Genomic DNA, 144,179 nt, shown 5'->3' with positions numbered 1-144,179 from the left:
TTCTATTGGTACAGTATGGCCAAACGCATAGGAAATTGTGATTTGTTGTGTCAATAATTTGTCCTGTGACCTTGGGCCTGTCTAATGAACTCTATAAATCTCAGTTTCCCATCTGAAAATGAGGAGATTATGCTAACTGGTCTCTTTCCCATTCCATGATGCAGTTTGCATCTCTTGTCTATAAAGTTATCACATGAATAAGGACATGTGAACATATAAAGGAAAAATTCCTATACCATATTTTTTAAAATTTCTGAAAATCTTAAGCCAAAACTCTATATTCATGACATTCTTTGTACTAGTTTATTATTCATAACTGTTTCCTTCAAAGACTAACAGACTGTCCTTTGCAAAGTTATCAGGTACTTTAATTTTCCAAGACACACATCAGAACAACCAATCACTCTGAGTCTTATCAGAACAAAATGTTAAGACATTCTATAAAAGGCTGATTAGTTCGATTGAAGCTGACGATAAATTTCTTCGCTTAATTTCCAAAATGGACTTAAAATAATTCATTGTTTACACCTACTTATATGCATGCCTTATCTATCCTATTGAGAGATCTTTTGCTGAAGAAAGATGACTCTTACCAATTAACATTAGTAAGCTTAAGGTTTTGTATGTTGATAATATCCTTAGTTTAGGTAAATTTCAGGTTCACCTAGATCTATCCATTATTGGAATTTGCCAATAGAATAGAAAGACTTTCTGTAGCACCTTCAAGTCTTCTTGCTAGAAGAGAGTGACATACATGTCAATAACATTTGATCTCTGTTTCGAGTAGTTTACAGTTTACTTAACAAGTCAAACACTGATGCAAATAAGTATGTTATAAATCTGAGAGTACTATGTCATGAAAGAAATGAAATAGACTTGAAACAATCCCAATGTTCTTGAGTGGGTGAACCGGTGCTTTAATACAATGGACTACTACTCAGCAACAAACAAGAGTAAGTTACTGATGCTCACATCAACTGGGGTGAATCTCAAGTGCGTTATGCTACGTAAATGGGGCCAGACAAATAATTCCAGACGGGATACTTTTACATATATGTCACTCTGGAAAAAGGAAACCTTTTGGGTGGAGAGATCAGGGATTAGGGATGGGAGCAAGGTTTGACTACGAAGGTGTTCAAGTACAGTAAGAAATTTGGGGAGGAGGAGAGGGAACCATTCTGTGTCCTGATTGAGGTGGTGGTTACCTGACTCGGTACATTTGTCAAACCTCACCAAAGTGTATATGCTCAAAAGAAAGTGAATTTTACTGTAAGTAAATTTAAGAACATACACGAAACAAACAAACAAAACAGCAAAATATAATCAGAATCCCTTTATTTCTCACCACCACACTACCAGCTCCATAGACTGGAAAACCACTTTCTCCCTTGCTCCTGTAGACTCTTCTCACACATCACAACCAGAGGAATCTTTTGAACATACCACTCAGATTTCACTCCTCTGCTCAAGACCCTGCAAAGGCTCCCCGTTTCATCCAGAGTGAACCCAAAGTCTTCAAACAGCCTACAGGGGCCATCATGCTCTCCCTTCCCCACCTCCTGTTCTGGGCTCTGTTCCACTCCCATTGCACTGACCTTTGTTTTGCCCTGCCGCGCGCACACACACACACACACACACTCACACTGTCTGTGGGGCCTTGGTTCTCTCTGTCCCCCACCCCACCCTCGGGAGCAGTCTTCCCAAGATGCTCACTCCCAGCAGGCTTCCTCCAGGGTCAGCATCTCAGTAATGCTGAGCCTGAACAGGGGCCCCGACCCACCGCTTTCAATTCCCCTGCTCACCTTTGTTTAAATAGCACTTATCTCCCATTAAACTAATTCACTTATAGGTTATCCCCATTATTCAAAAGTGGAGTGTTTCTATGAAGCTTTCATAAGCCCAAATGGCAGAAAGCGAAGAAACAATTACCTTTAATTTATATGGAAAAAATATTTAAGGCTCCCGGACCCAAAAATAAGCTACCAAATCACACCAGATAACACACACACACAAAAAACAGAAAATAACACTAACGTACAGTAAAAGCAAGGATGACATGATAAGTACACACCAGGCTTTGTACAACAACAGACATTGCCATTGAAGCAACAGACTTGCCATTGTATCCACTACTGGATACCGACTGAAAGAGGCAACCCATCTGCCAGCAGAACCGATCACAACCTCAGCGGGTTCCAGATTCTCCAGCTCTGCGTGTAACTAGTTTGAGTGGTGGGTGCAGGCACATGTAGTGCATGTACAATGTTTTATTTTGTTCACCAACATCAAAACACTAATCACGCCCAGTTTTACACTAAACTCAACACCCTTAGGAGCTCTCTCAGGCTTTTCTGATACCTTAGGACACATCTTGCTAACAGATGCACAAAATCAATCGAGATGAAGAACAGATGCTCACAGACGCAGCTCAATGCTGTGGCAGCTTGATGTTGAGATGATGAGTGTACGTCCCCTGGGGAACGCTTATAAAAATAAACTGGCTTAACTCAAACTTTTGGAAAGCAGAGATACCCATATTTCTATAGGTGTTATTATCTGTGTATCTTCTTACTAGAATGTAAGGAACAGGAGGATAAGAGTTTATTTACTGATACAATCCAAGTACCTACAAAAAGAGTCTGCTATTTAATAGGAGCTTCGTAAATATTTTTGGAGCAAATAAATAATTAGAAGCTATAAAAGTCAATTAAGTTTGCTGGAAACCCCTAGGATGTATAAAAGAAACCTTTAAACATCTGTTAAAAGCATAAGTATGTTTGCTCTCTGACCTGGTGCAGTCTAGCACAGCTGTGGTCTTCTTACATAGAAGATTTGGAACACTTCTATTCTAGGCTCAGCTCTGCATCTAACTTGTTAAGAAATCTTAAGCAAGTCAATCTTTCGCTACATCTGTTTTCTGCCCCATAAAATAAGGTGTTTGGAAAAAAGCTTTTCAAGAACCGCTGTAGACTTAGTAGGATTTCATATAGATTTTGCACGCTAGAACCAACTCAGGAACTTGTACACGATGCTCATGCCTGGGCACCATCTCCAAAGATTCTAATTAATTGGTCTTGGTGGGACTTAAGCATTGGTATATAGCCAGGGATGAGACCCACTGACCCAAAGCTCATGGTGCAACCATGTTCAAGAGCAGTCATCCATGGATGTAAGTTAATGTGTCTAGATATGTTAAAGTGATAGTATCAGGCTAAGCTGATAGTATTGAAGTGTGTCTGGTTGAGTTGGTCACAGTGCCAATGTTGCAGACACCAGCAAGGATGCACCAGCAAGGATAGCTGGGCTCAGGGGGCTTCTTCCCATTTTTCTGCTGCTTTTGAATACACGGAATAGTGATTTCCAAACTGCTAAAGCTGTTGAATAAATCTCCCACCTCACTTGCTCTCCTTCTATACCCATCCTTAAAGTTAAACAGGTCACTTGTTCATGCCAACCCAGGGGAATCTGGGTCATTTTCATGGACTCTTAGGAACTATCGGGCTCTGTGCAGTGTCCTTTCGAGTTGTATGACTTATCGTTGAACGCTGAATCTGAAACTTACCCTCCCGTTCTAGCTCCTCAGACTAGTTCTGGAAATCAGAACAAAGGAAATGATTTCTGACTGTGTTTTGAGGCCATGTTAAAAGAACAGCACCTGAATCCTCCCACACTCCCAGGGGCTCAAATGCTGATGGCCGTCATCTAGGACCATCTGCTTAATGACACCTCCCTCTTCCTGCTCTCATGGTGGCAGCAAACTACAGTTTGGAGAGCAGGGCCATGGACACCATAACTGAGAACCCTGGTAAAGCCAACAAACTGGGGGGAAAAATTTAGTCAAACTCACGTTTTGGAGGATTCCATGATGCCAAAATCCCCACGGTTTTTAAATATAAATTTTCCAACTGCTAATTTTAACATGATGCACAAAACGTTACAAATATCCCCCATTAGTTTTGTTTTGTTTTGTTTGGTACATGCCCCTAGCAGTAACCGAACTCAGGACTCTCTGGTCCACAGGCCAACACTCCAAGCGCTGAGCCAAACCATCCAGGGCCTTAGTTTTTGTGAAACCTCACTGCTTAGTTGTTTTGACAAGGTGCAGTGATCACCGCCATTGCAAAACAAAAATGTTCTACTTTGTTGTGTAACTTCAAACTCTGAGTCTCGGTAATCAGGAAATGTTTAGGACTTAGAGTGCACAGAGACATTTTCCTTATCTCTTACAATCACCCATCAGAACCTTCAGAGACAGGGCCAAAGATGGTCTGTCTCATTCCCAACTCCCTAAGAATGTGTTGCACCTTCTCAATGGACTTGGAGGGTCTCGCATGCCCAGGGAGTCTTCCCCCGTTCACCCAAGCCCCCCTGCAGGATAAAGTAATCCAATCTGTAAGGAAGCGAGTACTTTGAACCTCCCAAGCGCAGGTGCTGCTAGAGCTCGGAGTGGGTGATAGTGCTGCTCATTTTGTCTGCCTTTTGCCTGTTCGGAGAAATGCCATTGTTCCCCACCACCACTCCCTCACCCCACCACGGCCCTCCGCCATAGGCACACTAATCGTGCCTCGATACTCTCCCTGGCCTTTGGCTGCAGCTTGGCAGCCATACGCATAAGCTCAGCAGGAATATATTCTCTCATCGTGAACATTTCCTGAATTGGAAGCTGCCCCACTGGCTGGAGTTGCTGCTATGCTTTTGCTTTTCTTTGTTTCAGGGTTTGAACAACATGGGGATTTTTATCTCTTTCGCTGTCAGCCACACAGCATCGTCCTCTGCACTGTCATCACTTTTCGGGGGTGATACCTCTTAGCAACCCGATCAGGCTTTGTCACAAGCACTCAGATCTTGGCACCTCACACCCTCCTAGCTTTGCAAAATGGCACACTTAGGTCTCCAATTTATAACCCTGCCCTCCCACCTTGTCTACTAAGTACAAATTTAGCAGAGTCCTTCTAACCTCAGTTCTTCCAACTTTCTAGTGCCACCTTAAGCCTCGAGGTGGGCATTGGTGACCCACTGAACTGCCCACAGGAGAGGCCAGCTCACTGAGCCAGCCATTCGTTTTCCTTATTTGCCACAGCATGCTCTGTACAGGTCTTCAAACGAGCTAAAATTAGGTCAGCTGATGTTTTCAGGGAGTGCCCTACACACGTGGCTGTCCACAGCATCTAACGTAAGGACCACGCCGCCCTGCATAGAGATCACGGCCAACTGTGGATATCCTCTCAGATGCCTCTCTCCCAAGGCCCATTTCTTTGGTCTCCTGGGTGGCTCTCCAGTTGTTGGCTGGAACCCTTGGGAGCTGCCTGGTGAAATCTGAAACTAACCCCATGCACAGAGGCCAACGAGAGACTGAAGAGAGGCAGACCACTCCACATTGGTAGGTGGTTGGCTTAATAAGCAAGGGAATGGACTTACGACGCTTTTAGTGGGTGAGCACAAGATGAGTAGACCTCCCCACTCTTAAGCATTTACATAAAAATATTAATGGGGTTCAGCCAGGGATTCAATCCAGATGGTCGCAACAATAGCTTACTCTCAAGGCTGTGTCCTTGGGCAGCTTGTAGTGTGGCGAAGGCAAACAGAATGCATATTCGAAGGACAGGGAGGGGGTGAGAAGCCTTGATTGCCCCAGAGTGGTTTTTACATTTTACATTCCCACCAGCAATAGATGAATGATGAGAAATTCATTCTCTCTGCATCCTCAACAGCACTTAGTCTCGTCACTATTGTTTTTATTTTAGTCATTCTAATAGATAAATATTGAAATATCATTGTGGCTTTAATGCGCATTTTTCTAGTAGGTTGAACATCTTTTCGAGTGCTTATTTGTCATCTATAAGTCCTCTCGGGTGAAATTTCAGTTTCTGTTCTTTGCCCGTGTTTTAGGCAGATGTTTTCCTTACACTTAAGTTATGAAAGGTTTTAAAAATGTATTCTAGATACTAATCTTTTGTCAGATATCTGACTGCAAATACTTTCTTCCAGTGTGTAGCTTGTCTTTGAATTCCCTTAACAGGGTCTTTCGCATAGCAAACATTTTGAAATTCAATGAAGTTCGATTTATCAAATTTTTATTTTATGGATTATTGTTATCAAATCCAAGAAATGTTGCCTACTCCTAGATTCCAAAGACTTGTTCTTAAGCTTTTTTTTTAATCCTCACCAGAGGACATTTTTCCATTTTTTGTTCAGATAGAGTGGGAGGGACAGAGAGAGAGAAACATGGACATGAAAGGGACACATCGAGTGGTTGCCACCCGCATGACCAACCAGGGCCGGGGACAAACTGCAGCCAAGGTACATGCCCTTAGCGGGAACCGAACCCAAGTCTCTCTGGACTGCAGGCCGACGCTCTAACCACTGAGCCAAACCGGCCAGGGCTTGTTCCTAAATTTTTAGTACACGTGGTATAGTTTTATATTTTACATTTCAGCATGAGACTTGGTCAAGGTCCATTTTAAAAAATGTTTTTTAAGGAAATAATTGTTTTGAAGGATCAGAGTCAACAGCACAATCATCTTCACCGTCATTGCTATGATCAACGCCTTTCTTCCTAAAACAACTGTCATTTTCTTTTGCTCCAGGCGACACTGAAGCAGGCATTGCAGGGACTTCTGTGAAAACTCTTCCTTCCAGGGCCCAGGTGCCGACCTCTAAAGGGTGACCCTTGTCATTGTGCAGAGGTGTCCATGTGCACACAGGCTTCTATCAGGCCAAGAATGGGGGGGGGGGGGCGGAGGTCACAGTTCAGCATAATGAGTTAGGTGAAGAATTGTGAGATTCAAAACCGGTAACGTCTAAGTGAAGAGAAAACAGTTGGGGGATCAAAGAGCAGTGTTACATGTTACAAGACAAACAACACTCAAATCCAGAGATGTGGCCGAAGGAAGGGCGGTGGACTAGTGGGACCCGGGCATTGCCAGGACAGGAGCCTGAAATCTGGGAAAGTGGGTGAACAACTTTAGGGCCCAGACTGCTGCACCCCAGAGGAAAAGAGAGGGGAGGGGACAGGACCGCAGGGCGGAGGAGAGAAATGCTGTTGAAGTCACTTCTGCTGGGCACCCGGAGCGGCAGGGAAGGCTCAGGAGGAGCTGGTGACAACTGGGACGGGGGCTGCCTCGGAGGAAAGCGGGAGCTGGGCAGAGGGTTGGAGCTTTGGCCAAGCCTTCCTGCCAGATTAGAAGGGGCGACAGGGAGGGACCTCCCCGCCCGGGAAGATCGTGTCTCCCGCAGCCCAGCGGCGTCCCAGCCTGCGCGCCTTGGTCCCCGCGAGTCCGCCTCTAGCCTGGAAGCCAGGTCTTTCTTCTCCGCGATCCCATCGACAATGGATGGCAACTCCCTGCTCTCCGTACCAAGGTAAGACCCTCTTTGCCCTTTGCTCAACCCAGTGCCCCGCAAACTCCCTTTTCCGCCCGCGTCGCTCGCGAACTTGCCCCGGGGGCGCCGGGGTCTGCGCGGGGCGGCGGAGCAGGCGGAGGACTCTGCGCGCGCAGTGAAGGCAGCCGGGCTGACCGAGGGGCGCCGGGCACAGGGTGGTCCCTGTCTACGCCCGGCCAGGCGCGGGGCTGGGTGCGGCCTGCGGCCGACCGGCGCGGATAGGGGACCGCTGGCCCGCCTCTAGCGCCGGGAGCTGGGTCTGCCCTGCCCTGGGAAGACAGAGCCCGACTGTGCGGGAAGGCAGCCTGGAGCGGGTTCGCACCTTGGAAGGAGGCGGTCTCCGAGCTACGGCTGAAGGTAGGAGGGAGCGGGACCGGGGCAAACTGCCCTCCTCTCCGTCCACCTTGCCCTGGGGGTGTTAGTGGTTGCGGGGTAGGGATGGAGTGAGCGTGTCAGGAGTGGGGTGGGGAGATCGCCTCTAACCCCAGACAGAGACCCGGGACAGAAAAGACTTCGATCCTCCTCAGTCCCACCCGCTTCGGCTGCCCGTCCCCTGCCTGACGGACCCCTCCCGAGCATCTCCCACCGCGTTCCCTGCTCCCCCCGGCCCTGGGGTCCCCATGCTGCCGAGTCAAGGGCGCCACCTTAGACGCGGCCAGGTGGGAGCAACGTGTGTACCCTGGTTTGCGTCTGCTCCTGTGTCTTTCTTTCCCGGTGCCCTGCTCCGCGCTCCTTCGGATTCAGTCCATTGCGAATTTAAGCAACTGAGATTTTTCTATGTTCACTGGCATAAAACTCGGGGATAAACTGAGGCTGTAGCCCTGGTGGTGCTCCGCCAGCTGGGCAGGTAGCGTTTGAACTGTCGGTGCTCCGAGCGGAGCGTCCCCGCGGAGAACAGGGTACCGCGGCCGGCAGGGTGACGGTGGCTCTGGCCGCCCGCAGCGCAGCCGTTCAGGGGCGAGGGGCGCAGTGTTGATCGTCGTCCTCTGCTACCCCCTCTTCCCAATCAGACATCCAGCGGCTTCCAGCGCGAGTGTGAGCACTGGAATGAAGGTGTGAGGCTCGGTTCTTGGAGAGCAGCAAACGCCGCGCGCACAGGCCAGGGCACACAGGTAGCTGGTAGCACACCGCCAGGAGCCGCGGGGGCGCGGGCGGAGCAGAGGCGGCCGGGAGGACGGACACTGCTTTCCAAACTCGTGGAAGGCTGCCACCTAGAGAGTGCAGTGCTGATATTCGTGATGAAAGCGCTTTCCCAACTCCAGGGCATTTCCTTGGTCAGCCCTTACCTTCTGGGTAGCCCAGGGCTCAGAAGGCGCGGCCGCCGGGCGTCTGCGCATCCCCTGGAGCGGTTCGCTAAGGCAAAATCTCTAACCCTGGGACCCAACAAGGTCACGGCACCACCGAGTCCTTCCATTCTGCCCTAGTGCATGAAAAAGGCAGTAAATCGCGCAGGAAGGTTCTCTTAAACTTAAAAGATATATTGCCACCGATTTTTAAGTAAGGGTGTGAGGCATTTTGAAAGTCACGCGAATCGGGGGCTCACTTTCTACACCATGTATTCTACTGCCTAGGTCGTTAGAATTGAGATGGTGAACAACGTGCTCCCAACATTACAATGGAGACAGTTTGGAAAAGATTGCTTGTTTGAATCCAGTTTTGCAGATCAATATTACTGTGCCTGAAGCAGGATAGGTTCTATTCAAAAACTTGGACAGCTTCTCAAGGATTAGAAACGCATTATGCTAATGATTCCTCAAGATTATTTCTGTCATGGTCCTATAAAACGACCACTTAAAAAGCAAGCCAAATAATGTTGTTCTGTATTTTGTAGTAGCCTATAAAAATGGAAATATAGATTTTACATCAGCTGAAGCCAATTAAACCTTTTGAGTGTTACTGTTTATTCACAAAGACATATCGAATTTCCACAAATCAGTGTGCAATTCAGCTAGTTTATTAGCATCCTTATTCATATAGAAAATTCACTTAACTCCACTGGACGAATTCATTTGATCCTTTATTTTATTGAATGCAAGAAACAATTACCTTTCTATAATATTTAATTGGAAGTGATGGGTATTGATATGCAAAAAGTGAACTAGAATTTTAAAATATTTTGTAGAAATATTACATGAGTTTTATAATATTGTCCACACTTGTCCACACAACTTTGAAATGTAAAGAATTAATGACAGAATGCACAAGTTTTCAAAAAGATGGCAATGATCAGGAAAAATCAAATTGTTATCAATCGAGATTTGTGTTGTCTAAATCTGACATATTTAAAGCAACTTCAGATGTTAACACTTGAATTGAGAAAACAAAATGATTTAGTAATATATTGAGCTAATTATAGAATATATATTTTTGTGCTGGCTTTTAGATCTTAAAATTTTCAATAAATCAAAGTTATAAATGACTGAAATTTTTTAAAAAACATTTTTTTTCCTTGATCACAGTGCATGTTTTTTCAGTCCTCATCTGAGGATATGTTCTTATTGATTCTAGAGAGACAAGAGGAGTAGGAGGAGAGAGAGACAGAGAGAGAAAACATTGATCAGTTGCTTCCCATACACACCTCAACCAGTGTTTGAACCCACAACCTAGGTATGTGCCCTGATCAGGAATCAAATCCGAAACCTTTGTGTGTATAGAACGATGCTCTACCCAACTGAGACACCCTGGCAGGGCTGCATTTTATATTTTAAGTGACTAGGATTTTACTTGGGCAATATTCTGTAAAGATTAATCTCAATTAATCTTTGACTTATTTCTAAGTATATAAATATGTGATTTATGGATTTTTAAAAAGAAATGGTTCTTTGAGTTACTATACTATATTACATTCCCTTTGTGAGAGCTCCAATTAGTTGTTACTTTGAATATTTTCATTTTTACATGTACAACAAGTTATGTGAAGTACACTACAGATTTCTTAAAGTTGCTGCTTATCAAATTTGGATGATGTCTCCAATAAGAAGGCAGTTTCCATAGAAACAACATTATAAAAAGTTTTGAAACCCACCATTGATGCTATACTTCACATACTGATACTCTTAGGGACCCTTGATCTCCACCCAAATGGTTCCTTCAGTAAAATATATATCTGCTATCAAACAATCAATTTGTAAATGAACTATCAAAACTCATCTCATACATAAGGGGCTGCCTTTGTCTAGTGCTATTCATTTTCATGGAAATTTACTCTGAGCATGGGAATTACCGTTATAAAGATTTATAAGGAGGGGAGGAGGGAAAAGTGATGTATTTGATGCAGGGAGACCTGGTGTTCAGTCGGGTTCTGACATGAATGGCTGTGACTGCCTGGCCCGTTCTCCTCTGTCTCCTCCTGGGTTTAATGACATACATCTTGCATGTACTGATCTTCTAGGTCCCTTTTACTTCCAACCTCCTCTCACGCCACGGCCTTTATCGCAGCAGTGACTCATCTCCTTCTCTTGAAAGAGACAAGTGAAATCAAGATACCAAAAAGAACTGAGACAATTCCCACCCCTCCAAAAGAAAGCGCAGCTTAGAGAATGAGTTAGTTTGCTTTTAATGCCCCTCCTCCACAGAGCACACCGTGCTCACAGCAGGTGCAATAAAAGCTCATTCTTTCATAAAGAAGAGAGCATAGTGATCAGGGTCCTGGTTCCGCCACTTTGTAGTCATTGGTTGTCCATGCTGGGGCAACCTGCCTACCACTCTGTGACTTGTTTCTGTCATCTAGAAAATGTGAACAGCAAGACTGCTTCAAACACGTGGGAAGGTTGTTGGGAGTAAGGACCGAAGTCCCAGGAGCAGCGTACCTTCAACTATTAGTGGCTGTCATACTTAGTAAACTCCTCTCCAGATGACTTGCATGACAGACCTTTAAAGTCAATGCTGGTGAAAAGACCCCTGACTCAGACATGAAGTCCACTTGATGTGACATTGGCATAGCTACGCCAGCTTATTATTATTACTATTATTATTTACATTTTTATTGTTGACACTACTGCAGAGGTCCCCCACGTTTCCCCCTTTGCCCTGCTCTGTCAGCCCTGACCACTGTTGTCTGTGTCCATGGGATTGCACTTGCTAGCCTCTGTGGTAGAAGGCACGGTCATGTGACTTGCTTGGGCCAATGCAAAGTGCGCAGAAGGGGCATGAGTCTGTTCTGAGTGGAAATGTAAAAGAGGCTATACGTGATTTGCTTCATTTCTCCTGCTTTCTGCCATGGCCAAGAGCAGATTTCGTATGCTGGCTGCTTCATCGGCCTGAGTTTCAGCAGGAACAGAACTTGAAGCAGGGCCTTCAGCCACTCCGTGGTGCACATGTGGTGTGAGCAGGACACAGACCTCTGTGTTTTAATCCTCTGGGGTTGCAGCGGCATCTGATGCCTGCAGCATAACCCAGCTCACCGTGCCCACCCTGCTGCCTTTGGGGTTGACATGGTCCGTGTCTGATGGGCTACTGACTCACTTTATGAAGGTTCCCAAGGTACCTCACAGAATGCTCTTATTGCTCTGGACTTCCAAAGCTCCCCATCACTAACTGTGTATTCCCGGATGTTGTTACATGAGGGTGGGATGGGAGAAGGGGAGGGATGGCGCCTTCCCTTCGAGTTCTTGAAGCAGTCGGGAAGCAGGTCCCATGGGCCAGCTCCAGGCAATAACAATACATACTGCAGCCTACAGGGCTCTCCGCCTAAGCACATGGAGTGTGCACTGGGGATCACATTCATGTGACATCACTTCACACATTTCCCATTTCCCAGCCTGATGTAACCACTGCAGTTAGGGATATAATGGTGAACCTCACACACACTTAACTCACACAGATGCAACACTACATGTTCAGTTCCCTTTTTGTCTTTTATTTCCCTCTCTCATTATTAAAAATATAGTGAGCCTAGCCCTGGCCAGTTTGGCTCAGAGGTTAGAGCGTCCACCTGCGGTCCGGAGAGACCCGGGTTCGGTTCCCGCTAAGGGCATGTACCTTGGTTGCAGTTTGTCCCCGGCCCGGGTTGGTCGTGCGGGTGGCAGCCACTCGATGTGTCCCTTTTACATCGATGTTTCCCTCTCTCTCTCTTCCTCTCTCTCCCTCCCACACTGTCTGTACAAAAAATGGAAAAATGTCCTCGGATGAGGATTATATATATATATATATATATATATATATATATATATATATAGTGAGCCTATATTTAACTTGTATATTTTATCACCTATTGTGCATTTCTATGTAGAATATACACACACACAAAAATGTCTTTCGAAGACCTTTCTTACAATCTCCAACATGCCATGATTTTTAAGCCTCCTGAAGGATTTTCAAAGGTCATTTTGACTTCACACTATTTTCAAGATAGGCAATGACATTAGACCCCAAACCTCACATTAGATGTGTCTAATGCTGCACAGTGATTGGCGAAACCCTGAAGTGGCAGCATATTGACATGAGAAGGGGAGACTGGAGAATCAGCCATCAGGGGACAACGCTGAGCAGATGCTCCTGACACCTTCAAGGTACTGGGATGGGCTGACAGAGTCCCCGACTTCCTTGCCTATAACCTTGGGCTCAGATGGGATTTGGGCTGGAAGAAGATGGACTAGAAAGTAGATATTAAACACACACTAACTTTAGTTCCTCTTTTTATTTCCTGAGTGACCACTTGAGAGAGGTCTCTTGAGAGAGAGCCTGTGTCCTCACCAAATCTCTTATTTGATTCACAGCAACATTTGACATAATTGACAGATGGTACCCAAACTCCTTACAATTTCTCCCTAATGAAAAATGTACCTATAAAATATGCCTTTTGAAATATCAAGTGCTTTTCTCTCTGTGCTGCAGAAATGGGAACCCACTAAACACGGTGAGAACTACAAAGGACTTTAGTAAAGGTCACCTTGACCAACCCCCTTCTTTATAGAGAAAGAAACGGAAGTCAAGAAAAGTTCAGTGAATTTCTCAGATCTTACAAATATCAAGAGATTGAGCCAAGAATAAAACCCCGAGTTCCTGATTCCTATACTTACCACTGCCTTGAATTTGCTTAAAGTAATAATAATAATGAACTCTAAAACGTAGTTAGAAGCTGTCGGAAATTTCTGGTACAGAAGGACTTGTCTGTCACTCATGCCTTCTTTATTTTCTCCTTCCTTATTTTCCTTAAGGAATATACTATCTGGAGAACTGTTCATATTTTCATTTCACTTCAGCTTCTAGAAATACTTGTAACAAATTTAAAGTTCAATTACAACAACCGTGTAGGAGCTTATTACTTGGATAACTGTGCTGTTTTTAACCGTGATGCTGATGCTGACCTCTTGCTATAATGTCTGTTTTCCTTAGCACTGAGTTTTAACTTGCATTTTACCATTTTATTTTATATATCTTTTCTGTTAGCTGTCACAAGTCCTTAGTGGAATAAGATGAAATAGCCATCATTAAATCAGTCATGCAATCAATCACTTTCTTTATAAGCAAAACAAAAGAAAATTTCTCTGCACTTGAGGAATTAAATTGATCTGTGTCAAATTGGAACTCATATAAAATAATGGTCTATTCATATTTAATTAGACTTTCTTTAATGATAGACTACATCTGAAAAGTTATGTGGTTAATGATTATTATATTATTATGATTAAAATAAAACTAACCGCTTTAGAATAATCATATAATAAAATAGAATGTTAAAGTTTTGTAAGATGTATTTCTCATTTATTAAACATGATGTCACACATACATTTTAAATATATGTGCAAATATATGATATCAATTTGTATCAAGAATATTAATGCCTAAAACTATCTTTTTTAGTTTGTACATTTTATATTTTAGAGTACTTTGCTCAGGTACTTAAATGCATTAAATAAAATGAGAAAAAATTTTAAATATTAATTTTGCTTCCACAGATACAAGGAGAATTTTTAATTTTCTTTTCTTATTCTTTAGTATTAACATAAGTTAAACAACACATTTAATTGTCTTTTGTCCTAAAAGTCTATAATTTTGAACATAATAATAAGAAATTAATAAGAAAGCAATAAGTGGCTTTTAAGAGATTGTGCCTAGTAATAGACTTATCCATTCACTCACAGTTTGAACAGTCAGTTTAAATTAAAGAATTTATCTGGGTAATTCAAACAAAAATAAAATTCAGATAAAAAATAAATAGAGGACCAAGTCAAGTCATTTTTTCTATATAAAATCTTGGCCCTATAAAATGTGCTCATTGCTGACTCATGCACTCAATATAACCTGGAGATTTCTGATTTTTACTTTTTTCGAATGATCAACAGTGCTTCAAAATAGCAATGAGAAGGGTGCACGCACTTCACCTGTGTAGTTGTCAGCAGGTCCGGGACCTGAGCTGGCGTTCTGTCACACTGTTGGTCTCCCTTGCTTGCCCTGGTGGAGAAAATGTGCTGACTGCATTGAAACCATGTCATTTAGAAAATGAGCCGCACCTTCATCACGTGAATACTATACAAGGGATGTCTAAAGAAAAGATTCAATATCCAGAGAACATGTTATCCAGACAAGCTGTCATCACCAGCTTAATCATACTCAGTCAATGTAGATCGTAGACATTCTTTATAAAGGAGGAAGGATATGGGCAACATATCAATTATGACTTTTCCCTCAGTATTTCTGCTGGGTCTGAGATCTTGTCCACAGGCTGGAGAAGGGCATATCTAAAGAAGGAAGCCAAAAAAGATGAAAAGCTAGTCCAGGGTTTAGCTTTTAAGTTTGTATGGGACTGGCAGGGATGTTAAGGGGTGGGGAGAAAAATTATGGAGGAGGGCTTACTTTCTTACTTGGAAGAAAGTATGAACTCTAGTGACTTGAATGCCATCTTCATTATGTGAAGATAATTAGAACCTGGAAAAGGGCACATAAATTCACTACAAAGAAGACTACATGTCAAATTCTCTACAAAGAAGACTACATATCATTAAATAGTAGAAAAAGAAAAAAAAGTTAATATGTTTGGAAATTTATGCTTAAAAGTCATAAAATATATAAAGTTCATTTTATTTATATTTTAAAACTGAAAGGTAAATGTGAATTATATAGTAAACAAGTAATGAATTAAGGGTTGATTGGATTAGAAGATCGTAATTATCCCTTCAAACTTGTATGTTAACATAACACTTTTCCCCAGAAGGTCATAAACATTGTCAGTTCTGTAAATATATTCAATAACCTCATCAATTTTGTCAACTCTACCTTTAGTTCTTTGATTTTCAAATACTCGCGTGAAGAATCTGTCATGTCATCATCCTCACTGATTTTCTCTTCTTCCGACGTGAACTGACCTCAGCCTGCCGGACTCTCATTTGGAGATGATTTGACATGTGATAAAACATTCTCCAGCATGTTTCTGAATTTCTGCATCTTCTGCTAGATTCGTCATTTTAATTGATTAGCATGTTATTTAAATGAAAGTCACAAGTCAGCAACCACCAAAGGTGTTGAGTAGTGGGCAGAGATAAACACTTCGTTTAAGTGGGAAGGGATCTTCACTGGAGATTAATTGTGAGCAATCAGTCTGTTTACTTTCTTCTATAGTCTTGAAACTTTCGTGACTGGCTAATAAATAATAAAGATGCTTTATCTTTGGGGTTCAATTTCCAATGATTTTCAGTTTACCTGATTTTCTCCAGGGATTGGCACTGCTGAAAATCTTTTCCATTTTCACAAACATTATCTGTAGATGAGCAAGTTATCTAATGAAGCAATGCAGGTGCAATTGAATATTTCACAAACTCAAACAAGCTCCTGGGAAATTCTCCTCTAGAGCTAAGATTACAGAAATCTTTCTGTTTTCAAAATATCTCACAATAATCAATTTTTAGTGCATAGGTATTAATTTGAACTTAATTTATGAAAAATACCAAATGGTGTACCCGGAAGATAGGAGACCCTCCATGAATGGCGATCTTATTCTCTTCCCTTTTTATAAGCCCACACTTTTGCTCAAAGTCTAAAAGGCAGCAAGTAGCCCTGGCTGTTTTGTCTCAGTGATTACAGTATTGGCCCCCAGACTGAAGGGTCACAGGTTCAATTCCTGGTCAAGGGCATATACTTGGGTTACAGGTTCAATCCCTGGCCCTGGTCAGGGTCATGCAGGAGGCAACCAATCGATATGTCTCTCACATTGATGTTTCTCACTTTCTCTCTCTCCCTCCCACCTGCCCTTCCTCTCCACCTAAAAATCAATAGAAAAGTATTCTCAGGTAAGGATTAACAAAAGATAAAATAATAATAAAATAAAATAAAAGCAAGTAGATCAATTGGATTAAAACTGCATCATGGGTCTTATGACACTATCTGTAGTGACCAGGGCCTTGATGAGATATGTGCAGTCTAATCCCTATAGTCACCGACCCACTGATCCCTGTACTGGGTCCCCCGTGCCTCTGAGATGGGCGGAAAAACACCACCACGGAAAGTAGCCCCTGCTTGAAGAGCTGGGGTCAAATGTAAGATAAATATAAGCCTCTGAAAAATAAAATTTATTTATTTAGTACAGATATTGACCTCTTACAGTAATGCCAGGTAATAGCAACGGAGTATGCAATAATGCACATGAAAGAAGCCAGTTCCGTTGTCATGAAATCCAATAGCAGTGCGGCAGGAAGACATTAGTCAGGCACCACCAGCGAATGTACAGCAAATTGGCACGTGTGCTCCAGAGGGAAAGAGCACGGTCCTTGGAACCCACGATGACCAATGAGACTTAAATGCGAGAGGTCAGAAAGGCCTCATGAAGAAGGCTGCTCTGGCAGTCGGGCAGTTGGAAAGGCCCTCGGTCAAGAGAGCGGTGGGGTATTTAGACCACTCAGGCGTGTGCCTGGAGTCCAGGAAATGAGGAAGGGTAGAGTGACATCCGAGATCTGAAAATTAGGTGGGCGCCAGTATATGCCACTGGGTCTTCATTTTCAAAACAGGGGGATGCCACTGTTTTCCAAGCTAGAGGTGGCTAGAAGCTCTGGGTGAGACGATGCATACAAAGGAAATGGCCCAGTGCCTGGGATATTTTATTTTATTTTTTATTTTATTTATTTATTTATTTATTTATTTATTTATTTATTTATTTATTTATTATTTTGGTATGTGCTTCTAGCGGGAACCGAACATGGGACTCTCTGGTCCGCAGGCTGACGCTCCAACCGCTGAGCCAAACCAGCCAGGACTGGCGGGGATATTTTAAATGTTCCATAAACAGGAGCGGTTGCGGTTGCTCATTAATTATCATTCCAATATCACAATGCTTGGAGACAGAGGCCTGAAGAAGAGTAGAGAGGTAAGATCACGGGATCACCAAAAGAGGGTGAGTTATTCAACAGTGGTAACTGTTAAGCAGAGAACCCTTTAAAAATGTTTCTTGAGTTTCAAGCTGCCTAGGGGCACCCTGAAACCGACATCCAGCAGGTTGGCTGTATGTCACGCAGACGGGGACGGCAAGCCAGAGAATTCCCAAGGGCTCTTTTACGGTGTTTGTGGAGATGTTACCGTGTCCTCAGCCACACGTACCAGGAGTGGTGCACATTGCCATATCTCATACAGTACCTTTTTCTCACTCCCAAGTCTAATCCCCTCATTGGGATTCTTTGGATATTTTTCTTGTTTTCCTGGTGGGCCCCATGCTTACTCCGTAAAATTGGCAATAGCATTCCGTCTCTTGGACTTTGACCTTTTATACCCCTACGACATATCTTAAACTTGCGTTTGGTTCTTCCCACTCCTGGCTCTTTTACCTGCCCCCAGAATGGAGCTGGGGGTGTTTGATCACTTGGTTCTATTATAAGGAGTAAAATAATGCAAACTATGCTGAAAAAGAAAGAAGTAAAATACAATCACAATTATCTTGAATATTTTATTTTTACAGAGCCCTCTCAGGTCTGAACAAAAGGAAAATAAGTAAAGAATGCACTTAGGGACAATTTGGACAATAAATAGAAAATTCTCTGGTTGGCTGATCGACACTAAACATGGGCACTGATTAAATTCACCAGATAATTGCTGGATTCTCCTGTGGCCTTCCTTTAGTTCACAGACATGGAAGAAGCAAGTCTGTGAGTGTGGTGTCCATTCTGCTGCATCATTCCTGACCTTTTTTGCAAGAGCATCAATCAAATTAGCTTCACTAACTGTGCAGTTGTGCCCTGGCATCTCCATAGCGGTCTCGTGCATTTTGCAACAGGCTAATAACTGTGGCTTAATAAGAAGCAACGCTATTTAAAACTTGGTCCCTGGTTTCTCCTGGTAACTTTTCTTTTCTTTTAAGGATCATAGTTATTCAACCTAGACAAAACAATTACTGCTTTGGTGTGGCCATCTAAGTAGTCTGTGAAACCCATGGACAGGGACAACAGTGTGGTGATTACCAGGGGAGGTGGTAGTGGGGGGAGGGGAGGAGGACATAGTGGGGATAAATGGTGATAGACTGAGACTTGACTTGGGGTGGTGAGCACATTCACAGTACAGATGATGTGTTGTGGAAGTGGGCACCTGAAACCTATATAATTTTCTTAACCAGTGTCACCCCAATCAATTCAATAAAAAGGAAAAAATAAAATAAAAGAATTAATAAATAATCTGTGAAAATATTTCATCCTAAGTGTTCATTTCCAAGACTCTCCAAGGAAGGCTTCCCTAGCAACTGGGAGACAGTCTGAATCACCCAAATTCTAGTGGTTCTGTAGGCTAATCAACCCTGCCCTCAGGTACACATACTGCTCACTATCTTTCTTCCACTTCCTTCTCCCCCAAATCATACCTCCTTTACCCCCATATTAATCTGCCAACGTAATAGAATCACCTGCAATGAGGAAAATAGTCTCAGAATTCCTCTGAAAGCAATTTCTGTAAAAACAAACAGAAAAAGAGAATGGCAGGTGCTCCATTGTTGGTTATCTGACTATTTCACTCTGTTCTCAAGGAGTTCTGCTCTCTTTGAGACTGTGGGTGGAGATCCCTGAACTATTCACATATCTATTCAATCTTTCAGATCATTTGAGAATTTTCTTCCCAGGATATCCAATATGCAACTCTTTGGGAACATTTAATTTACTTTGGGTGCTGTGCAGACAATCTTTTGTAATGCAAAAAAAAACAAACCCACCCAGATGTGGAATTGGAAGACTTGGGTTTAAGATCATATTCTTTGATATACTGTGTGATTTGGGCAACGTTATTTAACTACTTGTATATTAATGTTTCCTGACTTGGTTCTCATTCTTTGTGTGTAGAAAAAAATGAGGCAACCTATCTGAACATTTTTACTTTTGTAAGAGGAACATTCTAGTGCTATTTTCCTTTAGCTCTTACATGTTTAACTCGCATATGTTGCTTTTTTTTTTTTCTTGTCTCCTCCTAAACACCATGAACTCCATGAAGGTGAAGATTGTATCTGCTTCATTCACTGCAGAATTCTTGAGCACTTCCCACAACGCTTGGGGCTCAGGCGGCTCTTTATTGAAAGGATTGGAAAAGGAGTGTACATGTTGATTCCTACCTGGGTTACAATTGCTTAGAAAGGCTTATGCCCTTTCTGCCTTTCCTGCTTACGACGTGGCTGATAAAACTGCTAACACATTGTTAGAAAGAAATCCCATTTTGATTGAGCATTTCAGGAGAAATTAAATGTCTGTGTGTTTGTAGATGATCTTGCCTTAGGAACTAAGAAGCTCAGAGGTAAACTTGAATCAGTGACCAGAAGCTCTGGTCTATGTAAGTAGGACAATATATTGATGTTAGCCTTTGCACACCTAATTTTGGTTGGAGGGATAAGTTTTATTCTGCCTACGCTGGAGAAGAATTGGGCCATCCAAGCAGGCGTACCGTACACATCAGGAAAACTGACATAAATAAAGCTTCTTTGGCCTTTCCATCTGTAACCCTCTCACAGTCAGGATGTAGCTATATCTGAAATGCACATGTCAGCTTCTTTGGAAAATCATAATGTAGACGCTATGAAAGTTTGTACAAAAGATGGTAATCATCTCAAAGTAGGTCTTGAGCGGGGGAAAGAAGTCTTGTTCTCTTAGTTGGCATATTTTAACTTTCATCTGTCACGAGGGAAGACGTTTCTAGCTGTGGTGATCTTCTGCAGAGGACACGTTCCTCACCACCCTGCCCAGAAACAGGCGAGTCAACTGATTCTCACCGAGTTCCCTCCTTGAGCTCTAGTTATGGCGCCTCCACCTGGAGGCTTCGCTTTCCATTCTGGCGGTTCCACGTAGAAGTTCTATTGCCTGCTTGCAACTCTACTTTGTAATAAATATTAAATTTACAGGACTTCTCTCAGAAATGTTTACAGCACTCTTGAACACTTTAGAAATAAAGGAGTAAGTGTTTAAGGCACTAAGTTGCCTGGAAGTCTCTTTACATAATCTCTCTAGATGGATTTGCTCACTCTCTGTTCTCAGTTCACTTTTCATAGTGGCATCTAATGAGGCAACAGCATAAACCTTCTGTGCCAAAGGCTACATTGTCCTAATAATGATGAAACACGTTCGTCTGCTCTGCCTCAGTAAAATTCCATGTTCTGCTTCTCCTAGAAAGACTGCAATGTGATTTCCAAGAACAAGTCAAGGTTTCCTGAATCATGGCTATTTGAGAATCTGTGAAATTATAAAATCATATATATATATATATTTCATGGTATTTTAGTGAGCAAACTTTTTTGGTTGCTATGATTCATATGTGTACAACGCTTGAACTCTCGTTAATAATAATTGCATATAGATGATAGCTATGTAATAACTTGTGTTCCAATTGCTTTTTTTTCTCATCATCTACCTTCAGAATGCAAAGGATTCTTACTCTATCAAATTTTAACTCAGAAATAGCTCCTGCTGAGTGAGTGGAAAAAGTATTCATTGTTAACCTTTCAACAGAGATTCTGGGCCCAGCTGAGGGCCTTGGTTTCATTTTCTGAAATTAAATAGATTGAGCAAAGGTAACTTTAAGGACAAAATAAGAAAATGATGTCAGTGAAACCTCAATAATTGAAATTAATTTGGATAAAAAATACAGTTGAATACTTTGATAATGCCTTATAGTACCTTGGAAAGGAACTAGTGGTTAAGAATATAACAACAAAAAAATAAGAAATGTTGCTATATCATTTAGAAAAATGTTTTTGTTTCTTTTTCAGATGGGCTAAATAATGACACTTGTAAAGGGATAATTGGTTTAATTATAATTTATCTGTAAATTGTGTAAAGATATAATTTAGCCAGTATTTTCAATTTCTGAAGTGCTGCCCAAATTAAAACTTTATTACTGTTAACTAAAATTTTCCCCTCAAATATAAAAAGTTGGAGGGATAGTACAAAATCTCCCTAATATTCTTTGCACGTAGACAATGTTTTACAAATTGATTAGGCTCATATACTTTTTTCAATGAAGTGAAAAAATGCAGATATATTTTTCTTTTGCAAAACCACTGTCTTTAAGCATTACAATTAGGGGTTGATATGATGATCTGCATTTATCTTCTTATTAATTCATTTATTTACTTACTTTATTTTTTAATTGAGTAAACTCATGAGAAGAAAAAGTAGATCTTTGATTCTTTACTCCATTTTTTGCATCTCATTCCAAAACCTGATATAAGTGGCTTTATTTTAACTGAACTCAAGTGAAGAGTCATAAAAATTGATCATTTTACCTGCCTAAGATATTGGATTGTGCTGCTCAACTTCCATTAGGGTAAAAATGCTTTATGGGGAAAGCAATTTAGACCTGGCAAGGAGACAGCATGCAATCTATTTAATTCTGCATTGGAGTCACTTACCTAAGCTTTTTCTGCAAAATGAAATCTACAAATATAGTGACAAAATTTCGTTATAATGAATTCCTAACACAAAATAACGTAAGGCTTAGTTAGATTATCAGTAAATTCACATATTATGTTTTCTCTTCATGGATATTTTGATATATTGTGTAGGGATATATTTCCTCTGAAGTATGCCCGTTTCCATGAAAGAGATGGTGTGCTATATATCAAGACCCAATTTTTTAAACTAAAAATCAAGACACCTACTCTACCAAGTTGCTTTTTTGAAGAACAAGTCAGCAAATGATTTAAAATCAGGTCCATCTTGAAAATATAAGCTATATAGTCATTTTAGCAATATATTAACCTTCATAAAATATGAAGACAGTTTTATTTAACTTGAAGGGGCGACATAGAATAATTATTATCATTGTTGTTTTTGCTACACCTTGCTGCTGTAGAAGGAAAGGTGTGAATAACTAGATATTTTTAGGCCCTAATTATCCATTCCTTCTCCATGTTACTGCTTCCAGTTCTTTCTGAAAAACTCTTTAAGAGATAGGTCAGTTCTTCCTAATTCGATCTTCTCCTTTGCTCACAAATATCAGATCTCCCTTGCTCTACCCACATTTTTCTCAACCTTGAAACACGCTAGTACTATGTCCTTCCTCTGTGTGTCCTTCCAGGTAACTGGAGGTAACTTTTAAAGGCCTACGAGCTTTAATTCCAGTCAATCCTCTTGCTGGAAAATGACCTGAATTGCAAGAAAACATATTTAAATTTACTAAAAGAATTGAAGAGTTGATAAGAAAATAAGGACTTATTACCTAAATATCAACAGGCCATCCAAGATAAATAGAAAATCTTAAAAGCGTCCAGAAAAAAAGACACATTGCCATTAAAAACTAACAATTTGATTGACAGCGGACTTCGCAAAAGCAAAAATGGGACTCCAAAGATAATAGAGTGATATAGTCAGTGCCTGAAAGGAAATAATTGCCAGTTTAGCATTCTATGCCCCATGAAAATATCTTCTAAGAATTATGATATTTTCTCACCGACAAAAACTGGGGGCATCACTTCTTGTAAAGGAAATGATAAAATATTGACTTCAGGCAGAAGAAAGGCAAGCCGAGATAAGATAAAGAAAGAAGTAAAGCAAAAAGGAAGTTTTATATATTTAGAAATTCTAAGCTAATATTTACTTTATAAAACAATACTAATAATTCTCTATGGTTGTTGAAAATTATTAATACAAGGCAATAATACAAGTTGAGAGAAGTTAGCTGGGTGTAAATGCTCTAGGATTTTTGTATTGACCAGGGGGAGGATAAAGATGTTGATTAAGTTTAGAATGTATTAAGGTCAAAATAGATATTCTATTTTCGAGGATAACTACTAAAGGAATCACACACAAAAGGTTACAACTTCTCAACTCTTAAAAAATCAATCTAAATGGGACAAGAAACTAGAGAAGAGTTGGGACAAAATGGAAGCACATATTAAAAGGCAGATATGGACCTATATATATCAGCAGTTACATTAAAGGTGAATGGACTAAATACTCCAAACAAAATGCAAAGATTATCATTTGGATTTTTTTTTTAATCTAAGAATGTAAGACATATTTAAAACACAAAATACTAAAAAGGATGGAAAAAGGCACAAGGCATTGGCTAACCAAAGGAAACTGATGTAGCTTTATTGTATCAAATGAAATGAACTTTAAAGCAGAAGAGAATTGCCAGAAGTTGTGTGTCACTGCACAGTGACAAAGTTGAGTTGCTGGTCATAGATACCATTTGCCCATATAATGAAATAGCCTCAAAATTAAAACAAAACAAAAAAATGGGCAGACATATAAAAAGAAATCATCCAAATATACTAATATGGACTTAATAAATCTGAATATGACAACCAACTTAACCTTATACACATATTTAGAATACTAAAACCCAAACTTGCAGAATGTATATAACATTTACAGAAATTAGCTATACACTGGATTATAAAGAAATTCTTAACAAATGCCAAGAATCAATGCCATGCAGACCATGTTATGTGAGTCAACTGGAACTCAACTGAAAGTCAATAATAAAAAAAATAAAATAAAGTGTTCCATGTAAGTAGAAATTTGACAATGTTCTTCCAAATGCATGGATCAACAAAATTGTAATGAATATTAGAAAGGCTTTTGAATTGAAGGATAATAAACATGTCACATTGAAAAAGTTGTGGAATGGAAGTAAAGCAGTTATAAGAGAAAACTTTATAGCCTTGAGGGCTTAATTGTTTTTGGAAGTTAAGGCTAAAGATTATAGTAAGCATCTATCGCCTGAGATTTTTATAAAGAATAATAAAATAACCCCAAAGAAAGTAAATAATAATTCCAGGCTAATGTCATAGAAAGTAAACACAGACTCTAAAGGACAGACATACTAACCAATGGCTCTTTAAAAAGAAAGCAAATCAAATTGATAGATCTTTGGCATACTTAATTTAAAAAGGGGGATTAAGCACACAAATAATGATAAGAATAAAAAATGTGAACATATATAGATACATTTTACAGACAGAATTATGATAATATTATCAAGCATTCTGTCAATATAAAAATTAGATTAAGTGAACAATTTTAAATTTTTAAAAATAACAAAGTAGCCCAAAAAGAAATAGAAACCATAATAAACATTAACTATACTGACTCTGTCATCACAATCATTCTAATAGAAAAGCTCCAATCCCACATAGCTTTGCTGGAGAGTTCTGCAAACATTTGCTATTAGATAATTCCAAAAGTATACAAATTCTTGCAGCAAATAGAAAAAGAGGAATACCCTCAATGTATTTTATGACTAGCATAACCTGTATACCAACCAGACAGAGAAGAAAAGAAGTAGAACCAATCTCATTTATGATCATAGAGGATAAATTTCCCAGCCAAAATATTAGCAAACTAGGTTCTACAACATATAAAAAAGATAATGCAATGTTATCAAATCAAGTGGATCTCAGGAATTCAAGACTATTCAACATTAAACATCAAGTATTATAATTTATCAACATTAACAGTCTGAAAGGAGAATAACAATATAGTTATAGCAATAAATGCAAAAAATATTTGATAAAATACAACATCTTACAATTAATAGAATAAAAACACTAGAACAAATACAAATGGACATGAACTTCCTTAACCTAATAAAAAACCTATGGTAAACATAATATATAGTGGTGTAACTTTAAGGATTTTTGCATTACTCTATTCAACATTTCACTGAAGGTCTTAGCTAATGCAATAAGACAATAACAGGAAATAAGAGGTAAAAAGTAAGGAAAAGAAAAAACCCAAACTCTCAGTATTTTTACTTTAGTTGATTGTGTACAAAGAAAATCCAAAAGAATCTGCAAGTAAATTATTAGAATTAATAACTGAGGTTAGCATGTCAGCCAAGTATCAATCAAAACCCACATGTCAATTATATTTCTTCATATGAGCCAGAAATAAGAAGTCAAGTTTAAAAAATAATTTATGTGTTATCAATAAATATGAATTTTCAGGACTAAATTTAAAGAAAGCATGCAAGCCTGACCGGTGTGGCTCAGTGGTATAGCATTGACCCCTGCACCAACAGGTGGCCAGTTCGATTCCTGGTCAGGACACATGCCCAGGTTGTGGGCCTGATCCCCAGTGAGGAGCATGCAGGAGGCGGCCAATCGATGTTCTCTCTCATCGATGTTTCTATCTCTCTCTCCCTCTCCCTTCCTCTAAAATCAATAAAGAATAAAAATAATAATAATAAAAGAAAGAAAGAAAGCATGCAAGACCTCCCCTGAAAAACGTATAACCCTTAGTGAATGACATGGATTGGAGATTTTATGTGGGTGGTTCTCTTTCTCACCTAGCTCTTTACCCCACACACTCACACCAGGTATCTCCTTTGATATCTCTGACGTTTAAACTGACTAGTTCCTCTCTGGCATCTTCATCCACATAGCAAAATTTTCTGGAATTCTAATGATGTACCAGTGACTACCAGCAATGGACGTGGGGGAAAAAAATCCTGACTCCTTGCTTACTTTCTCTTATAAGTATTGATATTTTTGTCTATTTTTCATAGTTATAGTGACTTGATAGCCTTTGAAATTGATTTAAAGTAAATTACTATTGACTTGTGTTGAGAAAGGACTAGAGCATGCCTAAGGTAAGTATTGTATAAAATCTGAAATTACGAGGCATTCAGAGAAACTGGAATAAATGTCCATAAAGAATCTGTCATCCTGCTCTATGCCTAACATTAATTTTAATATTAAAAATATTAAGCTTGAGAAGCACCAAGTGTGCTCTTACCTATGGATACCCATAAACCAGGTTGGAAGTTTCTAAAACTCTTACCTACAACATGTAAATTACCTTTGGATGCATCAAAGACGTGAAGCTCAGTCTAAGACAAAAATCTAGCGTATTACCTGTGGGAGATTCTATCTGAAAATATGCATGTCATCTTAGAACCCATATCAGTTTTTTTTTTTAGTTGTTACAACCTCATCATCTAGCTACTATTATTCTTTTTTAAGACAGCAGGTTGTGAATGTGTCTTTCTTTTTGAATGATACTAAAACTTTTGTTTCTTTTTCTTCCCCCACCCCTCTCCTCCCTTCTCCTGCTTCCTCTCCACATCCGCTGGTGTTTGTCATCCTTTATTGTGGGTGTGGCCCCTCTCCATCAGCCATGTGGGTAGTTGAAGCAAACTCACCCACCTGCCTCTCTGCTGCCTTGCCCGCCAGGAACCACTCTCAGGAATCCAGGTGGGTTGTGGGGTGTGGGGTCTAGGGAATTAACACAGCCAAATCATGGCCAGGGCCTCCTCTCCTGTTCCAGCATCCCGTAAGCCCCCTGGGTGCTTAGCCCTCTGGTTTTTGACCCGGACTTTACAGGCTTCCTGGTTTACAGTATCATTTCCGCCAAAAGGCAAACTCTACTGTGTACCTTACCTATTTTTACCATCAAATTTTACCCTTCCTCTGGCCCATCTCTCCAGCTCCTGCTCCCCTCGTCTAGTCGCAATGACTCTAAGCCATTAGTAGGGAATTCGGGGTCAAGATTAGACAGAAAGTCTTAGTTAGGCAGAGCTATCCTCAGCCCTGAAATCACGGATGGAGGGTGGTTTCCTGTGCCTTTCATGGAGCCCAGGCCTGCAGAGCTTCTGGTGATGCTTCTCAGCGACTCCAGTCCCCCCTCCTTGCACCAAGAGTAGCCATCCGACCTGGTACAGCAGGCAGAGGTATCTCCTCCTGCTAACCCTCACCCCTTGTCCGCATTGTTCTTCTCTGAGCTCCTGTCTCCCCATAAAATGGGGGCACCCTAAAGAAGAACGGTCCTTAAGAAGCTAGCACATGACAAAAGCAGTGGTGCTGTGTTAAGATAGCATGTCACCTGGGAAAGAGTTCAGGCTTCGATCAGGTTCAGTCAGGGTTGGATCCCATATTAAGCCACTTAATTGACAGTGTAACTTAGCACATTCCTAACCTCTGAGTCTCAGTGTCCTTACGAATATAATAAGCTAATGGCACCTTATATACCGTGGTGCTAGGAGGATTTGAAGTGACAAATGGGTAAGTCTTGTCACAATGATAAGGGAGAGTGGGTGCTCAGTGAAGTGTATCTGTTACTGTTGACTGAGATTTCCTTCGACAACAACAAATCTTGTAAAGTAAATAGTATTGGTCCCATTTAACAGATGAAGAAACTGAGGCTCGGGGAGGTTAAGCAACTTTCCCAAGATCATACAAGTAAAAGTGACTGTTGGGGCCCTAATTCAAGTCTTCTGACTCCCAGCACATGGTAATATTTTCACATCATTTGGCGGAAGAAGTTTTTCAAATTTTTACATATTTGTATCAACAGTTACGCTTTTCGTATTCCTTATTTCTTTAATGTTGGATGTTGTTCATTCCACTGGTTTTGAATATTGCAGTTATAATTTACATGAGTTTTGGCTTAACAAAAACCACAACAGTTCCATTAATGGTGTATATGGACTATTTGTAGGATCGGATAGTTTCACTAACATTTGTGTCTCAGGACTGTGACACTCACAGACCAAAGCACAGAGTTAGAATGAAAAGACCATCTTTATTTTTCTCTGACAATTGAAGATGAACACTGATTTTTTAAGAGATGCCGTTCATTGACACTATCATATATATTGGGCACTGACTAGTAGGCAGGCGTTATGCTAACTATCAAGTTCAGTATTGAATCAGACTTTTTTTCACCTCTAGAACTGAGTAACAAATTTGGAAATAAAATCGAGCAGTTTTCATTTAACCCAGATAGATTGTAAAACTCCTGTTCTTCCAATGTAAAATGCAAGTGTGACTTAAAATGGAGATAGATACATATTAAGGTTGATAGGTAAAAATGTATTTACTGAACTGTGATGTCTATAGATATCGTCTCCAAGAGCAAAGTCAGTCCAATTCTTTGCTCATTGTATAAGTAGCTGGAGCTCGCTAGATAGCTTATGGAAAAGTCTATGACAGGAGGCTAGATCTCTCCCAACCTTAATAAAATGATGTACCAATGTGCCTTATTTCAAAATGAAAAGCAAATTTTAAAATGTCAAGGACGCTTGTTATTCAGAGGTCGCATAATCAAATATTTTCCAGGCTAGTACTTGTACTAAAAATGAGTGTAACAGACTCACAAAGATCTGAATTTAAAGGGGTCCAAAGCCTACCAATTACTACCCAGTGTTGCCTGATTTACAAATGTTTAAAAAACAAAACAAAACTCAGATGGCGTGGTCATAGAAGCAAAGGATTAGAAGCAACTTTAGAGGTCACAGTGGAAAGTAACATGGGATAGCATTAAAAGAAGTAGGTCAAATCTCAGATCTGTTATTTACCAGCGATATAACCTTGGATTCTGTATTAACCTCTAATCCTTGACTTCTCATCTATAAAGAGGGAATAGTTAAGTGACTATGTAAAATACCTTATAGAGTTCCAGACACCTGCTATGCATCAAATGATGCTCATTTTGTTACAGTTAAAGAAAGAAGATTGTATAGCAGAGGGAAGCACCTGCCTAGGTGTTTGGGTTAAAGAACAGAAATAGTTGGAAGCTGAGATAGCTACTGTAACATATTCTGCTCTACAGCCCAGCTGCAGCAGAATGAGTTTTGACCACCCAAATAAATATACACCTAAAATATTTTTAAAAAATAAGTAAAGCACTGTAGGGATAAATAATTTAATAGTAAGTATCTAATGGTCTTCATGCAAAAATACATATTTATGCAACACTAACCTAAAAATAGTCAAGTGTATGCTTTGCCCTTACAGTAAAATATATATTTGCACCTACACCATTTGTCTGACATAAGTCTTAAAAATGTTCCCTGAGGATCAGTGACGTTGAGCACTTTTCCATATGTCTATTGGCCATCTGTATGTCCTCTTCGGAGAAGTGTCTATTCCAGTGGTTCTCAACCTTCCTAATGCCGTGACACTTTAATACGGTTCCTCATGTTGTGGTGACCCCCAACCATAAAATTATTTTTGTTGCTACTTCATAACTGTAATTTTGCTACTGTTATGTCTTAGGCGACCCTTGTGAAAGGGTCGTGACCCCCAAAGAGGTCGGAGCCCACAGGTTGAGAACCGCTGTCAGATCTTTTGCCCATTTTTTTTTGTGTGTGTGTTGAGTTTTATAAATTCTTTATAAATTTTGGATATCAGATGTATCATTGGTGAATATATTCTCACATTCAGTGGGTTGTCTTTTCATTTTATTGATGGTGTCCTTTGCTGTGTAAAAACTCTTTAGTTTGATGTCTTCCTATTTGCTTATTTTTTTTCTTTCAACTTCACTAATCAACAGAGAAGTGCAAATGAAAACCACAATGAGATATCACCTCACACCTGTCAGAATGGCTATCTTTAATAAATCAACAAACAACAAGTGTTGGTGAGAATGTGGGAAAAGGGAAGCCTTGTGCACTGTTGGTAGGAACGCAGACTGGTGCAAGCACTGTGAAATAATATGGAGTTACCTCAAAAAATTAAAATGGATCTGCCTTATGATCCAGCAATTCTACTCGGGGAGTGTGTCTGAAGAAACCCCCCAAAATATTCGAAAAAATATATGTACTCCTACATTTATTGCAGCATTATTTACAAGAGCTAAGATTTGAAAGTAGCCCAAGTGTCCATCAGTAAATGAGTGGGTAAAAAAGCTGTGGTACATTTACACAATGGAATACTACTCTGCTGTTAAAAGGAAGAAAATTTTACCATTTGCGACAGCATGGATGGACCTGGAGAACATTGTGTTAAGTAAATAAGCCAGTCAGAGAAAGACAAGTACCACATGATTTCACTCATATGTGGAATTTAATGAACAAAATGAACTCCCAAGCAAAAGAGAGACAGACTCAGATAGAGAGCAGGTTGTGGGGGGTGTGGTTGGGAGGGGTGAAGGGCTTGAGCGAAAAAGAAAAAAGAGAGAAAGAACTCATGAACATGGACAACAGTGTGGTGACTGCAGGGGAAGGAGAGTGGGTGGAGGTGGAAAAGGACACAGAGGGTTAAATAGCAATGGAAAAAATAAAATAAATGTAAAAAATTTCCCCACAACCCTCATTAAGAAAAGGGAAAAAAAATTAAAAAGCGAAACTAGCATGTTCTCTTACTTGATTCTCTTTTCTGAACAAAGAGTATTAGTTTCAAAATTATTTCTTGGTGAAGACTGAGATTGTGAAACTGTTTAAAGTTCCAAAGCTCATAAACCCTATGGTAGTGATTTAATTCAAATGAGCATCACTTGCTATCACCCCTTTTCTCAGAAATGTATAGATTTGCACAGCACAGCATTTGCCACACAGAAGATTGTTCAATACAGTTTATTTTATAAATATTATATATTTACTTTATATGTATTATATGTTTATTTTATATACATTATACATATATAATTACCCATCACACTGTTCTATAGTACAACCCTTTTCTTCTATTTAGAAGTTCACTTCTTGTTGTTTTCTATCATTATCTAGTTATTTTGCTTAGTATCTATTGATGAAGAGGTTCGTGTTTCACTGGACATATCTGATAGAATTAGTAGTTGCCTGAATGAAAAAGTTTTCACTGAACAATATTCAATATAATGTGTCAGGATAAAAGATTTCAGTACATCTAATACTGAAAATAGGGAAATTACCTGCCATTGCTGTTTACAATTATGTCCCAAATGAAGTAACAATGTTATAATCATGTCATTATTTTAACAATCAAAATTGAATTAGAGTATAGTTTGAGGAAATTTTTTTCCGCTAAGAACAAGCTAGTTATGGTTAATGATGAATGACCTTTGTACATCCTCTTTGTTGTCATTTAATAATGCCTCACAAAACGCACAACGTAGGTCTTCAACATTTTCACTGATCTGAGGACAAGAATGATAGTGAAGTTTGTCAACAACCTTTTCTTTAAAAGAAATATCCTTCATTTTTCAGATGATATATCATAGCCTTTGTCATGTTGTTACAATATCCTTTCTTTGAGGAATTATGGTGAGAACAGAGGTAGCAAGGGGTTATTTTTAAATGTCCTTATTTTGGAAAATGAAAGATTGGCCACTTTATAATGTTATTGTTGTTGCTATGTTACTGGTCCAGGAGATGAAAAAGTCTGAAAATTGCATTCTACAATTAGTCGGCTACCTTTAAAGTGTTTGAACAATGCATATAACGATGGCTTCTAAATATTTTCAAAGTTTGGATAGTTGTTTCCTATAAAAGTTGACTAACATCCTATAGAATTAATGAAGACTTTACAGGTCTTTCAGCCACGGGTGAGCTGGTGACATATTTAATTTGCACAGACGACATGATGAACAAAATCATGATCTGATGTCTCAAAACTAGAATAGAAAAATATGGGTATAGAAGTAAAAAAAAAAAAAAAAAAAAAGGAAGAGTAAACTTCATACTTCTTACCAAGAAGATAAAACCAGAGAAGGAGCAGAAGAGTGTACAAGAAAACTTTTCCACTGTGCACTTGTTAAAAACCAAGACAGATTTTATTTGAGCTACTGCAGTAGGGGAGAGAGATGTCAGTGTAGACTGAGCTGTACCCAAAATACAACAGGGAGAAATGAGGGTTTATAGCCAATGATCAAAGTGAAGGGGGTAGTGAATGGAACATTTCTAAAAGCAGACATGGGGGATAGTGTGATTTGCTACCACGGCCTAACAGGATTCTTGCAAAGGCTGACCCAGGACTTACATATCAAGGGTCAAGGGTTAGAGATCAGATATCAAGGGTGGGTGGATTCTTGCTAAACTGACTTAGCAGGTCAAGATCTAACTAAAGTTTGGTCAAGGCGGGAGTCACTGTCAATAGATTGGATAGAATACGAACATAAAAGAAACCAACATATCACGTGATTGTAAAAAAAATCAGTTTTTGAAAAATTGACCCAAACCCGTGAGGTTTTTTTGGTTACGTTTTGTTTCATCATGTAACACAAGTTAATCTTTTTGGCTGAGGGTAAAATAAGGATATTCATTTCAGCAAACTTTTATTTTGAACCATGGAAGATGTACTTAAAAATCCTCTAAATTCTTAGTTAGAGTATATCATTACATTAATTTTAATCAGAACAACTCAATTCCTTGCTCAAGGTTTCTCCTGATAGAGGTGAGTGGTTTTGTTTTGTTTTTCATTGTTAAGATTAAAGGATTCAGAAGAATGCTCAAGAATAGATATCCTTAATAAGACTAAGAGAATCAAACCAGTGGTAATGGTTATATTTTACTAAAAACATTCTTTACCTGGGGAAGAAGATAAGAACAACAAAATAAACTGGTGAATAAAATAGAAACAGAGGCATGGAAACATGGGACAGACTTGAGACCCCCAGAGGGAAGGGGGTGGGAAGAGATTAACCAAGGAATTAACATGCATATACGGACACAGACAGTATGGAGGTCAAGGCCTGGGGCTGGAGTGAAATGGGAGTTGGGGGACAATGGAGCGAGGAGGGGAAGTAAGGGGATAATGGAGGGAAGAGGGATACATCCATAATACTCTCAACAATAATGAGTTAATAAATAAGTATACATATATATTTTTTTAAAAGAATCTGTTAAAACTGTTAAATTTTACACTACGTTTACCTGACATATGAGTAACAAAGAATAGCAGCAGGATCCCTTTCATTAAAACTATCCAGGGAAATTCTTAAATTATCTCCTCAGATGTGGCTCATCCCACCATCTGTCACCACTACAGAAGATTTAACATTGAATTTAAACGCCCTTTTGTGCATAATCTTTTGAGGCCAACCAGGATGCTCAGAGAAATAAGAACAAACAACACTGATAAATGCTAACTGAGCACCCATCACCACCTAGCACTCTGCCAGGTCCTGGAGGGGCCCCTCTCTTTCAGTACGTAGAGCCTAAAGCGACAGACAGATATTACAAAAGTATATGCCATTTTGACAAATGCTACAGCGTGATGTGGGTCAGGGTGCTTTGGAACATACAAGAAAAGTCTCTCACTTCTTGGGTTGGAGTGAGGTGGAGACATGGGGGTGGAGGAGGGGGTGTGAGTGTGTCTGTGTGTGCCTGGGGCATTGGCGGAAGGTTGGACAGGAGGAGCGGCTTCCTTGACCGGGAGGGGAGGGACGTGCAAGAGGTGATGTAAGTGGACCGAGCAGGAATTATCCAGGAGGAAGGAGCGGGCTTGGGAAGGGTGTTCCTAAAGAAGGAACATCATGTGCAAAGGCCCAACGGCAAATGAGAGTGTTTTTAAGTTAGTATGTCAGATAAGTGCTTCTTCAGCTGTCATGGGTATAGGAGTTACCCGAGTTTAATGCCAAGATACAGGTTCTGATTCAGTTGTACCGGGGAGGGACCCCAGTTCCTGGGTGGCTAACAAACTCTCAGGAGATACTAATGCTCCTGGTTCACAGACCAAACTTTGAGTAACAGTGTAGAGAGAACTCAATTTCCAGGCACTGGGAAAATAGCTGAATATCCCTAAGCCATTGTCATTACTGGTGGTGACCTACTTATTCACACAGCAAGGACCATTAATGATTGCCGCACAGTGGCACCTCGGCACCTTACACAGAAATGACATTTTCTGTAGGGGAGCCTGCTTCTCTTCCCATCCTATTTCTAAAGTCCATACTTCCCATTCCGCTTTTGTATCTTTCTTTTCCACCTTGATCTCTTTCCTCATTGAAACCTGTTTAGCAGTTTCATCATGAAACTGATCTGGAAGGATGTGCTAAATAAACATTGTCAACACTTGTCCAAAACAAAGGAAACTATCCCAGGGAAGAACTTGCAAGTTAGGAGGCTGAATGGTGGCCGGACAGCAGTTCTTTTCATGTCAACTTGAACTTACTGTAATGAATGCATGGGTTTCACGTTGCTGACATCTCTGCCTCATCCCATAGCCGCCAATGCTCTGCTTCTCTAGAGACCAAGGACAGCATTTTCCGCAAATACTCTAAAAATTCCATGTCTGCCCCAAAGGCATGAGAACAGACTGGGCTGTGTTGTAAAGTCACCCATGTCACGTGGTCTAAAAGATAAGCCTCTCTACATATAGTTTTGGATATCAGGCATCACCGAATTGATTTATAATGTGTTTCTGGAGACTGGGAGATGCTTTTGCTTTGAATATTTGTGCTGTGGAATTGAATCCCATTTGTTATCAAGTAATGCACCGATTTTAGTCCCACTCTGTGACTTTACTGCCTCATGTAATTCTCACAATATCCAAACATATATATATATTTAAATTATTTTATGAATGCTGTACAGACTTGGCCTTAGAACAAATGGAGTGAGCCTTGAAGACAAGCAAGACTTTCAGATTCCCTTTCTAACCTTCATTTCCATCCAGTATCGGGCTTTCATACCAAGATATAGGTGGACTGACTTCCTCTTCCTTCCTAGTACCTGAGTAGCTCAGCAGCTCTTAAACGTTTTTCTGTGTAACAGTTACTATAGCACCCTATCTACATAAAGTAATACACAACGTGCTCCGTGGGAAAACAATGTGCTTCCCATGGGTGAGCTTCCTCTTTTCTCTATGTTCACATGATACCCTGATTTCGGAACTACCCAGCTCTGCCCTAGTTAAACGTGATTCCCCTCTAAAGTGACCAAAAAGTGTTGAAGCTCTGTTTTCACTGCTTTATATTAGGTCTGTCTCAAACTCGCTTCTCATTCTGCTTACTTCCCACTCCCAGGATTGCTTACCCTGTAAGGAGACACAGGAATTAGTCTGACAGGAGTTGTTCTAACGTCCTGGGGTGGCCTGGGCAGAAGTGCTTCCTCAGATCGCTGGAGCTGCCTAGGAGACATAACAGCAACAGAACCCGTGTTGCATAGACTTCAGCTTGTCTCCCTGAACCCCGCAGGGACTTGACTGACTCCTGGAAGGAATAACATAGGGTTGCTTTAAGTCATGAGCTATTATTATGGACCAAAGTTAGCTTGCTCTACAGTCTTAACTTTTGTGGGTGAATGATTTGGAACCTCACAAGGATAGCCTTGCTTGGTGTTTGGGTAAAAGCCAAACTACCCCATGGCCAAAAGCATTCAGAAGGTCATCTGCGGTGACATTTGAGTTACCATCACAATTAAATGGCAGTTTAAAAAGTTATAGGTCCCACATTCTAGGAAACCTGTAAAAAAAGGTGGGGGGGGGGGGCTGAAAACTCAAGCCCACCATGATATTTAGCAAGTGACTTCTAGAGCTAGAAAGTACCGCAGACTTTACTCCAAACATTTCACTCACAAATGAAGAGACAGACCCAGAAAACTAGGCAGACCTTTCTTCCTCCCTCCCTCCCTTCTCTTCCTCCCTTCCTTCCTCCCTTCCTTCCTTCCTTCCTTCCTTCCTTCCTTCCTTCCTTCCTTCCACGACTTTTCCTCAGTTAAGCAAAGGTAACATCTTTTAATATAAATTAGGCTCATTTTAGTTCTTAATGTGGCAGTTACTCAGAAAATAATGTATAAAAAATCAAAACACAACAGATTTTTCTTGAATCATTCTGTGCAATTTTACCTGAGTTGATGATGTTACCTAGCACCATCAGAGGTCATTTTTAAAAGTCATTCATAGTAATTGATAATGGAAATGCTAACAGACATGCACTGCTTGACTTAAGCTCATCACAAAATAATGAAAATTGACTAATTTAGATCTTGAAACATGAGGGTTATGTACAAGAAATGCATTGCTTATTTAACTTATCTATTTGATGCTTCTTTTAAGAGAAAAATTCTATATGTTGGTTTGATAATTATAAAGGGAATCATTAGATCATATTTCAAAATATATACTTTAATAAATTGTACATGTTCTATGTGATGAGCAAAAATAAAATATGTACACTTTAGATATCAGTACTTCTTAAAAAGTCCACATTTTATTTTCAGAAGAAAAATATTTAGAAATCTTTAAGATTCAGAGGGCTTTTTGTATTGAAACTGAGCTCAATTTAAAGTCACCAGTCAAATCATGAAAAGTGGGTTTGGTAATAATTTCCATTTTTATCACTTCTTGAGAATGTAGAAATAATTTTAAAATACTGATACAGCCCTGTGTGTGACCAAGCCCATCAAGACTGGACAGAGCTAGGGAAAGGGGATTTAGGGCCCAGAGTTTAGGAGGCAGAGAAACTAAGATACTGCCCTGCCTCCAGCCACAGAGATGATAAAGAGATGAGCTGATTACATAATGGTCATTATTTTTTAGTGGTTGGAGTAATTAACATGGTGTACACCTTAAATTTACACAAAGTTACACGTCGAATATATTTCATTAAAAAAGGAAGGGATGAGCTACGTTTTTGAAAGTTCATGTTCCTTTCACAGTACCATCCTTCTCCCTGATTAAAATTATATTTTCCCTCATTTAAAAAAATAAAGTGAGTAAAGACAGAAAGACGTTATTTGGGTTTTAAAACATCTTGCTTGGAAAAGATGTTAACAAAACCGAAACAGACTCATAGATACAGAGAGCAGAGTGCTGGTTGCCAGAGGGGAGGAGTTGGGGGGATGGGTGAAAGGGTGAGGGGTTAAGAAGTACAAATTGGTAGTTAACAGAATAGTCAAGTGGACATAAAGTACCACACAGAGAATGTAGTCGGTATATTGTAATAACTATTTATGGTGCCAGGTGGGTACTGGTGGTATTGGGGGGCGCACTTTGGGAAGTGTGTGATCCTCTGACCACTGTGCGGTATGCCTGAAACTAACACAGAGTCATATTGGATGGCAGCTGTACCTGAAAAATACAGTTTGCTCAGTAGATCATTTTGTCCACTACATTCCACATATGAGTGAAATCATATGGTGCTTGTCTTTCTCTGACTGGCTTATTGACTTAATATCATGTTCTCCAGGTCCATCTATGCTGTCACAAAGGGTAAAATTGTCTTTCTTTTTACAGCAGAATAGTATTCCTCTCTGTAAATGTACCACAGTATTTATGTGGGGGGAGAGGGGGGGATGGGGGAAAAAAAGAGAGAGAACTCATGGACAACAGTGTGGTGATTGTGGGGGGGAAGCGGATGGGTGGGGTTGGTAGAAAGCATAGAGGGGGGAAAGGGTGATGGAAAAAATTAAATTCAACTAAAGTAAAAATATATGTATTTCAAGCCAGGCACCTGTGACTCAGCCGACTGAGCGTTGCCCAGGGGACTGAGAGGCCCCGGTTTCATTCCCAGTCGGGGCTCTTGCCCCGCTTGCGGGCAGATCCCCAGTAGGGGGCGGTGGAGGCAGCCATCAGTGTCTCTCTTTCACATGGATGTTTCTATCTCTCTCTCTAAATTAAATAAATAAAAACAATTTAAAAATAATAATGTAAAAAGAAAGATACATTTAAAAATAAAGTTAAATAAAAAATGTAAAAGAAGAGCTAGGGGCAGAACCCGAGGTCAGGCAGGTGCAAGGCGCGCACCTGAGCCGGCTGCAGTCTGGGGCCGGACGGCGCAGCTCAGAGCATCCCCACTGACACAGGCGAGGGCGGCCCAGGAACGCCCGCAGGAGGCCTTGCCGGCCGCCAGTGGAAAAGATGCTGTTTCCGAACGGCCGGTATGCGTCTTCCTTTCTGAATACGGAGGGACTCACCGGCTTGTGCTTTGTGTTTTGGCCCCAACAGCAACTCGGAGCCGTCGCGGATGAGCGAGGCCCCGGTGGCCCAGCAGGGCAGGGCCAGCGCCGCGGAGAGCAGCGTGGGAAGCTCCTTCACCGCCTGCAAGAAGGTAACCGTGCCCAGCACCGCCCTCTCCCCCCACTGACCCTCCACCCCTGTTTCCTTTGACTTTGCAAGCACCTGTTCTAAAGCAGAAACAAAAGCAAACAACAGAATGGCCCGCGATCTGTTGGCGGTAACCCCTCATGACCTTAAAAGAATGTAATTCGTGAAAGGACAGAAAACTCCAGCAGTTCAGAAAGATGTGACTGGGAAAGTCCAGGCGTCCAGGGCCACTGCACGTCCATTCCAGCCTCCCTCAGCCCCTCCTCCCCACTCAGCCGTGGGGAACAGCTGCTTGGGTCCCCACTCAGAAAAGTCTTCACAGGCTTTGGATGGCTCACCTTACAATATCGGACTCCTAAGTCTGTATCTTAGAAAAACCCATGACTGTTCTCCTTTTGATATTTTCTTAGAAGGGTGTGCTTGGTTTATTTATCAGGAGGAACCAAATTGCACGCCCTGGGCTGTAGACCTTTGTGACAGTGGAGGGACCCCGAGAACATTATGCTAAGTGAGAAAACCCAGAGAAAGACAAGTACCATATGATCTCACTTATATATGGAATCTGATGAACAAAATAAACTAACAAAATAGAAATAGACTCATAGATACAGAGAACAGACCAACAGCTGTCAGAGGGGAGAGAGGAGAGGAGCTGAGTGAAAAGTTGAAGGGATTAAGAAAAACACAAATAAAGTCATAGACGTAGACAACAGTGTGGTGATTACCAGAGGGAAGGGGGGAGGGGGAGGGGAAGTAGAAGAGGTTATGGGGGGATAAATGGTGATGGGAGGAGACTTGACTTTGAGTGGTGAACACACAATACCAAATACAGATAAGGTATATAGAAGTGTACACTTGAAACCTATATAATTTTGTGAACAAATGTCACCCCAATAAATTTGATAAAAATTATTTTAGTAACTGATAAACAAATCTTGCTGTGAGACATTTGCAGAAAGTTGTCATTTGAACAACATAGCATGGTCTAATTTAACAACTTCATTGTTACAACCAAGTCAACTTAAGACCCAGAAACCTAAAGCAAAATGCCCAACCCTCCACCTAATGCTCTGGTCACTATCTGATGCTGAATTCCAGGGGAGAATGTGTTTCTTCTTATCCAAAGTTGGAGGAACCTACACTGGATTATTTAAGTTATTATAACAAAAATTAGATTATAAAAAATACTAAATTAAGACAAATTTTGTTACTAAACATACTGTATATGTATATATGTATGTATATATGATGTATATTACATGTGTGTGTGTATATATATATATATATCTGTTTATTGATTACTGTATGCAGTTAAGTAGCCTTGTTTATTTTCTGTGTGATTTTTGTATAATTTTCAAGCACCAAAGAAATTAAGTATCTGCATTGGAGAACATGTATTGATTAAAGTAAAGTAAGATTAAACAAGATTTTACAAATGTATTTGCATGTATGCATTCATAGCCAAATATAAAAATGAACCTGTCTAATTAAGGGCTCTTATTTTCAAATATTATATGACCTATTATTCTTTCCCCTCTTATAAAATTCTTATAGAGGAGTCAGTGTTGTTACAGATTTCAGTTTTTAACGCAAGAAACTGAGACACTATAATTCAAAATGATTTTGAGTTGCTTATAAAATAGCGAAAACTGCAGGTCTCCAAGCCCAAGGTATGTTTGTCCTATTCACATCTGTAACTACAAAATATGAAGTCTTCACCAGATGCTGAACATTTCATAAGGCTAAACAGTTTGTAATATAGTCTAATTTTTAGATAACTCTATTCCTGTTGGTTAGAATCAGTGAGGTATTTAAAAGAAGGGTTGAAACCAGACTGCCTGAATTTGACGTCCGGTCCTATTACTACTAGATATGTGAGCAGACACAAATTACGTTACCCCATCATGCCTCAATTTGTCATCCGAAAAAGAAGCTAGGGAGGGAGTCAGTGAGCTCATAGAGGTGGAATGTTCAGAGCAATGCCTGCCATATTGTAAGCTCTCAAAATAGAGATTAATAATGTTATTTCACAGAATAATTTTATCAACAAATATGCAATATCAGAAAATAATTCAATATTAGCATTACCATGCCGAGAGAGTGAGTACATTATGATCTGTTATTTCAGATACAGTTCTTTCCCTGGAGAAGGGGAGATCATACTCAATTCTTTAAAAACCAGGTCTGGAAGCTACTAGAACTGTTTGGGGCTGGATGTCATTTAGACAGACAGATAGATAGATAGATAGATAGATAGATAGACAGATAGACAGACAGACACATGATAGATAGATGATAGATAGATAGATAGATGATAGATAGATAGATAGATAGATGATAGATAGATAGATAGATAGATAGATAATAGATAGGAGGGAGAGAGAGAGAGAGAGAGAGAGAGAGAGAGAGAGAGAGAGAGAGAAGATTCACTTGTTTCACTCATTTATGCATTCATTGGTTAACTCTTGCATGTGCCCTGACCTGGGATCTAACCTGCAACCTTGGCATATGGGACTACTCTCTAACCAACTGAGCTACCTGGTCAGGGCCAGTATATATATATTTTATAATTACAATACATTTCAAATAAGAATTTAAAGTTTTAAACACACTCTCACACTTTCCACAATTGCTTCTAGAACAACTATTAGTAGATTGAACCATATGAAATTACTTTTTTTTTTACAGGTCAGACTGATAAAACTTTTGACAATTTCATATGGTTGAAGCTAAATACAGTCAAAATTCTGTAAGATCTTAGACAAAGATACATGGATAGATCATAAATGACACCCACTATGGAAGAATTCATAGTGTAGTTTTGTAGATAAAACTGGTTTCTCATGTGAAAACTCAAATAAAAATTCACAACTCAAAAGAGATAATTATGTAAAGTAACTATAGAGCAATCAGTCAAGATAGTATAAATTAGGTGGAAAGCTGGCATTATGGGCATTAAAAGCTAAGAATATAGGCAAACCCAGGACCTGCAATAGACAGCAACCTTCAGCAGGAAAGTGGTCCTTAATATGGATTTTGGAGTGTGATTAAAATTTAAAGGAGTGAAAAGAATATCCAACCAAATTTCGGAAGGGCTGCAGGAGAAGTCAACACCTCTGTGTACCTGCAATATTTTTTTTTCATAGTACATTTCTTTCATTTCAAATAATTCTCTTAGGCTTACATAATAATTGCATTCGAAGTCAGTTTAGTAGACCTATATTTCATTCATCATGTGGGTTCTAAGAGTTTTCTTTCCTTCGATAGCTCAACAATGTTTTCTTCTTTGTATTTGGAACATAGATCCTCAAGAAAAAGACATTGACCACTGAAGGACTTATTGCCCTTATTTTATTACTGCAAGCTGATTTAAATGATCATGGGTCAATTCTTTTTAAACATCTTGTAAATCACAGATAATGGGACCAGGGAAGTGAGGATCTGTGTGTTCATAAATGCATATATAATGTATGTTCTGTATGAAAGAGGCCAAAAAAAATACCCCCCAAAACAAGGACAGCTACATCTTAGAAAAAGCAAGGCTGTCCAGCTGAATTACCACTCTTCAGTCAGCCGAGTTCAATATGGTACCACGGATGATTGAAATCCATTGGTAATTCCCTGAGCTCATTTCATATAATAGCTTCATCTTCTTTGCCATCAAATCTTCTTATCTGAACTGACATTTTACTAAGTTAACTGGTGAAAGAAATAAAACAAGGGTCCAGAAGATAATGCATTAGTCAAATTAGTATTCTCTGAAAAATTGCAAATTCACTTCATTTCCTTCATGTGCTTCATAGTGGACCTTGAAGGCCTTCCGGACTCCTACCCAGATGCGGTTGCTTCCGTTTCTCTTTGCTGTCCGAGAAATACCGTCACTGGAATTCATAGCTATGAAAAAGCCTTAGCATCAGGGAAGAAACATTGGTGAACTTAGTGGAAGGTGGAATATATATATTTTTGTCAGTAAGGAACTGCCTTTCCCCAAAGCCAAGGTGACCACACCACACCACCTCATCACAATGTTATATTGTCTTGGAGTTCTGTTATTAGAACTCCTTTCGATCCCAAAAGTGCTCTGGATACACAATACATTATATGTTTATCCAAACTCTAGCTTCAGAATTGGCCTTTCTCTCCCATCTCTCCTTTTGCTAATATTATAAAATTATCAGATAAATTCACACACTGAGATATTAGTGACTACATAGCTTAGTATAGTTATGACAAGTAAAATCTGTTTTTACTTAACTAGTACTACCGATGAACTAGTACTATTGCCCCCTCTTTCTTTTCTTTTTTTTTAATTCTCACCCTAGGATACTTCTGTCCCATTTATCTTCAGATAGAATAGAAGGGAGAGAGAGAGAATCATCAATGTGAAAGAGACACATGGATTGTTTGCCTCCCACATGACCCAACCAGGGCCAGGGACAAACCACAACCAAGGTACCTTGACCAGTATTGAACCTGCAACTCCTTGGTCCAGGGCCGACGCTCTAACCGCTGAGCCAAGCCGGCCAGGGAAGTGTTGTGCCTCTCTCTTAACTGACATTGATCATTGAGCTTATTGAACCTGGACCTACCTTCAGAATTCTACCCATCACAAAGCTGTAAGCAGACACGGTCAACCTATTCAAGTTGGAATATAAGCTAACCTCTATATCACTCTAATTTAATAAGCATGAAGTGCAAGGGGAAGTTTTAATGTATGCGATGTGATTTTCCAAAGCAATGAATGCATTTAAAATGATGGAATTTCAAAGTATTACAGGAACAAATGGGAGAGAAAGAGTTGCTGGTGGAGAGTAGACACCAGAGCCTTCCTTCCGTGGTATCTCTTGAATTGTATCGCACACAGACATTACCTGATGTTCCCCTTCTCATAGGACTGTCCTTCTTGTAAGACAATACAGCCACCATTGTTAAACTGAATCATAGGGACTTTCCATTAAGAGAGCTATGTGATTATAAATGCTGTCCTTTTACATATGTTAAACACTAAGTGAAAGGTCTTTGTATCTCTTTAAAATAAACTAAATCTGTTATCTCGAGTATGGCAGTTGGGTGTTGTGTAACATACTTGACCTTGGAAATTAAAGAACTGACTTAGATTCCAGCTTTTCTCTTCTTACTGTGTGATCTCAGGCCAGTGACTTAACTTGTCTGATTCAGATGTCTTAGGGTTGGTGTGATGTTGAAGGTTTGCGTGCAAGCCCTTGGCACACAGAGATGATGCTCAAAAACTTAGTTGAGTCAAAGTAAATGATCTTTACCCAGGGCAAGCTTTATTTCAGTAGAATTTGAAAACAAATTTTAAAACCAATCTGAACACAACACACAACCCTCCCTCATTGTTGAATATACGTTAGATTTTCCTTTACTTTGAAAGCATTTTGGTCAATGTTTTATCTTCACAATAGCTGGACATTTTCAATCCATGTTTGACTTCATGGCATAGAGTAGAACCAAGTCTCCGAGTAGGATTTGTGTGAGGGAAGAATTGTTGGAGAAAAATCAACACCCCAAGTTTCTTCTTTTTATGCATGCTAATGGAATTCACCTTAAACTTGGATTTATCAAAGGCAGAGGACTGAAACACGTCAGGTTCCCAGAGGCAGAGTTGGATCTTAATATGACTTGTGATCAGCTCCTTGAAGTCTCGAGAGCATCCCTTGCCATGACCAGCCTCCTTTAAACAGACTTAAATTTGCTCTTGGCAGTGGCACAGACACATCTAAAAAATGACAGAATGGATGTCCCCGGATGTTTCATCTTATTCTTTAAAATACACTTTCATCTAAGCCCATATCTTTCTGATGACATGTAATTAACCAAAGCAATTTAATTAATGTGTGCAGGCTCAGCATACAAATTAGGAAGCTCTTATGCAGTCTGAGCCGTATCTCTAAAGACATTTTTATTAGTTGGAATTATATTGCTCTTGGACAAGAGCCCCAAATTTCAGGATGCACAGAATGAAAAACAGCTATAATATTTTGTATTTGTAGAAGCTGTTTCCTTAAAGGAAGGAAGGACTTAAAAAAACATAGAAAACAAAATCAGCATAACTGAGTACATTTACCTTCTTATGGAAAGAAGACTCTGAGCTTTTTCTCTTGGAGTGAAAAACACTCCCAGCTTTGTAAACACTCTCTTCTGATCGAGCCACCAGGCAATGGTCTTCAAGCCCAGCTTCCAACACTAGAGAATGCCCTCTCCAGATTTTGTCCAGTGGCTGTGTATCCTGTCTTATTGCCATTTGCAGGAATAATAAGAGCCATTGAAGAAACAGGGAGGTTTTTAAGAATAGAAAGAGAATTGTCTCAGTAAAAGTGATACCTGAAGAAAGCAGATCGGTCCAGCCGGTGTGGCTCAGTGGTTGAACATTGACCCCTGCACCAAGAGGTCTCCAGTTTGATTCCCGGTCAGGGCACCTGCCAGGTTGTGGGCCCGATCGCCAGTGGGGGCATGCAGGAGGCAGCCAGTCGATGTTTTCTCTCATCGATGTTTCTATCTCTCTCTCCCTCTCACTTCCTCTCTCTCTAAAATCAACAAAGGAAAACAAATGTCTTTAAAAAGAAAGCAGATAGAATAGATCTGAACGTGGTTCTCTGAGCAAAGGAAGGCTGGGCTCTGGGTACCAGGGGAGGCCTACCTGGTGCCCACGGGCAGTGGTGAAATGAGAGGCGAGACCTGGGTACAGACAAGTCCAAGCTCTGCTGGGACACGTGTGGGAGTCAAGGTCAGCAGGACTCTACGGCAGTGAGAGCTGAACACAAGAATGAATTCTGACCATGTAGGCCAGGAGATCCATGGGTGGTGGTGCCATTGAGGTCACCGGGAAGAGCGCCCGGAGAGGAGCCACAGAAAGAAGTCCATCGGCTCAGATTCGGCCCGGCTGCATCTAAAGGGCCAGCCACAAATGTCCTCTGCAGGCAATTTCCCTGAGTGCTGAAGGACACTCTTCTGGGCCCTGAACATCCAGGAGCCCTGGTTGCATGGAGGCCACCATGCAGATAGCAAGGGCTCTGGAGGGGACTGATTTCCTCGGGCTTCAGCGAAAGCAGGCGGAGGTGCTGAGCGCCCTCGGCTGCCTTCGGAGCCAGGTCCACGCGGACACGCAGAGGTGGAGCTGCACGGGGCAGGCTGCCCTGTGGAAAATGTCCATTCGGAAGTCCCATGTGGGAACCTTTGTGCAAAGCCACCAACTAGGGCTTAGTCTTCAGTTTGACTATGATTCAGTTTCTTGTTCCAAAAGGCAGTATTTTCAAGGACTGCTATTCAAGACGCCGCCCCTCCCCCCTTTGCTGCCAACAAGTGCTGTGGAGCGTTCAAGGTTCCGATCTGCTGGGCTCGGTCTGCTCTCTGCCGCTCAGCTCCTGGAGCGTCCTTTTCGCTGGCTGTGAAGACTCCTGGAAGCAGCTTTCCTTTTTAATCGAAAAGGGGGACTCTGAACCCAAAATAGCTTAGAACATTCTGTGGAATTGAGAGTTATGTTGTGCTGTTGGAACTGGGCAAGGGATCTTTTTCCCCCCTGAATTCTTGTCATTACCCCAGGCTGTTATGTTATGTACTAAATATTTCTAGCCAGAAATAGAAGAGGTCTAACATTTTTTAAATATCTAATTTGACATTCAAAAGTTTCCTTTCTATCTTTGTGTATTTATTTATTTTTATTTTTTTATCCTCACCCGAGGACATTTTTTCATTTATCTTCAGATAGCGCAGGAGGGAGAGAGGGAGGAAGAGAAAGAGAGAAACATCAATGTGAGAGAGACACATCGACTGGCTGCCACCCACATGACCCCAGCCGGGGGGGGTTGCAAACTGCACCCACGGTCCGTGCCCTTAGCGGGAAGGGACCCCGGCTGCCCTGGTCCGCAGCCCGTCGCTCTAACCGCCGAGCCTAACCGGCCAGGGCTGTCTTCGGGGATTTAAAGAAAGACTTGCCATCCTGGCTCCCTAACATCAGCCTAAAGACATTCTCTCATTCCTTTCGGCCCCTCACCCAAGAACCCCGCTCAGCTTTGTGGTCGAGAGTAGACACTATGTCCCCCCGTCCTAACAGCACCCTCCTTTTCGGCGTCTCGCTGAGCTTGCCCTTCTGATTAAAGTGCCTGGTTTTCAGCTCTGCCATTGTCAGAGCGGGAAGGAAGGATATGGGGGGCCTCGGGCTCCTGAATCCCAGAGAATGAGCCCTCATCTCTGGGCTCACGTTTACTAGGCTTGTCTCTGTGTTTTGAGATTGACACCCCTGAACGACCACTTCAAGGACTCATACCTCCAGGGCGGAGAGCACCCAAGAAGCAGGTGTGTCCCTTAGCAAACTGTGTGTCCATTTGCATGCAACGCAAAAGGTAGTTATTTCTTGTAACTTCTTCCAAGGAAGAGAAAACAGTCCAAGAAATGAGAATCGTCACTTGCTTGTCCCTGCCAAAGGCCAAAGGCATGTACTCACCCTCGAGTGACCCATCGCCATTCAATCTGCTGTCTCTTTTTCCAGTGGCAAATTCTGTACAACCTACACGTTGCCCGCCTGCAGGATCATCCCAAATCAATGCAAGGCCTTGATGCACATCCTATATGTTCCTACATGCATGGATTATTTTTTACATTTTGCTTCTTGTGACATTAAAAATCACATCCTCGCCCTGGCCAGTTTGGCTCAGCGGTTAGAGCGTCGGCCTGCGGTCCGGAGAGACCCGAGTTCGGTTCCCGCTAAGGGCACGTACTTCAGTTGCAGTTTGTCCCCGGCCCTGGTTGGTCGTGCGGGTGGCAGCCACTCGATGTGTCCCTTTCACATCGATGTTTCTCTCCCTTCCTCTCTCTCCCTTCCACTCTATCTGTACAAAAAATGGAAAAATATCCTCGGGTGAGGATAGATAAAAAAAAAAAAAAAAAAAAAAATCACACCCTCCTCGCATATCCAGGTGTCAGCATTATACTGATTCTAAATAGCAATTAATCAACTCTTCTCTCATTAGATGTTTAATGTGATGTTGTTTAAATGATTGCTGACCATCCATCAGTTATACTATCTCTGCAATTCCTGGGTCTATCTGTTTTTGTAACTCGTGCATTTTGTGCTTGAGACTCAAACTCTGTGATCACTCCTACGTGGGAAAAGCTCTGGTCGACTTGCAAAGCGTTCTTCAGCCAGCTGGCATCTGGGTGACACGGCAGAAATACACAAGTGTCGTTTGAAACGTCCAAATTGTCTTCGGCGCTCTTATTCCAGCCTTGTGACTGCTTCGAGACACAGTGTTGTTTCCAGGATACAAATCGTCATGTGCCACAGAATGGCAGCCGTCTCCACCTGCCCCCGAAACCGCCTCGTTCCCGTCCTGCCGCGTCAGGACACCCTGCAGCCCAGGGTACCATCTGAAGTCTCTAAGGTACATACGTGGGACATTTATTTCAAAGAAGAGAGGTGAGCCCTTTTGTAAACTGGTAGATTGTAGCAGAGGGCGTGTGCGGGAAATAACGAGAGGGCAAGCCGGGAAAACACCTAAGCTGGGCATAGCTCAGTACCTTAAACATTGGGGCTGAATACACATTCATGACATGATCAACAGGGGGGACCTGACTGAGGATCTGTCTTTAGCTATGAGTTTTGTTTTTGTTTTTAAATTATTTTTCATTATTGATTTTAGAGAGAAGGAAGAGAGAGAGAGAAACATCGATGAGAGAGAACATCCATTGGCCGCTTCCTGCATGCCCCCTACTGGGGATTGGGACACAACCTGGGCTTGTGCTCTGACTGGGAATCGAACGGGTGACCTCTTGGTGCATGGGTTGATGCTCAACCACTGAGCCACACTGGCCGGGGGTGTGGGGGCGGTCTTGAATGCTAGGCCATAGTTTGGTAATCGTCCCACAACATTGTGGGTTTGCAGAGAGCAAATGCTGTCTTTCTTCCTTGTTTCTCAGGGCCAAGCCTAGTGTCTAACAGGACTAGAAGGTAAAACACTCATTTTGTTAGAGTCATTAATCAGTTGAGGTTAAGGTCCTGGGGGAGAATTACACAGCCTCAGTAACCATATTCATGCAAATAATAACTACTGTTTGTTAACACCTCAAATAATCAGATCCTTTGTACATTGGTTATTTCTAACATCTACTAAAAATCCCTCATCATGGAGGGAAACACCACCCTCATTTTGTCCATGGGGAAACTGAGTCCCAAAGAGGTTAAACGACTTGCACGGTTCATTAATGAAAACAATTGGAATTTGAACCAGATTTGTCTTCAAAACTTAAGTACTTTGTCTTTACCCTTGTTTCAGTGAGCTGGGTAGATCAGGGGATATGGGGGGAGAGAGAGAGAGAGAGAGAGAGAGAGAGAGAGAGAGAGAAGAGAGATGGGTACAAGGTGAATAGTTTGGTCCCTGTGGGTGTCCAGCCTTCCCAGTACCACCCCCTCCCTTTTACTCTCCGTCATGGCACTATATTACCTACCACGATTTATAAGGGAATGTTCCTTTATCTACCGTTTGGCTCCCTAGCAGATTTTACATTCTGTAAACCTAGGGATCAGTTCTGAATTAGTCTGCTGTGTTACCCAGAGACTAGTCCATAGTATGCACTCAAACAAAAAGTGAATTAAAGAAAAGATTAAACTTTGGAGAACAGACCAGAAACAGACAAAGCGGTGTTCCGGCTGGCGGGTGCGTAAGGAGAATTGTTCTGCTGTATTTGCAAATAGGGAAGCCAGGGAGTCAGGTGTTTTTTAGGGACCAGAACTGGGGAAGGAAGGGGTTAGACACAAAGAGCCCAAGGTAACAAGAGCAAGAGTCCAAGAGTCACAACTAACAGCGAGAAATGTGAGAAGTCACGCTCTGGGGAGAGGTCAAAGCTGAGGCTGTAGACCTGTGCCTCACCCTGCCAGGTGGAAACTAAGAGGCAGTGAGCCCTCCAGGGAAATGATGGAGGGGAGTAGAAAAAGTAACACTTTTGGTATCAGTGGAGGAAGAGCTGATTAGAAAGATGGACGTGTCCTCCCCACCTTCCACAACATCCCAGACAACTGAGGTGCATCTTTCGACACTCTGGTCAAATGTGCAATCCCGTTACCCCTCCTGCAGGTGGAGTTATCACTCTATCCTGGGTGCTCTCTGAGCTGGGTTGCCGTTGATCAAACAACCTTTCTTCAGCCCAGTCCTGAGAGTGCTTGCTCTCCCCACCAGACTAATTTCCAAAAGGACAGCAGTCATTTTTGTTCATCTTAACATCCTCAGTGCCAGACATCAAAGATCTCGTTCAACCTTTGTTGACCGAAGACTGACGAAAAGAAGAGAGTAGAAGCAGGAGAAGGAACACAAGCATGGAGCATCACAAATAATAAAGAAGGAGAAATTGATGCGTTTTGTGCCAAGATCAGGAAAACGTTAAGAAGGAAAACATATTGTCTAACTTCTGCATTTGCATAGTAAGAGCTACCACGCATCAGTTGCCTACTCTGTTAGGGAGTTAGCCCTTTACAAACATTTTATCTGAACCTTGGAACAACTTTATGGAATAGCTTTGAGTGTCCTTCTCTAATAGATACAGAAACGTAGTCCCATGGAGGTTAAATGACTTCCCAAGGTCACTCAGGAAGTGATGAGCTGGGATAAAATTTCACTTCTGCCTCCAAGCCTTTGTGACTAACCGTAAGTTACTGTCTTCTCCAATCTAAATTATGTTCTTTAAAATTATATATGAGGCATTGCTCCGCACTGTTTAGGGTGGTGTCCAGGCTACTAGGAATCTATTTCACCAACCCTTTTCCATATCAATACTAAATTCCTGTAACTTGGTTCTCTCTGTAAGAAAGACAAGTGTAAAATAGAGCAGAAAGATTTTTTTCTTTATTGTTTAGGACATTCATGAAATTTTCAGAGAAAGTGTTCCATTATTATTTAATAATTCCATTATTATAAACTTGCAGATGCACAGCACGTTCTTTATTAGCTCTTTGTCTGAAATAACTGAACCTGCAACTAAAAATAGCAGATAAATAAATGAGCCATCGAGAGCCTGCTGAGTTTTATTCTTTTCCCACTCAGAAAGTGACACTCTCAGTGGGGAGATTATATTCATAAAGCTTCAACATCATTAAATTCTCAAGCACATATTCTTCCTTCAAGCATTTTTCTTTTTCTAATGGTTTGCCTAAACCATTAAACCAAAAGTTTTTCACAGGTTATAATTGCTTTACATATGATGCTAAGTGGTTTATTGAAGCCTGTATTTTTATTTTATTTGCTTTTTTGGCTCTTAATGTACTTGGGAAAAGGGAGGAAGAGGGAGTAAGTGGTGGAGGGCGGGGTGAATTACAGGATGTTTGGGTAGAAGGGACCTTCAGATGACTTGATTTGATTGTTCACAAAGGGCAAACTGAGGCTGGGAGCTAGAAGCTGACTTGACCACACAGACAGCAGGATCAGGACTGGAGCCCAACCCTCCCAACCACCCAGACCCTGAGGGTGAGGAGGATAAATGCGTAGACCAGGATCTGGAAAAACCCAAGAATGAGAAATTATGTAATTTTACCAACTTGCAATGAAGACTGCCTAACGGGAGCCAGAGAGCCTGGCTCAAATCCTAGTTATCCACGAACCGGACAAATGTCAACCCCTCCAAGCCTGGGCTCAGGGAGCAATCATTTCCATGTTAGCCAGTGTTTACTGAGTCCTTGCTGTGTGCCAGGCACTGTTTTGTTTTTGTTTCTTATTCCTCACCTGAGGACATTTTTGCATTTATCTTCAGATAGAGCAGGAGGGAGAGAGGGAGGAAGAGAGAGAGAGAAACATCGATGTGAGAGACACATCAAGTGGTCGCCACCCACCCGACCCCAACCAGGGCCAGGGACAAACTGCCACCAAGGTCTATGCCCTTAGCGGGAACTGAACCCGGGACTCTCTGGTCCACGGGCCGACGCTCTAACCACTGAGCCAAACCAGCCAGGGCTCAGGCACTGTTTTTAAGCACATAAAATATATTCACCCTTAAATTCTACCTCATAAGTCCTCAGATTTAATTCAGATAATACATATTATCTGAATTATTCCAGAGAGTTCTCAGTAAATGTTGTACATTTTGGGGGGGGTCAATAATTAAAGAATGTAAGTTTTAAATAATGAATAATCTCTAAACATTTATAAAATAAATGGGAAGAACTTATTCTATTTTAATTATTAATATGATCATGTGCACTGTTTTTTAAATTATGATGAATCAACTTTAAAGTTTAAGGGTTACATAGTGAATGGATCCTCCTACAGAACAAAGACACTCTCTTCCAAACGTCTCTTAAGCGTCGAGAGATCAGGTTTTGTTTCCGGTCCCACCTCCTTGCTCTGCCAGGCTTGCTTCCCTAAAGCACAGGTGTAGCTTGGAGAACACACCCGGGACATGGAACAGCCCAGTGCGAAGTCTTTCTAGTACTTTCCGCAGAGTAAGCAGGCCCATAGGCTGCTGACTTTTTCCTCACTCCTAGGGCTGGGTGAGACAGGTCTTTGTCTAGCTTCAGTTATTATTTATTTTTAAAATAGGCACGAAAAAGGTACCCTTAAAGTAGAAGACTCGACAGATTACTCACCCTAACTGTGCTCATTTCCCAGAAGAAACTCAACAGGAAGCCCGCGATTCTCTCAGTCCTATCATCAGACCGCTCTTGCACACTTTGGGAATCTCGCAGCACAAAGGGCCACGCTGATGCTTTAAGGTGCCTTGTCTCTGCCTCTCTGTATTTCACAAGAGAAGTATGCCGACCCAGCCCACCACCCCTCTGAAAGATCCCAGTGCGTGTGTCTGGACTCCGTTCTCCTGAGGCTGACCTAGGAGCAGAATAATTCACATGCTCTAAGTGGCAGCTGCTTTCTTCTGTTGACATATTTTGTTGCAAACATGGTCTATGGTGCCCTGAATACATTGGAATATAGATGAAGTGTGGGCCCTGACTGGGTAGCTCAGAGCTAGGGTGCTGTCCCGATACGCCAAGGTTGCAGGTTTGACCCCTGGTCAGGCTCATATAAGAATCAACCAATGAATGCATGAATAAGTGGAACAACAAGTCGATGTTTCTCTCTCTGTCTTTCTCTCTCTCTCTTCATCTTGCCCTAAAATCAATAACAATTTTTTTTAAAAGTCCTGATCTTAATTTTTGAGGCCAAAGGAAAGAAGTGATACCAGTCAGAGGACTCATTCAACTGCATTGTAAAGTATTAACTATTAACTGGTCTATTCATGTGATGCCTATTTCAATCCCCCATGTTCGTACGATGGCACATGCAGAAGTTTTGTTTTATTGATGGGTGTTCCGAATTCTAAAGCTCAAAGCAGGGCGAGGAGCAGAAGCATAATGCCCTGGGTCTGGTTTAATGTTCCTCAAGCAGAGGGAAAGGTACGCTTTCCTCTGGGAAATTAGGATGAAATTGTCAAGTGGATGAATTCGATTATAATTTACATCACGGAAAGTTTCTTCTTCTGACGGAAAAATGTCACCTCAGCGTTTCTTAATGAAAACTAACTTTACATTGGAAGTCCATAGAAAACATAGTTACATTTACAAAGATTAGCTACTCGTAACTTGTCAGAAACACGCCCCAAAGTAGGCCCGTTTGCGTGGCGTGTGGAAGCAGCACGGTTCCATGACTTCACCGGCCTTGGTGTCTCCAAAGCCAAACCCGAAGGTGGGTGGAGCAAACTGGGCAGAGATGCCAAGACCTCTGAGCCTCAAGGTCATATTCAAAATGGCAGTTTCCGGGAAGAGTCTACCCTTCGCAAGAATTCCTACCTTTAGCATTGCAATGAAGATTAAATTTTAAACTAAAATAAATAAATAAATATACGAACCTTTTAGCCCATTTCCCAGCATATTCTAAGCATGGGAGAAATAGCTGCTGTGACTTCTAATACTACAAAATGCAGAACTAAAATCGCACCTTAGATGAGAATATTTGCTAAAAAAAATTTTATCTTCTCAGATCTGAAAAGCTCTTTATCCACTAATTTCAGGTGAAAGCATCCAAGTTTCTATTTTCCTTTGTGGTCTGTCTCAAAGGGTAACAATGAAAACCGTGTATTGAGAGAATAACCTATCACCTGCATGATTTACCAACTCACTGAATACCCCAACGACCCCCCGGGGGGGATTGTTATCTCTATTCCCAGACATGGAAACTGAAACTCAGAATTTACGTCAACTGCCCAAGTTCACCTGGCTCCTAATGACCAAGTTACGTTTTCAACCCAGTTAGACCACTAATGCCCATGCTCTTAAACTTTACTAAATGCTGGAAATCAAAATGAATGGTGATGGGGAGGTGGACTAGGAGCCTATTTCTTACTTTAAATAAAATTAATCTAGGTCAATGGTTCTCAAATTTTTTTAAATCTAAATTTATTTACACTCTAAAAATAACGTATTGGGCACCTCACAAAACTTTTGTTTATAGGGGTTATACTAATTGATATTTCCATATTCGACATTATAAATTAAAGGTAAAAAATGGTTTATGTTTAATTATTTATTTAATTTTAAATAATAATACCATTTAAAATAATCTATTTTTTTAAATAAATTTAAAAGAGTAATAAATAACCATATCACAGGTGAACACAGATATTTTTATGCAATGTATCTGTTTTCCAAAACAAAACATTTTAGTCAGAATTGCTAGGGAGCTTTGCTTCTGCATTCATTCTGTTGATCTATCACAGGCCATGTTGAGTTTGGAGAACTCCACTGAGTACTCATGAGACCTCAAGATTGAAAAGGGAAAATAGCATCTTGCTGTTATTATAAAAATCATTTGATCACTGGACTCCCTGAAAGATCTCGGGGACCCCTCAGAGTCCCTGCTCACACTCTGAGAGCCACTGAAATCTGTAAGAGAGCTGAGAGGTTCTATTGCCAAGTTCAGTCAGCAGTGATAACCCAAATTCATCCCTCAACTACCTGCTCATTCACAAAGCATCTCTTTATACTGTTCTAGAAAAGAATGATGAACACATGTCATCTCTAGGTAATACTAAACATTGGGTGGGAAAAGATTTAAAGGTAATTATATCACTTGGCTAAAACAAAAACGTTATAGAAAAATGTGTCAGAAATATATTTGGTTAGCTCACTCTTCAGAGACAAAAATTACTGTATTTTTATCTTTAGAGAATGACTGTCCCTTTTTGCACAAATAAAATGTATTTGAAGTGTCATTCTATTTTTCTGGCATTAACCACCCTACTAAACATGTTGTATTGCTTAGGTAAAGGTACTTGCCAAATGTTAGCAGACATGTACTCGACTAAAGTAAAGGGTACCAGGAGAGCATTGGAAATCTTACACAGGATGAGAAAATCTTATGAAATATTTAGGCAGTGTTTGGACATGGAAGAAATGGAATAATTTAGTTACTTATGAAACTGCATCTTCAAAATGTGTTGGCTAAGAAATATGATTTCTCTTTCTTGCTTTAATCCAAACCCAGAAATAAGGTATTTGTAAATTATATTTGGTTTTGTTAAATCACATACTCAAGTGTGCATTGCATTACTGTAATATTTCTCAGTGGAAAAATGGTGGTTGTCATGCACTGTACTCATTTCTAGTAATTTTTAAACTCAACGTAGTACCATAGGTGTTCTAGAAGAACTGTGTCGTTTCCCAGGTAAGTTAGCAAAGAGGAAGAACTGAAGAATGACATTGGAAAGGAAAAACACACCACTTCGCAAAACTGAACATATTTAGTGAGAGCCCTTTCACTGAAATGAAGTTTGATCTCCATTGCCAGTTGAACCACTCCCCTGAACTAGCATTTGACTGCAATTTTACAAAAGTCGCACATACATTGAGTTTCCAGATACTGGATTGGAGGAGAGAGGGAACCCCAGTATTAACATCAGTGTGCTCCTCTAACGTCAATTCCTGATTGAGTATCCTACACAGTCTAGAGGTGCTATTTCCTGCCAGTTCTTTCTCACATCCAGAGGCTCCGGGGAAAAGAAAACACCTCGTTTCTTTAGAGGAGAGCTGCTTGCTTAAACAGAAAACCTTGCCAAATAGCACTGAGAAGGTATCTCGGTTCCCTCAGGTGCTTCGAAGCAACAGCCTGCTCGAGTCTACAGACTACTGGTTGCAGAACCAGAGGACCCCCTGCCGGATCGGTTTCGTGGAAGACAAGTCCGAGAACTCAGCTTGTGCTTCTGTAAGTAAACACAGCCCCGGGATGGGGACTGAGAGAGCCCGGCATCATCGGCACCTGTCCTCATGCTCAGGACCAAGGTTCCTAATTCATCTCCTCTAGAAGGTGCACAACCCGCTAACCTGCACTGTTAACAAAGTAACACGGGGAGCTAATGTTTCTACTCCAATTCTGCTCCTTCAACACGTTCATTAATCTGATCAGTGATCTGAAAAGGGAAAACTGTGTTTATATTTTTCTTGACTTGACCAAGAAAGAGATTCAGAAACAGAACTGTATGATGAGACATGAACGATCATGCAGGGGCTCTCTAGGATTCTTTTCAATATATTGTATAACTCCTGCCAGGAGATATTTTCCATCCTGAAAGCTGTATCACATTTCTCTACCATTTTTATAAGTTATCGTCGTTGTTTGAAAACCCTCTTGACCTACGAAATACACAGGCATGCATTTTCATATACAGGAGTTAAGCTTTGCTTACAAAACTTTCCTTGTCAAGGGAAGAGACGTTCTTACAGATAAATAGAATTCTTATGGCTTAGAATGTGAGTACCTATGGTTGATGTAATACCCTCCTTTCTACATGTCCTGCAAGGCTCATTTGAGTTGAAACCACCTGGCTCCTATAGGTTCATGATCCCAGAGACTGGGGGAGTACATGTTCAGAAAGGACAGAACTATAATTCTCGTGACTAAATTGAGAGCATTCACTTTGAGCTATTCCTGGAGGTAAGTTGTATGCCAGCACTTCTGTTAAAAGCAAAAAAAAAAAAAAAAAAAAAAAAAGAGGTAGCTGAAATAGAATGGAGAAGATTTTTACATGTAACAAACAGAACCAGGAGAACTGGCAGACATACGGCGGATGTAAAACATTTCACACTGCAGTCTCACGCACAAGGAAAGCAGAGTCCATTCAACAGACGCATTCTGTCTCTGGGTTTGGTTTGGGCAAATGACTGGAGTCTGTCACTTTGGGAATTTTGACCCCTTATCCAGAATGCTAGTTGATGGCTAAAACTTGAGGGGTGGGGAGACAACAAAAAGGATTAGGTGGCAAGGAGTTAATAGTGATACTTTCTGTGTAAGTTCAGTTCTGAGAGGAGTTGGAAAATTCAGACTTTAGCTGAGGCTGATCTCTGATTACACAGCTGGAAATGATAAAGGGAGAGTGGATGCTGTCAGCAACTACGCTTTGGTCAAAGTGATCATTCAAGCAGCTCTGACTGGAGAGTATTGCGCTAAGTGAAATAAGCCAGTCAGAGAAAGACAAATACCACGTGATATCACGAATGTGGAATCTAACGAACAAAATAAATTGACAAAGTGGAACTGGAAGTGTGGAACCTGGAACAGACTGTTCAGTGCCTGGGGTGGGGGTGCGGGTGGGAGGAGGGACAGGATAAAGAAGGTGAAGGGATTAGCTGAAGAACATATATGCATACTCCACGGACACCAGCAATAGTTTGGTGAAGGCCAAGAGAGTGGGATGTGGGGGTGGGGGGAGGTGGGCAAAGGAGGGGAGAAAGAGGGACACCTGTAATAATGACATTACAATTTTTAAATTAAAAAAAAGAAGTTCCCCATTTATAGAAGGTACAAAAGTTGGGGCACTGAAAACTGTCCAGTGAAGGGCAACGAGGTCTTCTCTGAACTTTATTTTTGGAATCTAGATTGCTGATCTACAGTTAGAAATACTAAATCCATAGCCAAATGTACAGTTATCATGGACTCTTCCTGTGTGTAAGAAAACTCTCCTCCCATCCCCCACCAATCCCAATGGAGTCAAATTTGGACTTAAAACTATCTGACTTCCCTTCTTAATTCTTTGTCCCTTTCTAGTGCCAGATAACATCTGTAGGTTGAGCTGATTCCTCCTGTCGTTGTGGTTCTTCCTATTCTTTCCAAAAGGGGAACGAATCTAAGCACGAACTAAAGGCATACAGAATATTTGTTTTCCCTTAATGGTTCACAGTCATTGAAACTGACACAAATGTTAAACATTGTCCATGATTCTTAACCTAATTTTCAAGATCCTTTTGAAAAACTAGCTCTAACCTCTCAAAAAAAAAAAAAAAAAGTGCCCTACAGTACTTTTTAAATTTATGAGTCCTTTCTCTTTTTCTGATTTGGCACTGATTTCGAGGATGGAGAGAAGAAAGAGACCAGAGCTGGACATTGCTGAGGGGCAGCTGTTATCTAGAGGAGAAATAGAGGTGAATTATGGAGAATGTTGACCAGGACAGGAAACTTGATCAGAATAGCCACCCAGGAGTAGCCAAAAGAATCAAGGAAAGAGTACTTAATTCCTTTTCCAAAAAAATCCACCCCTCCCCCTCAAAAAAGAACTATATTTTACAATAATATCATCATTATTCAAGTTTAGCTTTTAAAAATTTAGTTTCATCAAATTATCCCAAACCTAAATGTATTTACAAGTGATCACAACAGAATCCGAGAGACCTGCAGCAATGTTATCCCATGTTTTCCTGCTCTGTACTTCATTCACAACTCTATTCCACGCAAACTGTTGCTTCTTCAACTCATGTCTTCCTGATCAGCATCAGTAGCCAACTTTTTTTATATTTAATTTTGATCGACTTGGTACCCATTCAACTGAACTACAAGTACAGTTTATGAACTTGCTGTGTCTTCGAACCGACTACCTCAGTGTACCAAGGTTGCCGAATTCGAGATGTCCACATAAGAATTTTACTGAAGGAGCATCTCAGGCTTGGACAGCCGTCAGGGTGTTATATGTGGGTGTCAGTATGGCCGTTTGTTCTCAAGCATCAAACAATGGGTTTTAGTCATTATTTCCATAGGGAGCTGCATTCATTTCACAGCTGAAATGAGAAGTCTCAGTCCAGAGCAGTTTGAAGCAGTCAGAAATATGACAGGCATACCAAACAGGAACTACTGGTCAGAAAGGCAGGAGCCCCCTGAAAGTCTACTTCAAAGTCTTTCAAAAGGTATCAAATATGAAAAGTCCTTATACTTTTCTAAATAGCATTCTTCTGTCAATATATATTATTTTTTTCTCTATTTATTTTAGAGAGAGAAGAAGGGAGAGGGAGAGAGAGATAGAAACATTGATGAGAGAGAGCATCAACTGACCGCCTCCTGCATGCCCCCCACTGGGAATTTGGCCCACAACCTGGACATGTGCCCTGACCGGGAATCAAACCAGCGACCTCTTGAGCATGGGTTGATGCTCAACCACTGAGCCATACCGGCCAGGCTCAAGCTATATAATTTTATTTTCTTTATGATTTGCCATTCTGGAAAAAAAAAATGTATACCAGCCTTCAGGGTGCTTTTTAATCTGATTATTTCCTGAAAAAAAGAAATGTGGAGGAAAATCATGAAATTGGAAGCCAATGTCCAAACCCAAGAGTTGAGACATAATGTTAATTGAGGTCCTCAACATAAGTGTTAGGATTTGGATCTTTCCGGACTCTTTACTCTTTTTTTTATTATTATTGAAACGAATTTGGTTCTTAATCTGCTATTGCTCTTTGCTATTTACTATAAATTAATTTTTGATTTTCCAGAAACCATCTTTTGGTTTAATGCTTTATTAAAATTACATCAACAATTCATATTATTTTTATTCAGAGTTACTCTCAGACTTTTTTCTTACCTACTGATCAAGTTCAAGACTCTTGGCTATCACTCTGCAAGTAGATTATACCTTTAACAAGCATTTTAATTAATAAATCATAGTATTTGAAATGGGTTACATTGACCTTATTTTTGTAAATAAATGAATCAAGTTCTCAAGCAGCCTTCAACATTCCACACATAACATTGCAAAACTAAAGAGACATTTGATGGCCCTTTAATGTGGGTCTTTCATGCAAATGTAACCCAGTGGTAACAGTGACAAAAAGATATCTTGATGACTTTTTATTTTATATTAGTTCTCCAAAAATATCTATACTTCTTATGAATTTCTAAAAAAAAGTTAAGAAAGAGAAAAATACCCAACTTAATAAGTTGGTCTAAAGAACAATCTAGACTCACATGATCGAGGAAATATATTTGTCAGTTATAGGTACATATATTATAGAACTGTGCAGGGACATTTTACATTATCTAGTCCAGATATTTACCAAGTTTTCAAGCAACTTTTAATGTACTTTTTCTTCAGACATTAAGTTTGAAAACAGTTATTTTAGTTCTTCAATTTTAGACTTACCGAAAAATTGCAAAAAGAATGCAAAGAATTCTCAGATTCCCTGAATGCTAACATTTTTGCTACATCTGCTTTATACTTTCCTTTGCATGTGTACACATCTGTGTGTAAATATATAGTTATGATTTTTCCCAAAACTTTTAAGAATGAGTTACAGACAAGGTGTTTCTTTATTCCTATATACTTCAGTGTGGAATATAAATATTTAAAACCAGGATTGAACCCAGAGCTGCAAATATGCTTGTTCGGGCTACTAATTCAGTACCCACTGCACAATGATATTTAAATATGTATTCAGCAATTTTTAGGGAGAAGCTAAATACTGCCTGCATAAAAGTAAAAACTCATGAAGAAGTCAACCAGACTGAGAAACACAAAAACCCAATAGTTTAGTGGCCACACCCACTCCTCCGAGGGCAGTCTGTGTACCATCAAGTGCTCCTTGAGTGCATAGCCTCCCGGGGAGGAAGGGTGAGAGGGAGCTCCCAGCTTCACCCCTGGGGGTTTATTCCTGCCAATTTTATCCACATTTTCTCTTCGAGAGTCAAGAGTAAAGGGGGCCACATATATGGTCACGAAAGATGACTGGACTTTGGGTGGTGGGCACACAACGCAATAAACAGATGACGTACCGTAGAAATGTACACTCGAAACCTATTTGACCCTATTGACCAATGTCGACCCCAATACATTTAAATGAATGAATGAATGAATGAATGAATGAATGAATAAATAAATAAATAAATAAATAAATAAATAAATAAATAAAATTAAGAGATAAGTACTGGTAAGTTCCATTTCTTCCATGTTGATATATTTCTAGTAGTTTCAGTACTGCCCACCAGTTTCAGAGAAAACAGATAAAGGAAGGACGCTCTGAGCGCATGAGGGCAGGATGCCCTGGTCCATGTGGATGCACCTCGCCTGGGCAGTGGCTCCTGAGGCTCTGTGGGAATCCAAGAGTCCCGGAGGAAACTCTCTGCCGCACCATCAAGTGCAAGTTTCACTCAACCTCATCAACCTCTAGAGGCCAGTGCACTGACACCTTACTGGGAAGCACGACACAGAGGGAGGGTGGAGAGAAGAGCTGCTCAGCAAAGCAGGGAGGTGGCTCTACATCCACGAAGTCGGATGTAAGACATTAAAAACAAGAAAAGTGATTAATAGAACTGCGAAGGAGCTTTTTGATAAATAGCTTGCTAAACCTAAAGTGTGTGGCCAGACAACACAGTGGTAATTTGAATATAGTGTAGACATAGTCCATACATTTGTCAATGTTTTGGATCCTGAAACTATTAAAGAGGAAGTTTTTACAAATTTATTTGGATTGAAAATTGAGTCCAAATCCTATCTTTACGTATGTTTTAGGTAAAATGTTACATAATAAGAATTAAGATCATTGACCTTTTTTTTTTTTTTTACTGACCTAAGGAATTACAGTGTATATCTAAGCATTAGATAAACGAAATGAGACTTCTATGACAAGGAATTAAAAAGCAAGTATAGGCGATTGTTTATATGACTATTTCAGCTTGTTGCAACTGCACATACCAATTTAAAAATGTTTACACTTTAGTAAACAACAGAAACAAAATGAAAAGCCAAATGACAAACTCAGGATATTAATCTCCATATATAAAGAGTTGCCATGACTCAATATGAAAAAAAAAAATTCCAGTAGCAAAGTTGGCAAAAGCCAAACATAAGAAATTCACAAAACAATAAATGCAGTGGTTAATATACACATGAAAAATACCAACCTCTCTGATAATAAAAAATAAACATTATAATTATTACATAATTTGTTCCTAATAAACTGCTCAATGTTTTTAAAAGTGACTACACCCAGTGCTGATGTAAGCACAGTTAAGAGGACAGTCTTGACAACTTGCATTGGGAGTATAAACTGATAAAACTAGTATAATATGTCTGGAGAAAACTTTTGTAATAGGTACTCTGTAAAATGTTTCTGTGTTCACGTTCGTTGATCCTCTTTTGGAAATATACTCTAAAGAAATGGAAGTTCCATGCAGACTGGTGTAAAACATGACTGATGTGCAGAGTGAGATACCCAAGAAAACACAGTCAAATGATTCAGAAATACAGATACTGGATCAGGCTGCTTTGGTCTGAATCCCAGCTCCTCTTTCCAGCTATGAAACACTGGTCCGGCTATTTCCTCTCTCTGTGCCTCAGGTTCCTCATCTGCAAAATAGAGATGACAATAGTATTGATCTAATTGGATTGTAAAGATAAATGCATCAGCATTTCTAAAGCAGTAGAACAGTGCTTGCACACAGTAAACCCTATATAAGTACTCAGTAAAAGTAAGAGTGTGTGGTGGCAAAGTAGGAAGCCCATGCATGTCCCACAGCGCAGGAATGGTTAGCTAAATGTTGGAGATCTGAGCCCTGAAGGCGTCTGTGTTCTTCACAAACCAAAAAAATCTTAAGCACATAAAAAAAAGAGCTCACAATAGAATTATCCCTAAAAGTAGGCTACAAAATTGTACATAATCTATATTAGACCGTATATATTAATGGATTGGATGAAGGAAGAAGAGACATCGAGAATAACTCCTATGGTTTTGGCAGAGGCTCCTCGGCGGATAGAAGTTTCATTTACTGTGTTGGGGAAGATGGAGGGAGGGCAGGACTGGTTGGAGGTGGAGGAGGGGGTAAGGCTGGATGTCTTGCAGTCACCCAAATGGAAATGTCAAGTTGGCAGTTGGGTTTACAAACTGGAGTTGTCGGTAAGATCAAGATGAGGGGTAAGAGATTTGAGGGTCTTCAGGGTGACCCGTAGAGAGTGGAGAAACTCAGTGAAACCAGGGGGAGTTGTACTAGAGAAGGGAGCTTGACCCTGAGTACTGGGTGTTCTGGTAAATGCTCACTCAATGATCTCCATGTCCCAGCCCCACAACCCCCCAGGCAAGAGATTACTATTTAACCGTGCCAGCTGAGTTTCAAATACATCATGAAGTATTCATAGATCTTGAGATTTTTGCCATTAAAAATAAAGTCAGACGAATAGATCTGAGTGTACTTTTGAACCTGGGTGTTCATACAATTTCTCAACTGTTTTAAAATTTATTTTGACCAAAGACTACATTATTAAGTAGCTCAGAATAGCTCTGAGTTTCAAATTTCATTCATTGCCTACTCTTTCCATTTTCCTCTGAGTGGAAAGTCTGTCAAGAAACACCAGCAACAAGCACTGTTTCTCATTAAAACACCTTTAAGCTTTAAGGATTTTGACAACATAATTTTGATTTCTTTTTAGTAGAACTATTTGTTTGCATTAACATGTCTTTCTTAATCAGTTCTTCCAAAATCCCAGGAAAACTAGTTAGACGTAATAGCATTATTATTATTTTACAACTTAGAGTCTCAGGTTAAGAGAGAGAGAGAGAGAGAGAGAGAGAGAGAGAGAGAAATTGAAAACTGGACCTGGCTAATAATCACCATGGAATGTCTGGTTTTTAGTTAGGGTATTATTTCTTTCTTTTGCAACAATGAGACATGCTTACCCTAGAAGTTTATTAGGAAATGAGAGAGCACAGAAAGCAGGATTTCTGCCCTTCCGTGCTTGGGTATCACACTCTTTTTAAGCGCAGGGACAACCCTCACATTCCAGAAAGTACTCAGCACAGCGGCTGGTCCATAACGTCTGTGATGGTGGAATAAAGGTAACTGCAGGACCTGGACACATTCAATGCACTGGCCAGAAGTGCCTGAATGGCTGAAAGGGGTGCAGGAAATGTGGCCCCTGCTAAGTTATGTCTTAGGTTTGTTTTAACACAATCATTAACCAGACAGCCTAAGTCAGCATTGGCTCAGGCAGTTTGACTAGACACTGGGGATGAATTCTTCTAAAGCAAAGTTTCTCAACCTTGGACACCATGTTGTATTAGCCAGATGATTGTTTATTGAAGGGATCATCCTGTGCATTGTAGGACATTTAGCAGCATCCTTAGCCTCTGCCCACTAGATGCCAGCAGCCCCCACACTCCAGTTGTAACAACCAAAAATGTCTCGGGATGTTGTCCCCTGGCCAGGGGTGATGGCAAGGGGTAAAATCACAATCAGTTGGAACTGCTGCTCTAAGGATTCTCAAACGTTAACTTCCAATCACTGCTGATGTATTTCCTATCCGTGTGCATCAACCTGAGCTGCACCTCACACCTGTATTGACTTGGAATGAAAACACCGTCTCCACTTCTCCCTGCTGGTCCCAGTCTACCTGTGGCTCCCATCAAAGCCCATCTGCACTAGGAGGAAGGACCGGAAATGAAAGGTTCATGAGACAGTCAGAGCAGCTCAGGATACCTGCCCGTAGGTCCAGATCATTCATTTATAGCTGCTTCTTCTCCCACCAAATAGAGCCCAGTGCCATGAGAGCATCTCAACCAACCAATTTCTAGATTGAGATATATTACATATACTTATAACTTACTTTCTTTCCCTTATCAAATATCGTGTAACTACATAACAGATCCCTGGAAAGCAATAAGAAAGAGACTCGCCCTGATCCCACTGCCTGGTGGATCTATTTTTGGCACCCAGATAATTTCCTTGACACTTTCCCCGCAAGCTAAAAGATCCCGGCATGTCAACTCACCTCAGTTTTAATGGGAACGAGGGCCTGGGTTGAAGATCTAATTCTTCAAACAAAGTCGGAAATCTAGCTTTTTTTTTTTTTTACATGAAATCTGACTTCTACATGTTGGGCAGTAACAAAAGTTTCTTTCAACACTGCATAATCAAAACGGAGCACACCTATGGGATGGAACCAGCTGGTGGGATTTCAGTCTCTGCTATCTGTCCCTTTAGCCTGTGCTCACCTGGTCTCATTCTTGTTACCAGCCCACTTGGATTTGCATCTGAATGTAAGACCTATCACTAAACAATCTCTCACATGCTTTCCAGCTCAGAAATTCTGGGAGTTTAGGATTAAAGCACATCACCTGAACCCCCTTTCTCACTACCTGGATTAGCTAGTCCACATTTCCACCAGGTCACTATCCGACAATACCAGCCTCTCTGGCCCTACTCTAAGAGGATGATTTTAGAAAATAAAGTCTTACCCATTCTGGAAAATAAAGGACAGTGGATGGGAATTACACCAATTTATTTCCTTTATTCATATGTGTGTGCGTATATATCTATATATACATACAGATATAATACATAATATATATTTAATATGCATTCTATATGTATAGTGTGTGTATTTGTGTGTGTGTGTGTGTGTGTGTGTGTGTGTGTATTGTTGAAACTGTTGTGGTAAGTAAGCAATTCACTTCATAAAATCAAACAGTAAAGTATGGTCCAAAAGATAAAAATTAACCCAATAGGGATATTTGCACCCAAGCATCCAATTCAATCAAGACCCTCCACCTCTGCCCCATGCAAATTTGCCTTCCGCTCAGCCCTCATTCCCCTCCCTACGCCTTCCCCAGGCTCAGTAGGATACTCGCCATTCCTCAGACGTCTCTGCTCCCTGGTCCATGCAGCTTTTTCACTCCTGGCCACTCTGCAGCCAGCTTGCTGCCTCAAAAATCCCTGCAGACTTTTCCAGTTCACTTATGTTCATACGAAAGAGTCATTGGAATTCTTAAGCTTTATTTCTTCAGGACAATTTGGGGAAGTCTGACAGATTAATTCCTGGAAAACTTACTGTAATTTCCCTTACTCCTTTCTTTATTTGGAAATGACAGGTAGCTTGTCAATTACTTCAATATCATATTCCTTCAAAACTGCTTTATCTTAAAAGAGAACAAATGGTCATTGTTCTTAATAAACGTGCTATTCACTGCTGCATCCTTAACTATTTGCATATACTTCTTCTCTATTCTTGTAAATACTTATGTTTCTCCAAATGCTCTCTAGAAAACAAATAACAAAACAAACAAGCATCGCATGTGCCTCATTCTCTTGACTCCCATACTTAAACCCAATAAAAAGTATGTTGGCTCTGCTATCTGGCCACTACCCGGCCAGCTCACCATTCTGCTGAAATTGCTCTTGGTGTCGCCAAATCCACTGACATTTTCCACTGCTTGTGTTGCTTAGTTTTTTTTTTTTGTTTGTTTTTTATTAATTTGTTTTTGTTACAGATGTTTCTCCTTTTTTCCCCATTGACACCCTCCTCCCCATACCCCCCACCCCATCCCCAGCTTTGTTGTCCATGTCCATTGGTCATGTATACATGCATATAAGTTCTGTGGTTTATCTCTTCTCCCACAAACCCCTCTCCTCTGACCCTTGTCAGTCTGTACCCCACCTCTATGTCTCTGGATCAATTTGGTTCATCAGTTTGTTTAGTTTATTATATTCCACAAATAAGTGGGATCATGTAATATTTGTTTTTCTCTACTTGGCTTGTTTCACTTAGCATAATACTCTCCAGGTCCCTCCATGCCATCTCAAGGGATAAAAGATCTTTCTTTCTTACAGCTGCGTAGTATTCCATTGTGTACATGTACCACAGCTTTTTTATCCACTCATCTACTGATGGACACTTGGGTTGTTTCCAGATCTTAGCAATTGTAAGTAGTGCTGCTGTGAACATAGGGGTGCATATATTCTGATTGGTGTTTCAGGCTTCTTGTGTTGCTTAGTTTTTGACAGAACTAACTGAACTCACACACCCACCCATCTTCTGAAAACTAGCTATTTTCTTCCTGGCCTCAAGAAAGTTATCTTCTCTTCTAATTACTGTCGTGCCTCTGGGATCATTACTTCTTTGTTCCAGTTCTGCTCCCCTACCTGGCACTCAAATGAGGCATGTCGCAAAGGTCTGTGCAAAAGGCTTGCCTCTGCTGTCCCTGGGTCATTCATCGACCCCTCATGGCTTCAGCCTCATCTGTATACCGGTAGCCACTATTTCTGGACTACAGATTTCTTTCTTTTTTTAAAAAATATGTTTTTATTGATTTTTTAGAGAGAGGGAGAGAGAGAAATATTGGTGTATGAGAGAACCATCAGTTGGCTGCCTCCTGCACGCCCCCTGCTGGGGAATCAAGCCTACAACCCGGGCATGTGCCCTGACGGGATGGAACCAGGATGTCTCGGTCCATGGCAGGACGCTGAATCCACTGAGCCACACGGGCTGGGCCAAATTTATTTCTGACTGCCTGTTAGATACACCTACCTGGCTATCTAAAAAAATAATCCAAGTTCAACATCACTGAGAGTCAATATCCAAAAATATTTCTGCTTCTCAAATTTTAATTTATATTAATAGTTTTGTCATCTCCCCATACTTCCCAAACTATCAGCTTTAGAACCCACTCATTTTTCTCTCCCACTCTTCATCTCTAATGCTTATCAGAAACTCTTTTGATTTTGCAGTCTGGCTATACCTTTTCAGTCCTGTCACTATCTTATTACTTGAGCACCATGAATTTCTTCTGAATATTTAATACACAAAAATAAAAAGCAATCGCAGAAAGAAAAAGAAGACCCTAACAATTTGGAAAGGACTATACCCTTTGTACCACCAAATTCCTAATTTATTTTAAGATTCCCACAGTATAAATAATTATGTGTCCAGTCCCCCCACCCACAACCCTCAGCATCACATAATTCCTCCAGGGACTGCGAGTGAGGTGTAGGTGCCCTTGTCCAGGAATCAAACCTGCAACCCTTCGGTGTTCGGGCCAGCACTCTAACTGCTGAGCCAAACCAGTCAGGGCGACATATCAGACCTTAGCAACATGTATGCTTAGTGATGACATAACAAGATATTTGTAAAATATAATCTGACAGTAATTTAAATATGAACATGTGCCAATCTCAGGTTTACTACAACAACCAAAAAGCTAAATATCTTGTAATTTCTCATTAATACTAATTTAGGATCTTCAGCATGAATTAGCAATACAAATCTTTTATGCCTCAAATAGAAATAATCCTACAATGTAGAAATTTCATCTTTAATAAAATTATTACATTAAGGGAGCCATCTCCCGGGATATTGAAAAAGCGAGATGCTCATTGAGCTAGAAGCTGCTACATTTGGGTTTTAGACCTGGCCTTGCTCCTAATTTACTCTGTAGCCTCCAGCAAGCCTTCCCTTTATTGCTATTTTGTTTTCTCACCTGCCCAGTGAGTGGAATGGGCAATATATCTTCGTGAGTTTATTTCAGCTCTTGGCTTCTGCAATTTCACGAATAGAAGTTTAGTGAGCTTGGCAGAAAAGTGAACTCTAGCTCATTCTGTCTGTTTACTATATGGTGTAAACACACTCACCAAGTGATATGTTATCTTGGTGCTACCCCGAGGTTCTGGTAAATGCTTCCTGTGAGTGTCTCACATGGATGTTTCTCTCTCTCCCTCTCTCTTCCTCCCTTCCATTCTAAGTATTAACAACAACAACAGAAAGACCCAATATGTCTGTACCATCAAGTCACAGTGACATGGCTCTTGGTCATCTCCAACTGGCATTGCTGGGTCTTACAACGTGTAGACTGCGGGTCTTACAACGTGTAGACTGCTCTTCCAGAATCTCTGAGGGGTATAAAAGTGAACAAATATTCTCGGCATTTAGAAGCTCAGAAAACTGGACATTTTAAATAATATAGCAACTCTGGAAACCGATTTCCCCTTCCCCTTCTCCTGAGCTTATTCTGTTGTTTGTTGTTTTTTTGTTTGGCTAGCTTGTCTCAGTGGAGTGTTTCCCCTTCTCAGGGTTAACCTTCTGCTGTCACCCCTCAGCGATGCACAGCCTTGGGCCTGTGCCCCGTGGCCTGGGTATTCACTGGTCTTAGCAAGCTCTCTGTGACTGTCATTCCTGCTCCTTCTCTAGAGCTGCCTGCTGCATTGGGATCACTCCCCTGCCTGTTTGCTCCACTGTCTGGCAGCTGGCTGCTCAACTGCTTTCGATGAAGCTCTGAAGTCCACAGTCTCAGCAGTCTGCTCCAGTTACATGCAAACCGGTGTCGTTTTTGAGACCAGCTTTGAATTTGGTTCTGACCCACCTCGGGTCTCCTTAGCTATGCCTTCTTGTTCTCTCTAGTCAATGGGCTGGTCTGTGTTTTCGTTTATTGCTCTTGATTAGGAGGAGCTCTCGTTTCTGACAATGTCTTCCGGCTTGAACTTTCCCAAACTCTGCTTCGAATCATCTCAGTCCACGGGGAGAGCTCTGGGCTGTCTTCTCGTGCAGGGTACCTGTCGTCCTGGACAAACCTGAGTCCTCGCAGTGTGGAACACCTGCCCTACCAGCAAGCTGGAATGAGACAGCTCATGGCCCCGATCCTCAGCTTGTCACACCTGGGGTAGCCTCTGTGGGGCCTCCAGGGAGGAAGGAGCCCTACACATGCACGTCTTCGCTTCATTCTGCAGGAATTCAGCCCCTTCGGTTTGGAGCTGGAGGGCATGGGAAAGCGGTCCGTCTGACTCTCAGTGAGATGCAGTGGCCCTTTGGGGGCTGAGGGGAGAGGGGTTCAAAGGCAGTTGCTCTCAAGTCGACCTTGGGGGAGGGGAGGCAGGAGGAAGGAGGACGTGAGGTGCGGTGTAAATGCCACCGACTCTGTCCTGAGTTTTAGTAGATTTGCTGGAAAAACGTTACTTCATCTTCTATATGTTTTCAGGAGATTTTCTAGAGAATTCAGATGTTTGCATTCGTAGTTTCTGCCAGAGTTGCTAGTCTCACGGGAGAGTTGGTCCCAGAGCCCCTCACTGTCATCACAGTCTTGGAACCCCCATAGTTTCCTACTTCCAGGCCATTTCGCTGTGTTTCCTCCTTGAGCCTTGGGGGTGCTTGAGTGTGGGACCCAGGCTGGGTTTGTAACTGAAGAGTCAGGAGGTTTATGTCTCCCACTCAAGGTGGCTTAATACCCTGTAGCGCTCAGCCTTGTTGAGGGCAGAGTTCACATTCTGTCGTAATAGTTAAAACACCTAAGGGCCCTGAGGAACAGCAATTCATTTTTATATAAAGTTGAAAAGTGGATGCTTGTGGAGAGAGCCACTATTTTCCTCAGGGAACAAAAATAGAGTTCCTTATAATACGTGGAGTCCACCTGCAGAAGATGCTTTTGTTCATTTTATCCTCAAACATTTCACAGGTGTCACTCAATGTCCAGAGCAGTATTAAAAACTTGTTAAACAGTACTGACTTTTTTTTTTTGTTTGTTTGTTTTTACTTTTCGGAATATCATTTGAAAATAAGCCCACAAAATAAATGATTTGTAAAATAATTCCTTTGGTTACGGGAATTGAATTGCAATACAGCTGTCAACAGGAAGGATTTAGACATTAAAGGAATTCTGACAAAGGATGCTACATGAGAGAGCTACTGAGTCATTCTCTGTGGTGCTAACTGCTATCACTCATTTATTCCCCCATAATCATGTAATCAACCTCCAAGGGAATTTAGTCACATAGCCTTGAGACCACCATCATTTCTACATATTTTCAACTATAAATTCATGAGTAGATATATCTGTACCAAAGAAAATTCTCTGGTCACTGCAATTTTTGTCTAACAGCATTGATAAGTGGAGTGAGGTAGGTGTCATCTAAATTAACTGATATTAAAATTAAGGGGCATCATTTATTATGACATATTTCCAAGTGACTTGGTCTTTGTTAGCTCAAAAGTTCCTTCTAACCTTAAGACTCTTTGCAAATGCTTATCTAGTCTTCTTGGCAGGGCAGTATTAGAATAAAGTGATATTTTGCCTAATTAGTGAGAGAAGCACTATATATATATATATATATATATATATATATATATATATATATTTTACACTGACCTTCTACAAAGTGTTCTTAACTCAGCAGTGTTATTGTTCTGATGTTTGGTCTGTGAAAACACATTCTGTCTAAATTATCTAAGAAGTAAAGGAACTAAGGGTGTGTTTTTGGTTTACCTTAGTAACTGTCAAGGGAATTCATCAATCAATGCCAGAAGCTTCCAGCTACTCTTATGACAACTCATTTTATTGACTACATTTCTTCCTTCAGTAAATTTGTCTCAAGGATGCCATTTTTCCTCTGACCTTTTCTCACTCTTTATATAGACGGAAATCCTTTTATCGAAAGAGAAGTTCTCTGAGAGAGAAAAAGCAAAATATGGACTCAAGTCCTGTTCATGGGCCTGGACACTAAAGGGAAGATTAGTGTGCTTAGGAAAAGTCCTCTTAGGTTTTTAGTTTATAGAAGCACTTTGCAAAGTCAACCAACAGGAACGTTTTAGAGATAGCCTAAAACAAAGTTCCACGGGGCATTTCAGATGCTACAGAAATAATGGATTTCTGCGGTGCATGAAAATTTTCATCATGTCATTTGTTTGAAAACAAAACCCAAGAAATCTTGACTAATTTATAATGAACAACATTCAGGTATGAATATGTGAAAGTGTGAAATAAATGGACCTGATGTTTTCTTCATGCGTTGACAGTCAAGGGAAAAACTCATGTAGGCTTTCAACTCCCTCGAAATCAGTTCTGCAGCTACGTGTTTTCCATTTGTAGGCTGACTCAGTTGGTAACATCATCTCTGGTTTACAGTTTTGAAAGCTGTGATACTAATGATCAGTGCCAGCAAGCAATGAATAAACACGCTGCCCTTGCAAGATGAAATGGGCATGGATTTGCCAGGCAGTCTTTCGAGAGGCAGGGAAAGTAAGGTTTCTTAGCCCATGTTGCATTCTCAAATCTACATCCGGTGGGCACCATTTATGAAGGTGACAAGACACTGCCCACTGCTTTATTTGAGCTTAGAAATGTGTAGGAGAAATGAAAGGCAACAACACAGCCCAAATACAACTTTAGTTTTTCTATGAAGAAATACCTTTTCTGTATTAATGATAGAAATTTTGAATTTGTCACCTATACTGAGTTCTGTGCAAAGTAATGAGCTTTTTAATAAAAGAAGGGCTCAAATGCAGATGGGTAAGCACAGAGCCATGAGTCTGTACAGGTGATTCACACTTCAGGCGAATGACCTCTGCAAGCTCTTTCCTTCCAAACTTATAGGACTTTGTGAAATGTTCAATCAAACGAATGAATATTTATTGAATACTTCTGGTCTGCTAGGAATCTCTGCTGAGAACACCAGGTGAATTCATTAACTTAGACACCATGTCTACACAGTTGGGAGGATTGTTTTCTCCAGGTGAGACTGACTTGGAGGCTGCCCCTGAGTCACACAGCCAGTAACTGGTGGAGCCAAGAATCAGACCCACGCAGTCTCACCATGAGTCAGTCTCCCAGCCCTGCCCACACAGCCTCCATGCTGTTTGTAGCCATTTAAGACCTCAGAATTCATGGCAACAATAAGATCTGCCTGTTCCTATTTATACAGAGACAAAGGACCGCTTAACTGCAAAAGTGATTGTTTAGCAACTCCATAGATTTTTATTGCTACCATTTTAGATGCCTATCCAATTCTTTTTCCTCTTACTTATGACCTGTTGATAATGAGAGCTTTATAATTCATAAACTGTTTCCAGACTAGTAGCCAGAATAAGTATGATAAGTAAAGAAATGTGCATGGGCGTTGAAAGGTTTGATGCCTGTCCAAGATTGTAAAGTGATGGGGTTGATGCCTGAAACCAGGTCTTCTGATTGCATTTGCCAAGCAACCTCTTCATGACCATGTCACTTGCCAATTAAAGAATTTGTTAGTAAATGTAGGTCTTATGATTTTACTTCCTTGATTTTCTAGAGCAGTAGTTGGCAAAATATAGTCCTTGGGACAAATCTGGCCCACTGCCTGCTTTTGTAAATAAAGTTTTATTGAGACACAGTCACCTCCATTCATGTGCATGTTATCTATGTCCACTTCCCAACCACCACAGTAGAGTTGAGTGAATACAACAAAGACCTGAGAGCCTGCACACCTGAAATATTACTATGTGGCCCTTTACAGAAAATATTTGCCAACCTCTGTTCTAGAGCAAGTAGCTAACACTTTGAAAAATAAATACTGCTTCTCTACATTATTGGTTTAGCATGGATAAAAACAAGACTATTTCTGTTCTATTAGAGGAGTCTCTCAGGTCTTTTTTCCATCAAGTGGTTGAAAAACTTTACTTTCCACTATCAAGACTTTAATCTCTGCTTCCCATTACATAAAGCCATGCTATGTTTTGAAATTTTTATCAAAATGACCTTCCCACGATAATTCCTCACAAACTCTCACATTCTTATTTCAGTCTTTTTCTTCTTTACCGCTTAGCTCCTTCTAATTTAACTATTCCACATGTTCTAATAAATTACATGCTTCATAGCATTTTCCCTGGCTTACATCTGAGAATTAGACAGATATATTGCCTTTTCTTTTTCGTCTAAAGATCTGGCATCTTTTAGAACATTATTGCTTCCTGCAATAATCTAGCTTTTGTTTCTCTCAAAGCTGTAATTACTAACAGTATTTTTAGTCCTGTAAACCCTAATTTGCCATCCTATGTTACTGTAGCCTGTTAATCACAACCTACCAGAAATCACAAAAGCCACGGTCATGGTGGTTGAGAAATATTTGATGTGTGGTTTGCAATTCAGCAAGAGAATCAAACACTTGCCAACTCCTTAGGAAAGAAAAGCAAGTCCTAGGTAATTCCAAGAGGGTGTGATTAAAGGGCAAGTTCCCCTCTCTCTGGGCCTCTGGTTTCAGGAACTAAACTGACAGGGTCATGTACATACATACCTGAGCCGTAAGTCATGATGAACTTTGAAAAAAGACGATATGCTCAAAGGTCACTACATTCATAGCACAGAAGAAAAAAAAATGTAGATATTACAAAAAGTCCTCTCATCATTGAGATGCCATTTTGTGATGATATTCTGTTAGTTGGATTTACTTCCATAACTACGTTCTTTTACCTTAATAATCATCGTGCTACAGTGGTGACTGAGATAAACATAGTCTCTGCCCTCTTAAAACCATGTTTTCCCTGGCTTTGGGATAGAATGACTCCATTTTTTTATAGCATTGGTTATTTCATGCTGAACAGAAGTTTGATTGGCAGGAATACATGTTGAGAAAGAAGGGGAGAAGGAGAAAGAGAGAAAAGGAAAGAGAAATAAAGAGGAAGAAGGAAGAAAAAGAGGAATAAAGGCTAGGGGGAAAGAAACCAGGCAGACTCAAATAAAATAAAGGCAAAGTCATATGCTACCTTGGAGGTACTTCTAAAAGACGTCCAATAATTCAAGATTTATTTTCTCAGGGACAGTAATATAGATTATATCTATATTAATGTAACCCCCATTATAAAATATTTTGCACTTAAATACATTTTTGAATCACAGTTTATATTACAATAACTCTGCATTATTAATACCTCTTTTTAAATTATAAAAAAATACAACCTGCCTTAGCGTAGACAATTGCTTGGCTTAAGGTCATAGGGGTCCATTATGGAATTGAGGTCCATTTGACCTTGAGGTTAATCTCCAGAAGTGTACATGGCCATCTGCATGGTGAATTTTGCAAGCTAAACTTTAAAACTGTTTTGATTTTTTTTTAATTTCTTAACATTGTCATTAAGAATTCATAGAGTGTTTCTCTCCTAAATTAACCACAGACCATTTAGAATGGTTCCTTGGTCTACCTCATGAAACTGTATTACTTCATAACCAAAGTCACTAATTTTATTCTCTAAAAAAAATTTTAGATGATACTAGGAGTAACTGCTAAAGTAGAATTTATCAAAACCACTCACAGAAGGGCTGAGGTTTGTAAACCTTCAGTACACATGGTCCTGAGGGCAGTGGGTTTGTCTCCTAACAGATAAAGGGGAGTGACCATGGGGCAATGACTGAGCAGGTCACAGTGCCCCAGAAATCACTTGACTGTTGACGTGTTGATTCAATTTGGAGAGTGCTGTGGCTCAGCGGAAAATCCGGGCAGTACATTACATGTGGCGATTTCAGGAGGGTCGGATTTTACGTCACATGTTAGCCCTTTCTGCATGTTAGTCAGTACATTAATAATATCCTTAATTTTACTGATGTGGATGTAAGGAAAAGGATGCTCTCACATATTGCTGATGGGTATTTAAATTCTTCAAACCTGTTTAGAGAGGAAACCAAAGCGTTTGTTTACTTATAGGCCCTTCAACCCTGAAATCCCACTTTTGGGGCTGAACCCATGAAAGTAACTGAAAATGAGAATGTCTACATGGCATTCTTCACAGTGGCAACAGCAGAAACAAGCAAACCCACAAACCCGGAGGGAAGTGATTCCGAGGACGAGGCTGGTTGGATAAATTATGCCACCTCCACCCACTGAGTAGGAGGCCGTCATTGTAAAGATGGCGCTGGGGCTATGTCCCTACACTTGGAGGGAATCCAAACTCTACTGTTGAATGAGAAAAGTCAAATATAAAGAAAGCATATATAGTGATCTCAGTTTTATAAAGCACTGTCCAAATTTCTGATCTATATGTGTATACACACACACACACGCACACACACACAAGAATGTATGTCATATGTCAAGCTCTTATCACAAGATCCTTGTGTGGAAAGAACAGGAATTTTATACGGAAATTACAGAGAAAGGAATAGGACCAATTATGTTTTTAAAAAATAAAGGCTAAACTTTCTCTCAGACTATCTTCACCATCCCCCACCCCCAAATACACTCTTATGGTATGGATAGAAAGCTCAACATGAATTTTGATCCCTTTTATTGAAAACTATATAGTGTGTATGCAAAATTAGGAAAAACATATTTAGTAAGATATTTGGACATCCAAGTGAAAAAGCATGCCCAGACAGTGTGGCTCCATGCACTGAGCGTCTTCCTACAGACTGAGGGGCCCTGGTTTGATTCAGGGCGCATGCCCAGGTTGCAGGTTCAATCCCCAGTAGGAGGCAGCTGATCAATGTTTCTCCCTCACATCCTCACATTGATGTTTCCCTCTCCCTTCCTCTCTCTCTAAAAAATCAATTAAACCATATTTTTAAAAAACCACACATGTTGCAGTATATATATTAACATTCTGTTACTTCCAAACAAAATCCTTGTATTTGTGTGTACATACAAATACATATTAATAGATGATAGATATAGGTGAAGGAGAGATAGAAATACAAATCTATAAACATGTTGATATATATTTATTTGGAGAAAGATGTGGAAGAATATACATTACACTGTTAAAATTTATCATCACACTTGTATGGGTGTGGATGAGTGGGGAGAGTTTATCAGTTTTACCTTTACATATCTTTTATTACTTTTTGTTTCACTCATTATAATGACCATATGATCTGTAAAAATTAAATAAAACACTTTTTAAAAATAAATTTTAAAGAGCTAGGTAAGCCATGTGCACAGGGTGCTTCACAGAGCTGGGGGTCGCTGGGGGGGGGGGGGGGAGATACACTCTCTCAATTCCACTTTAGTGTGATATGTTGTCACCAAAGATACAAATGAGGGGGAGGTGGGATCTCAGGAGAGGAGGTGATGGGTAACATTGAACATCAAAAGGAGATTCTTGAGAAGATGTGGTTTTCCTTTACCTTGTAGCACCAAAACCAGAACAACAGTAACTGGACAAAGCTAGGGGTAAGAACTCTAGGCAGGTACAGAAACACAGAGGCAAATATACACAATCACCAACCAGGTTTAATCTTTACCTCAAAGGAAGATCCCAATGCATCTCTGACCGAAAGGACTAGAGGAGCTACGTGATTTTAACACCAGAATTCAACTCCTTCATGGTTATCTGGTGGTTGATTTTCATCCGAAATGAAACTCGTAAGAATATTGAAATCCAAAGGAATAAACACACCTAACATGCCAGAAGTGAGAGAAAATGTTTGAAGCTGTAAATGATAACAAAGATCTTCTAAAGGTGACTAAAGAATATCTGAACAGAAAATGTAAGGTGCTGCGGATATCCGTGCCGACCTCTAGCCTGCTTTAGTTGAGCTCTCCAAGTTGGATTGGTCCCAAAGAGAAGTGCTGATTTCCATCTCCTTGTGTATTTCATTCCTCTGCTGGCATTTCAATGACATGCATGTACATTTGTAAATAATTCATATACAGCCTCTGAGTGTGTGCACTGCCTCACAATTTTTTTTTTAAACAATAGAAATGTTTTTTTCAAATGAAATCTTACCTTTCCCCCAGTATCTTATCAGAGAAAACAGAGAGAAGTATTCCTGCTCACTTGAAGGCCTGAGGCCCTGTTTGGATTCAAATTCACTCACAGCTCTGAACCAGAGGCCCTTAAAGAGAAGTTTGAATGGCAGTGTCTCACTCTAACTGTCTGTGTGTCTGTCTGTCTGTCTGCCCGGTTGGCTGACAGATGGCCTGTCTGATGGCTGGCTGACTCAGCCCCCGGAAGGACCTTTTAGTCACTAAGCCAAGATCATTTGAATGAAGCATATGAAATGAAGTCCCTCTACTTTCCCCGATTTCTGTCTCCTCGTGTTACATTTTATATATAATTTTATATTTTGTGAACTGTCAGCTTGATATTGAGCTTTTATCCGTTTTCTTTCATGAAGCAATTTGTGAACAGTCATATTGACTGTGACTGGGCGCACCCGTCCACATTTGCAGCGGACACCAGTGAGATGGCGGGATTCAGATCCCGGAGCTCGGGAGCCTGCAGATACGAAACCCAAACTCTCCTGCCATTCCTTAGTTCTCTCCCCTCCTCCGCTGAGCGAGAAGCAGGCCCAGATGTCCTCGCCCAACAGAAACAGCCAAGCTCGCTGAGTCTTTCCACAAACATCTTGTGGTTTGGGCTTTTATTCATTCATTCATTCATTTATTTATTTATTTTATTGTTGAGAGTGTCACAGATGACCCCCATTTTCCCCCCTTTGCCCCCCTCCACCCATCGCCCACCTTGGGCTTTTAAAGTCACATCGGTGCAGTAGAATTTTCAAGTGAGGTGAAGAGAGACAAGGCTGCGTTTAGACAGCAAGGCACACACGTGATGAAGCAGGACAGACGAAGGGAACGAGAGGAAGTTTCAGATTCAGGATGGTCCATCACAAACGCACTTGCAGCGGGTGGATGGAGAGAGGTGATCGGCTCTGGTCACTGTGAATTCATTGTGGAGCATGGATACCCCTGCAGAGCTCTGGTTCAAACAGTTCCACGAGCTGAGAAGTGTGTCCCCTTGCACGTGGACACCGACAGGAGTGTGGTTTGTCACTGAGCAATCAATGTGCAACCTAGAAGCGTGCTCAGGGCAGCGCTGGGCTCTGGCTCCCCCACCCGCAGGCCACCTGCGTGGGGGCTTGGCCCCGCCCACTGCGCTCAGGTCCCTCCCGAGGCGGAGGGACATTGTCCCTGCAGGTTCAAAAGGCTTGACGGTGACTTGAAAGGGGACAAGGGTAATTGGATAACCTTTGTAAAAGAGGATAAACTCCAAAAAGGCACAAATGACTGTTTTATAGAAAACGAATTACCTTGTGTCAAGGTGAGGCCCTTGGGAGAGAGATGACAATGGAAGGTGCCGAAAGGACGTAACCCGTGGCTGATGGTGAGGTCACACGTGGGCGCTGGGCCCACACGTCTCTGAAGTGTCTGAACACAGACATATTTCAGTTCGAGAATAAACCATATGTCGTAGGGAAATTATTTGGGGACAAAATACAATGGAAGATATGAGAAAAAATGGGAAAAAAAACACATTCGAGCTTCTCTGGCTTTGATTTAACTGTCTAACTATTAGAAAAAGTTAAACATACCTCTTTCGTTCTTTCTGGTACTGCGGCAGGTTGGTTTTGTTCTCACCCTTCTGAAGGCCTGTTGAAATTCTACTGTGATCTCTGCTCTTCATCCTAAACCACAGGGGCTGGCGCCCCCTAGAGTTCTGCAGAGCAAACTGCACAGCCTTAAGCAGTAGCCTCAGGAATCAAACAAAAGCCTACAGGGCGGAGCACAATGAAATAACTGAAAAATCACTGCCAGAAACAGAATTTTCCTTTGCTCCTTATCCCATCGCTTCTGTGTCGATCACCCCTGCACTTCCATGCACAGCCAACCTTTCCGAAATAGTTTAGACTTGTCTCTTCAGCCCTCAGCATCCTAGGGGAACTGCTCCTGCCAAGTTGATAAAGGACCAATAGGACCTTCTCAATCCTTACCTTTCTTGACCTCTTGGATATGCTGGTGGTCCTTTCTTGCCTGAGTCTCTAGCAAGGAGTGTGAGAGCTGAGACTGTGTCCTACTTTCAAGCTAATTAGCCAGCCTCGTACTGATTTATAAATGCTGGGAAAAGACACGACGCTGCTGGGTCAAAGAGAACGGATTTGCTTACAGCACAGCAGTAGTCAGAACAGCAGTGTGATTGTGTCAGTTTTTCTTGCCTCCCAAGAACCACGGGGGTGACACAGATGGGTCCCAGGAGTGTGCCGCACACAGTGAGTCTGCATCGCAAGGGAGGAGGCTGAGCACGGAGAATTCACTGCTTTTATAGAGAAGCCAGAGTGAGAGGAGCCAGTACCTCCTCCTTTAAGACTCGTTTTCTGCCAACAGAAGGCTGAGATGTGGCCCTGGCAAAGAGCAGCCAGGGCCTGGCAGCTTTGGCATACCCAGCAAGGACAGATGAGGATGCTCGGCTCGTGACAGCTTGCCTCTTCCAACAGTGCCGTCCCTCAAGTTCTGCAGCATCACACGTTCCTGGCTTTCTGGTTCTTTCTCTGGTTACTCCTGTGCTTTGTCAGTTCTCTGACTCCGTCCCTAGGTCAGTACTTTAAACAGTCTGCACTGGTCCCTCGGGTCTTCTTGTTCTACATTCTCTTTCTCTTCCTGACCTCAAGCTTTAATGAACATCTGTCTCCAGAAACACAAATTCAAACACCCACAGGGATGAGGCAGGTAATGTAATCATATAATCATCAGCCATGTATTTTTACTGAATGGAGACGAAAACATTTAACATACTATGCACATGACTGAGACCCAAAGTAAAGTCAAAGATTTTAAACTATATACTCTAAAAATTGAAACATCCCACTATTATATTTTTATATGTATTGGAGCTTGATCTGAAACGAAACATCTGAGAGCTTTTCTTCAACACAAGATGTTGATGGCAAGTTTTTGTTTTCAATGTACCATGTGCAAAACCAAGGTCAGCCATGATGTCTCTGACAGGGTGTGATATTTGCCTTTTTTACTTCCCATAGTGGAAAACAGCTGTTCCCAAACATAGGTACTGCCAACCCTGGGTAGACCCGGGCTTCTTATATGTAAGGAAGTTACTACTGGGAAAGTTACAGGATTCTGGTGTCCCAATATTACTCTTTTTAGGTTCTAGTTCTTATGCCCCCCTATGTCAGTAATCTCCACTAGTAACACTTCTTTCACAATCTAAATATTAAGAGAGAGAAATTGAAAAGCGGTCATTAATTCTACTTATAGTTTAACATCAATCAGAGGAGTCTTTATAAACATCAGTCTTTAAAAGGTGTGGTGAATGTAGTTCATTTTTATTTGGGGAACAGAGTTAAGCATATAAATGTGGACCAGCCTGTTTCTTCCCAAATGACATCTCCAAATATATAATTTCAGGATGACCGGACCAATAAAATCATGCATTCTGGTAACTCTTCAGTGGTTAGATAAACTGTACTGGTAACTAAAGTGGCCAAATATTTGATGCAATTACAAGTGCATGAATGAGTCAATGTCTCTCAACAGTTAAAACTCTCTTCAGCATTTTGTTACACCGAAGTTACTAAAACTGTGTAGCACTTGATGTCCAGTTCACCTAGCCATCTCACCTTGACTCTGGGTATAGGAGCATATTTTGATTGCATTGCTATGCTCACAACATTGTCTAGTTTTAACTTTTGAACCAAAACAAAGAAAACTTACATTGTAATGTGTTACATAAAGTTTTCCATCCTTGAAAAATTTTGCCACTGTGTATATTACTTTCATAATTCTCCCTTTAACAACAACCACGGCAGCAACACTGCCTCTTGCTAATTTTAACCAGTCTGCAACAAGTTATTTAACTTCTCTTGATAAACAAGGTAGCTCACTACCTGATATTAAGCCAACAGGAGCCCTATATCTAAAAATCTTGGGTTAAATCAAAATTGTCATCAACACTAAAGAACAAATACAGCTAACTAGGTAGTACTATGTAGACAGATAGATGATAGATAATCAGAGAGAGACCAGTGTGCTTTTAGCAGATGCCACAAATCATTTTTTCATGTAAATTAGATAGTAAAATCTTCGCAGTAGCTTCAATGTGCCAAGTAACATTTTTTCCAGAGAGAATTTTGTTTGCAAAAGCTTGTTTCTGTTCAGGACACATGATTTCTGCTGCACTCAATAGATTTTATTTCACAAATCTATCATCTGGAAAGAGCAATTGCCCAGAGAAATTATTCTCCCTAGTGCATAATTAACTCCACAGAATCATGTTATCTTGCTCACATCCAAACCAAAAGCTTTTTTTTTTTTTACAGATCATCAATTGCTTCATTTTGCATCTTTCCCTTATACCTGTATAGTAGTTTTATGACAGATTGTTTCATAATATTATTTTATGATTTTGTTTTGTTTCTTTTAAACACACATTTTGCCTGATCTGTGTGTGGATTCAGTACACATTTTCAGAAAGAAATGTGCCCGCTGCTATTTTTCTCAAGACAGTCTTGGCATTTCTATTTTTTTTATTTTTAATTCGGAGACAAATATCTCTACTATTAAATAAATTACCATGCACTCAAGAATGACAAAGGACGTTTGGCATTAGACCTCAGTGTTCAGGGTACAGTAGGAAGTGGTGGAGACTGTGGGGAACAGGGGAGCACAAGCCACACTTAACAGGGTCTGGGAGTTATTACCACAAGGAATACAATCTTATTGTCCCCAAATATTTACCTTTTAAAAAAAAAAAGGCTAAAAAAGAATATTAATGTGAAATCACTCGATTGATTAATGCTACCTTGATTTCACCTAAAACATGACCTATTTCACACAAAACACGTTTCCAGGCTGGGTATCAGCTGATTTCGGACCGAACGTGCCAGTGCGCACCCTCCTGAAGGACTGGATGGTGTCCGTTACGTCAGGGATAAGTAGGCGGGAGCCTAGATTCAGTCCCTGCAGGATACATTCGTTTTTCAAGGAAAACGTGTGTTGGTTTTTTTCTTTCCTTTTCCTTTTTTTGTAGTGGCCACAGCTAATGCCATTTTCCAGGAAAATTCATTTACTGGATATTCAACCCAAATCAGACACGAGTTGCCAGGCAAACAGTCCTTGTCTGAATCACATATTGCACATTCTTATCTACCAGGTCATAGGTCAAATTGAGAGTCCAAGTAGTAATAATAATAGTATTTATAGTAATAATAAAGTAATAAAAAAGTGAATTGACTTAGGTTCTTATTCCAGATCATGCTATTCATATGTACACATACCTTAGAAACAGTAGAGTCCATCATGCCTGTTAATATCTCCCCTATTATGTTGTTATGGAGAAAGTCTAACACGAAGAAAAGAATATCTGCTTATGTACTATTTGAAGCACACATATCCAAATGGGGAATTCGATGGCGCTGTGAAGTTTGTCCCCAGTTGGCCCCAAACACTGTGGTTCATGGTGCCTTTGTCACTGGCTTCAACCTGTGCTCTACCCTTGGAGACAAGACCACTGCCTGCATCCTCTCATGGGCTGCCCTTGGCAAGGATATCTCATCTTCCCATGGTCCTTCATCAGCCACCCATCAGACTTCCTGAGAAATTCTACTTCCCAAGGTCAACCCCAGGTCTCGCCCTCTCCCTGGGGAACACCTCCTATGCTCTGCCTCCCATCTTGACTCCTACTTCTGGCTTTTTGTGGCTTCATCCAAACCACCAATTGAGCCCAACATTAGATGACTCTTGGAAAGAATTCTCAGAAAAACATCATGGATTCATATGCAAATATATTCAAGTCATAGAAGTAAATATCACATTCCTATCAATAATCCATGGTTAAAAAAACAAAAAACACAAACCGTTGGTTAGCTCCTGGAATGAAATGCTGCAAATGTATCTAATTCTTTTTTTAACTTATCTTTATTGTTGAAAGTATTACAGATGCGCCCCCCCCCCTTTACTCTATTGATCCCCTTCTCCCCGCTCCCGCTCCCGCTCCCCCTCCTGCCTTCTCCACAGCATTGTCTGTGTCCATTGGTTATGCATATGTACATATAAGTTCTTTGGTTCAACTCTTCCCATCCCCACCCCCTGCCCCTTTCTGCTGATGTTTGTCAGTCTAACAACCAATTTGTACTTTGTAATTCCTTCACCATTTTTGCCCATCTCCCCATACCCCCCTCCCACTTAGCAATAATCAAAATGATACAGAGAACTGTATCTATTTCTGTTCTGTTTGTTCATTTTGTTTGTAGATTCAGTTGTTGATAGATATGTACTTATTGCCATTTTATTGTTCATATTTTTTATTTTCTTTAAGAAGACCCTTCAGCATTTCATATCATACTGGTTTGGTAGTGATGAACTCCTTTAGCTTTTTCTTGTCTGGCAAACTCTTTATATGCCCCTTGATTCTAAATGATAACTTTGCAGGATAGAGTAATCTTGGTCATAGGTCCTTGTTTTTCATCACTTTGAACATTTCTTGCCACTCCCTTTCGAACTGCAAAGTTTCTTTTGAGAATTCAGTTGACAGTCTTATGGGAGCTCCCTTGTAGGTAGCTCACTGCTTTTTTTCTTACTGCTTTTAAGATTCTCGCTTTGTCTTTAAACTTTTACATTTTAATTATGATGTGTCTTATTGTAGGCCTCTTTGGGTTCATCTTCTTTGGGATAATCTGTGCTTTCTGGAAATTGTATGTCTGTTTTCTTCCCCAAGTTAGGAAGTTTTCTGTCATTATTTTTTCAAATAGGTTTTCAATTTCTTGCTCTCTCTCTTCTTCTGGCATCCCCATGATGCAAATGTTGGAACGCTTAAAGTTGTCCCAGAGGCTCCCTACGCCATCCTCATTTTTTGGATTATTTTTGCTTTTTGCTGTTCTGATTGTGTATTTTTTGTTTCCTTATATTCTAAATTCATTATTTGATTATCAGCCTCACCTACTCTACTGTTGATGCCTTGTAAATTATTCTTTATTTCAGTTAGTGCATCCTTCATTTCTGACTGGTCCTTTATTATGCTCTTGAGGTCCTCACTAAGTTCACTGACATTCTCACAAAGTTCCTTGAGCATCCTTTTAACCACTGCTTTGAATTCTGCATCTGTTAGATTGCATATCTCCATTTCATTAGTTCTTTTCCTGGAGTTTTGTTCTGTTCTTTCATATGGAACATGTTTGTTTGTCTCCTCATTTTGGCTTTCTCCCTGTGTATTAGGTAGAGTTGCTATGTCTCTTAGGCTTAGTAGGGTGGCCTATTGTAGTAGGTGTTCTGTAGGGTCCAATGGCACAGCCTCCCTGGCCACCTGAGCTGGACCATCAAGGTGTATCCCTTGTATGGACTGTACACCCTTCTGTTGTATTCAGGCTTGATTATGCTAACATTTATAATAACAGAACTCCTGATCAAATCAGGTTACATAATTCAAAATAACACAGGCATGGGCCAAAACAGGATATTTGACATGGACAATTCAAAATTTTCCATTTTTATCTGTGACCTGGTCATTCTTCATTTATTTAGCAGCTTTTCGTGGAACATTTCTGTGTCATGCACTCTGGTGGATGCTGGGTATGCACTGATGGGCAGCAGTCCCATCCTTCATGAGTCTACCTCCTAGTTGAAAAAAAGACAGGAAATAATTAAACAAACCATGTTTATGCAAATTGTGATACCTGTTGTGAAAGACAGGAGTCCAAGAGAAAGCTACCCCTCCAGCTCTCGCCCCAGTACCACACAACTTAGTTCTTCCCCCTGTGTCTCTGGTGCCTTTCAAGCTGCCTCGCCCATGCTGGAGCCTGGAGGGAGCGAGTCTGACTAAATCAGTGTTTGGGCCTTTTAAGAGGAACTGCCTAGGACTCCAGCAGTCTCAGCCTCGATTACCACTGGTTTTACAGCCAGAAGTTATGGGGACTTCTCTTCCTGGCACTGATGTGTGATGGGGACCCCTCACTCCTCAGGGAGAACCTTCCCAACCGAGGTGTCCTCCTGATTTTTTTTTTATCCTCACCTGAGAACATTTTTTTTTTTTTTTTTGCATTTATCTTTAGATAAAGCGGTAGGAAGAAAAGGAGGAAGAGAGAGAGAGAGACATTGACATGAGAGAGATACATTGAGTGGTTGCTACTCACACGACCCCAACTGAGGCCAGGGACAAACCGCAACCAAGGTACGTGCCCTTAGCAGGAAGGAACCTAGGCCTCTCTGGTCCGCAGACCAATGCTCTAACCGCTGAGCCAAACTGGCCAAGGTGGTGTCCTCTTGATTTTTATCCACCACACATGGGCATGAGACCAGCCTGTCTGTGCCTCCACCCCTCCTCCCAATCTCTATGTGGCTTCTTTAATTTTGTAGTTATGAGACCTCCCTTCAGTTCAATTCCAGGCGGTTCTGAATGATAGTTGTTTTGTAGTTTCGTTGTAACTTTGATGTGGTTGTGGGAGGGGGCGATACTGTGTTCACCTACCCTGCCATCTTGACAGGAAGTCTCTAATTCTTCATCAAAGTAAAATCCTGAAACTTTAACCAGTCCGCGATCTTTAAAAACAGTGTAGCATTAAATATAATCATATAATATAGACTGTTATGTTGTGAATAACATGTGTATTATATAATATATAACAGCATATAATAAATGCTGTGCTAAAAAGTCAGCACAGCACAGACCTCTGAGACAGACTGCTTCAGAAAGAATCCTGTGACTCTGAACGAGCTGCTTAGTTTTCCTGCACCTCAGGTTCCTCACATACATCTTGGGGATCACAATAGACTCTTCTTCGCAGGAATGTTATAGGGACCAAATTCTGGCCCAGAGCACGCATTCAGAACGCGTCTGCTACCATCTCATTTCGGAAGGTCTCAACTGAGCACCTGTAAACTGTTTTGCAACTCTCTCTAATTAATTCATGTATAAGTATCAAATTCTTGAAGCTCTGTAGCTATTTCATTAACTTTTTCCCTGGAGACTCATTTCCTTCATTATGGAGGGGACAGAAACCTCGGGCGGGAGCCGTTCATTGCCTAGTGAACACCTGGCTAGATCCAATATTGCAGGCTTTTCAAGCGTGAACATCAGGCCCATAAAACACACAGTCTCTTTTTGGAACATAGTATGATAAAAACCCTTCTGTTGTGACAGTACTAAGAATGGAGTTTGCAACCAGGTATCACTGAAAAGTGTACAGGGTGCCGGTGTGATGGGAGGAGGAGGCGGGATCTCTGGGAGGGGTTTAGGACTACATGAAGTCATTAGAGTAAAGCTTCACAAATGGGGTCAGTGCCCTTGTAAGCGTCAAGGGACAACTTGCTTCTTCTGCTCTGCTCTGCTCTGCTCCGCTCTGCTCTGCTCTGCTCTGCTCTGCTCCGCTCCGCTCTGCATGTGAGAGTCGGCAGTCTGCACACTGGGAGGGGGCGTTCTTACCAGAATCGGACCGTCCTTGCTCCCTGCTCTTGGACTTCCAGCCTTCAGACCTGATCAACACATTTCTGTTGATCGTAAGCCACCCAGTTTATGGTTTTCCTTATAGCTGCCCAAGCTAAACCACATGATTATGTCAACTTTTTCTCCTCTTGGGGTTTTTTCTTCCCTGGTTTTGCATCGCATTCAGGATAAAGACAAGCTCTTTAAAATTCCCTCCAAACTCCAGCATCATATGAGACCTCATCCCTCTGACCTCACAGCCACTCTCCAGGTGCTAACTCCTGCCCTGTAACAACACTTCCTCTCTGTTTCTGAACTGGTCTACCCTCCCTCTTGTTACCAAACCTTGAAAATGTTGCCTGTGCCCTTCCTGGAGCCCTCCCCTACCTTACTGCCTCCCCACTCGTCCTCCATCCGTCCCCTCAGGCTACCCCCAACACTGCCAGATCTTGGTTCAAAGTTCACTTCCTCGGGAAGTCCTCCTTCTCCTCCTTTGTCAGTTCCGTGTCCTCTGTCCCAATCTCTCAAGACCCTGGACTCTCCCTTGCAGCTGTGACTCCACAGCTGTTACTGTCACAGGCACTCAAATATGTTCCCAAGGAATGAATGAAACAACTCTTGTTTTGAATTTCAAATACGCACCTAGTAATGGAGAACACCAGGGCAGGACAAAGTTTGAAAGAGATGGCCTCGCTTGGGTTTTGCTTTGCATTAGAGAATTTTATTGCCTATAATCTTAATAAAATATTATAAGTTCCATGATATCATGTCAAGGCATTGTAAGTTGATAATAGACAGGACTTATATGAATAAAGAGGCTTATTTACTATTCATTAACTGAAGTATGATTTCTAGCCTACTCGTTCAATAGTATACTCTTTTGAGATATTTTAGAATACTTGCAGAGAACATCCGAACATTTTCTTCATCTACAGTACCCAAGATCATTTTATTTTATTTTATTTTTGGTTTTGTTTTGTTTTTATCTTCACCCGAGGACATTTTTCCATTTTTTTGTTCAGGTAGAGTGGGAGGGAGAGAGAGGAAGAGACAGAGAGAGAGAAACATCGACGTGAAAGGGACACATCAAGTGGCTGCCTCCCGCACGACCCAACTAGGGCTGGGGACAAACTGCAACCGAGGTACGTGCCCTTAGCCGGAACCGAACCCAGGTCTCTCTGGACCACAGGCCGACGCTCTAACTGCTGAGCCAAACTGGCCAGGGCCACAAGATCATTTTAAAGGAAGAGGTGGAACATAGTTAAGTCACTTTCTGTCTTCGGTTATTCCTCCCTTCTCGATCTAGCAGTGACATCTGAGAGCGCACACTTACGTTGTCAAACACAGATGCATAAGGCAACTTCTTTATTCCACTGAACACGTCAGGTGTGCCTTCTTGAGCCCTGGTGAGCTTTTATTTTATTGTCTTTCTAACCATGGGGGCCCTCTAAGCTACTCTCAGAAATACTGCTAGACCCACCCACCTTGAGATGTGCCTGAACACACACATGCGGACATCGAAAGGTAAAGAAAAACAAGCTTTTCCAATGGAAGCCACGGGAGCCGGAGGGTGACCCTGCAGACTCACACTTCAAAGCTGTCTGGTATTTGACTTAAAAGCACATTTGTCAATATTTCATAAGCAAACTTTGATTCATGCCTTTACTCCCTATGGAAATATGATTTCCTCTGGCTCATGCTCTAATGCAATACTTTCTGAAGAGCAGAGATACTCTTTTTTGCTTATTTACTTTATCTTCTTGTTCACTCTCGAGTCAGAAAGAATGGGAACTGCTAGCTCAGTGCCCGGGGAAAGCCAGTCCCACCAGATTATGCCAAAATTGCTGACAACAGAGCAACTCATCAAATCGGGCTGAAAGTGAGAATTCAAAATAGCACAGGCTCGGGCCCAAACGGGGCATCTGATACGGACAATTCAAGATTTTCCCATCTTCATCTGTAACCTGGTCATTCTTCAGAGAACATGTCTGCGTCGTGCACTCTGGTGGATGCTGGGTATGCACTGATGGACAGCAGTCCCACTCTTCATGAGTCTACCTCCTAGTTGAGAAAAAAGGCAGAAAATAATTAAACAAACAAAGTTTATGCATATCGTGATCCCTGTTGTGAAGGGTAAGTGCATGGGGATCGAAGACACAACAGCAGGGTGATCTGCGGAAATCACTTTGAGGAGGTAGCACTTAGGAGGTCAGAGCTCTGGCTGTTTTTGCTCAGTGGTTAGAGCATCAGCCCTCAGACCAGAGTCATGGGTTCAATTCGAGTCAAGGCACCTACGTTGGTTGCAGTTCAATCCCTGGTCAGGGGCGATGCAGGAGGCAACTAATCGATGTGTCTATCTCACATCAATGTTTCTCTCTCTCTCTCTCTCTCTCTCTCTCTCTCTCTATCTATCTATCTATCTATCATCTATCTCTATCTCCTCCCCCCCCATCCCTTCCACTCTACTTTAAAAATATCAATGGACAAAGGTGAGGATTAATAATAAAAATAATAATAAAGAGGGGGTCTGAAAGATGGGAAGGAATAAATGCACTCCCATTTCCTACCCTCATTCTTTTCTTCAAGACTGAATGTGGACATTGGGTACACAACGAATAAAATCCCAGCCTGTGGGCAACATCAGAACTATCCTGTCAAACTCATATTGTCCATTTCTCACACCTGGGCTCTCCGGCCTGTTGAAGACACTGGCAGCGATATGCCCAAGGGGACTGAAGTGACAGTCTGGAATCCTGGGATCTCTAAGGCTTGTGCTTAGCTCTTAAATACTACTGTTGGCATTTTCAGGAGACCGGGGTTGCCATAAAGCACAGGTTTCGAGAAAGCAATAGATTTCAGATGACAGCCCGGCTCCCTCCACGGGGAGTCCAATGCCATCCTGTCATCCGCATTCGCTGAGGAAAGGTGCCCAGCTCCTCCGGGCCTCACAGCTGAGCTCTCCTTGGGATTACCTTGTCACCACTATTAACTCTCCCCACGCTCACGGCAACCGCAAGCTGAGAGACAGGACCTCCAAGGTGCCATCCAAAGCAACAGGAATTCCTGGAAGTCTCCCCGCCAGCTACTCTATTCCTTGGAGCTTCCTGTCTAGGAGGAAGAGATCAATGCCAGAGGAATGAACCTTCCCCAAGGGAGCGGGCGGGGGGGAGGGGGGCCCAGGAGCAAATGGATCGTGCTGTTAATTACTTGACATTTCATGGTCCTACTCTCATTTTTCTTTGTTTTCCATTTAGGTTTCATGCACTGATTTTCAGTTTATCCCCTCCCTTTCATCTCCATCTGCCCATTGACTTGGTCTCTCCCACATTTCCTTTGTCCTAAATCCTCTTCTAGCCTTTTCTTGACTCCACCGTCTTCTCAAACCACTTTCTGTACCTTAACTTTTCACCCACCCTGGAACAGGGTGGTAAGACTTAGCATGCTAGTCTCCACATCCAAAACTCCTTTTACTGCTGTATGTCAGTAACGGGGCTAAGTGGGAGCAGAGGGGCTGCCCTGAAAGCATTCTTTAAATGAATAAATGAATGAGTAGAATAATTGAGTAAATGAATGAACGAATAAACGAAGGAACGAACTGATAAACAAATAAACTAACTAGGGGATTTGGCATCATTTGCTTATCTAGGTTTCAGTTTCCTTACAGACAAGAGAGTTGAACCAGATCATTCTAAATGCACTTTCTGCTCTTAAAGTCTATGACTCTATAGCGCAATAAAAAGACTAAAAATCACATTTTTCTACATATATTTGCACTTACATTTCAGAAAGCTATTTTTTATTGTTTTCTTATTTATTTATTCTTAGTGAAATTTAAATTTGACAAGAGCTCTTTGAAGCCCAAGAATAGTTTTAATTCTTTCTTCTGCTTCCCTTCAAGTGGGAAAATGTTTGCTGGCAACAAACGTGGTAGGATGATGAGGTTTGGACATCACAACAGAACGAATTCCAGGGCCCGAGTGGGCCCTTCCCCGACAGTTCTGTCTCTCTTTGCACAGAGAGGGAGTTCTTTTTGAGGTTTTCCAAAAGCTGCAAATAGGCAGTTCACAGAACCCTTCAACTGAATGCTGGAACTTTATTTTATTTATTTATTTATTTGTTTATTTATTTATTTAGTACATGCCCCTAACGGGAACCGAACCCGGCACTCTCTAGTCCGCATGCCAACGCTCCAACTGCTGAGCCAAACCGGCCAGGGCTGAATGCTGGAATTTTAAATCTCATCCAGGAAGCTACAGTGATATATATACACTTTAATTTTCTTATAAATGATGAGGCCAGATTAATGGGTGCTTCAATAATTAAGGTAAGAAACATCAAAATGTGAAGCTTAAACCAAACCAAAACAAAAACTTCAGTCCCCTGCCCTGTTGCTATGACTGCTCTTAGGAGTGTTTGGAGAATCCCATGTTTACAGCTGAGTCACCTGTTTTGAGCACTTGATGCCACAATCAGAGCTTAAGTGAGGAGGTTTATTGGCCGTATCTTAACAGCCTGAGCCAGCTGGAGCTAGCACCTCCATTAGGAAAGCCATTTTCCAGAAGTCGTTACCTTAAACAAATAAAGCTCAAGGAAGCAAACTGGACCAAAAAGCCAGAAATCAGGATATATGCCACTTCTATGAACAAAGAGAGAAAAAAAAAACAAAAACAGTATTCTTGAAACATGGATATTTTAGTAATTAACCAGAATCGTTGTCAAAAGAAACAAATATGAAAGACTAGTTTTTATTTTTGCATAGGATAGACGTTCCCTCTCATATTTTTGTTTGTTTCCCTCTAAATTCTTTTATCGATATAACTTTATTCAATGTGTGGAAACTACCAACTTTAGAATTTCAGTTTTCAAAGGCTTGACTTTTGTGGTCATTTATTTCAAAAGCAACAACTAAGCATGTGCCAGTCTGTTACAACATTTTAAATTAATGAGTCTCTCAAGGGCCCCAGAGAACCAAGCTATAGCGATAATAATCCTAATACCTGCCTTGAGCTAATGGCTTCGTACGTAGACCTAGAGCAGACCAAGTAGAGTGGTTCTTAGAGACCCGGGGCGGTGGAACGGATAACCACTCTGGTGCGTTCCATCAATGCCTGTACTCCATGAGCGTAGACCTATTCAGAAGAAGGAAGAGCACCCTTTCCCCCTTCACCGCTTGATGTGAGGACTAAATTCTCTAAATAACCACTCAGCTTCTCTGTGTGGCATCACCCAGGATGGGTAGTTAGTAGTTGCTATTGGTTTTGTCTCCCTCACATTCTTCCTAGACTGATGGGACTGCCGCATTGCTTAACTAAAGGGGCACAAAGTGTGTGCTCAGTACCCCCGAGGCATCCTGGGGGGGTCAAGTTTGGGGTTATTTCCCAATGCGCTGACTAAAATATGAGCGATGCTAGTTAAACATCTAGTTTAGATAAATTATTTGCATTTTAAAATTAGACTCACTCTCATTTATTTCTAGTAATTTTGTGTTTAAATTGCTTTTCGCCAACTCTAACATAATTGAGCTCTCCAGACTATAGATATGAATTCCTACAGTTTTCACATTTCCTGTGTGTAAACTTCTACGATTTTAAGAAAAGAAAAAAAGGCAATTACTGGAAGTTTATTTTAATGTATTACTTTAAAGGTGAAAAATTAGAAATAATCTCTACTGTACACTTAGTGGAAGAGTTGAAACATAAAATTCTACAAAACTTGAAGACATACAGTATATATATTCAGTTTCCCATATAGCGCTTGGTTCTTATGCCAGAGTCAAAGTTGGGTTGTTTCCTCATACCTGGAGGAAGATTTTTGCCAATTAATTAATTAGCGTTTCAACCAGATATTCTTTCAAGCACAAATGAGAAATGAAATTTTGTAGTGGATTTGAGTGGTTGATCTCTAGACATAAAAGTTGGCATTTACTCGTTCTGACTCAAGATCTTTTTTTCTAGTAATAGAGGCTGCTATCTTCAGTCTGTAAATTCTCTCGAACAGCACTATTTATATTTGGAAATAGTATAAATGATAATGATCAAGCAGTGGTTGATGTTTGTGACATGCCTCTGTTTCTGCTTTAAATTGTTTGGGTTTTTTTTGTTTCTTTTTTACTTCTATGTATGTAGTTATTTCCCCATTTCATGTCTGTGGTGATCATCCTCGGGTTTTATGACACGTGGGAATCAGCAGTACTCATAACATGGTGAGCATTTAGACGGATTACATCATAAACACTTTTGAGAACGAAAAGGAAGGCATTTCCTAATTAAATATTTTATAGTCTCAAAAAACAAGGTAGCGTTCTGTACCTCTGCAAATCAGTTCCCAAACGTAAGTAATATAAGTTTAGAAAAAATAATTTAATGATTTTTATCTGTAAATGATGATTACATAATTAAATGGAAACAAACATTTATATCAAGTAAGATTTCAGTAGCAGAAGAAGTAACTACATGTAAGGAACCAACTTTTAATCACTTGACATTCTCAGCAATGGCTGTTCTTTCTCAATGTTCTATCTCTATAAAACTGCCGATTTTGCATGAAAAAAATCTAAGAGCAGCAATTTCAAATAGCTCACCCTTATAGATTAGAACCCAGAAATCAATAAAATGTCCTTCAATTTGCTCAGATTTTCCTTACTTTATATTTCATGCAATCTTTACAGAAATTCTGGAAAGTTAGAATTTTATTATGCCCCTTTTTCTCTGTGGCTAAACAAGACTAGAAATTGAAAGGGATGGAGTGAGTATTTGAAGCTAAGCTTGTCTGTAGGCAGAGTGCCTTCTCTTATTGCTTCTTCACTGCCAGACCTCCCAGACGGGAGGATGTCCCAGCCACGTAAGTGGAGCACAATCTCCCCAGGGCCAGCGGAGGAGACAACATAAGTAAGTCGTGTGTCTGGATTTTTCTCTGTTGTTCTTTGGTGAAACAGAATTCTAACATCCTGGGCAATGACTGTCTTCTTCATGGAAAATGTAAGACTAGGTTTGAAAAGTAGGTGACTTTCGCTGCCTTGTTTACCTCTCCAGTTGTTTATGGTTAATTCTCTCATGGTTGTTTACAATCTGGGTTAGCCTTGGCCTCTATGACCATGGATAGCCTCTTCCCTCCGTCATTCTTTGGCTTGAACATGCTCATCCAGGTCGAGTTTTGAACTGAAAGCATTCAAGGGAGAGATAAGAGCTTTTTTTTTTTTTTCTTTTTCCTTTTTTTTTTTAAGCAGTTTGAGTACAACAAATTTTGGAAAATGAGAGGTGTAGAATCATCTAATTGAACTTGATAATGGGTAAGAATTTAACGTTCTAGACATGAATGTTTTAAGATCAGCAAACGGATCATCTCACTTACCACCTGCTGAGGTCCTGCTCATCTTTTGGGAGACATGAATCCTCTGACTGATCCCTGAACTTGAGATGTGCTCCATGTACCCAAGAAAAAAATGTCCCTATTGTGCTCACTAGTGACTCACTGTCTGAAACTTGGCTTAATTTTAGTAAGCAAAATGGAGAACTGAGAGGTCATCTTGATTCAAAAGATTTGCTACCAAATAGAAGGTCCTCCACCATCGTCCATGATGTCTGTAATAATCCATCTACTAGATACTTGATCAACATTTGGCTTTTTCTTGCCTGCACCATCCCAGGGCATGACTTCTGAAATTCAGAATCAGCTCTGTGTGTATTAGTCATCTGAATAAACTCTTTGCAAGAAAAAGTGAGCGAGGTGAAGCCAAGTCTATCATAGTATCTTTCCTTTCAGTTTAACAGACAAGCAAGGTGAAACTTCCAGAAAAATCCTTTTCTGAAGGAAATTTCACTCATCTCTGCCTCCGTCACCCTTGGATATTGTCACATTTTCTTAAGACCAACCCTGTCAGTGGCAGGAGATGACAGGAGGAAGCTGTCATCACCAAGGAAACAAGTGATGACAAAATTACAGTAAAAAGGATCTTATCTTGTGATCCCCCAATCCTCAGTTGCCAGGGGAGACTTTGAAAAAATAAATGTTTCCTTGAAAACAACTCAAACGTTCATAAAATGATAAATGAATAAATAAAATGCAATATAGCTATTCAATGGAGTATTAGTCAACAATAAAAATAAATGGACTATTTTTACACAGTATGATGTGTATAATTTTTTTCTTAAATTATGTTAAATTTGTTACAAAAAACACATGTATGTAATTCTAGTTATAGGAAATGTCTAAAATAGGCAAATATAGAGAGATAGAATGTATGCAGGGTGGAGCAAGAGTAGGTTTACAGTTGTTCATATGGAAAATAATACAATAATTAATAAATAATAATATAAGAATAAACTTTTGCATACTCACAATGTAAACCTACTTTTTCCCACCCTGTATTAATGGTTACCTGGAGTGGTCAGGGTATTTAGGAAGAAGTGAAGACTGTTAATCAGTATATTTTCTTTTATGAAAGGTGAAAATATTCTAAAATTGATTGTGATAATGGTTACACAACTCTGAATATATTAAAAAACCACTAAATTATACATTTTAAATGGGTCATATGGTGTGTGAATTATATCTCAGTAGAGCAGATCTTTAGATCTTTAGAATGGAAATTTAAAACAAATATCACGGGTTCTTTATCTGGTTAAGATACACCAGACTTATAAAAGTGCATCTTCTTGCTCAAAAAATAAATAAATAAATAAATGTCTTTTAAACAACAAAAATTATGAAAATATAAATAATTGAGTAACATCCTTAATTTGTGTTCATTTTTGTAGGTCATTGCCTTGATGTACGGTAAGCTAAATATCTGTCGTTGTTTAGAAATTTCTATACCTGAGACCAGTCTCGGGTCTCAGACTGCTTGAAAAGCTGCCCCTGGAACAATATTTCAAAGAGTGTTGAAATTATATCGACCGCACACTAAGTCATAGAGGTTTGACATTCTCAAGTGTAAGTCAAACCTCACATTTTGTTTGGTGTGATTGTTGCGGTGGTGGGGAAGCAGTGATAACTGGATACAAATGCAGCATCATTCCAGCAGCCTGGCGTGTCCCAGGTCCCACAGCCACCTGGCCCCGCAGCATGGATGTGTGCAGAACCATCTCGGTCATCGTGAGCCTCAAGTGCTAATCGGGGGAACCGCCACATTCTCTATGAGACAAGTTTAGCCCCAGGTCCTGAATCTAGCAGGCGTCTTGGACGGGGAAACAAAGGAGGCAATTTTTTCTGCAGAAGATTTGTGGATCTGTATCTTAATACCATCAAATGTAGAGATCCTGTCGGCCCCATATGGCCAGATGGCTGCATTGTTAGAAGCTGCAGAAAGAAGGAACTGATTGGCTTTCTTCGGAGATAAAGCTCAAGTATACATTTTGGTCAGAGTAAACATTCCAATGCCTAGATTTGAAAGGCAATTTGACATTATGCTTTTTGTGAACATTTCTGAGCAGGATCTCCATAAGAATGATTTCCTGAAAAGGTTTTAGCTGACTTCAGGAGCTATGAAAAAGTACCCAGTGGAGGAATTGAAAAGCCCCATGTTCTGGGCCGAGACCCCCAGTCCTACGCCCCTTGCTCAGGATTCGCCTTCGGCGGAAGCTAAGGCCATGGCATCCCTGAAAGACTGCGTCGGACGGTCCGAAGAGTCCACAGTGTCGACTGAAGTGGATACGTGGAAAAATAAACCTGTCTACACACCACGTGGTTTGACCCTGGCAGTAATCACACCATCTTCTTCTGTGGTTTCAATTCAAAAAGTCAAACCTGAAATTTGATGTAACATGATAATTCTCGTTTTTGTGTCATTTAAAACTATCAAATCCAGTGTACTCACAAAAGTTGCCACGAATTACAATCTCCTTAAAACTTTTTTTCCCTGTTTGATTAGATCTTAGTGGTAACCTCTTTCTCACAGTAGCCTTTTACCTAACTATAACTTATATCGCTTAGATGAAGTGTACATTAAACTCAAAAAGGAGCATCATTTTCTCAGCGATTCTTATTCCTATAACATTTCTGTTGAAAACCATAATGATGACAGGAGAGAGGGGTTGACTGTAGAAGTTATGAGCAATCACAAAATCAGCTCTGTTCAGTGGGCAAGAAAGGAAGCTTCTGTTTGTCTGGACGACGTTCCCATCTGTTTCCGGTGGAGCGTGTGTGCAGATGGTCCAAACAGGGCCGCGGGCAGACACACCGACTGCTTCTTAGGTGAAGAGAAAGGAGCTCCCGCTCCAAGATAAACATTTACAACTTTTCTGTGTGATTATTACCGATTACGGGTCTCAACTGTTTGCCTTTTTGCATTTTTTTAGCAAATCCTTATTCATGGGACAAAGGAACCAATCTAAGTACTTTATTTTTTTTTAATTAGTTATTTTTCAGTTACAGTAAACATTCAATATTGTATTAGCTTCAAGTGTACAGCAGAGTGGTTATACATTTATATAATTTACAAAGTTATACCCCCAATAATTCCAGTATCCACCTAGCACTACACAGTTATTACAATATTATTGACCATATTTCTTATGCTGTACTTTACATTCACGTGACTATTTTGTAACTGCCAATCAAAGTAGTTGAAACAGTACCAATATGTGGATTAATATTAGTCCAGTTAATTCTCCTATAATTTATCTATCTAGTTCCTTATATCCTTATTGGAAGAAAACTTTATTGATTGACTACATTGGAATTCACTACATAAATAAGAAAGATAACTATTATGAGTGTAATAATTATTACACCTATCCCGAGAGAGTACTTCCACGTCATTCGTATGAATGCATTTACCAGCAAGGACTCATGGAGCACCTACCAGAGGCTGGCCTGTACTAAGACCAACCATACTGATGACCAAGGCCTGCCCTCATGAACTCACAATCTAGTAAAGGCTGAAGGAAAATAGACTATGTTCAAGAAAAAAGGTAACTGCCCTGGCTGGTTTGGCTCAGCGGTTGGAGTGTCAGCCTGCGGTACAGAGAGACCCGGGTTCGGTTCCCGCTAAGGGCATGTACCTCGGTTGCAGTTTGTCCCCAGCCCTGGTTGGTCGTGCAGGTGGCAGCCACTCGATGTGTCCCTCACATCGATGTTTCTCTCTCTCTCTCTTCCTCTCTCTTCCTCCCGCTCTATCTGAACAAAAAATGGAAAAATTTCCTCAGGTGAGGATAAAAAAAAAAAAGAAAAAAGGTAACTAAGTAAACACATATACTTAACAATCTTCCCATGGGTCATTTGTCATATGTCATATATGGCTTTGCACATGTGGGCATTTTACAGATGACTCCATGGTACCACTCCAGCCGGAGGCGAAGCATCAACACGGATGGTTGCATCTCATCCCCGCGTGGCTGGTGTCTCAGCACCCTCACCAAACCCTGAGCACTCCTTCCAACACGCGGCTCACAGAGCCATCGCGCAGCATCTCCCAAGCTTCAATATTTCAGTCACATAGACATTCACACTAACCCCCCAGAAACTTATTTTCGACTTCCCATTGCCCAGAGTTACCTTACAGCCTCCTATAACACCACAGGGAGCGGCCTCGCTTGTGGAGGTGGAAACACCTCACTCTGCCCTTGGGTCCTTCACAACTCTTCCTGCGCAGGGGGCTACCATAGAACCAGGACTTCCTGTTTCATCCAACCCTTCAGGAAGTCTCCTGAACCCCAGCCCGGTCTTCACTGTGCAGAAACAAAGGCATTTGCTCTCCACTTCGTTCTCATTGCCGAGTTGCTCTACGAGGTGCCTCCTGCCTTGCACGTCACAGCCTCTCCTCACCTTGTGCTGAACAGAGAGCCTGTCTTCATTCCTCAGCGGGCACTGATTAGGGGACAATCATCTACTTATTGTTTGTGCCATTTTTGCTCTTCCTATTATGCGACCTGCCTGCCTTCCGCGCTCCCCTGACCTCCAGCCTTCCCTGCAGTTCCACCGTGACTGAGCTCACTGTCCCAGCTGCTTCCTCCAGCGCACAGACTGGCCCCTTCGGTGACACGGCATGATGTCGTCATAGTTCCAGCAAAGGGCTCTGCCTGCAGACGTGTCCGAACTCCCGAGAGCAAGAACACCTCGTGTGGCTTGTCTTCTCAGCCCCAGCACCGAGACCACTCCAAGCCCCTGCCCCCTACTCACCGTTCCCCGGCGCCTCTAAGGGGAGGCTCGTCTTACACTCCACATTTCATCGCAGGAGCCATTGCGCCATGAGGTGGATTTACTGTAAAATCATCAAAGCGTAGGCTCCCCGGGTGCAGGATCCGCTCTCAGTGCCCTGGGAAGGGGGTTGGTAATGTGAGCGCATGGGTCTCCGTTTTTGTAGAATTTTCAGAATGAAGCTATCTTAACTACAGTTGTTTCTTTCCATTCAGACTCTCATTACATCTCACCTCCCCTCGTATTGAGAGTCACTGGAGTGACCGCAAACAGACATAGGGTCTCACTTAAGGGGAAGTGAGTGGCATTGTGTTTACATGAGATATGTTTATGTGGCTCGAGGTCACTTTTGTGGATGGTTAAGTGACTGCTAGCCATCTACATGCCGGGTTGGCTTCCAGAAATACTCCTACTATGGACAGTGACAACTCAGACCAGACATTGAGACATGCAGGTGTCAGCCCAGAGATGGTTTTGCAATATGAGCATACCCTACCACCCCCAAGACCAGAAACATATGGGTAGTAGAGAGAAAATAAGGTATACACGCCAGAAGCCGGTCTGTGGAGAATTCTTCCATCACTAGACACGTGAAATTCTAAATACAAGATTGGGTATTCTTCTGGAAGGAATTCATTAGAAAATGCAGCATTTAAAGTAATAATTACACCATGTGTTTTTGTTTGTTTTTTTAAAGGGAATCAAATAAAAGACAATCTACCCAAATTCTTATGTTTTTATAGCACAAATCTGTAACAAGCAATGAGTATGCCTATAACAACCCATTTATCAAAGAAATTTTATGATGGTTTCCCACTAAATTTGACATCAACCTCAAAAATACGTAAGATATTATCAGTAAAAATTTGTGAAACTGAAAAAATTCAGTCAACAATATTAGAATAAGACTAAGTTATCTCTCTATTCCCTCTATAAAAAGTGATGCCATATGAAGAGATGATCAGAGACTATGGAGCTAAAATGTGGAGGAAAATCATTGTGGCAGTGTATGGGTAGTTGATTGGTTAAAATGTCATTTTCCTGCAAGTTGCCAAGTTTGTGGCATTTGTCAGCCTTTTTGTATTTGAAATTTGTGGTGATTTCTTTCCTCCTCCTACATAAATGAATATTCACTTTCACACCTAAGTTACAATTTTCTATTTTGTTTTTCTTTCTCTGAAAGAGGGTCTCCCAAAATTGTATATGCATCAGACCCTAAAAACCTGGATCATTATCAAAGAAAGACATATGCACCAAGTATAAGCAAGTGGTTGGCTATGTCTTGCTTTATTTCAGTCTTGGCCCAACTAGTGAGTGTGAAGAATTTCCTCCAAATGTAGGTAGAGTTTACACTGTAGCCCAAAATGAATGAAAAGAAAGTTCATCTTCAGAGAATTAAAATCAGTATCAGATGGCAGAGGAGTTGTTGTTATAGATGCCTTTCTTTGGTCTCTGCTCTGCCCTGTGCCACGGTGATATCAGCTCATAAGAGCCCAGGGTCAAGGTAGTGCACCTTTCTTCAAGGAGAATTGTCCAATCAGTTCCATAACTGCCATACCAGCTGCGTGTTATTAAAAGTCCTGGCGTGCTAATGGATATTGAACCTGTTTTCTAAGGGCAACGTAACTGCAATTATACAAACTTCCTGAAAACTGCTCTAGATCTTGAACCCTTTCCAAATACCACGTGCTACTTACACTGCAGGCCAAGGGACACCTCCCGCTTCCTCCCAGAGGAAGAGGGCCTCTGAATGAGAGTGCAGGTGGCATTTGTGCCCTCCGTTCCCCTAAATGCCCATCTAGTTATTCTCAACAAGCAAATACTGCATCCTGAGGATACACTATAAGGATATTGTGAGCCCAGAAAACTTGAGAAAATCTCCCCTTAGTGGGGAGAGTAAAACGATAGTGATCTTTACGCTTCGGCAATGTATAACTATTTTAGTTTTTAAGGACTTTCCCAAAATACGTTGATTCTGTTTTGTTTTTAACCTCAGAAGGAAAAGGGATGGACTCTGAGAAACCAAGACTGTGAACAGGTACTGAAATCTGACACCCCCTATGCCTGTAGGCATCTACTGAAGTCCAAACATCTGATTAAATAGCCAGATAGCTCGTGTTCTGTTTTACATGATCGAACCCACTTGTTAAGAATAAACACCTCTGGATGATTTTTAGGAAAACGTTATAAAGCCTCATTTCCATGATCACATGTAACGTGGACGTTCTAGGTCTCTGTTTCTAAACAACCCCCTTTCCACAGGCCTATCTGTGCCCTGTTTCTCTACAGGGTATGGGACTTTCTACCTCCAAGTATCGCTCAGGCTACCCAACCTCCCAGGGACACCCTCCTGTTCCCTGCCCTCCAAGATCCTAGCCAACTCTCAAGAGTGTGCCTCACTCTTTGAAAACTTCTTTACGTTTTCTGCTCCCTACTTCCCTCTGAACTCCTGTAGTAGAATTTATCTGTATGCTGTGTTTGAGATTTAAGTTATTGTTGCTCTGAATTACTATTTAATGCAGTAGCTATTGTTTTTATGCTCTAACATGTTCAGATATTTATTTAAGAGAGTTAAAAAGAGGCAAAGTAAACAACAAGATTAAGTAAATTAAACCATGAAACAGAAAGAAATCCACTTGGCACACACTGTATTCAAGTGAGAAGAGAGAGGGAGCAGGAAATGAGAAGAGGAAAGATGGAAATGGGGAGATGTGCTCATTGCAAGTATAAACAGGTTTAGAGCATTACAAGTCTTTTCTCTATCATGATATTTGATAACCCTTTATAATCTGAAGATTTTGTTGTGACTGTTGCATTGACTCTAATACGAAGAGCCTGCCTTGTTTGTTGGGCTATGAAAGGAAGAGGGCATTTGGTGGGATTCGTGGGAATTATGAGTAGGGTATAGAGGTCTGCATAGAAGTGCAAAGGTAAAAGGGCTGTCTGTGTTCAGTCCAATCCTTTAAGTGTGTAAAACTCTCCAATCATTTGTCCCCAACTGATTCCTGCTTCCCTCAAAAGGAGCTACCAGTTTTCTCCCTCACCTGCCTCTTTTTGCCCTTTCCTAGGTCTGCTTTGTGAACCTGGATGTGAACAAGGATGAGGGCAGCACAGAGCACCTTCGGCAGGTAACACGGGGGACTCGAGCTCTCCAGGAGGTATCACAAGGCCTGGCTGCACCCATGACAGAACCAACATGACTTCATCGCTAAATGATGTCCATTCTGCAGGGGACTCTTAATTGGATGGTTTCATCACAGCCCATTTCCCTAACCGCTTTCCTGCCCCTTCCCATCCAGTTTGCCTACCTGCTCTTCATGAAACTTGCTTTCCCAGGAGACAGAGCTCCTCTCCAAGCAGGCAGTTCCTGCGGCCCACCAGTCCCTCGCGGTGGCTGTTTCTGCTCTCCCCCTCTCCACTCCCAAGCGCTCTGTCTGAGATGACCTTCCCAAGGTTCTCCCAAACCCTGTTTGATAGCAGCCAGCCCTTTCCTCTGGCTCTCAGGGTCGCTGCTTTGTGCTGCTTTATCATCATCATATGCTTTCTCTGTAACCTTGCTTTCCCAGCCCTACACTTACCTGGGACTCAAACATTTCACACTTGGCAGCAGCTAAATATCCTAAGATCACACAAGGTGGTGAGGGTCCTGATATAAATCCTTGACAACACATGGGAACTTGAAGTCTCACTCTGTCCTTTGGACTAGAGCCCATTGACACCATCAGAAGACTGATTGGTGTGATTTAATTATCATGTCATGCCCAAAGCTGAAGATGGTTTGCTTTCACTATTCGGTATAATGCTCTAATCGTACCAGAGCACACCATTTGCAGCTTGATTATCACAGAACAGCAGACCTGCAACTACTCAGTTACTCCTGTGGTGTTTTTCTTGACAATGCTTCACCTGAAGCTTTCCACTGGCTCCAGGCATCATTCCTCTGTGTAGTACTGGGAGGGTTTACAAAATAAATTGTACATCTGATTTCATTTGATGGAATTATGGTGCAGAGTCCATCAAAGAGACATGCCAAAGCAAGTTGGCATCTTAAGAACTGTGTGCTTGAGATTTATATGAGTGATTTGAGGCAGTTTCTGCTATGGCTAAGTCAGACACTTTGGCACTGAATTAGCTGCATACTCTTGTGTGAGGTATTAATCTTCTTCTCTGGGCCTCGGGCTACTTAAGTGTAAAACAACGTAATAGTGCTACCTAACCCATATAGGGGTGGTGTGGGGGATTAAATGTAGCAAAATATAACACATGTAAAGACTTTAGCTCAGTGCCAAGTACATAGAGCAAGACAAATGTTAGTAATTATGTTATTATTAGTATTGTTATTGACTCTATTAGAATGATGATTACTAGTCAACAAGTCTCTTACTCCAGGACTTAAGAGAAAAAGAATTTGTAAACTACTAAGTATTCCTGTGGCATGCATGACAGTAATTATTAAATGCTTACTTTTGAAAATTTAGTCTAACAATTTTTTAAAAGCTTTGTGCTTAAGGAGTTTTCTATCAATCTAAACCTTTAAGCTTTAATTTTACACAATCTCTTCTAGTAATAATTTTAGTAGACTAAGTAATCTATAGTATGAATAGTTATATGAGTATATTGAGTAAAATAGTTTTGAGGTAATATTTTGGGACTCAAACATGGAAGTGAAAAGAAATAATCTAAACTAATGAAGATTCTTGCTCTACAGAAATTGGTCAACGTTTCACCAGATCTCCCAAAACTTATCAGCTCCATGAATGTCCAAAAACCAAAAGAAAATGAAATTGTCCTCCTCAGTGGATTAACATCTGGAAATCTCCAGGCAGATTTTAAAGTTTCACAGGTAAGAAGAATAAGCTCTTGATACAGTGCTCATTCACTTGTGATGTCAACCATGGTTGGCTGTTGGTAAATATCAGCATGAACCCCAAGTAGATGCCTCACATAAACTCTTAAAACATAAAAATGTTTTAATTGCTCTATATTTAAGAATGGTTTATTTGCATTTATCCTAAATATTGCTACTTAGAGTTCGACAGGCCTTCCTTTACATGAACTCCTGATATTTATTTTCTCAAGTACATGGTGCTACATGGCAGTCAAACTAGAGCAGACACACTACGCATTGATTGGTTAGCTAGGGTTTCTACAAATCTACTGGGTAATAAAACAGAATGGTCTTCTGTTTCAAGAACAATACTAAAGTCTAATTCATACTATGTGGTCCCAGAATCCCACAGTTTCTTCTTTCTGGGTGTTATCTAGTTTTTAGGATGTACCAAATAGCCAAATAATACAGGATAGCAGCCCCCAAGATGCATCCCCTGGCCCAAGGAATGAAATTCCCAGAAGAAAAGAATGTTACTAAAAATAAAGTAGGAATTAAATTGTTATTGTTCTCATGCAACACACCAGTGCCCATTGTTATTATAAATCATTACTATACTCTCTAATTGGAAAAAAAATAAATGGTTTAATCAATTTACAGAACAATAAATAAAAGGTTTTTAAAGGCACACTGTATAAGAGTGTTAATTTTTTCAAATAAGGGATGTTGATAGCGATAGCAACAAATTAGGATAATGAGCATTTGTTTTCCTTCAAATTATTCTTCCTGGGGCTTTCGTTTTGCTGAAAATTTATAAATACTTTATTCTTCAGTCTTTAAAAATATCAAAAACTTCAGCGGCCTACCCATGATTTCTTGCTCTATCCTGATGCTTGTGAAAAATGTACATACAACCAATTACAGTTTGATGATCAAAACTAGAACAAAACTCTCAGAGTCAATCTACTAAATATTTCCTTAGTGAGAAAATTAATCATCTGAGAAGAGATCACAGAAATGGCTCTAACTCCCCTCTCTTTATATTCGTGAAAATCATTATGACCAAAAGTAATTTACAACCCCGACTTTCGAAAGTATCTCGAGACAAGGTCTATTAGTTAGGAATTCTAATTAAACATGACAGAAGCACAAAGAGAATGTGTTGTCCCGTGTAACTAGGAAATCCAGGGAATAGATTAAATGCAGGGACTTGAACAATGTCATCAGACTTGGATTTCCTCTTGTGGGCTCTCTCCTGCTTTCTGTCTGTTTACCCCATTATCAGACAAGCTCTTCCCACAAGGAGACACTATCCCTTTGGGCTCAAGTAGAGCAGGAAAAAGTGACTGTCTCTTCCAGATGGCTCCCAGGAAAAGTCTCATTGTGACCTAACTGCTCCCATGTGTCATGTGCCCATTTCTGAACCGCTCACTGTGGCCTAGGGGTGTGATATTCAGATTGGTTAGACCTCGGTCTAAAGTTGGAGGTAAATTAACTTCATGTGAATTACTTGGACTGTGAATGAGCCAGAAAATGGCATCCCTCAGGGTATGAGAACCAAAATAAAGGTTGAATGATATTTGGTTACAAAAGTAGCACAGACGTTCATTAGGAAGAGAGAGAGTAGAATTGCCCAGGACTCATCAAACATCTCTCATCAAGAATATGTTTAAAATTTTGCATACTTTTCCTAACAGCTGTTACAATAGCCTGTTAGCAACAACAGAAACACCTCAAACTTCATTTTTCCAAGTGTCCCCTTCACTTCCTGTGTATCACTTCCCCCACAGAAAGGCTAACTGGTCATTTCAAGGTCACCCAAACGCAAAGTGCAAGAACCAGCATTGCAAGTCAGGTTTGTCGACTCCCATCCCTATATCCTCTCCAATTCTCCCTGTGGCTTCCTGGTCCAGCCAACAAAGCTCCAGCCTCCACAGGAGACATGTACAGGGTGGAAAGGATGGCAAGATGCACCTGAGCCTCCTCGAGTTCAGACATGCGTAGTAGAGTGATGTCAGCATCTCATACAGAGCACAGCCACAGGAGTAGTCTTCCGATTGTACATGACATGCATCTCAGAAAAAAAAAAGTTTTTCTGTAGGAAAATAACTGATTTTCCTTAGTATTTTCCTTGACTGTTGTCTGTTGTAATGATTATTTTTCTTAAGATTTTTTTTAGAGTCTTATCCTAAGACTCTACTGAGGACTGGTTGAGGAAGAAAAAGGTAACTATTGTGCCACCTCCTCATTTCTATCTCACTCGTGTGTATTCATTAGGCTTTTGAGACACGTATGCAAGGGCAGCTGGGTATGTGTTTATATATTTAATAATATCAACGAGACATAAGGACCAAGAGAGAATCAGACTGTAAGTCAGCAGCTTAGTGAGAGCAAGTGTCCAACTTATTTACCAGTATTTTAGCACCTCAGGGGTGCTTAATAAATAATTGTTGAATGGATAAACATAAATAAATGAAGGGCATTGTGAATATTTCCTTTCATTTTTCCAACTATATAACTTAATTGTAAAATAGCAATATGAGAAAACAATAGTATGGTTTGCTGACGTAAAAAGACGAAGACGTGGCCCTGGCCGGTTTGGCTCAGCAGTTGGAGCGTCAGCCTGCGGTACAGAGAGACCCGGGTTCGGTTCCTGCTAAGGGCATGTACCTCGGTTGCAGTTTGTCCCCAGCCCTGGTTGGTTGTATGGGTGGCAGCCACTCGATGTGTCCCTTTCACATCGATGTTTCTCTCTCTCTTCCTCTCTCTCCCTCCTGCTCTATCTGAACAAAAAATGGAAAAATGTCCTTGGGTAAGGATTTAAAAAAAAAAAGACGAAGACATGAATCACCAAAGAGAAACTGCTCCCAGATAACAAAGCTCAAGAAGCAGAAACAGCCCTCTCTACGGTAGCGTGGCAGTCACAAAGGAGCACAGACAGTTTGTAAACGGATGGTTGCTCTTGGTGTTCTTAGTGCTCCACCCTGGCACCTTATTTATTTTTTCTTTTCATAAAAACAAAACATTTTTTCTACTTAATCTTTCTTCAAATTTTTTTTGAAAGAAAATAAAAGACTATGAATTTAAATAGTCCTTGGTACTTCTCAAGGTGCCTTCATAGTATTTCATTAAATCAGGAGGATTAGTCTCTGAGAATGGAGAAAGGTATTATTTTTACCTTTATTTTCTCAACTAGAAAAGTCAAGTTAAGAGAAGTGAGGTAACTTGTTATGTAAACCACCAATATTCGTCTTTGGTACCATAATGTCCTGGCTCAAAGGGGCCAAGTGGCTTGTTTGTTTCCTTCTTCACAGGGAACATTAGCTATGTCCTTGGGACTGATTTAAGTGTCTCCCAGTTACCCCAGCTCAAATGGCCTCTGCCAACATATCCACCCTTACTTATTGATTAGTAGGTAAGCAACTTTCATGAGCTGAGGCAGCCAAACAAGAACAGCCCTACACAGCAGGTGTTGGCGCTAGTTGCCTCAGATTCAGCACTACTGTGCCACCACAATATTGCTGATCTCTGAAAACATATGGACTGTGGTAGCTGAAGAATAATTTAGGCCTTTGGGAGATTTGCTTCAGTTTGCAAAACTACCTCCTATTCTGAAGACACAAAAAAGTTTACTTTTCCTTTGGGCAAAGCCAATTCTTGAGCACAGATGGACTACAGTTCTCCTACACCAGGTCTTAAAAACCCAGTTCCACCCTAGCTAGTTTGGCTCTCAGACTGAAAGACCATGGGTTCGATTCCTGGTCAAGGGCACGTACCTGAGATGCAGGTTCAATCCCCAGCCACGGTCAGGGTTAGGGTCATGCGGTCGATATTTTTCTCCCCCCTGCCTCACACTCCCTCTCAGTCTCTAAAAATCAATGGTAAAATATCCTTGGGTAAGGATTAACAAAAAATAATAAAATAAATAAATGAGTCAATGAAAAAGCAATTGCCTTTTGTTTCAGTTCTGATTCAGTGCTGACCTCTCTCCCTTATTTTAATAGCTTTCAACGAAGTTTTCCTTACCTGTTGAACTTCGTCCAGAGCAATTTTTGCTCTAACAGAAGAGAACAAAAATATGTGATAAAACTAGTCTATTTCCCCCTAAGTCAAATTTTCTCCTAGGTACCCTGTGTTCCCAAACATCATTTCAATTTGTTTCAAGCAGTTCATCAATATAAGCCCAGAAGATGTCCCAAATATTTTGAAGGTCCCCACTCCTTCTACAGGGAGAGATTGGTGGAAGAAAAAAGGTCAGAGTCAATGGTTTTCTCTTTTCTCTTTTAATAAATGCATTTTCTCTGTCCATTTTCAGTGTCCTTGGCTGCCAGATATCTGCTTAGTCCAGTGTGCGAGAGGGAACAGACCAAACAGTACCAATTGCATCATCTTTGAAATCAACAAGTTTTTGATTGGTCTGGAGCTGGTTCAGGAGCGTCAGCTCCACCAGGAGACACACATCTTGAAGGTGGAGGATGACACGAACTGTTCCCTGTCTTCCATCGAGGAGGACTTTCTCACCGCGTCTGAGCACTTGGAGGAGGAGAGCGAGGTGGAAGAAGGTGAGAATTCTCCAATAAAACAAATGTGCATTCTGACATTAGTCACCCTATAGAAACGTCTGAATGCAACTTGAGAAAACTTCAAGCCACCGTCAGCTCAGCTGGCACATCACTGTCTTCACAGCTGAGTTTAGGGAGGGAAGAAGGATACGAGAACACTGGTGAAGATGCACTTGGATTTCATGGTTAGATGCTCCATTCTCCCTAAAGATGCCTTAAGTGGGCTGTGCATTTTAAAGGAAAACCCTCCTGCCTGCCAAGAGGTGGACACTGTCACTGGGAGGAAAGTTAACATCCCTAATCTTCCATCAACACCACCTATTTGTTGAAATTAAGTTGTATTGGCATGAGTCCTAAGATAGTCTCTTTGAATCTGTGAAATCTGGGGCCAGTTATCTAGTCTTTCAGAACATTTATCTATAATTTGAGAGTGTAGTAGTTCCTATAGCACTATTAGATTTATTGATATGATATGATATGATGATATGATATGATATGATATGATATGATATGATATTGACATGTGCTTCTTAATGATGGGGAAGCATTCTGGAAAATGCATTGTTAGGCAAGTTCATTGTTGTGTGAACATCATAATGCACTTACACAAACAGATGTTACGGCCGACGACACACCTAGGCTGCGCAGTACAGCCTATTGTTCCTAGGCTATAAGCCTGTAAAGAATGTTACTGTACAAAACAACACAAGATTACATCAAGAACAAGCGCCAATGATGCAATAAGGAGACTTGGTAAACACAAGAAGTATGAAGCCGGTGTAACATGGCATACTGTTTTACAGTAAGCTTTTTTTCTTATGTAAGCAGAGAGAGTTGCTCCAGGACATTGTAATGGCCACAATGGCACTAGGTGATGGGAATTTTTATCTCCATTATAATCTATGGGACCACCATCGTGTATGTGGCCCGACATTGGCCAAAATGTCATTATGTGACTGCATCATACTGTGACTGATGTGAGGACCGAAGGCAATAGCCCAGGAAAGTCCGTGGTTCTCATTTACTCACTCTTTCTATTGACTCGTTCATGGAGCTCAGTGAACAATGCACTCCCTCCCCCACTCGCAGGGTTAGGGTTAGGGTTAGGGTTAGGGTTAGGGTTAGGGTTAGGGTTCGGGTTAGGGTTTGCGTTAGGGCTAGGGTTAGGGTTAGGGTTAGGGCTAGGGCTAGGGTTAGGGTTAGGGTTAGGGTTAGGGCTAGGGCTAGGGTTAGGGTTAGGGTTAGGGCTAGGGTTAGGGTTAGGGTTAGGGTTAGGGTTAGGGTAGGGCTAGGGCTAGGGTTAGGGTTAGGGTTAGGGTTAGGGGTTAGGGTTAGGGTTAGGGTTAGGGTTCGGGTTAGAGTTCGGGTTAGGGAAGGCTCCATCTGCTGCTGTTGCCGCTATCCCTGGGGCAAGTCCTATGCAATATTTAGAGCAAATTTTTGTAACAAGACCCACTATTGAGGTTGCTCTAAACATCCCCCTTCTTCCCTCTCTGCTCTCTGGGAAGTTACAAGATGCAGTTTTGGGGTTACTTTGCCCCTGAAGAACAGTGGCCAGCTCTCAGCTCCCAAAGGCCTTCTGGGCCCACCGCGGTATCTGCATTTTTTCTGCATCGAAACCCATCCTGTGGGCAGATTCCACAATGAGACACAGAAGTCTTTTCAGGTTCCCTGTTCCTCAAGAAACACCCAGATGCTGTTTTGAGGGGTAGGGGAAGAGACCTGATGCCTTCAAGCATTTTTAGATAATAATTGTTATTTTAGACTCTTGAGAATCTGCTATTCAAAAAGTAAGAGTGGTCTTCGTTTTCTCTTCACTAGGTTATGAGAATATAAATGTTGCAGCCAACGTTATGGAAAGTGAAAAGCCAAAGGAAGTCACTCAGGAGGAATGGAGCTACAGTCAGGAAAAGTCGCCTTGTCCTGTGGAAGACAAGTGCATTAGCAAATACGGTACGTCGTTGACTGAAACAGAAGGATCTCTGGGGAAAGTAGCAGAAGACACAACATTGCAGGGTCTGGATCCCTCAGCGACGCTCTCAGAGAGGAGAGGCGAAGCTGTGGGAAATGAGAGAGCAGCCACGGATTATGATTATTCAGAAGATTTTAAAGTCCCCGTGGGAAAACTGCAGGCACTGTGTGCTCCAAGCAGTGTGTATCCCTCCAGGGTGGTTCGGAAAGAGGGACCCTCTGCCTGCAGCCCGGTCATGGAGCATGGCCAAAACCTAGTCCCAGGAGACCACGAAGATGGAATGAATTCTCTTCCCCCCGTGCAAGATGGAGAAGCCACAACTGGCGAGTATGCTACAAATTTAGCGGAATCCGTGTTGCAAGATGTGTTTATCAGATTATCTCAGTCTCAGCCTCCACCCCCCCAGGGATCTGCAGTCAGTGCCTCAGTGGGAAGCGCTCTGCTCCCCAGTGGCTGTTCCACAAAAGATGCCGTGGTCCCTCAGTCGTGGAATGAGCTCCCGAAAATTGTCATTGTTCGGAGTCCCGATTGTAGTAATGCCGCCCCGGAGACAGGCACCTGTTCTTGGTCTGAGATGGAAGCCGCTTTGGAAACCTCAGGCGTGTCCTCTGGAAGGGATGCCAGCAGACACCCCCAGAGTGCTCTCGAAGTAGCATTAGCTTGTGCGGCCACAGTGATCGGAACTATTTCCAGTCCACAGGCCACAGAGAGACTGAAAAGGGAGCAAGAATCCCTTATTTCAAACAGTCCCCTGGGAGGCAGTGAACCACTGCAGACAGACGCACCCCCAGGACTCAAGGAACCTTCCATCGGTGAATACTCCCTTCCATCTGCTTTGTGCGGCATGACTCAGGTGGCCAGTGCAGTTGCTGTCTGTGGCCTGGGTGAAACAGGAGAGGCGACGTGCCCCGAGGCGTCAAGTGGCATCTTGTCCGCAGCTGCGTCTTTTGCAGCAAACTCCCCACTTTTTCATTTAGCAACAGGGAGGGGTATGGAGCTGGGAAATGAAGCCATTGCAGAGGCATTGTTCAGAGAGGCTGCTCTGGTGTTAACAAGGCCTAATGCCTACAGCAGCATTGGAGACCTCATGGAGTCAATGAACAGAAGGATGATGGAGACTGCTTCCAAGCCTCAGACCCTGGGCTCAGAAAAAGTCCTTGGAAATGAGCTGGCACAGGCCCTGTCCAATGTTATCCTGAAACAGTGTTTTGACGAGGTTCGCCAGCAAAATGAAAGACTCGACCCCAACCACGGCAGGCATCCAGCTGAAACTCTGGGCGTCTTGATGGAAAGTGCAAATCAGCTGCTCTTCGATGTGACATGCTTCACGTTCAAGAGGATGAGCCACATTGTCCAGCACGGTGGATGTCCCACTATTCTTCCCAAGGAGACCACTGGGTGGGGGGAAACAGAACCAGGCAACCAGGGCCCTGACCAGGCTGCTAGTCAAGCATGGAAAAAAGCCACTGACGACTCCAGCAGCCATCCACTTCTTAATCCATGCAGCCCTAGTCTTGTTATCAACGACCTGGCAGATGACATGCCTCCAAAGCAAAACAGGAAGGGCTCAGCAAAACCAGGCCTCTTCCAGAACCCCAAGTTGCCATCCGAACCATCTGGTAGCCCCAGACTGCCTGGTTCTTCGACAGTTAAAATATCCCCCAAGGAGATGTATCTGAAAGGAACCATGGGCAAGGATATAAAGGTCCCTCCTCAGACACCGCGTCACAAGGAGAATGAATACAAAGCCCCCTCGGAGGGAGAAAAGACACCAGCCGCCGCCAAGCGCAGCAGCCGGTCTCGGGATGCTGGGGACAGCTGCCATGCCAACGCCCAAGCGCAGTACAGTTGTGCCTCGCTGCTAAACAATGAAGTTCAAGTTAATCTGTCTTTGTTGGCGAGCGACTTGCCGCGTCCTGCTCCATCCGCGCTGCCGGCGAAACACGCAGAGGAATACTGCATTACAGACTTCGCCGAGGAATTAGCAGAGACCATTGTCTCCATGGCAACCGAGATCGCAGCGATTTGCCTTGACAACTCAAATGGGAAGCAACCCTGGTTCTGTGCGTGGAAAAGAAGGAATGAGCATCTGGTCACCCCGAACCTGGCCTGCCGAGCCCTGAAGAGGAAGGAGGGCCAGGCCAGCGGGGCCGCTGTGCGCAAACACAAGCCACCGCGGCTCAGTGAGATCAAGAGGAAAACGGATGAGCACCCGGAGCTCAAAGAGAAGCTGATGAACAGGGTTGTGGACGAGTCGGTGAACCTCGAGGACGTCCCCGACTCCGTCAATGTCTTTGCAAACGAAGTGGCCGCCCAGATCATGAACCTGACCGAGTTTTCCCTGGTGGACGGCGTCTGGCAAGCGCAGGGCTCTCCGCGGAGTCGGCTGCACAGTGCAGAGCGGGGGAACAGGCTGCAGGCCTCCAGCTGCGAGAGCATAGCGGAGGAGGACCCCGGCGCCAGGGCCCAGGCCAGCGGCCGGGGCCTCATGAGCACGCTGAGCCAGCCCGTGAGCAGGGCCAGCTCGGTCTCCAAGCAGTCGAGCTGCGAGAGCATCACCGAGGAGTTTTCCAGGTTCATGGTGAACCAGATGGAGAACGAAGGGAGAGGATTCGAGTTGCTGCTGGATTACTACGCGGGCAAGAACGCCAGCAGCATTGTGACCTCGGCCGTGCAGCAGGCCTGCGGGAGGAGTGACCACCTGAGCGTCAGGCCAAGCTGTCCCTCCAAGCAGTCCAGCACCGAGAGCATCACCGAGGAGTTCTACAGGTACATGCTGAGGGACGTTGAAAGAGAAAGCAAAGATGCGGCCTTCTCCAGGCGAAGCAGCCAGGATTGGACGGCGGGTTTGTTATCCCCGCCTCTGCGATCCCCGCTGTGTTACAGACAGTCCTCCATGCCCGACGCCAGATCCCTGGGCGCCAGGCTGACAGTGAATGCGCCGCTCAAAGCCAACTCCTTAGACGGCTTTGCGCAAAACAGCCAGCGAGATTTCCTGAGCGTCCAGCCGGTCAGCGGTGCTTCGGCCACCGGGCTCTGCAAGTCCGATTCTTGCTTGTACCGCAGAGGTGGACCCGACCAGATCACAGCCATGTTAATTCACGAGACCTGGGCAAACTCAATCGAGGCCCTCATGCGGAAGAACAAAATCATAGTGGATGATGCCCACGCTGATGCTGAGCCCGTTCCTGGCGGCTGTCCCTCGCAAGCGGACACGTGTGCAAACAGATTAGCCCCGAGCAGAGTGCAAAGTGGGCCCATCCTTCTTGTCCAGGAGCCCATTGATCGCCCAAGGAAAGACTCCGTGACCGAAAGCCAGCATCTCCCAGTGCCCTCTCCAAGCAAAGCTGCTCCTCGCTTAGATTCTAAAAAGGAAACTTCCTTGTGCCATGATGATAGCCCCATAAACCACACCAGGCAATCACTCTGTTCAAGGGAAGTGCCTTTGATTCAGATCGAAACGGATCAGAGAGAAGAGTGTGTTGGCGAACCTGAATACGTCCTTTCCGAAGGCAGCCCCCTAGAAGAAGCAGAGGAGCTTATGAAAGAAGTCCCAGGTGTGATGAAGGGTGGACACGCCGAGGAGAGTGCCTGCCAACACCCTGGGTGAGTAAATGACCTGTGGGACTCCATACAGTGCATGGGACTGCAGTTCGCGTCTAACTAGCATTTATTCCAAGTCTGGGGACTTTATTGATGCAAGAACTGAGTGTCTGAGGCAATAAATGAGCTCCCTGGGTTAAGAAGCACTTATAATAGAAAGATGGAAGTAGTTTTTTAAATTTCTAAAACAAATTGGATTCCCTTACTTAATAGAAGACCTAGGGTATTATTCTTCCCATAAAAATTAATCGTCCATAATATGCTAATTTTTATAAATTCATCCATGGTCATTTTCAAGCAAAATAATAATAAAAGTCAACAAATCCACTTGAAAAAATTTAAATCTAAATAAACTTTAATGTTGGAAACTAACATAAAATATTTTGATATCATTTTGGGGCCTCTCCTTTCAAGTTTTTCTTTTTTGCCTTGTTCTAAAGATCTTTGCAAGGACACTGAGCCCGTGAGTGCTGGCTCCCTGGGTGCTGGTATAATTATGGCATCATGAAGGGCAAAACATCATCAGATTCTTGAATATGAGACCATTGTATCATTTTTAATTTTTTTGGTCTATAGTTAAAGTTAAACAAAACAGAAGAAAATGAAAACAAAAATTAAGCTCTATCTTATGGAAAACATAAGATGAGAAATGACCTGCATGACTAGTATGCCTATTGTGCCAAGAACCTATGACATTTTAAATGTTTTGTTGCAATAAACAAATTGAACATGCCCTTCATCAAATTTCATCAGCTCTTAAACATCCCCAATACTTTCTCACCTTCACCAGGGAAGCAAAGGGGTTTCACCTTTAGGTGCTGATGTTGCCCATCATCATAAGACATCATTACAAGGTGTGGTTGGTACCTGTTCCAGGTGCACATGAGTATTTCATTCTCAACCCCTAGTGCTAAGAACTTAACTTTCCAGTTAAACCAAATGAAGCATAGGCTAAGCTGATCAAGAAGACAAGTTCTGATATACCAGTTAATTCTCCAGCTACAAAAAATACTCATCAAAGTCTTATAAGAGCACCATACCTCGGGTTAGTACTCACCAGATTCAGGAAGTGTGCAGAATTACGAGTTTTTAATAATGATCAAAGAGCCGCCCGGCCTGTGTGACTCAGTGGCTGAGCATCGTCGACCCATGCACCAAGAGGTCCCCAGTTCAATTCTCGGTCAGGGCACATCCCCAGTGGGGGGCATGCAGGAGGCAGCCAATTGATGTTATCTCTCATTGATGTTTCTGTCTCTCCCTACTTCTCCCTTCCTCTCTCTCTAAAATTCCATAAAGAAAAAAAATTTTTTTAATAAAAAAATAAGTGATCAAAGAGTTAAAGGAACAAAAGAGCTAGTGTGTAATTCTTTAGACCTACTTTAAATTGAGATAGCAGAAAATGGAAAACCCTTCATTTAAAGTTTCCTTGAACACAGAGATGATAAACCAGCTGAGGTTTTTAGTCAAGAAGGTTACCTAGTTAAGGAACATTCATGAACTTCTAGTTCAACAAGATTTATGGTTGTAAGCTCAAATCAAGTAGTTAAATAAAATTCACTGCAGTTAAATAAAATTCATCATACAATTTTTACTCATGTGTCACTAATATTGTGCTTAAAATAGGTACAACCTGAGGACTTTCCAAATTTTTTGAAATACATCTGAATAAAGCCTCCAATTGATTTAGGTTTCTGTTCTATATAATGACAAAGCACGTGACCCAAGAACATATTCTGACAACTCATGATGTGGATTTCTGATTTTGTTTTCCAATAATGAAAGGAAAAAAATGTGAAATCAGCAGCCTTAGAAACTCAAGCGATGAGTCTGCTTCTAAAAATTAAATGTCTTGCCCTGGCTGGTTTGGTTCAGCAGTTAGAGCATTGGCCTGCGGTCTGGAGAGACCCAGGTTCGGTTCCCACTAAGGGCATGTACCTCGGTTGTAGTTTGTCCCCGGCCCTGGTTGGGTCGTGTGGGTGGCAACCACTCAATACCACTCAATGTGTCCCTTTCACGTCGATGTTTCTCTCTCTCTCTCTCTCTCTCTCTCTCTCTCTCTCTCTCTCTCCCTCCCTCCCTCCCACTGTATCTGAACAAAATATGGAAAAATGTCCTCTAGTGAGGATAAAAAAAATTAAATGTCTTTTCCTTTGTGGAACAATATAAAAAATTGTTATAGAACATGAACTCCACTAACTAACCTTGTAACCATGTCACCCCAGGCAAGTTCCCTCATCTCTCTACTTTAGTTTACATGCCTATAGATGGAAATAGTAATAATAATGTCATAAGAGGATTCTTCTTTTTTTAACTTTTTTTCTCTTTAGAGAAAGAGGAAGGGAGAGGGAGAGAGAGATAGAAACATCGATGAGAGAGAACATCCATCAGCTGCCTCCTGCATGTCCCCCACTGAGGATCAGGCCCACAGCCTGGGCATGTGTCCTGACTGGGAATCAAACTGCGACCTCTTGGAGCATGGGTCAACCTCAAACACTGAGCCACACCAGCAGGGTTCATGAGAGGACTCTTAAGTGCCTACCACTCCATAAATGTTTGCTTTGTGGTTGTCATTGTCATTTGGGGTTAGAGTACAGGGTTGCCTTAATTCCAGGAGATTATTTTCCCAAAAGAAAAGTGTTATGAATAATGTCAGAACTGTATTAAAACAGGAGAGTTCCCAGGATTTGAAAGAGGAGAAATTAGACCTACTTAGATCACATTTTCTAATCTCAGAGTTGTTACCATGAAATTTAATGTGTCAAAATAGCTAAATACAGAACTCAATTTCCCGTGAAAGAGTTCCCACCCACTTACTCTCTAGGGAGAGGTAGATGACACAGGAGCTCTGAATTCTCTGTGGAGGTGGGGAGGGGTCCTGTCCCGAGGCATTTTTAGCTACTCTCTGAAAGATATTTTCATAATTCTTACTAAACACTTTATAAAATCTCAACATACTGAAATAAAAATCACTTTTTTTATTTGATAAAAGAGTAACCACTTCAGAATATATTATGGAAATCATGTTCAAATAGAAATACTTGTTATATTTTGGGCTACCACATTTTTCCAGATACCTAGATGATCTCTCAACTATAAAGTGTTTAAATGATGTAGGGTATCCCCGTTCCTGATTCCTAGAAAAATATTATTCTATTGGTGGGCAACAATGTGTTCATAACTCAGCCACCCTGTCTGAGATCACTGAATAATAAATATCTAACCTTTTGATCATTTGGGACCACAAATATAAACACCAAACTGAGAATTGTGAACATCACATATTGCACTCACTGACATAATCTGACTTTTTTAAGAAACATATCTTATGTTGTGTATTCTTTTTTATGTTGTGTATTCATTTATATTTGCTTCAAGAAAAATAGTATGTGTTCATCCAACAAATGTTTGATACCCATAATGCACACTGTCCTCGGAGCTTGACATGCAGACGGATACAGAGATGTTTGCCTGTTTCTATGGCTCTTACACAGCAGTGGGAGAGGCAAACAAAATACATGAAAAAACCTCTTTAAAAAATCACTGCAGAGTGTGACTTGATGAGCTAGGATGTTGGCATTTGCGATGAGAACTAAAAAGCAGATACAGGACAAGGCATGTGAAGAAATAAAGAGAGACTTGTGTTTCAGGCAGTATGATGTTCTGGCTAGCCTGAAAATTCTCCCACTCTGAACCAACTAGAGAGTCTGGATTAATATAACAAACATCCTTTCAAACACAGGGCTGAGATTAACATTTTTATTAATCATTATCATCATCATATTCATTATCTCAGAGGCAGAAAATAAAAGGACCAGAAAATAAAAGTGGTGAGTTAAAGTTGATTCTGCACCTGCTCCTGAGACATTTGTCAGTTTCAGAAATATACAAGTTTATTTTCTAAAGGCGAAAAGAAACCAGGAAATGATAATGTGGGCCCATTAAGACTTAGAACTGACAAACAACCTTCGTATTCTGGAGTTATGTCCCCGGTATAAATATGAACTTAGGAAAAAGGATCACCCACTAGGAAAAGGAGCTTATTTTAAAAATCTGTCTTTCAGGATTAGGACTCTGGGTAGATGGGGAAAAATCTTCTTTTATAACAAGAGCCTACCCTACTACACCTTTAGAGGTCTAATTTGTATCATCTATGTGGTCCAGGGAAACCTCAAGCTGGTAACTTACCTTAAAGCAATATCAGGTTAATATCACTGTAAGACCTTGGCAGAGACTAAATAAATCTCTGGATATTGAAGCCCAAGTCTCAACGGATTCCAACAGAGAAAGCCCTATCAATTATTAGCTCAGAACCTCAAATTGCAAGATACATAAGGAATCAAGACCTCATAAGCAAGACTCAGAACAAATATCAGATGGCAGGATTAGCCCTGATAAGAGTGTCAGATGTTAGGATTGTAAGATACAGAATACAACACAAGTATATTTTACACATGGAAAAAATAAGGTCTACAATGTAAGATTAAGGAACAAACTACAATCAAAGTAAGATGAAGAAGAATTAAAAATCATTTAAATACTCCAAGAGGTGACAAATATAATCATTGAAAAATAAAACCTTGCCCTGCATGGTTTTGCTCAGTGGTTAGAGCATCAGTCCACAAAGAGTCTTGGGTTTAATTCCAGTCAAGGGCACATACCTCAGTTGTGCACAATCCCCAGGCCCAGTAGGGGTGGTGCGAGAGGCAGCTAATCAATGTATCTCTCACATCGATGTTTCTCCCTCTCTCTCTCTCTCTCTTTCTCTCTCTCCTTCCCTCCCTCCCTCCCTCCCTCTCACTGTATCTGAAAAAGAATCAGTGAAAACATATACTCGGGTGAGGATTAAAGAGAAAGAAAAGGAAACCTCTAGATATAAAATAATTATTTAAAAATAAAATTATTGAAATCAAAACGTCAGCGGTACACCTGTGAAGAAAATCACAGTGAAAGATACATGTGACTGGATGTCTGGTCCCACCCATGTGACAGGATGGAGTCAGTGAAGAAGAACTCGCCCTCCTTATATACACTTGACAAATGGACAAATTATATGGGACAATTGTCAAATTTGTGCCACGAAGGTGAACTGAGAGGAGAACAGACATGGTGAGCCCTGCAGCCGCCCCACCCTTCTGCCGGGTGTCCTTTTCAGACAGACGGGTGACAGACAGGCTGAGCAGAGCTCACGGCTCAGTTGAGTGGTGACAGACGGGAGGGCCCTGTTCAGAGAGAAAACTCCAGAAACCCACAGGGAGGGCCGCTCCAGGCTGCTGCTGAACATCAAGCTGTGCGTGTATGGAGCATGTATGGAGCCCCATGACGCCGGAGAGCCGTGAACGGAGCAATTCTACAAGATCACACAGGACTGCAGAAGTTTAGTTCTGACAAGCCTGAGTAGAAAATCCATGTTAAATATGTGCAACATTTTCTAGAGGCCCAAAAGGATCATACTTTAGAATTAGGCTAAACTAGCCCTAAAAGTAAAGGCTAATCTAAACTTGCCCTAACAAAACTTGAAAACAAACATTGAAAGGTCAAGCTGAGCCCAGCCGGTGTGGCTCAATGGATTGACTGTTGTCCATGTACTGAGAGGTCCTGATTCAATTCCCAGTCAGGACACATGCCCCCAGGTTAAGGACTCGATCCCCAGTGGGGTACATGCAAGAGGCGGCCAATTGATGTTTCTTTCTCACATCAATGCTTCTCTCTCTACCCCACCCTGCTAAAAAATCAATAAAACATATTTTTGAAATAAAAAAAGAAAGATCAAACCCTGGCCGGTTTGGCTCAGCGGTTAGAGCGTTGGCCTGCAGTCCGGAGAGACCCGGGTTCGGTTCCCGCTAAGGGCACGTACTTCGGTTGCAGTTTGTCCCCGGCCCTGGTTGGTCGTGTGGGTGGCAGCCACTCGATGTGTCCCTTCACATCGATGTTTCTTTCTCTCTCTCCCTTCCTCTCTCTCCCTCCCACTCTCTCTGTACAAAAAATGGAAAAATATCCTTGGGTGAGGATAAAAAAAAAAAAAAAGAAAGATCAAGCTGAACTAAAACTAATTTAACCTAGAATGAGTCCAATAGTATTTATTTATTATTTATTTATTTTTCTTTATTGATTTTAGAGAGAGAGGAAGGGAGAGGGAGATAGAAACATCAATGAGAGAGAACATCGATTGGCTGCCTCCCTCTTGCATGCCCCCCACTGGGGATCTGTGTGAAACCTGGACATGTGCACTGACCAGAAATCGAACCAGTGACCTCCTAGTGCATGGGTCGATGCTCAACCACTGGGCCACACTGGCCGGGCAGTCCAACAGTATTTAAAGAAAGGCAATAAAATCCAGCACTCAGTAACATAAATTTGCACTGTAACATCCATTAAAAAATGTTACACTTACAAAGTAGAAAGGTGTCACCCATAGCCTAGAGGATAATCAGTCAATATAAATAGATCCAGAAATAGAGATGATGAAATTAGCAAAGATTTTAAATAGTTATTATCATTATGTTCCAAAATTTAAAGGTACACATGAAAACATAATTTTTGGTGATGAATACAATAGTATACAGATAATGTGTTGTAGAATTGGACACCTGAAACCTGTATAATCTTGTTCACCAGTGTCACCTCAACAAATACAATGAAAGGAAAACAATAAAAATTTAAAAACTGAGAATTAAGGCTAAATAGTAACCTTTTATACAAATAAAGTATTACAGAATATGCCACTAGGAAATTTGCATAACAAGAAGTATTTTTTTTATCCTTACTTCAAGACATTTTTCCTTTTTTTTTTTTTTTTGGTTCAGATAAAGTGGGAGGGGGAGAGAGAGAGAGGGAAACATCAATGGGTGAAAGGGACACATCAAGTGGCTGCCTCCCGCATGACTCCAACCAGGGCCGGGGATGAATTGCAGCCGAGGTACGTGCCCTTAACTGGAATCAAACTTGCAACTCATTGGTCCGCGGGTTGACACTCTAACTGCTGAACCAAACCAGCAGGGGCATAAGAAGTATTAATGGAAGATTTTAGGAAAATAATATTGATGGAAACTTAGATCTAGACAAAGAAAAAACATTCTACAAATAGTACATATGTAAGTAAATATAAAACACTTTTTCTTACTCTTAAAAGATAATTATTGAAACTAAAGAAATGTTTTAGGACATGTAGAAGTAAAATATGTACAGAGGATGGGAGAAGGAAACGGAAGTGTGCTATTGTAAGACTCTTCCATCCTATGTGAATCTGTGTAATTGAATCTGAAGCTAGATGGGATAAATTGGAGATGCACACGGTTGTCCCTGGAATAACTACTAAGACGATCAGATGAAGAGCCATGCTAGCCAGCCAACAGTGGAGTTAAATGGAAACTAAATATGTTTCAATTAACACAGAGAAATGCAGAAAAGAGGGAGAGAGAAACAAGGAACAGGTGGTACTAGTAGAAGATTATCAAGATGATATATTTAAATCTGATCAAATTAAAAATTACATGTATTATTGATGGTCTCAGCACTGCAAATAGAAGGCAGAGATTGTCAGACTGAATATAAAAACAGTTCACTACCATAAACTATCAGAAATGTATTTTAAATGCAAAGATACAGATAAGTTCTAAGTAAAATGATGGAGAAAGAAATATAACAAAGATGGAGTAGCTATATTAATATCAGATTGAGTAGAATTCAGGACAACAAATTTTATCAGTGATAAAGAAGGATATTTTATAATGACAGAGAGGCCAAGCCATAAAAAAGACGTAATAATTAAAATATGTAATTACCTAAATGAAAGAACTTTAAGCTACACGAAACAAAACCTGGTAGAGGTGGAAGGAGAAATAGACAAATTCTCAATTATAGTTGGAAATTTCACACTGTTCTTTCAGTAATTGATAGAATGCAAAGCAGAATAAGGATATAGAAGACTTGAATGGCATTCTCAATCAACCTGACCTGATCAGTATTTATTAATCACTCCATCAACAACAGAATATACATTTTAAGAGGGCACTTGAAACATTCACCAAGATGAATCTTAATAAAATTTAAAAATAATTAAAATCGTATAGAATATGTTCTCCAGTCACAATGGAATTAAACTAAAAGTCAATAACGAAGAGATGTCAAGGAAATCTCCCAAAATATTTGGAAATCAACAACACACTTCTAAATTATCCATTGGTCAGAGAGTAAGCCATGCCCTGGCCATTGTGACTCAGTTGTCGGAGCGCCGTCCTGTGTGCCGGAAAGTGTCAGTTCCATTCCCGGACAGGGCGCTGTGCAGGCTGTGGGTGTGTGTTCAATCTCCCGATCTCTCTCTCCCTCTTTCTGAGATCAATGAAAAACAAGAAGACATCACAAAGAAAACTGGACTAAATTTTGAATTGCATTAAAATGACAACACAACACATCAAAATGTGTGGGATGCAGCTAAAGTAGTACTGGGGGAAAATTAATATCTTAAATGTTTCTTTTTAAAGAAAAATTATCTAACATAATTTATCTAAATGTCCACCTTAAACTAAAAAAGGATAATCAAATTAAACCTAAAGCGACATAAGGAGGCAATAATAAAAAACAAGAGCAGAGCCCAGCGGTGTGGCTCAGTGGACTGAATGTCTCCCCATGGACAGGGCTGGGGAATCTGGTTTGCTTCCCAGTCAGGGCATATGTCTAGGTTTGGGGTTTGATTCCCATTAGGGGGTGTGCAAGAGGCAGCTGATTGGTGTATATCTCTCACATGGATGTTTCTATCTCTCTTTCCCTTTGCCTCTCTCTAAAAAATATCAAATGTAACATTATTAAGAAAATAGTGGAATTTAATTTAAAAAAATAAGAGCAGAAATAAATTATTACAAAAATAGACTAGAGAAAATGAATGAAACCAAAAACTCTCTTGGTCTAGAGGTTGACAAATAAGCACATATTTATGCATCTAAAGCTGAATTAAAATATTTAAGATGTGTAATGTTTAATTGTTATGATTTCCCTCAGCAAACTTTTCCAGGAGTAAACAACTGCATAATTTATTAGAAAGAATGCTTTTACTATAGTTATGTATTTATTTTTATTGCTATTTTCTACCTATAGCCAGAGATTCCCCCTTTTTTTTTATTCCTCACCCAAGGATATTTTTCTGTTTAACATCAGATAGAATGGGAGGGAGGGAGAGAAACATTGATGTGAGAGGGACACATCGAGTGGCTGCCTCCCACACAACCCGACCAGAGCTGGGGATGAACGGCAACCAACGTTCGTGCCTTGACCAGAATCAAACCCGTAACTCATTGGTCCATGGGCCGATGCTCTAACCACGGAGCAAAACCAGCCACAGTGCAATTCTTTTTTTACATTTAGAGCAATGACTCAAAATTTAGTTTTAAAATAAGCATATGTAGGTTATATCAAGTAAACTAATTCAAATAAATGTTACTATTCCTTTAATACAGGGAGAATGCAGATACAGCAAAAATCACGACCGTGGTTTTCAAATAAATGAAATTGGGGGAACACCGAGCTAGATGTTCGCTGAGGTCTCTGCTAACTCAGAAATTCTAGTTTAACTCCACAGCACATCGAGTGCAGCCGTCTCAAGCTCTGTGTGTGAACTGTGAGATCAGAGGTGGGGGAAAAGCCAAATGCACACATCTGCATGACACATCTGTACATTACTCATCAACAAACAAGCAACGCTATAAACTCTCTCAAGAGAAAACGAGAAGCAGTGTTTGTGATGATCATTATTCCTTCTGAATGCCCCAGTTATGGAACATGGAGTGTGAGATTTACTGTAAAATAGAGCATGAAGTTGAGATAGAAGAATGTACAATGTCATCACTATGATGGAACGTCTGTTTTAATAAGAAATACACTGGAATGAATTTTTCTAATAACATTAGGTCTTAATTTAGTAAAAAAAAAATAAAAAATAAATAAATTGGTCCAGGAAATTACTTTTTAACTAAATACACAAATGGTTTCAGCACGCTTCTTTGTGCTCAGTACATGGCCCATCGCCACTTTTTGTGGAATATGTATATTGTTTCCATTTGTTACCAATGAACTTTTCTTTCCTTTGAATTTAATTCAATTCACTAAATGTTTCTTTGGCTCCATCATTATTGTTTTCCTTTCTCCTGGCTCAATTTGGAAGAATATCAACATTTTTGAAGGGAAAATCAAGCTTATTAAGAATCTCTTTTAACCAAATGTTAGCAGCACAGCATGCTAAAAACAGCCACACCCCAATACCATACCTGTCCAGCATGCTGGGAGAAAGACTCTTAGGAGAAGGAGCCAGGCACCAAGCTAAATGCACTAAATGATCTTTCTTTTCTTTTCTTTTATCCTCACCTGAGGACATTTTTTTGATGCTTTGTTCAGACAGAGTGGGAGGGAGAGAGAGAGAGAAACATCGACATGAAAGGGACACATCAAGTGGTTGCCACCCGCACGACCCAACCAGGGCCAGGGACAAACTGCAACCGAGGTACGTGCCCCTAGTGGGAACCGAACCCGAGTCTCTCCAGACCGCAGGCCAACGCTCTAACCCCTGAGCCAAGCCGGCCAGGGCAATAATCTTTATTTTCTAATGTACATGTTGCAAACCCCTGGTGGGATGGGTAGTAGTATTTCTCTTAGAGAGGTTGAATAGGTGACAGGTAATGAAAGGGTTAGTGTTAGGGGTAGGGTGAGGCTGAGGGTGAGAGTTAAGGTTAGGGATAGTGTTAGGGGGAGGGTTAGGGTTAGGGGGAGGGGGAGGGGGAGGGTTAGGGTTAGGGTTAGGGTTAGTGTTAGGGGGAGGGGGAGGGTTAGTGTTAGGATGAGGGTGAGGGTTAGGGTGAGGGTTATGGTTAGGGTTAGTGTTAGGGTTAGGGTTAGGGGGAGGGGGAGGGTTAGGGTTAGTGTTAGGGTACGGGTTATGGTTAGGGTTAGTGTTAGGGTTAGGGAACCTAAATAAAGCACCTAGTCTCCAGCATTTGGTCAGAGGAAACAAGGCAAAGACAGTGAGGCAGGAAATCCCTGGCATGTTTGAGAAACAACCGGTGGTTCTGTTTGCTTAGATATAACTGTGTACACATAACCAATGGACATAGACAACAATGCTTGTGGGCGGAGGTGGGATAAAGAGGAGGGTGTCTGGGGGTAAAAACAAGAAAACATCTGTAACAAAAATAAATTAATTAAGAAAGAAAGAAGAAACAAAGAAAGAACAGAACACTGGGTAGAAAGGGGAAGACCATGAACGCAAAGTTTAACTTCAGGGAGTTATTGTAAGTTTTTGAGACTAATGGTCAAAGACAGGTCTTAGGAACATTAATTAGGCAGCAGTGTGCGGAAGGTTTTGAGGGAGGGAAAAGAGTTGGGGCTCTCCTGTGTGGAGGCTGATGCAGTCTAGTCCAGCCAAAGAGTCATGGTGGGTACGATGCCCACCAGTCTCAGAATTTGATTTCTAATGTCTGGTACCAACTTAGTGGACCTCATTGGGCTTTGCCTCCTAACCTACAGGAAATCTATGACATTTCTTCCAAATCTAAAATTCTATCAATTTAAAAAGACCTAAATTAAGATAATTTTATGAGCACAGAGACAGAGACAAGTCTGTGAGAGATACTTTAGAGATGGACTGAAAGTATACAGCCACTGGTTGAATGCAGGGGGCTGAATGCAGAAGATGCAAGGCGTTAAGCACGGACACTCAGAAAGATCGATGGAAATAAGAAACACAGGAAGAGGATGCAGGACCTTCCGAATTTCTTTTAGAGACGTCGATTTTGAGATGTTACCAAGACGGATTGCATGTGGTCAGAAAAGCAGTGAAGAGAACCCAGAGTCGGGAAGAGAGGCGCTAGCTGGGGTTCAGACGTGGGAGCTCTTTTCCCAGGCGGGAGAGTAGACGCGGTTACTCAGGGACAGACGGGAAAGCAGGGCTGTGAGCAATCGGACCTGGCTGCAGTGACACTAAAAGAAAAGCAGAGAACCAAGTTCCAAGCGGAAAGTGTCCCGACGGGCCTGACGTCACAGGAAGCCAGGGCGAGGCTTCAAGGGTTAAATGTCTGGAGAGCTCAGGAATCCCGAAAGTGGTGCTGCTATAAATTATAAGTTTTACAGGGAGAGTATATATTCAGAGACATTTCTAGGCAAAATGCCTTTGGAAACCAACAGAACGAGGGTGGGTGTTTTTTCCCAGCGTGGTCCACCGACCTCATGCCTTAGAATCACTTGGGGGGGGTGGTGTTTAAAATGCAGGTTTCTTGGCCTCTCTGCAGAAACACTGAATCCCAGTCTCTGGGGAGGATCCTCTAGTTATCTTCCTTTCAAACAGCACTGCCCCTCAGTAATTTTTATGTATGCAGACCAGGGTTCTCACGGGTGTTTTTAAATGAATGGAGGGGGCTCAAAGAAAGAGGCGGTCAAATGAAGAGATGGGAAAGCCGATGGAGAGTCACCCTGAAGAGAAAAAAAAATGAGACCTAGGGCACCAGCAGAAGTATTGGCCAAACAGAAAGACTGCACGTGTGTCCAAAGACCTCCTGCTGGGGTGGTGGAGGTTCATACTCAGCAGCCGACAGCAGGGTCCCGGGGAGAGTTGAGTCTTGTGCTTCACTCTTGGTGATGATATCTTACCATCTACAGCGACAGCTTTGACGCCAGAGATGTACCAGAAGCTGAAGTCTCGACGGAAGGCGGAGCTCCCGATGAGGTCCCCAACCCTCCCAGCAGCAGTGGGGGGAGCACAGACAGCTGGTCCCAACTCGCCAATGAGGAGGACAACCCGGACGACACAAGTAGCTTTCTGCAGTTCAGTGAGCAATCCATGAGGTACCTGCTCTTCACTTGACTTCCCAGGGAAACAGGTCCCAACACATGTTTCAGAGATGCGTTTTAAATGATTCTCACCAAAGGGTCCCTAATAGACAGTGCACAGAAAGAAAGCTCCCAAGGTCAAGGGTTATCTTAATATCCGATTATGGCTTCAGCGACCTTGGCCAGGGTTAAGAATCAGCTGTGTTCCCTTTCCTGTAAGCCCCAGCTAATTTGTTCGATGATGACGACTGTGAATGTCTTAAGAAGAGCTGCTGTTGCACCTGGTGTGTTTGATATTTTCTTTCTGGTTCATTTGTATTTCAGATGCAACCCAGGCTGGGTTTACATGAGGCAAGTGTTTCCGCACTGTGTGGTGTCGTTTGGCGTGAATGTTCCTCCACTTTCTCTGCCCCACCCTCTGTTGTTGTTCTGGGGAAACAAGCAGGCTCTAAGGAGCGGTCAAATCTGACTGGGTCCCCGCCAGGCCACAGATATAAACTAAAAACTATCCCCCCGGGAGGTAAAAACTGCAGAGAATTTCGACATTTCCGCCTGAAGACTTGTTTGATCCTGGAGATTTTCCAGAGAGCCCCGTTGGAAAGGAGGTTCAGGTGCATCTGGGTATCTATCTGGCTCCTTAAAGGTGTTTTGTTTTGTTTTGTTTTTCCAGTGGTACCATCTATTTAAACTTAGGAAAATCTCACAATGTTGGACAACTTGCTTTCTAAAATTCCAAATACAAGGTAGAGACAAAAAAGCAAAGAGAATTTAAATCTTTGGACTTATCAGGTGTTGATAGTGTTAATGCCCTTCAGCACAAGGTTTGAGTCATCAGATATCAGTCAGTGAATATGTTCAGTCCCCCCCCCACACACGAAACCCAAGACAGGAATTGGAGTTGGAGGGAGTCTGGTTGGTTCCCCATGGTCCCGAGGGAAGACTGCTCGCTTACGACACACCAGCTCTAACCCTTTGGAGACCTCACTTGGCAGAGATGTCATTGACAGCTAGAGATGGTGGGAGGAACCTTAGTAGGCTTTGGCAAAATTGGGTGCATTCCCTTTTGCAAGCACAGACAGAACCTTAAAAATTAACTCAAGTCTACTATTTCAGTAAATAAATTTCAGGTTAGTACCGTAATCATGTCTTGATGGTGCAACCTATGGCAACAACACAATGTCCGACCTCTCCTTCTCCATGATGCCTAAGGTGGCGGATGTTGCTGCTTCTCAAAGATTTCAAGGTGAAGGAGCTATAAAACGCAGCATTCCTCAACTTTGTCCTGGTGAATTCTCTAGTTCCATAAAGAAAAAGACAAACTCATGAGCCAGGTGCACATTCTGTGGAATGCCCCTTGGAAAACTCCCTTGAACGGCAAAGAAAAATGTGCACCCACTGGTTCTCATCAAATGCAGCCAGATAAGCATTCCAGCATCTCTCCCAAGCAGCATTCTCAGAAGTATCTTAATCTCTGCGGGTCTTTTGCTAATAGATAAACATCTTTACTGTAACTAGAATGAGGAAGAAAAAGGGCATGCCGATTGTCACCTACTAGGTGTGATCTACCCAGCGCAACACCACGGCAGAAATCAGAAAACAGTGATGGTGGTTGGCTCGAGCCAAAAATGTCTTCTGTTGTGTGTTCCCCTAATTTGGTCAGAAACAAATATCCATTTGGGAATCCTAGACACAAAGCAATATTCTTCTGAGGACTAAAGGAAGGTCCCCGGAGGACAGTAGATCGTGTCGGTGGTGTGGCCAGGTGGTGGAGACTGGCATTAATATGTAAACTTTTGCTTTGTCAGCAATGGCAACAGTAGTGCCACTAGCAGTCTTGGCATTATGGACCTGGACATTTATCAGGAAAGCATGCCATCTTCTGCCATGATTAAGTAAGTAGCCGCGGAGGTGCAGTGGTGGTGAGACTGCCACTCCAGTCCCATCTGGCCATCCATCGTGATCATGCAGGCTGTGCCCACCGATTCCATGCTGTCTGTACGGCCGGGCCCAGGCGTGTGTGGTTCCATGTCACTGGAGCAAGAGCTCAAGCCAGCCCTAGCCTCCCATCACCTCCTTTCTGAATTTCTCATCGTTTCAAATGAAGCTCATCCATATAATTAAAAATGTACATCCCTTCACCTAATTGGACATGGAGAAGCAGAAATCTGTTCAAATTGTACCGTGCCACCCAACATGTAATGCCAACCAAGTGTGGTGGCTTTTCCTTTACTTTAGACACCTGGGATTATTACTACTAAATGTGCCGGACACCAGATGGTGCCGTGATGGAGAGGTGTCATCCCCACCCCCTAGGAACTCTGCCCCCTACACCATGAGATTCTCCCAAAAGAGCAAGCAGGGGGAGGGGCAGGGAGGAAACACCAAGACAAGCACAACACGCACGACATAAAATATGGGGAGCGCACCATGAGGTCAGGACCCCATCTAGAATTATGATGCTTCTGGAAAATGAAATGAGCTGCAATCTACTTTTTTGACCCTGGTGACTTTGCTTATTATTTGGATATTTCTGAAACTTCAAAATAAAATGAAAATACAGTATAGCACAAAATTTGCTCTTTGATCTGACCTAGTTCCTCTATTACTTTCTACAGCGAAAGCATTTTTGCTTTACTCTGTAATCAAGTATTACGCCTGTGGGAGTTCTCCTCAGTGATTGAAGGTGGCAAAGCCTCTTTCTTTGTTCCACAGGCCACGATCCACATGATCTCGGGTTTATTTTGTTTTGTTTCATTTTTTTTTTTTTATCCTCACCCGAGGATATTTTTCCATTTTTTGTACAGATAGAGTGGGAGGGAGAGAGAGGAAAGGAGAGAGAGTGAGAAACATCGACGTGAAGGGACACATCGAGTGGCTGCCACCCGCACGACCAAGCAGGGCCGGGGACGAACTGCAACTGAGGTACGTGCCCTTAGCGGGAACCGAACCCGGGTCTCTCCAGACCGCAGGCCGATGCTCTAACCGCTGAGCCAAACTGGCCAGGGCTTGTTTCATTTTTTAAAAGGAAAACCTCACCCCCCCCCCCCAAAAAAAAAATGAATTAAAAAACTACTTTGGACAAATTTATTTTTCTCCTTCAGGAAACATTACTGTTTCCATCCTTCTCCATGGTGTGAGCCTACAACCCCACAGACTATAAGAAGTCAGGGAAAACCAAGCCCATCACCACCCACAGCAGCAGCATATAGCTCTATTAGACCAGAAGCTGCACCTACCACCTGTCATTTGCACTTAAAGCCACTTGCCTAGATCTAGCAGAAAATCTAGACCCTTAGGCAGAGGGCCATCTTTCTGCGTGATTATTAGGGGTGCATGTAGGAACAACAAGGCTCTCTCAGCATTAGGAATAAAATGGAATTTATCAACCAAATCTTAGCAACAACACAAAATATAAGGGAGAATCTTCTCTCATAAAAAGACACATTTTGAAGAGCCCCTGTATATTCATTTTTAACCAGGACAAAAATATAGAACAATCAAGTTTCCCAAAATGGTGAATTTTTTTTAACTGTTGGGCCCTATGTTCTCATTTTGGAAGCATTTGCTGAGTCTTGCCCCTATAATCAAGGCTTTCTAACAAGTTCTCATTATATGAAAACACCTCAACTATGGAACATTTCTGTAGTGAATGAAATGCTCGCTTCAGTCATGAATCTCTGGTTCTAACCCATCTCCAGTTGACTCCATTCTCCTGATAAAAAGAAAAAGAAAAATGTCAGCCAACTGAGATACTTTTTGTACAGTTTAAGTTCTGTGGTTCATTGATTACCCCCCTCCCCTTATTTCAAATCAAAGAACCATATCCATGTGCAAAACATATTTTCCTAGGCTGCAATGCAAATTTATGCTCTAATCATAGTATAGAAAAAAAAAATCGTTGTGTCAAGATGGAAACATACGATCCGTTAAATGACTGGTAAAATACACAAGAAGGATAAATCCTCAAATTAGAACTAGTTCCCATCATCTCTCCTGGACTGTAGGCACCTTGGAAGGTTCGTGGGAGATGTCTCCCGGAGTCTCCCACACCAATCATCCCCACGGAAAGCCGGCAGTTTCTCTGGCCTTTTTGTTTTTTTAGAGGCAGGATATGTATTGAAGACCTAGCCGCTCTCCACAGTAGCCCCGTTGGTATTTTTCTAGTATCACTTCAGTCCATGAAAACGCTAAACATAGGATGGAACTTCAGAAGCATTTAGATCAATAAAACTCATCGCCTCATCTTCCACTTGCAGCTTACTCTTCCTAACCATTACCAACCATGCACTGTTGTTTTCTCCCAAAGTGAATTAATAGAAGAAAAGGAGATTCTTAAAGGACAGGCAGAAAGCAGAGAGGGTAAGCACGTTCCCATCCTTTTGACACACAATTGGCCCGCGACCTCCCCGCGGAAAGCCCAGTAAGGCTGTGCCGTTGTCTGTGTTCAGAAGGTGCCTCTGGAGCGCCCATGGGAGCCACCAGCTGCCAGGGGAGCCTGCTGGTCATCAACTTTGACCTGGAGCCCGAGTGTCCTGACGCTGAGCTTCGGGCCACCCTGCAGTGGATCGCTGCCTCTGAGCTTGGGATCCCGACCATCTACTTTAAGAAATCTCAGGAAAACAGAATCGAAAAGGTATCGTGTTCCGTGTGTCAGTGAAGCTTGTCTGTTGATCGCTGCTGAAAACCCAGTAAATGCCCAGGTGACCCCTTTGAATCTGAATTATGTGTTCTTGACTCTTCGTTTTAAACGTACGACTAGTTGGTGAGGATGAGAAAGTGAACCGAGGAGATGGGAACTTTTTCAAAGAGTCTGGGTTGTCTTGTTTGTTTGTTGTAATGCATCCTTGCTCTGATACAGACCTCTTCCTAACACTCATTTAAATAAAAGGTAGAAGGAAAGGCTTGATATGTACTGGAAACCAAGGTGAGGCCACGCTTTTATTTACAACATAGTGTGGCGGCAAAGAGAAGGCGTTTTTAATTCCCTGCCAAACAGGTTTGCCTTAGGCCCACTTCTCCCTTGTCACTCTGCACCTGCCAGAGACAGAAACCAGGGAACAGACCCGTGGCCAACACCACAGCTAACAGCCACGTCTCACAAATCCATACCCACGAAGACCTGCCACGAACTCTGATAGAATCTCGTCTGCTAAGATTCGGGCAGGAATTCGTCTCTCTTCAAGCCCAATTTTCCATAATTTAAAAGTGTGTTGCTTTTACATTTTTTCAGATGAACAGTAACCTTGCTATATTCGTTTTCTATTGCTGTGCAACAAACTGCCACAAATTGACGAGCTTAAAACAACACCGATCTCTGTCATCCGAAGGTTGGGGGGCTTGTCCTGCGCTCTGGGCTCAGGGGCTTCGGCGGCAGAAAGGAAGATGTCAGCCTGGCTGGGGACTCCCCTGGGAACAGCGGGTTCAGCAGTCTTAATTCAGCTCCTTGTGGCTCTAGGACTTTGGTCCCCATTCCCTTGCTGGCTATCGGCTGAGGGCCACTGCCCACATGGCTTCTCCTGTGGCCCTTCCACGTTCCTATGCAGCCTCTCTTTACGTCTGCCACCAGCCAGAGCAAACTGCTCTTAAAGGGCCCGTGCAGTTAGACTAGGCTCAATAAATAGCCTCCCTTCTCGTTAACTCAAAAACGGAAGAATCCCGTGTGTCTTCTAGGGTCACATAATCAGGACATTCTTCTCCTATTCATGGTGCCAAGCAGTAGGGCAGAAAATGTTGAGAGCTGTTTTGGGATCCTGCTTATTGCTGCTACTGTGCACTTTTTAATGACTTACTGTCACAGGGAAATATTGTCCTTGGTTATTAATGAGCCAGTCAGGACGTGGAGAGGCAGGTCCCCGAGAGAGACCTCAGAAGGTGGTGGCGGAGCCTCCTCCAGGGGCCCTGCTTTCTCCACAAAGGCCTCTCAGGAGTGTGTCTTTCTCAAGCACAGGGGCCTTGGGGTTATAATCCAGATGTTTTTAAATGTGTAATTCGATTCTAATTCTCACTGCAACCATCTAGCAGCCTGCAGTGAAAGCTCCTCCGCCCTCTGGCCCATGTGCACGGCCATTAGAACAGCTTCCCTGTTTCTGTGACACCCGCCTCTGAACCGACCACTGGAAAAATCGAGGGGCCTTCATTTATTTTCTAACCCTTCTCCCACTCCAGCCAGTAATTTAGATTCCTCCTGGTGCCCAGGGCGCCTGCCATTCCACTCTGTCTGCGTCCAGACACTAGCCCTCCGATGTGTGAAAGGTGTGGGTGATTTACTCTCTGATGAATCATCCTTCCACCTTATCACCCAGCCTGCCCGGTGCGGAGGGGAAGGGAGAGAGGACCCCACGTCTGGCCCTTCCGTCCGGCCACATACAATCTCGCAGACCCCCTGCCCTGGGGGAAGAACAAGAACATTCTCGGGAAAGCGCGTTCTCAGATTCCGGGGAAATGCAAGCCAGGCTGCTTTCCAGCTTCATCTCCAGAGCATTTTATGGAGGATTCACGGGCTCTTCGTGGAGGAGATGCTTATACAATCTACCGTTCTGAGGACACAACATAACCATCTATGTGAAAATATGCCTCATGATTCCCCATTAGGCGAAGATACAAGGAGTGTGCCACTACGGCTTGGTTCTGTAAATCATGCCGACTTGATATCTATCTGTCCCCAGCTATTCTCAGTTCCCCGAGAGAATGCCTTTCTTTGCTCATAACTATTTTTCTGAGAAAATAAGTGTCCCACCAGCGCTATCAAGAAACACATGAAATGGTGATGCGATTCATTCCACTGAGCATCAGAATCTGACTCCAACTAATGTAACTTTCAGAACAAAATTCCCCTCTTTCTTTTCTCCTTTTGGAGTTGGTTGAGACCCTCTGCACACAGTGACCTCTCCGTAAACGGGCACTGGCCACATAAAGCAAACCCTCAAGCAAAATGTGGACTTTTCAAAATCAACAGTGCACTCTTAGTCCCTATTTTCGTGAATTCTGAAATTTAGGGGGTAAATTAATTTAGCTAACATGTCTGCCTATTGGTATCCCCAACTGATTAACCCCCTGTCTGTGAAAATGCAGGCGAAGGCTACAGAGGCAGAGGATACCACGGATAGACACTGACGGAGCCCACATTTCCCACCGCTGACCTTGGAGCTGGGGGCACCTAAAGTCAGCCTAAAACGGATGCCAGCCTCATGTCAACTCAAAAGGCAAATCCCAAACGTTCTGGGTGTGCAATGCACCGTGACTCCTCTCGGATAAGCGATTCCTTCATTTTCAAAATTCCACTGTGTTTTGTCCGTGTATTAAAATACGAAGCGTACTTAAAAGTCATACATTCAGAATATTCATTAAACACTGAGTAGGCACAACACGCAACACGCCAGGCACTGTTCTAGGTCCTGAGGATCCAGAGAACAAAAGAGAGAAAATCTCCTGCCGGCTTGGAGTGTACATTCTGGTTCCAGAGGTATCCACGGCAGGAAGAACAGAAAACAGGAGGTTCAAGGTGTGAAGAGCAACCTTGAAATACGAAGGAGGCTTATTCTGGACACGGGAGATGAGCAACACGCAGCAGTAGCGCATGTCACACCAAGACCATGAGCCGAGCGTCCTGAGTCCCCCGGGACATCTATTTACACCTCACAGTTCTAGGCCCCAAATACGCAACTTCCTGCAAGTGCGGTGGTTCCGGTGAGCACTCAAGGTTCAGAACTTCTTCCACAGGAAAAATCCTGAAGGAGAGGCCGAACTGGAGGTGGCTTTTAAGTATGCTGAGTTCCAGGGCAAATATTGCTAAGAAGCCTAACACCTGATCTAGAACAGTTTGAAATTTAATTCACAACGACCTTGACATCAGCTCACTTGAATCCACTTTATCTGAGACAGAAGACAGAATCATGAAAGCAAGTGTTTTTTTGTTTCGTTTTGTTTATTAATGACACCAACGGGCTAATTGTTGTGCTTTTTGGAACCAAAGCATCTTTGGTCTCCTGCTCTGTTTCCTCTGTTTGAATCCAGTGAGTCTCTGGGAGCTGCAGTGAGCTCTGCCCAGGCTCACCGTGAGCCCAGACCCTTGCTCATTGTAAGCCTGCTCTGAGAATGATTTCCTCCCTTGGAAGCGGTGCGCAGGACAGAGGAGAGCAAACAGGGAGCTTATCTCCCTAGGAAAGTGGGCGTCAGAAAAGGAGCCTCAGCTCTAGCTTCTCACTCCACTCCACATGCACAGGAGAGCCACAGAGAAAATGTTCATGACATCGGCTGTGAACCTTGTTCAAAAACTCTGCCCTTCACGTCTCCGTTTTGAAGAAGTACACAGAAAAGGAAGGAAAAATAAGGAAGAATTAGACACTGTCTTAGTCAGCTTGGGCTGCTATAACAAAATCCCATAGCCTGAGTGGCTTGGACAGCAAACTTTTATCTCTTACCATTTCTGAGGCTGGAAAGTCCAAGAACAAAGTGCCAGCAGATTTATGGCTGATAAGGACCCTGTTCCTAGTCATGTCCTCACACAGCAGAGAGAAGGCTCCAGGGTCTCTTCCTGTTCTTCTAAGGGCACGAACCCTAGTGTGGGAGCCCCGTTCTCAAGACCTTATCTAAACCTATTTATATCCCAAAGGCCCCCGGGGTTAGGGCTTCGACATGTGGATTTGAGGGTAGGATACATTCAGTCCACAATAGATACTGTCTCTTTGCTTATAAATGTAAGAAACGTTCTCGGGCTAAATTCTTTAGTCATGGTGCTCAAACTCAGTGTGTGCTAGAGTCACCTGGGGAAATTTTAGACCCTTGATGATCTGGCCAATTAAATCAGAATCTCCTCCGGGCATCAGAGATTTCCAAAGGTCCCTGATGGTTCCAGGGCACAACAAAGGCTGGGAATCACAGCTACACAGCCCATAACTGCAGGAGCAATGTAAAGACCAGCTCACTCGTGCTTAATGGAATGGAATTGTGCTTTGGAGCAGAAGGTAGCTGTTTTCAGAAATCTATGTTGAATGTTAAAACACACACACACACACACATACAACCCCACACAGTTTGCAGCAGCTTCCATAGATTTCACCATATGATTTGGTAAACAACCTAATTTAGTAGATGCACCTGAGAATATAAGAGCCACCTGCCATGTAGTACTTTTCTACAAATGCATCTACCAATGATATACCGTCACAGGATGTAAATTCTTCTAGTTTCCTAAGACAAAACATTTGCTCAAGGAAATGCCAACTGTGACATATATGAAGGGAATCTAATTATTATTGATTCTGAAATGGCAGGAAAAGGACAATTTTGACTTTTACTCTTTCAACTAATTGGGAGAAAAAGCCCAGATCCCTGGCATATGAGAGCTGATTCTGAAAGTACCAAGGCAATAACATGGACAGGCACAATAAAGTGTCTAGGACCAGCTGCTAGTTTTAAAAGGCTATGGTAATGAGCTGGAAATGTCCTTTTCTGGCTTCTTTACTGAAGAAAAGCTTCATTTTTATCTAGAAGTTAAAAGGATGGAAGAAAAGAAAGCGTAAGACCTTCCTGCTCATCAGCCCCGCAGATGTTTCTAGGTCTTGATGTCTGAGATTAAGCCGTCACGGACTCAGAGCAGGGTATATTTAGTGGGGCCAGATCATTTTTAAAAGCTGTGTTATTGGGATATCAGCCTAGATTTAGAAATTGTGAGACAGATTCTAGCCTGTGCCTATTCCACTGATTCCGGGCACGATGTCCTCGCTGGTGGAGCATGTTGACAACTTTGGGTTAGTCCACAGCATCCTGTGGTCACCACCACATTGGGAGACCCTCCCACAGCAGGTCCCAAAGAGAAGGAAAGAAGCTGGCACCGGGCTTTCAGAAAGGTCTGTGGCACAGAGCCTTCTGGGAAAGGTTTAACAATGATTGTATCTGCCCTAGAGCTTTGATTCTCCTTCAGAGAAAATTGGGAACAGAATGATGATCCAGTGAACCAGGATTTACAGAAAGAAAAATGAAATAAGCTCAGGCTAATTTTATATTTCTGTATACATTATATTGACTACATCTTTAAAAGATACGTTAAGGAAAAGGACACAATCTCAACCGATATGTCTGGCCTAAGGCTGCTGGTGACCCTCCGGGGAAATCTTGAAGAGAAGTCAATAGCCCTCAAGCCCCTCTCAGTGAGACCTCAGAAACCTCATGTTCACGCCGTCTGCACCAAGAACACCAACTTCCTGGACTTTCAGTAACAGCTGGAAAAGTCTGATTAATGGAATCATGCAAACACATCTTAGCCTTTCTCCCCTTTTCTCTGATACCTCACGTTTTCACCACTTTGTCCAACAGAAAACATGCCTCCAATCCTTTGTACACACCAGGGTATAAGTAACAGCTCACAAAATTATTTGTATGCATCACCATAACTTACTAATAGGTGCTGGATTTGCATTTTAAGCAAAGCCTTATTAACCTAAAGGATTAAGCTTTCTAGAATTTCAGGAAGAGGACAGACAGGAAGGTAGGCAGAATTGGGAGGGGGTCCCAGAGAGCTGAGAGTCTCTGAAGTTCCATCACCAAGTCCTATCACGATGGAGCTATAGAGCAAACCCCCCATTACTGTTGAGGTGAGCAGTGAAGAAAGGTCCTGGGTACCCCCCACCCCCACTCATTCTCAGCCCTGGGCCTTAGGAGGCATGTTTCATGACCAGCTTTTATTTTGCTCCTTGCCCACTACTATTGCCCCAATCTAGGCTCTGTTCAACCTTTGCCTAGATCCATGGCCTCCAACCATTTTGATGAGCATTTTATCAATAGAAAATTATTGAGTAAGCAGCCCCACAATATGCATATGATTTTTAATTACATCTGTGCAAACACATTACATGAAACTCAAGAACAGATACTTAGACAAGGTTTATCTGTGGTGGTTCTGGATGTCACGCCACAGACCCAATAGTCTTTTTGATCATTTTGAATGTATTTGACGTACATTTGAACATCCATACCTCTGTCAATCAGCAAATATTTACTGAGTACCTACTAAGTACAGGCAGAAGATATTAAAGCTGGCTGAGATGCTGTTCTTCCCTGGAGATTACTATGTATAACACAGTCGCCATTGGCTTCCCATCTGTCTGCCTTTTTATATCATCCTAAAATTCTTGGAGATAATGTTTGTGTTTTCATGGATTAAAAGTTAAATACTTCATTTTCCAGCCTAGAATACTGCTGTATTCTGATTAAGCCAACACAAGGCAAGTGAGTACAATGAAGCGCTGATTTCTATTATTATGCAAATAGTTGGTACCATCACCACTGTGAGAAGAAACATGATTTAATAGTAGCTCTTTAGAACATCACTTCTCAGTAATTGAATGAATTAACGAATTCAAGCCGGAAAGAAAGAAAAAAACAGATAGAAATTAGCATTTCCGTTTTTGGCTGATCTTAAAAGTCTGAGCAAACATAAAAAGAGCAAAGCAAAAAAATCCTAGAAGGAAATGTTGAAGAAATAGTAACGAAACCACAACCCGCATCTTCTTTTTTATTTTTTATTGCATTTATAGGGGTGACATCGGTTAATAAATTATATAGGTTTCTATAATACATCTTCTGTATGCTGTGCTGTGTGTTCACCACCCCAAGTCAAGTCTCCTTCCATCACCGTTAATCCCCCTTTTACCTTCTTCTGCCCCTTCCATCTGGTAATCACCACACTGTTGTCTGTGTCTATGAGTTTGTTGTTGTTTTTTTATTAATCCCTTCACCTTTTTCACCCAGCCCCCCAACACCCCTTCCCTCTGACAGCTGTCAGTCTGTTCTCTGTATCTATAAGTCTGTTTCTACTTTGTTTGTTACTTTATTCTGTTTGTTAGATTCCACATGTAAGTGAAATCGTACAATATTTGTCTTCCTCTGACTGGCTTATTTCACTTAGCATAATGCTCTCCAAGTCCATAAATGCTATTGCAGAGGGTAAAATTTCCTTCTTTTTTATGACCCAGTAGTATTCCACTGTGTACATGTACCACAGCTTTTTTATCCACTCATCTATTGGTGGGCACTTGGGCTGCTTTCGAATCTTGGCTATTATAAAAAATGCTGCAATACACATAGAGGTGCATATATTCATTCATCTTCTTAATAAGTCTTGTTTCTTCATAAAACCCCAGCCAGCCCTTTCTCCCAGAGCTCCACATAAATATCAATGCCATATTACCCTCCTACCAAAAGGCAGCCAGGCACTGCAGCAGACCCAGCTAGACCGACTGCTAGAAACCCACACGTTGTACTACCAACTTTCCAGCTCCCAAGCCCTCGTTTTTTCCATCTGCCAATGCCTACTGCATAAGCCTGTTGACAGAACTGAATGAGATTACATGCATAAAGATACTTCCTACAGGTTTGGAAGTTTAATAATTGTTACTTTTTAAAAAACAAAAAGTATCTTACTAAGGAGTTTGGGAGGTCTGTGCTCTATCCCAAAGTATCGCGCAGTAACGATTTCCCCATCTTCCAACACTTTAGCTCAAAATTTACCTGTGGTCGAAAATGTTATAAACTCTGGTCAGTTGAAGCTAGTGGAACAGTCAGGTGATAAATCTAGGAAGCTTCCTCAATGTTTCTTTTTCCTGTTGCAGCAGAAAGCCAACCCCTCACTCAGTGTTTGATGAGGGCAGAGGAGACTTTCGGAGATGGAGCGAGGAGCCAGCAGGGGGCCCAACCCGCAAGTTTAGCACCTGATTTGGCCGAAATGTAAACATCCAATGAGAGATCATTTATGACACCTGTAGAAGGGATTGGGCACTCTACAGTCCTGTTAGAGAAAGTCTATTCCAGAGAAAAGCAGACCAAAGGAAACCGTTTGAATAGTTAAAAAACAGACTCTGGAAAGAATTCCACGTAGTCTCTCTCGGTCAATGAACTGCAGCTGCTGCAAGGGAAATTCCAGTTCAGTTGAAAGAATTCTCCAATCAGTTGAACCATCTAGAAAGAAAACAAACGATCCTGGAAAATAGTATCATGTCGCCAGAGATATTCAAAACTAGCCTGGGGAGCTGTTGGCTTTGGGAGCGTGGTTGCATGAGCTGACTTTGAGCATCCTCTGATCTGCGAGTTCCTCTGTGACCCTGGGTTCTAACTCTGTGCTTTACTTTAGTTTCTAGATGTTGTGCAGCTGGTCCATCGGAAGTCCTGGAAGGTGGGGGACATCTTCCATGCCGTTGTCCAGTACTGCAAAATGCATGAGGAGCAGAGAGACGGGGCCCCGAGTCTCTTTGACTGGCTGTTGGAACTGGGCTAAGGCGGCGATGCCTGTACAGTATCCTCTCCTTTATTCCAGCTTAGATTCTAACGGTTTGTTCTCAATGCTCTAAACTTTCTCCAACTTCGCATCACATTAGCAGAGCTATAAAACAATCTGCTGTTCGAGGCTACTGCCCATGGAGTAAGTCTGAGGAAGGATAAAATATAGATCTGTACAAATCGATACAGCCTGTGCAAGAGTTCAGAAGAGTTTGTATTCGCGTTGCTGGGCAAACTGAAACTTTTCTGGGCCTCGTAGTAGAAGCTTATGACGGGGCCCAAGCTCTAGGAAAGCTGTTGTCGCATATTTTAATAATACAAAATGTGTAATGTTTCCAACGATGTGAATCAACTAGAAACAAAGTCACTGGTCAAAATAATTTTGTAAACTATGCTGTAACCTTTATGTTACTTTTTTGAGCAGATTCCAGGGCCATCAGTCCAGGTGAACACTTAGAATATGGGTGGGAAATTTCCAGAACTTTGACATAAAAAAAAAAAATTCATTTTCAGACCAATGTCAGTGGATGTTAACAGAAATATAAAAGCACCATCAATGTCTTCTACTGAGGGGATTTCATTTATTTAGTGCAACGCACTGAAAAATATTCTACACCTCCCCAAAATCTAATTCTTAACTTACCAGCAAATTGTTGGTGTTTAGCTGAGAGAGAAAAAAATCAAAAATTGTCTTGTTTCCATCTCTATGTTAGTTGGCTAATATGGTTACAGAGTTCTTACCCTAAGGGCAAGCTTTCTACAAGAAAAAAAAAAAAAAAGAAAGAAAATCTTGTGAGATAAAATCTGCTTGTTTATTAAATTAGATAAAATATAAAGGTTCACTTTATTATTGCAAATTAAGAAGACATTATATTAAACAATATACTGAGTTATCTTAGAGAGTTATAAAATCTGCAGAGATTGTTGTTGTATGTCACATGTTGATACTCCAGCTCAGTAGTTTTATTATAAAAGTGCGGGTCCCCATCTGGCAGACTTGCTAGGCAGATGACTTTCCCACTAATAGATGCCGGGTTCAACATGATCAGTTAGGATCATAGACTCTTCTCAACCCAAAGACGTTGCTGTTTAATTTATTTGGGGGGCGGGGGAATAAAACCTTCTTACATTTAAGTATTTTAATAACAAAGATTTAATCTTTTGGAAAATGAAAGTATCTATCGTCCATCTAATAAATCTGCTTTCCTTTCATCTAGATGAGCTACACTGGCTTTCATTTTCTTGATCAAAGAAGGTGTTTATTAATGATTTCCTGAAACACTGTGCTTTTACACTGTTTTTAGAGATTGTGAAGTAATTTCAAACGGGAACAAGGCCCCACAACAGCAATGCTGGCCTTGTGTGTCACCACGACTTGAAATGTCAAGAAAGCTTCCTTGTAAGGCATTTATTACACAAATAGTCCAAATGTAGGTTCTTTATGTAATTTGACACATTAATCAAAGGTCAAATTTTAAAATTTATTCCTCATCTCAAGCTAAAAATTCTTTGTGCTGGTAAATGGAAAAAGGATCTATTTATTTTTTAAACAATCCCAGAATATCGTGTGTATTTTGTTATGCTCTAATGAATGTTTACTTATCCTACAAAGCACAAATATTGGACTGTAATCTTGTGATGAAGTTATATGTGTTGTACCTAACGTTGCAAACTAATCAATAAATTTTTGTTGCCAAAGTGTTGACCTTTTCCTCTCCAAGAGCTTACGTGCCTCAAAAGAAAAACAGTCACTGTGTGATTGGATGAAGACAGATACACGCCTTAGACAAGCTTTGCTGTCCCACAGTCAGGTTTTGAATATGCAAATGTTCTCTTATTAAGTGTGTCAGGATCAGTAATGCTCACGTAAGTCAGCGTTTCTCAACCTTGGCACTATTGACATTTGGGGCTGAACAAATTCTTTGTGGCGGGGGCTATCCTGCACATAGTGGGATGTTTAGCAGCATCCCTGGTGCCTACCCACTAGATGCCAGTAACCACTTCCCCGGTTATGACAATCAGACGTGTCTCCCAGCATTGCCCAAGGTCCCCTGGGGAGCAAAACTGCCACCAGTTGAGGACCACTGCTGTAAATAATGCAATGAAGGGGCAGAGCCTGAAGCTCTAGGAGGCAGTGGGGTAAAGGAGGAGGAGCCTCTCATGTGGGGAATCCCAACAGGAACCTGAGAACCGAACATTGTCTCCCCCAGCCTCCCAAGGTCCATGAACTGTGACCTTCACACTGCGTCAGAAGGACAGGAGAAAAAGGCACAAGGCAAGGGGTCTCCAGGCCTGGGGATAAACCAACCTAGACTCAAGTAAACTTAGAGGTAAACTCCTCAGACTTAGAGGTAAATGGATTCATGCTCTTTGAACTCAGAAAATAAATTATTAGAATTTATGCAAATATTCATTGAGATTCCTGAGTATTTCATTCAATACTAAGATGGTATGAATCTGCTTATGTAAAGACAAATTCTCAAGTCAGCCAGAGAGTAATGTCAAATAGAGACAAACTCTGGACATTGGCAAGGAGGGACTTTATTTGGAAGAATTATTGAAGAGGAAAAGGGGACAGTTGCAGTGGTGGTGGGGAAACATTGCAATAGTGAGAACGCTCCAGGTGTGAGATCTGCACGTGTCTCAAGGGTTAGGTACAAAGGGGTTAATTTTATTTTATTTTTCTTTATTGATTTTACAGAGAGAGGAAGTGAGAGGGAAAGAGAGAGATAGAAACATCGATGATAGAGAACATCAATTGGCCGCCTCCTGCACGCCCCCCACTGGGGATCAGGCCCACAACCTGGGCATGTGCCCTGACCAGAAATTGAACCAGTGACTTCTTGGTGCATGGGTCAATGCTCAACCACTGAGCCACACCAGCCTGACCAAAGGGTTTATTTTAGAGAGAGGCATAAACAAGACTGGGAAGAGCCAGTGTGAAGAGCAGGATGGACAAGATGAGCCAGTGGGAGGAGGTAGCATGATGGAACAGCAGCCTATTCTCAGGAGGGCTCCTTTTGGAGAGGCTGTAGGTGGAATCCGGCTGAGGATAGGTCAAAGTTTATGAGCCTGGAGAACAAAGTTAGAGTTATCACACTGCCTGATATCAAACTATACTACAAAGCTATAGTGATTAAAACACCATAGCACTGGCATAAAAAGAGACACATAGATCAATGGAACAGAATAGAGATTCCAGAAATAAACCCATGCTTATATACAGTTAAGAATCTATGACAAAGGAGGCAAGAATATGCAATGGGGTAAAGACAGTTTATTCAATAAACGGTGTTGGGAAAACTGGACCACCCTCTTACACTACACATAACAATAAACTCAAAATGGATTAAAAACTTAAATGTAAGACCCCACAAATCACAAAACTCCTAGAAGAAAACTTAGGCAGTGAACTCTCTTAAATTGCTCTTATTATTATTTTTTTTTTTATGATATATCTCTTGGAACAAGGGAAACAAAAGAAAAAATAAACAAATGGGACTACATTAAACTAAAATGTTCTTGCACAGCAAAGGAAACCACCAATGAAATAAAAATAAAAATAAAAAAAAGACTCCTGAATGGGAGAAGATATTCACCAATGATACATTTGATAAAAGGTTAATATCCAAAATTTATAAAGCACTCATACATCTTAACACCAAAAATAAAATTTTTTAATTATAAAACGGATAGAGAAACTGAATATACATTTCTCCCAGGAGGACATACAGATGGCCAATAGACATGAAAAAATGCTCAACACCCCTAATCATCAGAGAATTGCAAACGAAAACTACAATGAGATATCACCATACTCCTGTCAGAATGGCTATCGTCACTAAATCAACAACAGCAAGTGTTGGCGAGGATGTAGAGAAAAGGGGACCCTTGTGCACTGCTGGTGGGATTGCAAAGTGGTTCCAGGACAATGGAAAACAGTATGAAGGGTCCTCAAAAAATGAAAAATAGAACTACATTGTGACCCAGGAATTCCACCTTCTGTATCTATCCAAAGAAACCCAAATCACCTATTTGAAAAGATATATGCACGCCTATGTTCATTGCATTATTTACACTAGCCAAGACATGGAGGAAGCAACTCAAGTTAGTAAATTGTCAATAGAGAATTGGGTAAAAAAGTGATGGTACATATAATGGAATATTACTCGACCATAAAAAAGAATGAAAACTTACCATTTGAAACAGCATGTATAGATCTAGAGGGTGTTATGCTAAATGAAATAAGTCAGACAGAGAAAGACAAATACCATGTTATTTTACTTATATGTGGAGTCTAAAGAACAAAATGAATGAACATACAAAACAGACACAGACACAGATACAGAAAACAAACTGATGGTTGCCAGATGGGAGGTGGGTTGGGGGCTGGGTGAAAGAGGCGAAGGGATCAAGAAGTACAAACTGGCAGTCGCAAGATACTCACAGGAACATAAAGGACAGTGTAGGAAATATAGTCAATACTATTATAATAACTATGTGTGGTGCCAGGTGGGTACTAGAATTACTGGGGGGGAACCACTTCGTAAAGTATATGATCTTCTAACCACTATGCTGTACACCTGAAGCTAATATAAAATATATTGAATGTCAACTGTAATTGAACAATTAAAAAAAAACAAAGTTAAG

General features: G+C 41.5%; 1 protein-coding gene across 2 annotated transcripts; it reads left to right on the top strand.

Annotated features, from left to right (window-relative positions):
• Positions 1-38,370: 38,370 nt before the first annotated feature.
• Positions 38,371-139,718, top strand: LOC118625837 (SPHK1 interactor, AKAP domain containing). Of its 2 annotated transcripts, XM_036255029.1 has the most exons (11): positions 38,371-38,462; positions 55,540-55,653; positions 101,554-101,613; positions 103,194-103,328; positions 107,629-107,875; positions 109,697-113,453; positions 126,087-126,272; positions 128,063-128,149; positions 130,564-130,616; positions 130,706-130,890; positions 139,384-139,718. In XM_036255029.1, exons 1-11 carry the CDS (start codon positions 38,379-38,381, stop codon positions 139,525-139,527), a joined length of 5,052 nt encoding a protein of 1,683 aa, XP_036110922.1. In that variant the 5' UTR covers positions 38,371-38,378; the 3' UTR covers positions 139,528-139,718. The 2 variants fall into 2 exon arrangements, with proteins under 2 accessions (XP_036110922.1, XP_036110921.1); XM_036255028.1 differs by lacking the exon at positions 128,063-128,149.
• The last annotated feature ends 4,461 nt before the right edge of the window (positions 139,719-144,179 follow it).

The sequence above is a fragment of the Molossus molossus genome, unplaced genomic scaffold (assembly GCF_014108415.1).
Source record: "Molossus molossus isolate mMolMol1 unplaced genomic scaffold, mMolMol1.p scaffold_m16_p_11, whole genome shotgun sequence".
In the NCBI taxonomy this organism is placed as follows: domain Eukaryota; kingdom Metazoa; phylum Chordata; class Mammalia; order Chiroptera; family Molossidae; genus Molossus; species Molossus molossus.
This window is presented reverse-complemented; position numbering and strand designations above follow the sequence as displayed.

Coding starts and splice junctions, on each gene's coding strand:
- LOC118625837 (XM_036255029.1), top strand. CDS start 38,379: ATGAGCGAGGCCCCGGTGGCCCAGCAGGGCAGGGCCAGCGCCGCGGAG. Junction 55,654..101,553: donor AGAACTCAGCTTGTGCTTCT/GTAAGTAAACAC, acceptor GCCCTTTCCTAG/GTCTGCTTTGTGAACCTGGA. Junction 130,891..139,383: donor AGGAAAACAGAATCGAAAAG/GTATCGTGTTCC, acceptor GCTTTACTTTAG/TTTCTAGATGTTGTGCAGCT.